General features: G+C 40.8%; 1 long non-coding RNA gene across 1 annotated transcript; it reads left to right on the top strand.

Annotated features, from left to right (window-relative positions):
* Positions 1–22,035: 22,035 nt before the first annotated feature.
* LOC148148780 (uncharacterized) lies at positions 22,036–82,642 on the top strand. The gene is made up of 3 exons (XR_015758574.1): positions 22,036–22,147; positions 80,319–80,392; positions 82,528–82,642. It is a non-coding gene; the product is annotated as an uncharacterized LOC148148780 (long non-coding RNA).
* Positions 82,643–144,179: the final 61,537 nt, after the last annotated feature.

The following is a 144,179-nucleotide window of genomic DNA, read 5'->3' on the forward strand; positions in this document are numbered from 1 at the left end:
TGTGTGGGAGAGGTATACCAGGACCACAATGTGTGGTAGAGATACACTAGGGCCACAATGTGTTGGAGTGGTACACCAGGGCCACAATGTATAGGAGAGTTACGCCAGGGCCACAATGTACAGGAGAGGATACACGAGGGCTACAATGTGTGGGAAAGGAATACCAGGACCACAATGTGTGGGCAAGGTACACCAGGACCACAATGAACAGGAGAGGAACACCAGTACCACAATGTGCGGGAATGGTACACTAGGGCCACACTGTGTGGGAGAGGTACACCAGGGCCACAATGTACAGGAGAGGAACACCAGGGCCACAATGAACAGGAGAGGTACACCAGGGCCACAATATACAGGAGAGGTACACCAGGGCCACAATAGAAAACATTGAAAACATAGAAAAATATACAGCGCAGTACAGGCCCTTTGGCCCTCGATCTTGCGCCGATCCAAGCCACCTAACCTACACTAGCCCACTATCCTCCATATGCCTCTCCAATGCCCGTTTAAATGCCCATAAAGAGGGAGAGTCCACCACTGCTACTGGCAGGGCATTCCATGAAATCACGACTCACTGAGTAAAGAACCTACCTCTAACATCTGTCCTATACCTACCACCCCTTAATTTAAAGCTATGCCCCCTTGTAATAGCTGACTCCACACGTGGAAAAAGGTTCTCATGGTCAACCCTATCTAAACCCCTAATCATCTTGTACACCTCTATGAAGTCACCCCTAAACCTTCTTTTCTCCAATGAAAACAGCCCCAAGTACCTCAGCCTTTCCTCATACGATCTACCTACCATACCAGGTAACATCCTGGTAAACCTCCTCTGCACCCGTTCCAGTGCCTCCACATCCTTCCTATAGTATGGCGACCAAAACTGCACACAATACTCCAGATGCGGCCGCACCAGAGTCTTATACAACTGCAACATGACCTCAGGGCTCCGGAACTCAATTCCTCTACCAATAAAAGCCAGTACACCATATGCCTTCTTTACTGCACTATTTACCTGGGTGGCAACTTTCAGAGATCTGTGTACATGGACACCAAGATCCCTTTGCTCATCCACACTACCAAGTATCCGACCATTAGCCCAGTACCCCTTCTTCTTGTTACTCTAACCAAAGTGAATCACCTCACACTTCCCTACATTGAACTCCATTTGCCACCTTTCTGCCCAGCTCTGCAACTTATCTATATCCCGCTGTAACCTGACACATCCTTCCTCACTGTCAACAACTCCACCGACTTTCGTATCATCCGCAAACTTGCTCACCCAACCTTCTAGCCCCTCCTCCAGGTCATTTATAAAAATGACAATTAGCAATGGTCCCAAAACACATCCTTGCGGAACACCGCTAGTAACTGCACTCCAAGATGAACCTTTACCATCAACTACTCCCCTCTGTCTTCTTCCAGCCAGCCAATTCCTAATCCAAACCTCCAACTCACCCTCAATGCCATACCTCCGTATTTTTTGCAGTAGCCTACCATGGGGAACCTTATCAAACGCCTTACTAAAATCCATATACACCACATCTACCGCTTTACCCTCGTCTACCTCCTTAGTCACCTTCTCAAAGAATTCAATAAGGTTTGTGAGGCACGACCTGCCCTTCACAAAACCATGCTGACTATCCTTGATCACATTATTCCTATCCAGATGTTCATAAATCCTATCCCTTACAATTCTCTCTAAGACTTTGCCCACAACAGAAGTGAGACTCACCGGCCTATAGTTACTAGGGTTATCCCTACTCCCCTTCTTGAACAAGGGAACCACATTTGCTAGCCTCCAGTCTTCTGGCACTATTCCTGTAGACAACGAGGACATAAAAATCAAGGCCAATGGCTCTGCAATCTCCTCCCTTGCTTCCCAGAGAATCCTAGGATAAATGCTATCAGGCCCAGGGGAATTATCTATTTTCACCCTTTCCAGAATTTCCAACACCTCTTCCCTACATACCTCAAAGCCGTCCATTCTAATTAATTGTGACTCAGTATTCACATCGGCAACAATGTCCTGTTCCTGAGTGAATACTGACGAAAAGTATTCATTCAGTGTCTCCCCAATCTCTTCAGCCTCCACACGCAACTTCCCACTGCTATCCTTGACTGGACCTATTCCTACCCTAGTCATTCTTTTATACCTGACATACCTATAGAAAGCCTTTGGGTTTTCCCTAATCCTACCAACTAAGGACTTTTCATGTCCCCCCCTTGCTGCTCTTAACTCTCTCTTCAGATCCTTCCTGGCTACCTTATAACTCTCAATCGCTCCAATTGAACCTTCACGCCTCATCTTTACATAGGCCGCCCTCTTCCCTTTAACAAAGGGATTCCAATTCCTTATTAAACCACGGCTCCCTCACACGACCCTTTTCTCTCTGCCTGACAGGTACATACTTATCAATGACACTCAATAGTTGCTCCTTGAACAAGCTCCACATATCAATTGCGCCCTTCCCTTGAAGCCTACTTTTCCAAGCCACGCATCCTAAGTCGTGCCTCACCGCATCATAATTTCCCTGCCCTCAGCTATAACTCTTGCCCTGCAGTGCACACTTATCCCTCTCCCTCATAGAGTAAAAGTCACCGAATTGTGGTCACTGTCCCCAAAGTGCTGACCTACCTCCAATTCTAACACCTGGCCTGCTTCGTTACCCAGAACCAAATCCAGTATGGCCTCACCTCTTGTTGGCCTGTCTACATATTGTGTCAGGAAACCCTCCTGCACACATTGGACAAACACCGACCCATCTAACGAACTCGAGCTATAGCTTTCCCAGTCAATATCTGGAAAGTTAAAGTCCCCCATAACAACCACCCTATTACTTTCACTCTTCTCCTGAATCATCCTCGCAATCCTTTCTTCTTCGTCTCTAGGACTATTAGGAGGCCTGTAGATAACTCCTACCAGGGTGACCTCACCTTTCCTATTCCTAACCTCAGCCCAAACTACCTCAGATGGCGAGTCTTCATCCATCGTCCTTTCCACCACTGTAATACTATCTTTGACAAGCAATGCCACACCTCCCCCTCTTTTACCCCCACTTCTGACCCTACTAAAACATTTAAACCCTGGAACCTGCAACAGCCAATCCTGTCCCTGTCCTACCCATGTCTCCGTAATAGCCACAACATCGAAATCCCAGGTACCAACCCACGCTGCAAGTTCACCTACCTTATTTCGTATACTTCTTGCATTGAAGTATACACACTTCAAGCCACTTTCCTGTTTACAGGCACCCTCCTTTGGGATTGATGCCATGTTCCTAACCTCCCTACACTCCAGGTCCTGCACCCTAAAGCTACAGTCTAGGTTCCCATGCCCCTGCAGAGTTAGTTTAACCCCCCCCCAAGAGCACTAGCAAACCTCCCCCCAAGGATACTGGTGCCCCTCAGGTTCAGGTGTAGACCATCCTGTTTATAGAGGTCCCATCTTCCCCAGAAAGAACCCCAGTTATCCAGATACCGGAATCCCTCCCTCCTGCACCATCCCTGTAGCCACGCATTTAACTGTTCTCTCTCCCTATTCCTCGACTCTCTATCACGTGGCACAGGTAACAAACCATAGACAACAACTCTGTTTGTTCTAACTCTGAGCTTCCAACCTAGCTCCCTGAAAGCCTGCCTAACATCCTCAGCCCTCTTCCTACCTATGTCATTGGTGCCAATGTGGACCATGACTTCGGGCTGCTCCCCCTCCCCCTTAAGGACCCGAAAAACACGATCAGAGACGTCACGTACCCTTGCACCTGGGAGGCAACATACCAAACGTGAGTCTCTCTCGCCCCCACGAAACCGCCTATCTGTGCCCCAAACTATCGAGTCCCCAATTACTATTGCTCTGCTCTTCTCCACCCTTCCCTTCTGAGCAACGGGGACAGGCTCCGTGCCAGAGGCCTGAACCCCATTGCTTACCCCTGGTAAGTCATCTCCCCCACAAGTATCCAAAACGGTATACTTGTTCTTGAGGGGAACAGCCGCAGGGGGTCCCTGCACTGGCTGCTTCCTCCCAGTCCCCCTCACTGTCACCCATCTGTCTGCAATCTTTGGAGTTACTACTTCCCTAAAGCTCCGATCTATGACCCCCTCTGCCTCCCGAATGATCCTAAGTTCATCCAACTCCAGCTCCAATTCCCTAACACGGTCTTGGAGGAGCTGGAGATGGGTGCACTTCCTGCAAGTGTAATCAGCAGGGTCGACCATGGCATCTCTCACCTCAAACATGTTGCAAGAGGAACATTGCACTGCCTTCACTGCCATCCCTCTAAAAGTAACCTTTTAAAAATAAAACTATGTCTCAAGAATAGAACAAGCAAAATGCAGCACTTACCTACTTACCACAACGGGTATTATTATTAGGTTAGAGGAGGAGGGCAGGTGGGAGGCACTACCTCTGTAGTGCCTTGGGTTCCTCTCCTGCGCGCTTTTATAGGGAAAAAAACCCCACCCAGGTAAGCTTGCGCTACACCAGCTTCCGGGTCCGCTCCGCGCTTTTTTAAAAAAAACTTTCAACTTTAAACCGTTAAACAAACGTCACCGAGCCTTCAAGCAGCCACTGCCAAACAGCCCTTACCTGCTCCGCTGAGAGAGTGTACACAATGTACAGGAGAGGTACACGAGGGCCACAATGTGTGGGAGAGGTACACCAGGGCCACAATGTACAGGAGAGGTATACCCGGCCAAAATGTACAGGAGAGGTACACTAGCGTCACAATGCACAGGAGAGGTACATCAGGGCCACAATGTGTAGGAGAGGTACACAAGGGCCACAATGTACAGGAGAGGTACACCAGGACCACAATGTACAGGAGAGGTACACCAGGGCCAAAATGTACAGGAGAGTTACTCCAGGACCACAATGTACTGGAGAGGTACACCAGGGCCACAATGTATAGGAGAGGTACACCAGGACTAAAATGTACAGGAGAGGTACACCATGGCCAAAATGTACAGGAGAGTTACTCCAGGACCACAATGTACTCGAGAGGTACACCAGCACCACAATGTACAGGAGAGGCACACCTGGGCCACAATGTATAGGAGAGGTACACCAGGGCCACAACGTGTGGGAGAGGTACACTATCACCACAATATACAGAGAGATACACCAGGACCACAATATACAGGAGAGGTACACCAGGTCCACAATGTGTGGGAGTGATACACCAGGGCCACAATGTGATGGACTGGTACACCCGTACTGGAGGATTGCTCAAAATGAATTTCCGTTAAACTGAATTTCAAGCAAGGAATTCAGTCTTAACAATCAGACATTGTCACCATTCTTTTTTTATTGTCACACAGCAGAGATCAACACAGTGTTTCAGTGGTGATTTACCAACAGATCGTACATAATCACTCATTCCGTGATTTCCGTCTCTCCACCTTTCATTAGAAGTTCACCTTTTCTTATACCAATGTTCTTTACCTTTTGACATAATCATTCCAATTATTCTTTCTTCTGCACTGCTGTGTCTCTCTGCAAATGCACTTTGCACTCTTCTCTAATCCCCAGGTACTATCTTGATTGGGCATTCTGTTTTTATGTTCCCTTGCACCATATGATGTTCGCTGTCAAGTCTACCTTATAGTGATGATTTTTAGCTCAACTTTTCAGTTCACAAGAAGTAATGGCAATTCTTCATGTAGTTCTGAAGTTCAAATCAATATGAATCATCAACACTTCTTTAAAAAAATTTGCCAACATATTGGGGTATGGATTTTCATAGTTTTGTTCAGACATGTATTTCTATTGTAAACCGTCGCTTAAGTACATTATGGAGGTCATCATATCAATCCTGGCAATAAAGCAAATGCTAGTTAAAGAAATAAAAGGATTATTTGTAACTAAATTAATCCAAGATAATTGCAAATTCTGCTGCCCTGAGTGACCGAGATATGCTGTTCATTATGCTCCAGTAAAGGCCTCCCTAAACCAGGAATTTGTTCTGCTCTTAATGGTTCTGCAGGACGAATGGAGTTGCCAGAAATCGGAGGATAATGTCCAGTGTCCTCAGCGAAAGAGTAACAAACTGCAGACCTCTCTGGACAAGTAGCCCTAGAGCCTCATATTGAGGGATGGCTCACTTGTGAATGTGGATAAAGTTTTTAGATTAGATTACTTACAGTGTGGAAACAGGCCCTTCGGCCCAACAAGTCCACACCGCCCTGCCGAAGCGCAACCCACCCATACCCCTATGTTTACCTCTTACCTAACACTACGGGCAATTTAGCATGGCCAATTCACCTGACCTGCACATCTTTGGACTGTGGGAGGAAACCGGAGCATCCGGAGAAAACCCACGCAGGCACGGGGAGAACATGCAAACTCCACACAGTTAGTCACCTGAGGCGGGAATTGAACCCGGGTCTCTGGCGCTGTGAGGCAGCAGTGCTAACCACTGTGCCACCGTGCCACTCACAGGGAAAGGCTGCTCATCCCCTGCTCTGTCCTTTGGGTTTTAGAGCCCATGAGTGCTCCATCAAAGAAAACTTTACTTGTTTCTGGGCAGGAGCAACATGCTGTGAATGCAGTTCTGTTGGGCAACAATTGTGAAGTGGAGGACTGAGACAAGAGACATATACCCTACTGCCATGTGCCTTTTCTTTACCTTTTAGCTCAGGGTCATAGTCAAGTGTGGAAGCATTTAGCTGAAAGTGAATGTGGCATTCAGCCATGATGGCAATTATTTGGCTGATGCTATACAAATAACATCAACAAGCCACTAGTGTGGGTCAGTATGCACTCAGATATCTCACGTGTCAGAGAATTGGCCAGATAATAACATGGTTAAGGAGTGGGTCAGGCTGGGAATTCTATGGTGAGTAATTCATCTCCTGATCTGTCCACTATCCACTCCCCACTTGTCTGGATGCATGTAGCTCCAATGATAGGTTTGACACTATCTAGAACAAAACAGTCCACCTCACTGGCATCCCATCCAGCACTTTGGGATTAATTTCCTTTACCATCAGTGTGTACCATCCACAAGACGTACTAAGGCAACTCGTCAAGGCTTCTTTTACAGCACCTTCCAAAACTGCAACCTCATTACCTAAGAAGACAGGCAGTTTATACATTGGGAACATTATAACCTGCAAATCTCCAAGCCACACACTATCCTGACATGGAATAATATCCTCATTCTTTCCCTGTTGTTGGATTAAAAACCTCAAGCTCCCACAGTAACAATACTGTGGGTGTGTCGAGACCAGATGGACAGCAACAGTTCAAGAAGGCAGCACACCACCACCTTCTCATGGGTATTTAGGGATATGGAACAAATGCTGGCCTTAACAATGATGTTCACACCCCATAAATGAATTAAAACATCCACATAAACTAAAGTGCTAAGTATTTTCTTTTTGTTGCTAACTCAAGTAGGGCCAGGATTAATTTAGTGTGCAGTGGAGATTATGACCCACATCAGGGTCACGCAAGAGGATACTGGTTACATGGTTTGCTAACAGACTTGCTATCCCAATATTCCAAAGGGAAAGAAATTATCCCCAGGAAAAGAACAGAGAAAACCATATATTTTTTGTAAATAATATTCATTATTTTGTATCTCTAACTACTAGAAACCTTCTAATATAGAGGAAGTTGATTGTGTGTCTGGATTAGAAATGAATCAGTGAGAAATTAAGAAGACAATATCAACATACATTTGAAATGGGATTTATTTGGTACAGTCATGGAATCTTGCAATGAACCTAAACTGAACTCCTTCTGTTACAACAGTGACAGCATTACTTTACACATAATAATAGGTCTGAAATTTATTTGCATACATGAATCTTACATGATAATATGCTCGTTTAAAGAAGTTACAGTTTTTACAGAAAGGACATCTGTTGGGATAATAGTGTGGCTTAGTGTATGAGCAGACAACCTTGAAGTTTAATATAAATTTAAATTGTTCCACCTAAATCTGGATGGGATGCTTGAGTGAACATTTATTTGGTTGTATTAGTGGATTATCCTGTTTTACTCACAAATAGTCTAGGTCTGAAGAGTGGCTCAACACAATCAGAATTTAATTGTCACTGTAATTCACTGAAGTTACTGAAACAGTATTATCATGTGACTGAAACAAGATTAGAAAATATTACTCAGCTTATTGATATTAAATAAGAGGGTCTAACATATGCATTTATAAGTTTGTTTGTTACTCCTGTCTTCTGAGGTCATTTTACCTTATCTACTTCATTAAATATATGTATATTTGCTTCACTCTTCATGGTGGATTAGAATGATATAATTCTAAGTTACCTTTCATATTTGTATTTTCACCCATCATCTTAATTCTTTTTACCACAATTCATTTGCAGATCTTGCTGAAGCTGCCATTGATATAGTTTTCCAATGGAAATGTCTTCACCATTATAATGGCCACAGCTTGAACGATGGATATATGGCACATCCAATCATGGAGTTTCAGTTCTATTGATTCTATTAACCTGAGTGGCCACATAATCACCAGACCACATACTTTGCATTTCCTTGGATGAAACCCAGGAGAAAGTGAGAACTTCAGATGCTCGAAATCAGAGTAGAGAGTGTGGTGCTGGAAAAGCACAGCAGGTCAGGCAGCATCTGAGGAGCAGGAGAATCAACGTTTCAGCATAAGCCCTTCATCAAGGAGATTCTCCTGCTCCTCAGATGCTGCCTGACCTCCTGTACTTTTCCAGCACCACACTCACGACTTGGATAAAACCCATATGACGATCCTCTCTGAGTCTCCAGTACTCAGTGGTCACCCACATCTTGTCATCTGGGAGAGAAAGAGGACTGCAGATGCTGGTGATCAGAGTCAAAAAGTGTGGTGCTGGAAAAGCACAGCCAGTCAGGCAGCATCTGAGCAGCAGGAGAGCTTATGAAGAACTTATGCTCAAAACATTGCCTCTTTTTGACTCACATCTTATCAAAATATGAGCTTTTATTGACAGCCACCAAAAAGGAACACGAAGGAAACAAAGTAATTCATACCCACATCATAAACCAAATGCTAGCATTTTGACCTTAACAATCCATGATGGCCTTCTGCACCCAGCTCTCATCTACAGGTGTCAACCAGGTCCTGTTTTCCTTCAGCTCTGTCATTCACAAGGAGAGCTTCCTCCAGCTCACAGTCCTCATACTTCTCCTTGGAAGATGGCTCCCGTTCTGCTGGCTTTGTAGCATCCATCAGATTACCTTGTTGTTAATTCCAGTTGGAGAGAGCACAGCACAACAGGATTATGTGGCTCACTCTTTTAGGACTATACTGGAGAGTCCTTTCAGATCACTCTAAGCTACAGAACCCTACCTTCAACAACCCTATCGGCTGCACCACTACTGGCCTGCTTACAGCATGTGCACCAAGTTGGTAATGCTGGTATGTTGGCTGAATGTCCAACACAGTACCTTCAAAAGAGTGTGCTGCTGCAATCCAACCCCTTTCATATCCCACACCACATCAGCCTTGATACTTGTCATTGCATTCAGTCAAGGCCATTGTCATATTTACATAAAATCTGATGCAGTGATGTTCCCCTTATCATATAGCACCTTTGGAAGTTTCACAACTGATGAGATGCCTTCAGCCACTAATCATCTCCTTCCAAGTTATTTCTGCAAATTTCTGCCTCACCGAGATGATAATGTTAGTTTAGTAAATACTAACAGCATGGCGCAGTCTGTCTTTGAACAACATCTGATACGTAAGCACATTCATTCTGCACGCTTTGCATATGTACAAAGAACTGATTCTTGAATGCAAAGTAGCCGAGTTTGTGTCCTAACCTCAGTGGATGTGTACAGTAGGTGGGGGCGGGTGAAGCTGTACCACTATTCCTCCCACTCTGGGCAGATTCCTACTGACAAAAATGACAAACAGCCTGCGATAGGGTTAGTGAGGCTGTGCAAAATAGCACATCAATATGGCAATAATGATAACCTTTGGCACCAGTTGTAGTGCCAATTCACCAAAAGGCATGGCATAGCAAGGCATGGATACTGCGTGCAGGGACTCATTAAGTGAACGTGTGCTAACAAAAAGTGAGCAGCCCTGAGCTGCAGCCTTTGAATGCGTTTTGATGCACCTTAGACTACAAGTCTTCCTGAGTGTCTTGCAAGTGGATCAGAGAGTTGTCATGATGGTCATGAGGGATTGGCAAGTGCTGGATGCCTGTATCTGTGAACAAGAGGTGCATATAACTGGTGCCTGTGGGTTGTGTCTTGAGATGCTGTTTGGAGCTTCCTCACTGCCAGAAGTGAGCTGAAGTTGTCAGGTATCCGTGACAAAATTTCTCGATGTCTCGCTTGTTTTGATGCATTTGATTGGATTGAAAGCTGAATATTAATAAGCTGAGTCATGTCATTAAATAGCTGTCTAAGAAGCTACAATTCCCCAGAAATAGCAACTCCTGCTTGCCATTTAGTCTCACCCCACCCCACTGCTCAGCAAAAGAATAACTCATGTAGCAAGATGCTGCTGATGTTGAGGTAAGCCTTGGAGGAGACATTGCCAGGGGAGGTGGTGCAAGCAGATACAATAGCAATGTTTAAAAGGTATTTAGACAGACGTTTATGCTGCCCCTGACTTCCCTAATCAGCCTTGGTTGCCTCATCCTCCCTTTAGTATATTTCTTCTTCCTTGGGATGAATTTTTACTGTACCTCCCAAATTGACCATTATTGCTCCACTAACTTCCCCGCTAGGCTCCCCTTCCAATCAACTTTTCAGTTCCTGCACTCACCAAGACCAGTTTATTCTCCAAAATAGGAAGCTTCATGCTCTGTGCCATTTAGCCAGTAATCCACTGGAGAAGAATTTAGCAAGGAGTGTTCTTTGGTGTTCAGAGAAATTGTTGGCTTATTGGATCTCTCATAGCTGTGCTTTTTTAAAATTTGCATTTATTTATTAATCTACTTTTATTTCATGACTATGGCACTCTGCAAACATCCACACACTCCAATGGAAATACTATGGATATTAAATCACTGATGGAATTCCCCAGTGCACGTTATTACGCTCCTAAGACCCCCTGCAAATATTAACAATTTCCTGGGAACCTGTTCCTAGCAACAAGTCTCCCAGGGGCCGCTTGTTCTAACTTTTGAGAAACTCTGTTAATTACTCAAAGGAATATATTAATGAAATCATTTTTATAAGAATGCTCAATGTGTCAAAATAATGTGCAAGTAGTCAGCAAATACAAAGTAATCCTAGGATACATACTTCTCATACTTCTCATGACACTTTGGTCATGTTTCTCAACAGCTTTGATCTCAAACAAGCATAAATCTGTGAACTTGCAGAATCTTTTATGATCCCTGGATGGAACCTCTAGCACCAGTGACTTCTAGTTTAAAAACTTCAGCCTCTTGGACTTTGAGAGATTAAACATTTTCAATCTTCTAGTTCTTTTTGTTGGAAAAATTAAGAACATGTGCTGAAAATAATCAATTTGCATTATAATATACTAATCAAAATATTTTGCTACTAATTAGCTGTCAAATTCCTTTCAAAGCTGTATTATCCAGCTTCCCAATTTATTGCAAATCTTTATTGTGCTTTGAAAGTAATTTTCTTGTAACATCTACTGTTCTTTAAAAGGTCAAAGGTCAGGTTGAAGGCATACTTTAATTTGAAATATGATAATCGTAACTCCGACCCACACAGTGAAATTGGGTCCTGGCCTTAGTGAATATGCGATTGGCTGAGGATGAGGCAGAGATTGTGGAAAGGTGGAGCAGACATTTGATTATTTAAATACAAATATGTGGTTCTCGATGGTGCTCAGTGCTTCCTCAGTAACCATATTCTCCATGGATTACTACTTAATGTCTGTGTCTCTGATGGCAGATAGGAGAAGAACATTCCAAAATAAGTATTATATAACCAGCAGATTTTGAAAATCTGGCAAAGACCCTTGGTGTCGTTGAATGGATGGTCAGAGCAGATTAATTTCAGAAAACCCAAATGTGTACCTCACCTCGGAATCATGTAATGTGTTGGGACAAGTGAACTGTACTTGCATTAAATATACAACACTGATGTGTAAAACTCTGGAAGGAATCAATTTAGAATTGAATAATTTAACTTACTGTTAGCTATAACAGTTTCTTTGCTAGTTTTTAATTATAAAGTTCTGTTCCACAGCTTCAGTTCCGCCCATAGCAATGCTATCATGTGGGAGAAATTCAATGGAGAAATTCTAACTGAACATTTTCAGACTCCTTTTCTATGGAATGCAGAAAGTTTTACCTGATATTTTAGTAGTATGACCTTGGTTATCGTTCTGTATTGTCAGCACGTGATGTAGCTTCACAAATCTGTTCTGTCGTTCACATGCTTTATTTGTGATCAAATAGCATCTTGCTTCCTAACACCTTAAGGGCGGCACAGTGGCTCAGTGGTTAGCACTGCTGCCTCAAAGTGCCAGGGATCTGGGTTTGATTCCAGCCTTGGGTGACTGTCTGTGTGGAGTTTGCACATTCTCCCCGTGTCTGCGTGGGTTTCCTCCGGGTGCTCCTGTTTCCTCCCACAATCCAAATTTATGCAAGTCAGGTGAATTGACCATGCCAAATTTCCCACAGTGCTCAAGGATGTGTAGGCTCGGTGCATTAGTCAGGGGTAAATATAGGGTAGGGGAATGGGTCTGGCTGGGTTACTCTTCAGAGGGTTGGTGTGGACCTGTTGGGCTGAAGGGCCTGTTTCCACACTGTAGGAATTCTAATTCTACCTCTAGTTAGATATAGCTAGGTTAAGTGAGTGGGTCAGTATCTGACAGATGTGTATGATGTGGGAAAGCACGAGACTGTCTACTTTGGCAGAAATAAAAGAAAAAAGCACATTGTCTAAGCAATGAGATGTTGCAGTGCTCTGAAATTCAGAGATCTGGGTGTCCTTCTGCATGAATCGAAGAAGGTTAGTATGCAAATACAGAAATAATCTGGAAAGTATTTTTTATGTTTTATGGCAAGGGGAATTGAATGCAAGTGTAAGGAGATTATACTTTTGTTATACAGGCATTGGTAAGACCAACGTATCGTGCAGTACTGGTCACTGCACATGGAAGGATGTCAATGCACTGGAAGCAGTTCAGTAAAGGTTTACTAGACCATTACCTGGAATGAGCAGATTGCCAATGAGGAGAGGCTAGATGATTTGGCTTGTACTCTCTGGAGTTTAGAACAGTCAGAGTTGACTAAATTGAAACATATAAAATCTTGAAAGGATTGACTAGGTGGATATGGAAAGGATGCTTGTTCTCGTGGGAAAATCTAGAACCGGGGTGAGAGTTTTAAAATAAGAGGTCGCCCATTCGATGAGGAAAAAATGTTTCTCTCAGAGGGTTATGAGTCTTTGGAAAGCACTTTCTCAAGAGGCAATGAATACAGAAACTTCAAATATTTTTGAGGCAGAGATAGATGGATTCTTGATTACCAACAGGATCAAAGATTGTCAGGGGTATACAGGAATATAGAGTTGTGGTTAAAATAAGATCAGCCATGATCCTATTGAACAGTGGAGGAGGCTCAAAAAGCAAATGCTTGTTCCTTGTTTGTATGTTGTATGTTTTTGTATGAACATGAACATGTTGAAGAATCAGTGCCGTGAGAGACTGCGCATATCAAGGCAAATGGCAACTGAGATTTGCACCCTCACTGAAGAAGATCAGAATTCTCCCACTGTTGCTTATCATATCCTGTAATTAAAGTCCATATGGCCTTGAACTTCTTCACTTTTAACTTATTCCTGTAGTGTAATGAGGTTTGTTAGACAAAGACTCATCAAGGTTTAACTGTAACAGTCTGTAATTCATGGAATGAAGTGGCATTCATTTGGAACTAAATTTGTAGGAGGGTAAATCTGCAAAGAGGCTGGCATGCAAGAGTGTTCACATAACTGTAAATAGGTTATAAAAAGTTTGCATCCAGCAGATTTTGAGAAATATTCAGCTGAAATACAACTTTCTTGGTTAAGTATGAGTGGCCAGAGTTTGACAGTGGAGGAGGCCCAGGACTTGCATGTTCTTGGTGGAGTGGGAGGGGGAGTTAAAGTGTTTGGCCACAGGGCAGTGGGCTTGTTTAGTGCATGTGGCCCAAAGATGTTCTCTGAAACATTCCACAACTTAGTATTCTGTCTCCCCAATCTAGAGGAGACCACCTCGAGAGCAAAGGACACAGTAGATGATGTCTTTGGAAGTTCAGGTAAATCTCCATAGGATGTGGAAGGCAGAGGATGATGTGATATATCTGGAGATTGGTGGGGTGGAAAGTAAGGACAAGGGGGGTTCTGTCCTTGTTGTAGTTGATGGAGTAGGGTTCAAGGGCAGACGTGCGCTGGAGGGCATCGTTGATCATCTAGGAAGGAAAATTGGGTTCTTTGAAGAAGAAGAAAACTGTCTGGGATGTTCTATTGTGGAATTGGTCCTCCTGGGAACAGATGCAGTGTAGGTGGAGGAATTGGGAATAAAGGATAATGTTATTAAAGAAGGCAGGTGGGTGGAAATGTAGTCCAGGTAGCTGTGAGAATCGGGGTGTTTGAGGTAGATGTTCGTGTTGAGTTGGTCACCGGAAAGGGGGATGAAGAGGTCCAGGTAGGGGAGGGAGGTGTCCAAGATGGTCCAGGTGAACTTGAGATTGGGGTGGAAGGTGTTCATGAAGTTAATGAACTGTTCAACCTCCTCTGGGAGCACGAGGTGGCACCGATACAGTCATCAATGTGTGGAAGATAAGATGGGGAATGGTGCCAGTGTACCTGTGGATGATGGAGCATTCCACATACCTAGCGAAGAGGCAGGCAGAGCTAGGGTCCATGCGGATGCCTATGGCTATCACTTTGGTCTGGAGGAATTGGGAGGATTTCCATTTCCAGCAACTGACTCAACATGGACATTTACTTCAAACCCACTGACTCCCAAAGCTACCTGGTCTACACCACCTCCCACCCTGCCTCCTGTAAAAACGCTATCCCTTATTCCCAATTCCTCTGTCTCCACCGCATCTGCTCCCAGAATGACCAATTCCACAATAGAACATCCCAAATGGCCTTCTTCTTCAACGACAGCAATTTCCTCTCCCACGTGGTCGATGATGCCCTGCAGCGCATCTCCTCCACAGCCCGTACCTCCACCTTTGAACCCCATCCCTCCGATCGCAACAAGACAAACCCCCCCCCCCCAGTCCTTACTTTTCACCCCACTAACCTCCGTATACATAGCATCATCCTTGCCATTTCTGCCACCTTCAAACAGACCCCATCACCAGACATATATTTCCCTCCCCACTCTTATCTGCATTCTGGAGAGACCAATCCCTCCGTGACTCACTTGTTAGGTCCATGCCCCCCACCAACCCACTCACCACTCCCAACACTGTCCCCTGCCACTGCAAGAAGTGGAAAACCTGTGCCCACACCTCCCCCCTCACCTCTGTCCAATGCCCCAAAGGATCCTTCCACGTCCGATAGAGATTTACCTATACTTCCACACACATCATCTACTGTGTCCATTGCTCTCAAGGTAGTCTCCTCTACATTAGGGAGACAGGACGCCAACTTGCAGAACGTTTCAAAGAACATCTCTGGGCTACACCATAAGACAATAAAACCATAAGACATAGGAGTGTAAGTAAGGCTATTCGGCCCATCGAGTCCACTCCGCCATTCAATCATGGCTGATGGACATTTCAATTCCACTTACCCGCATTCTCCCCGTAGCCCTTAATTCCTTGTGACATCAAGAATTTATCAATTTCTGCCTCGAAGACATTTAGCATCCCAGCCTCCACTGCACTCTGTGGCAATGAATTCCACAGGCCCACCACTCTCTGGCTGAAGAAATGTCTCCGCATTTCTGTTCTGAATTTACCCCCTCTAATTCTAAGGCTGTGTCCACGGGTCCTAGTCTCTTCGCCTAACGGAAACAATTTCCTAGTGTCCACCCTCTCCAAGCCATGTATTATCTTGTAAGTTTCTATTAGATCTCCCCTTAATCTTCTAAACTCCAATGAATACAATCCCAGGATCCTCAGCCGTTCCTCATATGTTAGACCCACCATTCCAGAGATCATCCGTGTGAATCTCCGCTGGACACGCTCCAGTGCCAGTATGTCCTTCCTGCGGTGTGGGGACCAAAACTGGACACAGTACTCCAAATGGGGCCTAACCAGAGCTTTATAAAGTCTCAGTAGCACAACAGTGCTTTTATATTCCAACTCCCTTGAGATAATTGACAACATTGCATTTGCTTTCTTAATCACGGACTCAACCTGCATGTTTACCTTTAGAGAATCCTCGACTAGCACTCCCAGATCCCTTTGTACTTTGGCTTTACGAATTTTCTCACCGTTTAGAAAGTAGTCCATGCTTGTATTCTTTTTTCCAAAGTGCAAGACCTCGCATTTGCTCACATTGAATTCCATCAGCCATTTCCTGGACCACTCTTCCAAACTGTCTAGATCCTTCTGCAGCCTCCCCACTTCCTCAGTACTACCTGCCTGTCCACCTAACTTTGTATCATCGGCAAACTTCGCTAGAATGCCCCCAGTCCCTTCATCCAGATCATTAATATATAATGTGAACAGCTGCGGCCCCAACACTGAACCCTGTGGGACACCGCTTGTCACCGGTTGCCATTCTGAAAAAAGAACCTTTTATCCCAGCTCTCTGCCTCCTGTCAGACAGCCAATCCTCAAACTATACCAGTAGCTCACCTCGAACACCATGGGCCCTCACCTTGCTCAGCAGCCTCCCGTGTGGCACCTTATCAAAGGCTTTTTGGAAGTCTAGGTAGATAACATCCACTGGGTTTCCCTGGTCTAACCTACTTGTCACCTCTTCAAAGAACTCCAACAGGTTTGTCAGGCATGACCTCCCCTTACTAAATCCATGTTGACTTGTTCTAATCCGACCCTGCTCTTCCAAGAATTTAGAAACCTCATCCTTAATGATGGATTCTAGAATTTTACCAAAAACTGAGGTTAGGCTAATTGGCCTATAATTTTCCATCTTTTGCCCTGATCCTTTCTTGAACAAGGGGGTTACAACAGCAATCTTCCAATCATCCGGGACTTTCCCTGACTCCAGTGACTATTGAAAGATCTCAACCAACGCCTCCGCTATTTCCTCAGCCACCTCCCTCAGAACTCTAGGATGTAGCCCATCGGGGCCAGGAGATTTATCAATTTTAAGACCTTTTAGCTTTTCTAGCACTTTCTCTTTTGTAATGGCAACCATACTCAACTCAGTGCCCTGACTCCCTTTAATTGTTGGGATATTACTCATGTCTTCCACTGTGAAGACTGATGCAAAGTACTTATTAAGTTCTCCTGCTATTTCCTTATCTCCCATCACTAGCCTTCCAGCATCAGTTTGAAGTGGCCCAAGTCTACTTTTGCCTGTCGTTTGTTTCTTATGTATTGAAATAAACTTTTACTATCATTTCTAATATTACTGGGTAGCCTACCTTCATATTTGATCCTCTCCTTCCTTATTCCTCTGTTTGTTATCCTCTGTTTGTTTTTGTAGCCTTCCCAATCTTCTGATTTCCCAGTGCTCTTGGCCACTTCATAGGATCTCTCTTTTTCTTTGATAGATTTCCTGACTTCCTTTGTCAGCCATTGCTGTCGAATCCCTCCCCGGATAATCTTTCTCTTCTTGGGGATGTACCTCTGTACAGTGTCCTCAATTTTACCCACAAACTCCTGCCATTTTTGCTCTACTGTCTTCCCTGCTAGGCTCTGCTTCCAGTCTATTTTCGTCAGTTCCTCTCTCATGCCCTCATAATTACCTTTATTTAACTGTAACACCATTACATCTGATTTTGCCTTCTCTCTTTCAAACTGCAGACTGAACTCTACCATATTATGATCGCTGCTTCCTAAGTGTTCCCTTACTTTAAGATTTTTTATAAAGTCTGGTTCATTACATAGCACTAGATCCAGAATAGCCTGCTCCCTTGTGGGCTCCATTGCACTAAATAACCCTAAATAACCCTACCGGCTTGTGGCCGAACACTTTAACTCCCCCTCCCACTTTGCCAAAGACATATAAGTCTTGTGCCTCCTCCATCGCCAAACTCTGGCCACTCAATGCCTGGACGAAGAATGCCTCGTCTTCTGCCTTGGGACCTTCAACCCACAGGGGATCAATGTGGATTTCACTAGTTTCTCCATTTCCCCTCCCACTACCTTATCGCAGATCCAACCTTCCAACTCGTCACTGCCCTCTTGAACATTCCTACCTGTCCATCTTCCTTCCCACCTATCTACTCCATCCTCCTCTCTGACCTATCACCTTCACCCCCACCTTCATCAACCTATCACATTCCCAGCTACCACCCCTCCAGCCGCAGTCCCCTCCCATTTATCTCTCAGCTCCCTTAGGCCACTCTCCAATTCCTGATGAAGAGCTTATGCTCGAAACGTCGACTCTCCTGTTCCTAGGATGCTGCATGACTGGCTGCGCTTTTCCAGCACCACACTGTTCGACATCTGGTCCTATCCCCGCCTTACCATCTTCCATTCTCGGAACATCTTCCCATTCACTGGATATCCACCAAAGGACCAGTGTCACTGGGGCCCATGTGGCTGTGCATTTACTCAAGCATTGTGATGCTGCCCTGCTCAGTCACAATCTGTGAGTCTGAACATGTCAGAGAAGGTCTTTGCTAGACCTTTTATCCAATTTTACAATAAATCTCACCATTTCCCACATCACCAAGACACCCTAAGATTCTGACTATTGAAATATATAAACCTAACAACATAATAATGTAATTCCAATGAAGGGCAGTGGACTTTGGTGGCATCACCAAGCAACTACATACCATTGCATCTCACAAGTTTGCAAGTGCTAAGTAGTACATATAATTTCAAACAAGTGGAGCTTGCCAGTACAGAGGGCTGTGAGATTAGTCACCATCACTGGATTCTTCAGATGCGACAGATCATTGTTTGCAACCTAACAGTCGTAAAGAAGTCAGTGAGTGTGACCTGTGAGGCTTTTCAACTGGAAAGGGTAGCATTCACTGCTATTCAGATAGTATTTAACTCTATCAGTGCTTTATGCATCTGTGAGCTTGCAATCCTTGACAATATCATGATACCTTCATCACCTTCGAGAAGTATCAGGAATTACATTGAGCAGACATTTCTCCCATATTTAGAAGCATCACATACCCTCAAGCTGCTCAGATGTATCTGCTTGTGGCCACAGGCCTGTCATCTGGATGGTTAGTTGCAATTGCCTTGCCAGACTAGAGAAATTTGTGAAAGTATTTGTGCAATGTCTTCCTCTAGAAGACACAGATACTGACATTTTCTGTGACTTCTGCCCAGGCCTATATTGTCTATCTGAAAGGCTTTTCTGTCACATCTCATGACCAAGTCCCCTCACTTTTCTTATCTCGCCTCCAACACAACCTCCAAGATCTGCATCGATAAACCATGGAATAACCTTGGCTTGAGCATCATTCCTCTGCCCCTCTTCCTGCTGATCCCCGGCTTCCACAGTAGTGCAAAACAGTCAGCAAAGTAATAGCTGAAGTCTTATCTTTCAATCGGTCTCATACATTATATGGACTGCCTCTATTCTGTGCCTGCTGCTGCTGAATGGTCACCAAACGTCCAGCTAATTATCGGGCAAACTCAGGGAAAACTGAAAATGTGACTAATAAACCCCTCCACAGACACCTTTCCTCCTTCCAACCAGTGCAGAGTTGGAACTGGATCAAACTCAGTACCCCACCCAAATCACAATGTGATCTCTTCTCATAATGTAATTTTTAGAATACAGGTATCATTTCCCTAAATCTGCAGCACACTTTCTCCAGGTCCAATATGTTCCCTCCAAGGTATGCTGCTCATTGCTTACAGCACTCCAGTTGTCAAATCAGGGTTTTCTGAATCTTTAACTCTAATGGGAAGGGGCATGCTTACTGATTGCACACAATTGTGAGACATGATGTCATTGATCTAATTTTAACAATTAGTTTGCATCTTACAGTTTAATGGTCTTCCAAATCCAGTGCCAATGCTACTGACATTATCAGAAGGGTGCTCACATGATCGTATTGCCATTCACAATAAGCATATCCTTTGGACAGTTCTCTCAGATACCCACACATGATTTATGCAAAGACATATTTGAAGTGATTCAGCCTGCAGTCAGATCTTCTTCAGAGTATAGGGGCCAGTTGACAACAGGAAAAAATCTCAAGAGGTTTATAAAGACAATCACTTCAGGGTATTCCAGCCTCTCAAATTGTGTTATAGATTACATTGGTCATAGATATAAGATTACACAGTGATGCCATGGGAAAACTGAATGGCAGTAAGGAGCATAAAATGATGCTGTTAGTGAGAGAAGAAAATAAGTAATTATAAATTGATGAATCTCATATTTTGGGAAGTATTGTTTCTGAATTTTATTTTCATTATTTGGAATGATATCTGCTTTTGGAATTTTTTTCAGTACATCAATGAATCCTGGATATATAAAGCTTTTGTCCCTGGCTTCCTGTGACTAACCCAAATGGCAAATGCGTGAAAATAGTGAAATGCTGCATAAAGTGTTCTTTTCCTATCTGTTGGATTCTTTGTTTACAGTCTACTGTTCTTAAAATGTCATCAGCAAATTTTTATGCCACGATGTCAAGACAGCAGGTTCTGGGAAATTGGCCTCATACAAATCCTCGTGCAAAGTAGGTGACAAGCCTGTAATGTGTGTCAGAAAGTGCAAGCCAAGGTTAGCTGGTAAAGCAGCCTCTCTCATCCGAAAAGTTGAATATACAATGAAGTTCACAGTCCTGAAAAATTACAGTGTTTGTCAGTATTGTTACTTAAAACAGATGTTACATCCCTCCTCAGAATGTCAGCAGGTCTAATGTCTGCTTTAGGCCTTTTAGTTTGATAGTCCAGTCTCAAGTCATGGCAGTATGTTGAAGTGATTCTGGGATTTCAGAATGCTGCAAAGTATTCTTTGGGCTCAGGTGACTATGGCACCTGAATTATTTAAATATGTCCTGCAATCACCGGATGAAAGGTATTGGATCAGTAAGGATTGTGGATGGAGCATATTGGGCTCAAGTTCCTTAGTTGCAATCTCATGGTCTCATTTTGGGGTCTATGAGCACACAGAGTGACGTTACAGAAGGTGTAGTGGGATTGGAAAGGGCACATAGGCATCAGACTTTTGATGTACAATATTAATTTTATTTTGAAGGTCCAATCATAACCAGGCTAAAAGTTTTTTTAAAACCTGGAGTTTGCTGTAAACCAGTGCTCTCTTGACCTTCTAATTTCAGTCACTTCTTTATCTTCTCTCAAATTCTCATTCTATGTTCATTACTTTTCCTGTCAAGGATGAGCCCAGCTTCCAGTCTAGAACATAGATCATTAAAAAAAAGCACAGAACAGGCCCTTTGGCCCATGATGTTGTGCCGAGATTTAATCCTAATGAAAAATATAGTGACTTAACCTACGCACCCCTCAACTCACTGTTATCCATGTGCTTATCCAGCAGTTGCTTAAATGTCCCCAATGACTCTGCTTCCACCACCACAGCTGGCAACGCATTCCATGCATTCACAACTCTCTTGAGTCTGGTCCAGCAGACAGAAGGACTTATTTAACTTATCTGATCAAAGAACATTGGAACTGTGACAAAGTGTTGGCACAAATTTACCACTTTTTGGTAAAGTATTTATTTGAGTTAGACTCATGGCACCCAGTCTGCTGTGGGTCATGTCAACTTTTGTTATGTAATCTTCGGCTTTTGCCTCAATAATTGTATAACAGGCCTTCAGCGTCCATCTTGTGGAACCATGTGACAGGAGAGGTGGAAGCGTTTGCTGCTATCAGGATACCGTGATGTCCATGTCACTGGTACCATATTTAAATCCCAGTTGTGTAGCATTTCAAATGCTACAAGCCGGGAACTGACATTCACACTGTGGTGCTCCACTGTTATCTGCGAGAAGAGAGTCCAGAAAATACAGCTGACACCCCTTTTTTTTCCCACAGGAACCAGGAGGTGCTGGTGGATTGGTGGTGGAAATGACGTCTGTAGTGTTTTCCTGTCAACTGGCAAAGGAGGCCATGCCACTGGACTCAGCCAGTATGGTCTGAGAAAGAGGCTCAGGTCAGTGCAGCGTCCCAGGTAAAACACAATGTACATGGACAATGTTCATGATCTTCTGCACTCCAGAAGGTTAAGTGCTGCCATCTATTCTCTGCTACCTCCTACCTCACACTTACAGGGTCACCACTCACTCAATCTCTTCCACTGCACATTCATCTTACCAAAGTTCATAGACTGCAATTCATAACTTCATGTATCATGTCCACTCAACAGCTCTCAAACATTTCATCCTCCCAAACTACTAACTATTCCTGTCCTCTGCACCTCCCACTCACCCACTCAAGACACCTCATCACCTCTCCTGCTCATGCATCATCACTGACTGTTCTTGCAGTACTCAGTCCTCCTCCCTTTGTATCACTGCAGGAAAAGTTGTTCAGATCCCAAACTCTCAAGATTGATATCTCTATATCACCTCAACTGATGTGGCTGTAATCCCCAGACTGGTTGCACATGACCTAGAGGAATGATTGTGGCTGTAATCCCTGAGCTGGAATTGGTCAAGCCTCTCAACTGACAGTGCATTTTACTCCTCACTCCAACAGGCTGTGACTTTCACACACCTCCATTTGGTTGAATATGTGCAATGTTTTTGCCATGTAAACTGCTGGCATATTTTGTAGGTGCGACCTTGATGTAGTGTGGTGTCATATAGCCATGTTCAATGCTTTGAGCCATGACAAGCAACTGCCACTTCATATGTGTTGAAAAGCAATGCAAGCCACAGATTCTGGCAACTATTAAGTAAGTGCAAAGAAAGTCAGTGAAAAGAAATGATGCTAAGAGTCTTAAAATGTATCTTGTGTAGACGCATGAGTATGCAAAGCAACTGACAGACCAGACAAGTCATAGATGCTTGTCCAAATTGCAGACCTGAAGGGTAGAAGTGAGCTGGGCCGAGAGATTGCATGATGGCACTGAGAGGCTGATAGTTTTACCAAAGCTGACTTGCTTAGATGTAGAGAGAAGGAAGGTGCTAACCAAGGGGCATGCACAGATGTTGTGATGAAGACAAAGTAAGTGAAGGTCAGTGATGAAAGTGGTGATTTGGCGATGCCAGGTAGCCACTCTGACTTCACATTGGGAATTGGTGCCATCTAGTTTCTCAGGGAAGGAGAGGAACCTTAAGAGCTGAAGAGAAATGAGCAAGGGTAGCTAATAATAAGATACAATTGCATAGAAATAATGTGCATTAATGAGATTCAGAACTCACTGTTTAAAATCTATGAGGGAAATCAAAACTTTCCTTCTCAATTCTTTCATTTTGACATGTTTTTGCATATTTCTTGCCATTACCCACGCCACTTAAGGCAACCAAAAATATTGACCAGTGTCACAATAAGTGCAAACCAAAGGTCACCTCTGCATACAAATAACAGAACTCACAGCAAAGTTTTAGAAAAGCAAAAGTATAATTAAATGAAAAGCAGAATAGAGGTAGCTTATTAAAACAAATGTAAACATGTAAAAGAACTCAAACAGATATTTTGTACTGGGTATGGACCAGAATTGCTTGCAGTACATGCTCAAATGCAACAAGATCTGGACAAGATTTGGGCAGCATGGTGGCTCAATGGTTAGCACTGTTGCCTCACAGCGCTAGGGTCCCAAGTTCGATTCGAGCCTCGGGCAACTGTCTGTGTGGAGTTTGCACATTCTCCCCGTGTCTGCATGGGTTTCCTCCAGGTACTCATGTTTCCTCCCACAATCCAAGGATGTATTGGTTAGGTGAATTGGCCATGCTAAATTGCCCATAGTGTTTAGGGATGTGTAGATTAGGTGCATTAGTCAGGTAAATGTAGAGCAATAGGGTAGGGGAATGGGTCTGGTTGGGTTACTCTTTGGAGGGTCAGTGAGGCCTTGTTGGGCAGAAGGACCTGTTTCCACACTGTAGTGAATCTATTCCATGAATATCTAAGCTTTGGCTGACAAGTTGCAAGTAACAGTCATGTCACACATATGCCAGCAAATGACCATCTTAAATAAGAGAGACAATCTAAGCACACACCTTGATGTTCAATGGTGTTACCATCACTGAATCCTCCACTATCAACATCTTCGAGTCACCATTGACCAGAAACTGAACTGGACTCACCATATAAACACAGTGGCTGCAAGAGCAGATTAGAGATTATGGATACTGCAGTGAGTCACTCACCTCCTGACTCCCCAAAGCCTGTCCACTATTCTCAAGGCACAAGGCAGGAATGTAATGGAATATATTGCCTTAATAGTAATTGCTTCAACAACATTCAAGAAGCTTAATACCATCCAGGACAAAGCAGTCTCTTGATTGGCACCGCCTTAACAAACATCCACTCCCTCCACCACTAATGCTCAATAACAGTAGTGTGCACTATCCTCAAAATGCACTGCAGAAATTTACTGAAGATCCTCAGATAGGAGATTCCAAAACCACGGCCACTTCCATCTAGAAGAATAAGGGCACCACATACATGGGAACACCACCACTTTCAAGTTCACTTTCAAGTCACTCACCACCTGACTTGGAAATATACCACTGTTCCTTTACTGTCACTGGGTCAAAATCCAGCAATTCCCTTCCTAAGGGCAGTGTGGGTCAACTTACAGCATTTGGATTGCAGCAGTTCAAGAAGGTAGCTCATCACCTCTTTCTCAAGGGCAACTAAGGATAATTACAGCTAGTGCAGTAATTGCTGGCCAGCCAGTGACGCCCAGATCCCTCAAGTGATTAAAAAGAGGGAAATGATAGAAAAGCAGATACAAAATATAATTCAAATACATAACTACTAAGCATGATGTGGATCAAGAAAATGCAGCATTTAAATTTTTAAAAATGGTCAGTGTGGCACTGACAGTGAATTCTGCACTAGAGAGAACAAGAAAGAAGAGCATTTAAATAATTGTTATACTGGATAAATATTAAAATAATGCAAATGTTGAAGTGATAATTAAAAATATTTTTCCGACATCACACCTTAGCTCGTTTCTCTTGATGGTTGGAATCTCTATGCACATTCTTAAGACTTTGAGTGGAACAATCTTAAGTGTCTTAATGAAAAGATTAGGACAGCTAACAAGCTATCATCTAAAGCAGAAGCTTGAAAAACAACAATTATTAATCATTCACATCAAGATAGTTTGTACTGGTGTTACTATTTTATGAATTCCATTATTTTAATGAATTGAGATTCAGCCAAAGTCCTGAAGGCATATTGAATCACTGCATGCACCACTAATTTGATAAACTGTCTATCTTTTAAATGTAAATTAACATAGACTTCAAACAAATCTAGTACATTATGAGAACACCTGTATATATTTATAAACACCTAATGCTAGTATATTAACATAAGACAATTATATGATATCCGTTATTGGAAATGTGGTATGAGCATGCCAACTTACTATGGTGTAAGAGCTGCTAATCATGATGTAGCTAACCACCATTATCCTCTTTAATGCAGGAAACTAAAAGGACTGTTTTGTCTACCATGGTAGAGGAAAACTACTTTTTGTATAATTAGAAGAGTAGTTCACAAAAGTATAGTTTGTTAAATGTTAGCAAATGGTTTCAGGTCACATTGATAAGATAGACATTGTTACAGAGATTTTGAGAAGGATCAGATGTTGTGTCTCACTCCTTTAAGATCATAAACCGTTCTGTTCACAGGTCCAAATATCATCATCATAGTGTGTGGTACCCATGGCACTCCTCAGCATTAACCCTTTCAGATCCATATACAACAGACACAAAGTCAAAAATTCCAACTTTATTTTATTGTGACTAATTATAGTAGGAGGTAATACATAAAAATAGCAGCAATTATAAATTTAAGTGGAATTCTTGGGGGGAATAGTTCACTGTTAAATATGCCTTATTTTGAAAGGTTTCACTCATAGGGTTTATGTCGGATTAGGAAAATATAGGCATCTAAATGTACAAAACAATTTATTTTCTGAGGATGTTGGTACTACTGAATGAAACATTATCTAATTTCAAGTTCCATTATCAGAATCATGTATTCCCAGATGAGGTAAAGTACATTTGGACATAAAAGAAAGCTGCGTCTACTCCCCTTAAATAAAATACTTCAGCCCATCTCCAAGAGAATGCCTCACAATATGCGAACCTATCACTTTTTCATTTTCCTCATCAGGCATTTTGTAGCCAGAAAAATAATTAATTTATATTTGATTAAAATTTTAGCTCTTTCTGCATACTTGAAATTTCTATGCATGCTTTTATTTAAAAATAAAAAATCTGAAGGTCAGAGATCTGTCTTCCTCCCTTCTTTAAGAAGAACGAACCACAGCCCTTTGGTCAGATCTAAACATTAAAAAAGGCAGCTGAATGGTCTTTTGGCATAGTTATAAAGTTCACCTGAAAGCAAATGCAGCAATAAACTCTTAAAACAGTTTTCTACATAGGGAAGGCTTCCTTGTATCCAATCACAAGTTCATTTCACCATTTTGTTTCTCTAAATTCTTTAAAGTAAAGGGAAGCCTTTAGTGTGTTTATTCTTACTTGGAGCAAATGCCATCTAAAAGCTGAGGTTTTTCAAAACAACAGACTTATAGGGACTAAAGCCAGTAAAGGGCATAAAGAAGAAAAATAAAAGGCAGGTGGAATCAAGGAAAACCCCAAAGAAGTATATTAAGAGTAAGACAATACCCAAGAAAAGAGTGGGATCTATTAGAGCCCAAAGGTGCATCCCATGGGTGGAGCCAATGGACGTGGCAAAGTCTTAAATGAATACTTCCCAACTATATTCACAGAGGAGAGAGACATTGTAACTGGGGTTTAAGTTGAGATGGTGAGTTTCTAAAAGATGTTAAGATTGACAAGGAGGAAGGATTAAATGTTTTAGCAGGCATATAGGTACATAAATCACCAGAGCCTGATGATGTGTTTCCCAGGGTGCTGCGTGAGGAAATGGAAGAGTTTGGGCCGGTTGAGATAATTAATACTTTGCTGGCCATAAGCGAAGTGCCAGATGACTCATGGATAGCTATGTGGTTCCTTTGTTCAAGAAGGGTAGCAGGAAGAGGCCAGGAAAAAATAGACCAGTTAGTCTGAGGTCAGTGGTAGGGAAATTATTGGAAAAAATTCTGAAGTCAGATTAATCAATACTTGGAAAGGCAAGGATTGCTCAGTGATAGCATGGATATGTTGTAGAGTAATATTCTGTCTAATTTAGTTGACTTTTTTTTAAAAGATGACTGAATATATTGATAAGGATAGTGCAGTTGATGTGGTTTACATGGACTTCAGTAAGGTCTTTGACAAGGTCCCACATGGAAGGCTGATCCAAAAGGGAAGAGCCTATGGGATCCAAGGCAAGTTGGCAAACTGGATGCAAAATTGGCTTATAAATAGGATACAAAGGGTGGAGGTTGAGAGATTGTAGTTGCATTGTTGTTGAACTAGCAGTTCATAGACTCAGGCTCTTTGCAAGACTCTGACTCTGGGTATGTCAGATAATGGAATTTGAATTCAAACAAGAAATCTGAAATTAAAAGTCTAATGATGACCATGAAGCCATTATTGATTATTCGGAAAGCCTCCCTGGTTCATTAATGTCCTTCTGAGAAGGAAATCTACCAACCTTAACTGGTCTTGTCTACATGTGACTCTAGACCCACAGCAACATGTTTGATTTTTAAACCCATTCTGAAATAGCCTAACAAGCTACTCAGTTGTATCTAACTTTGAAAAATTCTGAAAAAAAGGAATGAAACCACACAGACTGCCTGGCAACAACTTAGGCACCAGAAACAACAACAACAAACTCAGGACTATCGGCTCTGCATGTCCTTCTTACTAATATGTGGAGGCTGCAGCCAAAACTGGGAGCACTGTCTCACAGGCTAATCAGGCACTAGCCCGCCATAGTCATCCATACTCATGGGATTATACCATATACACAATGTTCCAGACACCACCATCAGCAACGCTACTTGTCCCACCAGCAGGACAGGCCCAGCAGAAGTGGTGACACATGGTATATGGTTGGCAGAAAGGTGCCCTAGGAGTCTTCAACATTGAGTCTGGACTCTACGAAGAGTCACAGTATCATGTCAAACAAGGAGAAAGAAATTTACTGCTGAGAAATATATACTGCCCACACCTTGACTGATGAATCAGCACTCCTCCTGTTAAGCACCACTTGGAGGAAGCACTGAGAGTGGCAAGGATATACTGGACGGGGACTTCAGTGTCCGTCATCAAGAGTGGCAGAGCACAACCACTACTGACTGAGTTTGACTCCGTTCCTTAGGGTTGTGTCCTGGGCCCATTTTCAACTGTTTATCAATGAGCTGGTCTCCATCTTAAGGTCTGAAGTGGGGTCGTTCACTGATGAGTACACAACGTTCAGCACCATTCATGAACCCTCAGGGACTGAAGCAGTCCATATTCAAATGCAGCAAGACTTTGAATAACATTAGGCTTGGGCTGAGAAGTAGAAAGAAGCATTCATGCCACACATTTACCAAGTAATCAGCATTTCTAACCAGAAAGAATCTAACAAAAACAGAAATTGCTGAAAACCTCAGCAGGTCTGGCAGTATCTGTGAAGACAAACTGGAGTTAACATTTCATGTCTGGTGACCTTCCTCGGAACAGTTCTGTGGAAGGGTCACCAGACCCAAAACGTTAACTCTGATTTCTCTTACAGATGGTGCCAGGTCTGCTAGACATTTCCAACAATTTCTGTTTTTGTTTCTGCTTTAGAATATCTGCAGATCTTTTGGTTTTTATTGAGAATCTAACCATCCCTCTTGACATTCAATGACATTATAATTGCTGAATTTCCCACCAACATCCTGGGAGTTATGAGTGACCAGAAACCGAACTGGACCTGCCATATCAAAACTGTAGCTATGAGAGCAGGTCAAAGGTTAGGAACTCATCTCTGACTTCCCTTTGCAGCTTCCCTATTCAATTTTGCAGATGGAGTTCATTCTCAGTCAAGATATTGACAGAATCAAAAACTATGCTGTTGAAATGGATCTTGTTGACTCAATACTCCAGAAGCCAATACCTATATACCAGGGAACAAAGAAGATTGAAGTACTGGGGCACTTGTGAAGATAAGGTTTGAGTTGCTTTCCAGATATTGCAGAACTGTCATTCATTACCTTTGGAGTAACTCTATTGCAGTTAATATCCAGCATCTGTGAATGCCGTTTTACTGTAATAAACTGAATTGTCTTTGTAAATTTTCCTTTCAATTTTGTTAAACAGTTCTTTCCAATGATGATTTGCTGCTTCCCAGCCGGATAACTCTGATTACACTATTAAGTAATCATGAACTCAATTTTAGGCTTTGCTTTATAACCAAAAAATAGTGTTGAGCACACTAAAAATAGAAAATGTAGGAATTAGTCAGCAGGTCTAACAGCATCTGTGGAGAGAGATACAAAGTTACACATTGATGACCTTTTGCCAGAACTGAGAATTTTCTCTTCAAGCGGGCTGCCAAGCAGGCTGTGTTTCCTGCATTTCAGTGTAAGACATTTTTAAACCAGAGCAAAGCCAGGTAGACCTGAAAAGAAATAAATCTCTTATTCATGAGGTTATTGGTGCACTTGTGCAGGTGGGAGTTAATTTAAATTTTAGATCAGACTGATAGACCATTTGTGAATTTTAGCTGCCAAGAAGTTATGGAAAACTAGTCAGTTCTGAGCTTATCAGCTGAATTCATTATCTTTTTTTTTCTTTATTTCTGTCTCATTTTATCTGCATTACTAAAGTAAGGAATGGATGCAAATATTTCTGTTTTGTAGAGTGTTTATTGTGCCCCTCAGGTTATAATCAAAGATCAGAATGCTTGGCATCCCATCCTATACTGTGCCGTAGCGTACCTCTCATAACTGATCAGATTTAGCAAAGGAAGATGACTATTCTTAGAAAATAAAATTTCAACTCAGATCTTCCCTGTAAATAAAAATAGTGTCATAGAATCATACAGCATAGAAACAGCATAGAAACAGACATTTCGGTACAACTCGTCCATGCTGACCAGACATCCCAATCCGACCTAGTTCCATTTCTCAGCATTTGGCCCATATCCCTTTAAACCCTTCCTATTCATATACCCATCTAGATGCCTTTTAAATATTGTAATTGCACCTGCCTCCACCACTTCCTCTGGCAGCTTGTTCCATACACACACCACACTCTGCGTGGAAAAGTTACCCAGGTCTGCTAATTTTGGACTCTTCCCACCCTATCCATGCCTTTCACGATTTTATAAACTTCTGTAAGGTCACCTCTCAAACCTCTTCGAAGTTCTAGATAGTAAAGCCCCAGCCTATTCAGCCATGCCCTGTGGCTCTAACCTTCCAGTCCCAGCAACATCCTTTAAATCTTTTCTGCACTCTCTCAAGTTTAACAACATCCCTCCTATAGAAGGGAGACCAGAACTGTATGCAGTATTCCAAACGTGGCCTTGCAAATGTCCTGTATAGACACAATATGATGTCCCAATTCCTATATTCAGTGTTATGACCAATGAAGGCAAGCATGCCAAATGTCTTCTTCACCACCTTGCCTACCTGTGACTCCACATTCAAGGAACAATGTACTTGCACCTCTAGGTCTCTTTGTTTGGTAACAGTCTCCAGGGGTCCACCATTAACTGTGTAAGTCCTGCCCTGGTTTGCCTTACCAAATTGCAACATGTCACAGTTATCTAAATTAAACTCCATCTGCCACTCTTCAGCCCATTGACCCATCTGATCAAGGTCCTGTTGTACTCTGAGATAATCTTCATTGTCCACTAGACCACCTATTTTGGTATCATCTGCAAACTTACTAACCATCTCTCCTATATTCACATCCAAATCATTTATATAAATGACAAAGAACTTATGAAATCCTTTTCACTCTCGAACTGTACAGTGATTCTACACTTCAGATTAAACACACAAACCAGCAATTGAATGTTTGACAATGAAAATTGACTTGTCACTTTGAAAATTGCTGTAAAACAACAGAAATATCTCATGTTAAGAAGCCTAGATAGACCCCTATTGGAAAATTAAACTCAAGTTATGGACTAGGCCAGACTATTCAAAACATTCTTAAGCAGGCAGCCCAGACCATAACTTTGCAATTTGTTTCGGTAAGTGTACAATGAAAATTACCCAGAGTAAGTTAGCTAGGTTGACTACCGGGTTTTACAAACAGATAAAGGTTTATTCACAAAATTACGGAATGAAACACAAAGAACAGAATAGAACCCCTACAGAACTCAGTCTACCCAAACTAGACTTAATTATGCTGTTCCAAAAAATACGTGCAACAGTCCCAATAAATAAACCCCTTAAACACAGAGCAAAAATGAAACAGGGGCTTACAATTAGAAGGGCAGAAGGAGAGAGAGAGAGGTTTTCAGCATTCTTTTATACAGTGTCTGCTGAACTGACTCAAACAAGAGTTCAGCTTTTAGGACTGACCACTTCCCTTTCATTATCCTTGAGAAGAAGGACCAGCTTTTAGGAAAAGGGATCAGCTTTGTGACACTCTCACTAAACCACTTTCTTTGGCTGTTGCTCTCCTATGTGGGATACCTTTCTATTTGTGCTATTCATTCTCAAACCTTTCATCCCAATGGTGATTCTCTATGTCTTCATCTGTATCTCAGCAGGAAATTCAATTAAAGGTGAATCAGTGCTGAATCTTTCCCCATTTTCAAACCCTGTCCATACAAATGTGTACATTCTACCAGGGGTCACTAGATTAGTATCAAGTACAAGCATCCATACTGATTTTCTCTTTGTAGGCTCAAGCTTCTGAAAGATGAATATGTAAGTGCCCTGACTGCCATTCTGATTGAAATCAACTAACTCAGCACAATGCAAATTGAACTTGGGAATTTTTTTTATGACGCAGTTATGTGCTAGCTTTACAAATTAACCATTTGGGGCACAGAGTGAGTTTAATGTACGATTAGAAGTCATATTGCAGTAGTTACTTCAGTATAAAGTAGGCATTTCAGGAAAATAAACCTCATCAAATGAATCGGTTGTAAGAAGGTGTATTTCTTTATATTCACATTCCTATTTGTGGGATATTGGTTGCTCTGTTTCCTGCATTGCAACAGTGCTTTAGATATATTTGCCTGAACTGGTTCCATTAGCTGTAAAGCACTTTAGAATTCCTGAAGTTGTAAAGGATGCTGTATAAATGCAGGCTCTTCTTTATTGCAAAGTTTCAGATTTGAGCTTCTATACTGGGGCAGGAACTATCCTACTTGGTGACCTATTTCAAAAGCCAGATAAAATAGTGTTTTTATCGACAGTACATGCTATTAAAGGTTGCTTTGTATTGAGTTTTCTGTGTCTAAGGGTGTAAGTACAGTCAAAGTTACAACAAAGATTTTCACAAGACTGCTTATGTTTCTATCCTTGGAGTATCATATGCAGTCATCAGGTTGAGAATTATACTCCCCAGATTGTCTCACTGAGGTCAGCAACAGAGCTGTATGTGTTCATTCTTCAATACATGAGAGAACTCTGCTTCCTTGGCTATTCATTTTTCATATTAAGAGAGCCCAGGCAGAAACATTCAACTTCTAAGAGCAAATATATTCCATAAAATTTTAAAGGCTCCCAGAAAGTTCAATGAGAAGATGCACTCTTTCACAGTTTGGAGATATACTACAAATTAGGGAAGGTGGTGAAATCAACATGGACTGAGAAGATCTCCTAAATGGGGATTGCAATTAGATTAGATTACTTACAGTGTGGAAACAGGCTCTTCGGCCCAACAAGTCCACACCGACCCTCCAAAGAGCAATCCATCCAGACCCATTCCCCTACATTTACCCCTTCACCTAACGCTACAGGCAATTTAGCATGGCCGATTCACCTAACGTGCACATTTTTGGACTGTGGGAGGAAATCGGAGCACCTGAAGGAAACCCACACAGACACAGGGAGAATGTGCAAACTCCACATAGACAGTTGCCTGAGGCGGGAATTGAACCTGGGTTTCTGGCGCTGTGAGGCAGCAGTGCTAACCACTGTGACACCGTACCGCCATTGTGTCAGATTGGGATAGAATTTACATTAAAGTTGTAATTTCATTTATATCTATACACAAATTATTTCTCATCGAATTGAAATTGCAGTCATATCTTCTCGATCAATGTTTTAGCTTTGGTTTTATTTACTTAGAATTTATCATAAGGCCATAAGAACCAAAAGCAGGAGTATGCCATTCAACCCTTCGAGTCTGCTGTCCCATTCAATAGGATCATGACTGATCTGATATATTTACCTTTCTGCTTTTTCCTCATAACCCTTAATTCCTCTACTGACCAAGAACCTTTCCATCACGGCCTTAAATATACATAAGGACTCTGCCCCCACAGTTTTTTGTATCAAGGAGTTCCAAAGACTCACAATCCTCAGAGAAGAAATTTCTCCTCATCTCCAGCTTAAATTGGTGCCTCTTTATTCTGAGAATATGGTGCCTCTTTATTTTGAGAATATGCCCTCTGTCCGAGACTCTCCATGAGGGGACACATCATTTACCCTGTCAAACCCAATATGTGAAGAACCTTATTTGTTTCAATAAGATTGCCTCTCATTCTCCTAAACTGCGATGTTTAACCTTTGCTCACAAAACAATCTCTCCATACCAGGCATCATCTAGTGAACCTTCTCTAAACTACCTCCAATGAAGTCATATCTTTCCTAAATAAGGAGACCAAAACTGCTCATAGTATTTCAGATGTGATCTCACCAGCACCTTGTACAGTTGCAATAGGACTTCCCTATTCTTATACTTCAAACCCCTTAAAATATGAGCCAATTTTCCATTACCCTTCCGGATTACCTGCTGCACCTGTGTGCTAGCTTTCTATGTTTCATGTACCAGAACCCCAAAGTCACTTTGCGTAGCAGCTTTCTGCAGGTTTCGTCCATTTAAATAATATCATTCTTTGGTTCACCCTTCCACAATGAACAACTTCACATTTTCTCACATTATACTCCATTTGTCAAATTTTTGCCCACTTACTTAATCTATCAATAGCTCTCTGTAAACTGTTTGTATCCCTCTCGCAACCTGCCATTCCATTTTTGTGTCTCCTGCAAATTTGACTACAGTGCATTCACTTCCTAAATACAAGTCATTAATACATATAATAAACATTTGCCGTCCCAGCAGTTATCCCTGTGGAATCCCACTAGTTATAGGTCACCAACCTGAAAAAGAAACTCTTATCTCCACTTGCTGTTTTCTACCAATTAGTCAATCCTCAATACATGTCAATATACTACATCCAACAACTTATCTTTGACACTGGACTCTTATCTTATGACCTACCCTTTTGTGAGGAATCATGTTGAATGCCTCTGGAAGTTCAAATTCAATACATCTATTTGTTCCTCTCTATTCACTCTGGTTGAGACTTCCTTGAAAATATCTAATAAATTGGTCAGGCACAAATTGTGTGACTCTTACAACATAAGGCAAGAGACAGAGATAATAAGAGTTGATGACTGTAATAACTACAGACCTATTCAGAATCAAAACAACATTATAATCACAAATAAAATCCCATTGATAATACTTGCTGATATTGTTATTTAGTGACTGTAACATGTAACGTTTTAGTGGTTATATGCCAATTTAGAAAAGCATATAAAAGCTCTATATATCTCTTCTAAAACAGGTAGAAACAGTCAGGTTGTATAAACATTGCGCAATTTTAATATGCATATTACAAATAGAAGGATACAGTTTAAGCATGCTCATTTTCATTGCCTCGAATGATAAAGTAAGTCTGACACAAAGTTCACATTTTGCAATTAATATGAACATTGCACTGGCAAAAATCAAAAGAGCCAGATGGGATTTCATATTTAATAGGGAAGACTTCTACAAAGTAAAGCCAATTACCATATAAATTAGCAGCACTTTCAATGGTCCATGTATTCTTCAGTAATCTAATGCTGTATCTTAAATGGAAGACTATAATCTTGCAAAGTAATGAAAATCTTCTCTGCGTTAATCTAATTGCAGTTATGCAAACAGTTCACATAGTTGCTTTAAATATTAATGTTATAGTTATGACCGAGGCATTCGGGCCTTATTGTAAATACATTCTCTATTAAAATTTTCATTATTATTTATTTTCTAATCATCAATACAACTGAAATTTCAAAATATATAATTTTTTATTAATCTTTCAAACAGTACAAAATCAAGCCATATTGCAATGCAAAACTGTTTCTTTCTTTCTCTCTCTCTCTCACACACACACATTGTCACTCCTTTTCCTGAGATCTTTTTCTTTAGATTTGTACTAAAACCTTGCTGGATTGGCCCGTGCCATTTTGCTTTCTCAAAAGCCTGCTGTGTAATTGATCTCAGCAGGATTGCCATATTTGGTACTGGTGCCCTGAATTAGCAAGTGAAACAATATTGAGCCTCATTGCTGATTATCAATGCTGTTGAATAACATAGTATGTACATGATGATTGATAGCATCTTACAATGAAGATGAGACCAATGCTGGTACTGAAGAATCTATTGATGTAATCCCATCGCCGTGATGTTTTACCACACCGTTTCAAATTTTATTTTTTAGAAGTGTATCTATTTTACTGACTCATTGTGGAGTAGGAATAGGATATATGTTTACTTGTGAATTCCACTCACCCCTCTCCAGTTGCAATTCATTATCAAGATGTAGGTTTAGAAATTGTGACATAGACCACCTACCAGTGTGTGGCAAGCACCTAAGGGACAATATTCCAACTTCAGTCGGGGAGTAACAAAGAAGATTTGTGAGGCATTTATGTACATTTTCAAGCTCTGAATGTTTTGTTTTGTTAATATCCCTTGATGATAATTTAATGGAAATTCATTTGTTTGGCATCATCAAGTGCTTCCATACTATTGAATTCTTGGTCTTATGTATTATTCTGAAGGCAGCAATAATTTAAAAAAATTAGCAACTGGCTAAGTGCCCAACTGTTTGTCATCAGCATTCAAACCTAACTTTCTAAATTGCTGGTACTTCCATATCCGAGATAAATAAGAACTAAGCTACTGCCATGGAACCCTGTACAATGAACATTCTGTTGGCCTAAGGTGATGCTATTCTCTACTGCTTCGAATGCCATTCTGCAGACTGCAATGAGATATTTGATGATAGTTTTAGGTTATTCCTAATCCAAAAGAGTTCACATTATTCACTTTCTATGTGCAATACCACTGTTCACATCCTGCCAATTTGAGTACCCACCCATTATCCCTACTTCCTAATGCCTGTCACTCAATCAAGTTTCCACCCATCACACTAATTTGCCCACAATTCTAAGGACTTCTACCTTAGTTAACAGTCTTTTATGTGACACTTTATCAGATGCGTTCAGAAAGTCCATGTAAATAACATCCATAAACATTCCCCTGTCCTCTACCTTAGTCACTTCTTCAAAACATTCAAGGTGGTTTTTCAGGCATGACCCATCTGTTACAAATCCATGCTGGCCCTCCCTGAATAACTTTTCCTATGTTCCTAATAGACTGTTCCGGAAAGAGTTAACCAGGGTGTTCAAGAGTTTCAAGAGTATTTGAAGTTGCAGTTCAGTGTTAAGACATATGCAGCATGTACTTATTCTTAAACCTAGCCTAAAATTTGACTGGACTTTAAAGGGTAAGAGGTGGACTAGGTAGAGCATAAAAGACCTGAAGGATGTTGACAGGGTGGAGGTGGAGAGAATATTCCTTTTGATGGGAGAATCTAGAACTTGGAATCACTGTTTAAAATCAGGGGTCACTCATTTACAACAAAGGTGAGGCAAAAGGTTTCCCTCAGAGGGTCATGAATCCTTGGAATTCTCTTAAGAACAGGAAGAGACCATTCAGTCCCTCAAGCTTGTTCCACTTGCAATAGGGTGAGGTTTAGAGTTAGGATCATGGCTGATTTGTGGCCTAACTCAACAGACCTACAGATATCCCTTCATACATTTGCTTAACAAAAATTTATCGATCTCAGATTTAAGTCTGACACTGATCAAGCATCAACTGCTGATTGTTGAAGAAAGTTCCAAACCTCTAGAGAATCATAGAATCCCTAGAGTGTGGAAACAGGCCCTTTGGCCCAGCAAGTCCACAACAACCCTCCGAAGAGTAACCCACCCAGACACATTCCGCTACTAATCTACATTTACCCAAGCCTAATACACATCCCTGAACACTATGGACAATTTAGCATGGCCAGTTCATCTAACCTGCACATCTTTGAACTGTGAAAGAAAACTGAAGCATCTGGAAGAAATCCACACAGACACAGGGAGAATGTGCAAACTCCACACAGTCACCCAAGGCTGGAATCAAACCCGGATCCCAGGCATTGTGAGGCAACAGTGGTAACCGCTGAACCACCGTGCCGCCCAATGTTGTTGAGGAGAATACTTAAATATAGGCAATCAGACTAGACTTGGATTGAAGGGAAAGTGAGGTCTGCAGATGCTGGAGATCAAAGTTGAAACTTTATTGCTGGAACAGCACAGCAGGTCAGGCAGCATCCAGGGAACAGGAGATTCGACGTTTCGGGCACATTCCTGAAGAAGGGCCTGTGCCCGAAACGTCGAATCTCCTGTTCCCTGGATGCTGCCTGACCTGCTGTGCTGTTCCAGCAATAAAGTTTCAACCTAGACTTGGATTGAAGTTCATAAGGAGGAGGTGTTAGCAATTCTGGCAAGTATGAAAATAGATACACCCCTGGGCCAGATGGGATTTATCCTAGGATTTTCTGGGAAGCTAGGGAGGAGATTGCAGAGCCTTCGGCTTTGATCTTTATGTCGTCTTTGTCTACAAGAATAGTACCAGAAGACTGAAGGATAGCAAATGTTATCCCCTGGTTCAAGAAGGGGAGTGGAGACAACCCTGGTAATTATGGACCAGTGAGCCTTACTTTGGCCGTGGGTAAAGTATTGGAAAGGATGAAAAGAGATAGGAGTTATATTCATCTGGAGAGGGATAATTTGATTAGGGATAGCTAACATGGTTTTGTAAAGGGTAGGTTGTGCTTCACAAACAGTATTGAATCCTTTGAGATGGTGACCAAACAGGTGCATGAGGGTAAAGCGGTTGATGTGATGTATATGGATTTCAGTAAAGTGTATGATAAGGTTCCACATGGTAGGCTATTACACAAAATACAGAGGCATGGGATTGAGGGTGATTTAGCAGTTTGATCAGAAATGGACTAGCTCAAAAAAGACAGAGAATGGTGGTTGATGGGAAATGTTCATCCTGGAGTTCAGTTACTAGTGGTGTAACGCAAGGATCTGTTTTGAGGCCACTTCTGTTTGTTATTTTTATAAATTATCTGGATGAGGGCGTAGAAGGATGGGTTAGTAAATTTGTGGATGACACTAAGGTTGGTAGAGTAGTGGATAGTGCGGAAGGCTGTTGTAGGCTACAGAGGGACATAGATATGCTGCAGAGCTGGGCTGAGAGGTGGCAAATGGAGCTTAATGTGCAAAAGTGTGAGGTGATTCACTTTGGAAGGAGTAACAGGAATGCAGAGTATTGGGCTAATGCTAATGGTAGTGTGGATGAGCAGAGAGATTTCTGTGTCCAGATCCCTGAAAGTTACCACCCAGGTTGATAGGGTTATTAAGAAGGAATACAATGTGTTAGCTTATATTGGTAGAGGGATTGAGTTTCGGAGCCATAAGTCATGTTGCAGCTGTACAAAACTCTGGTGTGGCCACATTTGAAGTACAGTTTTGGTCGCCACATTATAGGAAGGATGTGGAAGCACTGGAAAGGGTGCAGAGGTTTACTAGGATGTTCCCTGGTATGGAGGGAATGTCTTTTGAGGAAAGGCTGAGGAACTTGAGGTTCTTTTCATGAGCGAGAAGAAGGTTAAGAGGTGACTTAATAGAGACATACAAGATGATAGAAGGATTAGATAGGGTGGGCAATGGGAGCCTTTTTCCTCGGATGGTGATGGCTAGCATGAGGGAACATAGCTTTAAATTGAGGGGTGATAGATATAGGACAGATGTCAGAGGTAGATTCTTTACTCAGAGATTGGCAAGAGCATGGAATGTAGTAGACTCGCCAACTTTAAAGGCATTTAAATGGTCATTGGATAAACATATGGATAAAAATGGAGTAGTGTAGGTTAGATGGGCTTCAGATTGGTTTTCACAGGTCAGTGCAACATCGAGGGCCAAAGGGCCTGTACTGTGCTGCAATGTTCTATGTTCTGTGTTGTATTGCCTCTTGTGTGTAAATGTGTTTCCTAACATCTCTCCTGAACAGTCTGGCCCTAATTCTGAGACTATTCGCCCTTATTCAAGTACCCGCACCCAGTGGAAATAGATTATGTTTATTTACCCTGTCTTTTCCTGTTAATATCTTGAAGACTTCAATCAGATTACCCCTTAATCTTCTAATTTTTAAAGAATACAGGCCTAATTTGTCTAATCTATCCTTATAATTTAAGCCCTGAATTCCAAGTGTCATTCATGTAAATCTACAATATACTCAAGACTTAAGGGGCAGTGCCTAGATCTGCTCATTGTAGCCCAAGTGGGGCCTAAGAGGGTCTTGTTTCATTGCTGTATTTTTATACTCTAGACCTCTAGATATAAAGGCCTGCATTCTATTAGCAATCATGATTATTTTCTGCATCTGTTCACAGCAATTTTAAAGTTCTGTGCACCCAAACCCCAAAATCTTTTTGAGCATTCACCGTGTTTATCTTCACACTCTCCAGAAAGTACCTATCCTTTCTCAGTCCAAATGGATAACCTCACAGTTGCTTATATTAAACTCCATATTCTACAATTTTTCCATTCACCAAGTCTACCAATAACTCTTTGTAATTTTATTATATTAACTACACTGTCTACAATGCTGCCTAAATTTGTGATATTAGCAAATTTGTATATATGACTTTCTATGTGGGACACCAGTGGTCACAACCTTCCAATTTGATTACCTACCAATCATCCCTATTTCTATTGCCTACTACTCAATCAAGTTTCCATTCATCTCAATAATTTCCCCAAGTTTCCAAGGGCTCCTACCTTAGTAAACAGTGTTTTAATGTGAGACTTTATCTGGTGTCTTCTGGAAGCCCATAAAAATAACATCCATAAACATTCCCTTGTCCATTACCTTAGTCACCTCTTCAAAAAATTCAATGTGGTTTGTCAGGCATGACCCTCCTGTTATGAATCCATGCTGGCTCTCCCTGATTAACTGAACATTTTTGAGGTGTTCAGTTATCCCATCCTTAATTATAAATTCCAACAATTTCCCCCTCACAGATGATAAGCTAACTGGTATTCAATTTCCTGGTTTTCTTCATTCACCCTTGTTAAAAAGTGGAGTGACATGTATCATGTTTCAATGCAGAGATAATTCCTGTATGTAGGGAACATTGAAAGATTATAGTTAGGGTGTCGACAACATGCTCCCCTACTTCCTTTAACACCCTTGGATGGAAGCCATCAGGTCCCGGGATTTGTCACTCTTGAGTTCTGTTAATTTCTTTATTGTCGATGTTTTATTTGCATTAATTTTATTTAGCCCCTATCCTCGAATTACTATTAATTTCCTCACGGCTGCTTGGAAGCTATCCTCCTTTTCTACTGTAAATACTAAGACAATGTAATTATTAAACATCAACAATACCCCCTTTCAATCATTAGTGGGCCAACATCACATTCCCTTTATCTAACTATATATGTTTTCTTATTGAATGTGATGTTCCTTGCAAGTTTTCTTTCATAATCTCTTTTGGTAGCTCTCATAAGCTGCTTTGTGATCCTTTGTCTGTCTTTCCCATTCAGCAGGATCTGTGCTTTCTTTTTGTATTTTTGTAAAATGGTTCTTTTAGTTTTTTTGCTGTGTCTTATCTCTTTGGTTGTCCATGGCTGTTGTTTCCTATGAAATGGAAATTTTCCCTCTCAGGGGTAAAAGCTATACTATATAAACTGCTTCTGTATTAGGCTAAATGCTTCTTTAAAAAATCTTCCACTTTCCTTCTTGAAACGGTAAATAGTTTCTTGTTAAGCAAGGAGTTGAAAGATTATCTGTGGTAGGGTGGGAATATAGATTTGAGGTTGCAACCAGTTCAAACATGATCTTATTAAATGCTGAAACAGGCTCAAGGGGAATGAATGGTCTCTGCCTGTTCTTAATTTATATGTTCATATGCATGTTCAGAAAAGATTGCCATCTATCGCAACTGGAATGTAACTAGCTATTAATTATTATTAATAAACTTCTGTTCATCAAGACTGAGCCTCACTTATGTCAAAGACTTCATGTGGACATCATTCTCTACGTAGAACTAGTAATTTAGACGAGTCCCAATAAAACAGATCAATGGCAGTGAATCTACCCAAGACATTTCAGGTGGTTCTAGTGGACACAAATACATCATTTACCACCTATGACCCACAGATAATCCCATGCTTCATGTCCCCTGTTATGCCCCAATTCGCATTAGTTATGAGGATGGATTGAAGTGGGTCAGACTGTTCTTCTTGGACAGATGAAGGTTAAGAGAAGATCTGATAGAAGTTTTCCAAAGCATGAGGGGGCTGGAAGGAGTGGATATGGAGAAACTGTTCTCACTTGTAAAAGTTTCTCACTTGAGAAACGTGTACTCACTTCACAGAGAGTCAGATTTAAAGTGATTTGCCAAAGATGAAAGTGTACTGCGAGAAAAATATGTTTTTCATACAACGGGTAATTCAGTCTGGAATGCACTGCCTGGAAGTGGGATGGAGGCAGATTTTAGTGAAACCTTCAAAAGGACAATGGATGATCGTTTAAAAAGAAACAATGTGCAAGGATATGGGGAAAAGGTAGGAGAATGGTGTTAACTCATGAAGCTCATTTGGAGAGGTGGTGCAGACCTGATGGGCAAATTGCCTCTTTCTGAGCCATAACACATTTGGGAATCTGTGGTGATCCTTCAGCTTATCCTTGATTCAGTTGAGGACTAAGAGAAAGTGAGGTCTGCAGATGCCGGAGATCAGTGCCGAGAGTGTGTTGCTGGAAAAGCACAGCAGGTCAGGCAGCATCCGAGGAGCAGGAGAATCAATGTTTTGGGCCGGAACCCTTCATCAGGAATCATTAAGAATCTCCTGCTTCTCGGATGCTGCCTGACCTGCTGAGTTTTTCCAGCAACACTCTCTCAACCTTGATTCAGTTGAACCCATTACTGACCATTAATATGCCTGATTAACCTCCCAGAGCCTATCACACTCAAGGTCACTTTGCATTCACTGGCCCTGCACATTCCCCATATTAGGGCCAGAGTAACCATGGTTTGCTTCCACCCATCTTACAAAATCATTCAGTACCCTCCTATAAGCTACTGGGTGCTACCATATTAATATCAAATGCCTCCTAGAATTGTGACCATTCCCTCAGCGATTGAATACAATGAGACCAACCCTCAGGGCTGCCTATAGTCTGATTCCTAAATTCCTCCCCCCCCCCCCAACCCCCTCCAGATTACATATGACCAATGGCTCTCTGGAGAGACTTTGGCAGAGAGTCTGAACAAGTAAACCAGTTGATTTTCCAATAGCAACTTGACTGAGTGACCAGAAAGCGTAGACTGGTTTTGCTTAACTTTCAGAATTGGTCATGGCCCAATCTGCAACAACATGCTTCCTCTGACTTGCATTAGACCAATTGCCTGAATCTATCATGGCCAATAACAACCATTCAGCCCCAAACCCAAAACCACCACCCACCAACGAGAAAGTGCCCAGATTCCACACATTAAAGACACTTGCCCTTTACCTTTTCCACGTCACCATGCTCTTCAAACACATACTTTCCATATATGCTGCTGTCACATGCACTGCCTGTGACATTGACATAGCACTGTGCCTGACACCATCATGTCACCACTTCCCCTATTTTATCATTTATACTTTATTGTTTGCTATTGCCTTTCCTTGTTCACGAGACTTGCCTATTTGACACAAGCTTCCCTGCTTATCCCAGTTCTGAAGAAGGGTCACTGGACCCAAACTTTTGACTCTGCTATCTTTCCTCTGACACTGACAGACTTGTTGAGTTTCTCTGGCAATTTCTGGTTTTGTTTCAGATTTCCAGCATCCACTGTTTTTGGTTTTATTTATTCCCTGCTTATCCTCATGTGTGAAAGTTTCCCATCTCATCTACAAGTTGATTGGTGTCCCTGCCCAAGAATGTGTAAACTCTGAGAGAAAAACTGCTGCCTAAGAATGCCGACAAAAATAGAAACTGATATTCTGACACTGGTGCATTACCATAATACCTCTGTTTTCTGGTTTGTAGGGTATAGGGAAACAATGTACCCTAGGGAAACATTGTAGGGTATAGGGAAACAATGATAATGGGGACACCTGCTGCATTTGTAGCTGTTCCATCTAAAATGAACAGAAAAAGCCAGTAAACTTGCCTACTCTGGAGGCTAAGGACCCAACTCAACGGTTTGGTTTTTGCTGTTGAGTTTTTGAAGCATCAATTTTTGTAGAAGGTAGGAGGACAGTGTGCACCTCCGAAGAAGTGTCATATTGGACTCAAATTGCTACCTCTGTTTCTCTCTACACAGTTGCTGGAGATCAGCTGTGTTTCTCCAGCACTTTCTGATTTTCTTTCGGATCTCCAGTACTGGCAATATTTTGCTTCCAGTTAACATGAATGATTAATGAGATGAATATACATGCTTATTTGTCTCTCGCCACCTGATGGTGAGATTTTAATTTTGCCATCTCAGGGGGGAAACCCAGTTGTGAGAGAATTTTGAACAGCAGGAAATTGATTGTTGGACTCTTGCCTGATTATATTATCAAGTTCACTCTTACCACTTCAGGGAGGGGACGGTCACCTTCTTCAACTTTGTTGCATAGACTAAATTGATTTTATCTTCCCAACCTCTTTTGTTTTAAAGCTTTGATATGAAAAGACAATGCCAATTATCAAACATTTGCATTTCCAGGAGGCAATAGCATGACAATTCAATTGACACTACTTAGATCTCAAACTCCGCAATGTGACAGTTGCAAGCAGCATTTATTTTATCAACTGTATCATTTATCATAACACCCTTATTTTAGCACTAACCTAAACTTAGCTGACATTTCAGTTTGGTATTGTTTAATTTTGTTAATCAGGAGTTCATTCTCAGGCATTGTGGAGAAAAGAGCCATGTGACGCTAAGCTATATACAGGGATTTCTGGGCAAAGTGATGAACTGACTCATCCAGTTGCAATCAATTTACAGATTGCTTTACTTGAGCTTTCAGTGTATTTTCTTGCTTCACTGACTTGAAATTCCGTTGAATTTTCTTATAAATTAATAACTAGAACCTGACATGATCTTCATGCCAATATGTCAGGGATAGATGATTTTTCTGTTCATTCTTTCATTGCTATGGTTATATTTGCGAAATGCAATCAATGTATGCAACAAATTCATTATCCATTTTCAGGTGTCTGCTGTTGTGTTGCATTGAAATTGGCATCTCTTGTGATCATAGTTGCTATTGTTATAACTCTGAAGGGGAAAAGTGCTTTGATAATAAAGCCCCAATACTCCATGAATTGCAACATGAGTGTAACATTCAATACCAAAATGACCAATTCTTCTCTTTAATACTATTACCCAAATAAGACAATATTCACCAGGTTTCTTTAATGAACTCAGAAGAATCTGTTTGTTATCAATCAAGCTTACTCCTAAGGCAAGTGACCATCAACAATTAACCATCTATGCCATGATATGGAAAAAGACTGTATTGGCTTCATCACACACACAGACATGTGTACACAATGCTGTAGGAAGTGCTGGTTAGTTTATTGTATACCAGCTCTCTGGTTCTGACACTGATGTAGTGAGATGTAGTGTGGTGAAAATCTTAGGAGGCATATGCTTCAGAGGAGAAGGAAACTCTGATTTTATTAAAACAAGAAACATTGAAAATATGTACAATAACTAAAAAAGAAAATGACTATTTCAAAAATCCCAATGTTACAGATTAAGCGAAGTTAAGACTGAATCTGACAGCTAACTAGCACCCCAGTTAAACTTTGCTGTCTCGACTTAGTCCTGTGGGTTTAAAATTAGAGAGCTGCTAATGAGTGAGTTTAGGGGAGAGAGAGAGAGAAAATGCTACTCCTGGGATGCTAACCTGCTTCCCTTCCCTGGGGGCATCCTGCACTGCCGGCTTCCAAGCTCACCCTGCCTACCCTATCTAACTGAGCTGGGACAGAGGATCTCGATGACCTTATGGCAAAAGTGAGGACTGCAGATGCTGGAAACCAGAGTTCAGATCAGAGTGATGACCATATGCTTACCCCTGAAGTGGCTTCTGTTGGCTCAGATGGTGATGGATGTTTGTGGCGCTGATCCATCTCGGCTCTCCAGCCACTTGTTATTGGTACATGGATGAGAAGATCATTTGTCCTCTTTCTTTTCCTGAGTCTGTGATGGTGACAGTCTGTGACTTACCGTCACTGGCTGTGGCTAATTCTCTCAACTCGGGCCCACCCTCTCGTAGAATCCAACTCTCTTAGAGATCAGAGTTTCCCAGTTATACTTACTGCCGGTTACCCTTATCTCCTGCAAAACCTGGATTTAATTACTGAGCTGTTGTTCCTTCTCTCAGGGCTGACTGAGCCTCCTGATTATTAAATGAGGTGTAAATGGTTCTCTGATTAAAGTGAATGTCCAGTATTTCTCTCCGATGGATGTAGGTTAAAGTTTTACTGATAGTGTAACGTCTTCACATACAGAGGCAAACAGTTTGCATGTAGTTCAATGGCATGGAATGGTCTGTAACCGAGCAAACTGATTAAAAGTTAAATGGTTTTATATTTTTGACATTTTGTGCAAAAGCCCTTGATCAGGAAGGGCTTTTGTCCAAAATGTCGATTCACCTGCTCCTTGGATGCTGCCTGACCTGCTGCGCTTTTCCAACAACAAATTTTTCAGCTCTGATCTTCAGCATCTGCAGTCCTCACTTTCTCCTCAGTTATTCTGAAGGCTGGTGTTCATTGTCTTTAGCTGAGCTGTTTGTGGGGGGTCTTCCTTTAGCTTTACAAGCTAAACCCCTGTTCAGAAAACTGCCCCTAAACTTGCATATTGCCTAGTCTGTCTCAACCAGAGAACACCATGAATTTTAGTTCAAATGTGAATTCCGAAAACTCATGTCCCAAGTTCAGAGGGTTTTAATCCAGACTGTCTAATGGGGATTTTTGCCCCACTTTACAATACAAAAAGTCAAGTTTCTGCAGAGTTTTTTTGGAGAAAAGGGCAAAAGGGAAGAAATGGAAATGCCCCGTGAGCCAACAATTGGGAAATTAAGCTGAATTGCAGACATCTGTACATTGATGGTAAATGTCCAGTTCTATTTCCATTCAATATGGATTAGAATAATTGTGGATTGGTCACAGTCCACCCCTTCAGGTCTTGCCAACCAGACAGAAAAACTGACATTTAGAACCTCTATCTCAGATGCTTTAACTAAGAATAACGTTTCAGATTAGCATCTTACAACTTCAGGGGTGTCTTTCTTATTTTCATTTCCAAATCTGGAGTTCTAAGTTTAGACCTCTCAAAGCCAGGTTTTCCAGGAATTACGGCAATAAACCTCTTTTTTTCCCTGAAAAGATTTGCCTAGCTTTTTCTCTGGAGTCTCTTGATTTCCTGTAAAAAGGCAGATGACTTACACAACTTTTGATTAAATTATGGAGTTCTGTTTCCAAACCTTTTTCAATAATGACAATGACCAACCAGTCCCAAACCTTCCAGTCTTTTCTAAATAGACTTAAATATGTGTTTGTCATCCCAATTTTAATCTTAACACAAGTAAAAGCAACTAATGTCTATGCAGTTATCTTGAGAAGCCACTGGAAAGAGAAGTTTATCCAATTAATTTGGAAGGAAATAGGGGAGTCTTTTTTATCAATTTCAATTCACTTTGACTTAACAATTCACTTCATATAGACCTTTTACATAAACTAATAAATTAATGAGCCAAGTTTCCCAAAGACATAGCACTCCACTCTCAAAGCTCTGGAAACACAATTAAATAAGGTACTGTGTCTCCACTATCTCTGACCATATTACTCTGCAACATAGAGAAGATAGAGATCAGAGATCATAGGATCATTCACCAGAGAAATAGGCTCTTCAGCCCACCATGTCTGTGCCAGCCCACAAACATCAAACCACACAAATCCTTTTTACCAGCATTTAGTCCATAGCCTACTCACATTTTAAGTACTCAGACAGCATAATAACAGTCGACCTTCCTGCTGCTAATAGAGACCCATTTCCACTTGTCATTTTTGAAGGCAATGTTTGGTGACTGTGAGCAACTGCTCATGTGTGCTCATGCAGGAACATGCATCCGTACAGTTCCAAACACTGACATCATCACATTGGCTTGATGTGTAAAATCAGGCACAAATGCATTACCATGCATATGCAGGGAAATGTGCACGATAGGGTTCAGTTGTAAGAGAGGGGATACTGGGATGTGGGACTGTCCCCCGGGCTATGAAAGGATGATGTCCCAGAAGCTGGGTTTTAGGGATCAGGAGGTCAACAAGGAGAGTCCAGATCCCAGCAGGGTGGCACAAATAGCCCAGGAGCTGGACGATCCTCTCACCTTCTGTCTCCCTTCCACTCTCCCCCTCCCAGCTTTCTTTCCCTCCCAACCACAACCTCGCCTCCTGTTCTCTCTCAAAATCCCCCCTCTGAACCCCAATCTCAGGCCCCACCACTAGCTCCCAGTATCAACAATATCCACCTCCATTCATCTCTCAATCCTAATCTCCACCCCACCCATCTCCCAGTCAGAATCTCAACCTTGACCCACCTCTCAGTCCCAATCCAAATCTCCTCCCCCACTCCCCCTCCTGGTCCCAATCTCCACCCCCACTCCCTTCTTGTTCCCAATCTCCACCCCTACCCACCCTGCCAGTCCCAATGTCCACTCCCACACCCCTCTTGGTCCCAATTTCTGCTGCACCCCCCTCTTGGTCCCAATCTCTGCACCCACCCACCTTCCAGTCCCAATGTCCGCTCCCACCCTCCTCTTGGTCCCAATCTCTGCCCCCACCCACCTCTCAGTCCCAATTCTGCCCCCAATCACCTCTCAATCTCAATTTCTGTCCCCATTGATGTCCTAGTCCTGATCTCTCTCACCCCACCCCAGCATGCACTCCCTCCCCCTGAAAACTCCACACATATGATTTAAAATTATGGAAGTGGGGGGATGCATCAGTCTTAGCAAATGCAGCCTTTCAAAATCACATGTGCTTCCCTGCATATGCAGTAATGCATTTGTGCATGACATCACATGTAAAGTGGTAGACAATATGTCAATCAAGCAGGTTGCTATGTCTTGGATGGTGTTGAGCTTCCTGAGTGTTGTTGGAACTGCATATTTCCAGGTATAATGAAAGCGTTTCTTCACATCCCTGTTACGTGTTTTGTGCATGGCCTTCAGAAGATCAAGACTCTCCACAGAGTTCCCAGCCTCTCATCTGCTGTTGTAGCAGGTCAGAGGCTGGTAATTTATCTATGTTTTTGTATTATTTATATATTTTAAAAATCAAAGTGATAGCCTTGTTGACAGTTTTGGACATAATTTTATTCAAAAATTCAAATAAAAGCAAAACTGAGTAACTGGAGGGATTACACCTTTCATTCATGAGTCTATTGGTTTAACTGTGCAGAGATGAGTTAATTTAAATTTTAAATCAGACTGACAGACCACTGGAGGATGCTTGCTGCCAATATAATAAGGAAATCCAGTCAGTTCTGAGATTATTTGCCAAATCCTTTATCTTTGTTCTTTATGTCCATGGGATGTTATCAGCATTATCAAGTAGGCAATGACTGCAAATGATTCTGTCTTGTGATGTTTTATTGTGCTATATTGATTATAATCACAAACCTGAATCCCCAAAATTTCATACTGATTCTCATCACTGAGTCAGATTTAAGAGATTTATTTATGAATGTCACGCTAATCTCCTGAAATTCAGTACAAGATCATGATGTACAATTACCCCACATATATTCAGAGTGAATTCTAGAGGTTGTCAGCCTCAGATACTATTCCAACTTGATGTGATGGTGTCACTTAAATTTGGCCTACATCATTTAAAGCCAGCTTAAAGGTGAGATCCAGCAGGGTCTGAAATGGTGGAGAAGATTTGAAAACATGGAGAAAAGGACAGAAAACTTGCAACAGGCCAGAGAGTGTAGCTAGATTCCTGGAGTTTTACACTATTTCACTGGTGCATTTGAAGGTGTGTAAGCTCATAAAATGCAGTACTCTACCTTTTCTACTTCACTCGAACAGTCTCCCATTTTACAGGACAATGGAGTGTGGTTCCTGCTCAAAACTGGGCCTACCAATGTCTTTAAGGATCTCACCCTAAGCTTGCCACTATTTTATTCATTGTGGAAGAATGTCTAGATTTAGTAGGCCGCCTACTTGCGGAGCGTTTCAGAGAACACCTCTGGGACACCCGGACCAACCAACCCAACCATCCTGTGGCTCAACACTTCAACTCCCCCTCCCACTCCACCAAGGATATGCAGGTCTTTGGACTCCTCCATCGCCAGACCACAACAGCACGACGGTTGGAGGAAGAGCGCCTCATCTTCCGCCTAGGAACCCTCCAACCACAAGGGATGAACTCGGATTTCACCAGTTTCCTCATTTCCCCTCCCCCCACCTTGTCTCAGTCAAATCCATCGAATTCAGCACCGCCTTCCTAACCTGCAATCTTCTTCCTGACCTCTCCGCCCCCACCCCAGTCTGACCTATCACCCTCACCTTGACCTCTTTCCACCTATCACATTTCCGACGCCCCTCCCCCAAGTTCCTCCTCCCTACCTTTTATCTTAGCCTGCTGGACAAACTTTCCTCATTCCTGAAGAAGGGCTTATGCCCGAAATGTCGATTCTCCTGTTCCCTGGATGCTGCCTGACCTGCTGCGCTTCTCCAGCAACACATTTTCAGCTAGATTTAGTAGTAGCGCATTAGCTTTTTTGGCCAAACAGGTGTTGGTCTCATTGTGCTGGTAAACAATTCTTACAGAGCCTGCTGAGCTAAAGAAAATATTAACCATGTTTAATAAACAAATTCAAAGGTAACTGTATCTTACTGTGGCTTCATTGTGCCATGGGGTGCAAGAGAAAGCAAGACATTGCATGACTTCTTGTGATGATGTACCCTATGTCACATTAGCACATCATGCAGTCAGACTGAATGCCTTATATAATATCGGACATAAGGAAGACCTTCTTAGATGACATCTTCTGTGTTGACTGGCGATAGAGCCTCTTGTAGTCACTGTTCCAACCTAACGCTTGGCCGACAGATCTTTAAGTAGGGGCTTCCTTGAGCCAATTCATGCCACATAAAATGCAAAATGGTTCCAGAATGGCTGGATTTATTGTGGGCAGACTCCCAACTGGCTTTTCAGTCAGTTAAGGGCGAATGGGGATGTGGGGAAGACAGTGCTTCATAAAATCCGTTGTAGTAGTTTTGGATATCATAACAAACTCGTAGGTTGCAATGTAAGGTTTGTGGTATAGATGTCATTTATTTGGGTTTTGAACTACAGTCACTTGGGCTTTGCTCTGTGGATATTGAGGAGAAAGTGGGAAGAAGAATTAGATGATCAGCCATTATTATATTTAATGGCAGAGCAGATGTGAAGGGCCGAATGGCCTACTCCTCCTCTTTCTCCTACGTTCCATGTTTCTACATTGGGGAGATTTAATGATTAACTCAATAGTATTCCTGGAGCCATTTATTTTAAACAATATGAGAGAGAATCTATGGAAAGATAATGGGAATTTGTTTGTATTGAGAGAGTTTTATGCATGGACCAAATGAACAGTGAAGAAAATTAGCTCGCTTTCCATTATTTGGATCAGGAATTGTTTTTTTCTTTTCATGAGGGAAAAGCCAATGGCTTGGAAACCTCTTGTTTTCAGTTTTCAGAAGTCCTAGTCGGAAGTAGGTACAAAAACACAGTGCCTCCTGAAGAGTGAAGATAATTCAGATATGTTAGGAAATAAGTTATCTCAGAGTAAAGATTTTAGTTTGAAAGTTGCACACCAGAAGTCTTTGTTCAGGACCCTGAAGGTGTTACTTGAAGCTGCAAAACTATAAACTCAGTTCTGTGAATGGTCAAGGCTATCAAACTCTCAAGACTGGGAATTACAAGAAACAAATAATTATAGATGAGATAGAACAGGGAAATCTACTGGTATTTCAGAATTATAAAGTGATGGGGTTGGGATAGATGGCATTGTGATTTTTTAAATCGGTTTTTCAAAATGTTTCAAATTGTATTACATATAAATTGCTTGATTGGCTGCGACCACCTCTTCAAATAAAATAATGGAACAAAATACGATATTTCAAGTTAGATTTTAGCCTTTGATTTGACATGTCCAGTAATAACATTGGTTTGGATCATAACAGTTGGAGATTCTTGCAGGATTTGACTTCACTGGGATTTAAGGGGGATCAGTGTCACAGTTTTTAAGAACAGATTACACAGAATTGGAGGTGTAGTGGACAGCAAATAAGGTTACCTCGGAGTACAAGGAGATCTTGGTCAGATGGGCCAATGGGCTGAAGAGTCGCAGATGGAATTTAATTTATATAAATGTGAAGTGCTGCATTTTGGAAAGGCAAATCAGGGCAGGAATTATACATTTAATGTTAAGGTCCTGGGGAGTGTTGCTGAATAAAGAGACCTTGGAGTGCAGGTTCATAGTTCCTTGAAAGTGGAGTTGCAGGTAGATAGGATAGTGAAGAAGGCATTGGGTATGCTTTCCTTTATTGGACAGAGTATTGAGTACAGGAGTTGGGAGATCATGTTGCGGCTATACAGGACATTGATTAGATTAGATTACGTTACAGTGTGGAAACAGGCCCTTTGGCCCAACAAGTCCACACCGACCCGCCGAAGCGAAACCCATCCATACCCCTACATTTACCCCTTACCTAGCACTACAGGCAATTTAGTATGGCCAATTCACCTGACCCTGCACATCTTTGGACTGTGGGAGGAAACCGGAGCACCCGGAGGAAACCCACGCAGACACGGGGAGAACGTGCAAACTCCACACAGTCAGTCGCCTGAGTCGGGAATTGAACCCGGGTCTCAGGCGCTGTGAGGCAGCAGTGCTAACCACTGTGCCACCGTGCCGCCCACTTTTGGAATATTGTGTGCAATTCTGCTGTCCCGCCGATCGAAAGGATGTTGTGAAATTTGAAAAGGTGGAAAAGATTTATAAGGATGTTGCCAGAGTTGGAGGTTTTGAGCTATGGAGAGAAGCTGAATAGGCTGGGGCTGTTTTTACCGGGGCTTCGGAGGCTGAAGGGTGACCTTACTGAGGTTTATAAAATTACGAGCAAAGAAGGTTATCACAGAGTTAATCGGGATCTTGATCAGATGGGCTGAGAAATGGGAGATGGAGTTTAATTTTGATAAATGTGAAGTGCTGCTTTTTGTTAAGGCAAATCAGGGCAGGACTTGCACGCTTAATGGTAAGGTCCTAGGGAGTAACACCTTGTTGAATAAAGATTCAGGTTCATAGTTTCTTGAAAGTGGAGTTGCAGATAGACAGGGTAAATAGACAAGGTCTTTTCCCTGGGTTGGGGCAGTCGAGAACTAGAGGACATAGGTTTAGGGTGAGAGGAGAAAGATTTAAAAGGGATCTAAGAGGCAACGTTTTCATGCAGAGGGTGATGTGTGTATGATCTACTAGAGGAAGTGGTGAAGGCTGATACACTTACAACATTTAAAAGGCATCTGGATAGGTAAATGAATAGGAAGGGTTTAAAGGGATATGGGCCAAGTGCTGGCAAGTGGGACTAGATTTATTTAGGATATCTGGTCGGGATGGACGAGTTGGATCAAAGGGTATTTTTCTGTGCTGTACATCTCTATGGCTCCATGACTCTATATCAGCTAAATGGTGGTCATGGACATAGATTGACTGCATTATCGTGAAAGTTACTACACAGAATTTGAAGTTGGTGTTTAATGTCATTTGAAGTTTTCCAGAAGTGAAGGATATCACAGTAGATTATGACAAACACTAAACTGAGAGAGATAGCAGAAACATTGAAGTTAAAAGCAAAATCAAGATCTCAGAATAATAAGATAAGTCTTAAGTTAAAAATCACACAACACCAGGTTAAAGTCCAACAGGTTTATTTGGCAGCACTAGCGTTCGGAGCACTGCTCCTTCATCATCAAGCACCTGATGAAGTAGCAGCACTCAGAAATCTAGTGTTTCCAAATAAACCTATTCGACTATACCCTGGTGTTGTGTGATTTTTAACTTTATACACCCCAGTCCAACACCGGCATCTCCAAATCAAGATGAGTCTTGTAATTGTCCAACATTTGGAATTAGAAGACCTGAAATTGGGATGTTATAGCTGAAATGAGTTAAGGTACAGTTGGAAATTTAAAAAATGTGAGGTAGGAAAAGTACAGAGACTGAGGGAAGGGAAAGAAAATTGGAGAGTAACAGAAAGGGACATTGATTGAAGAAAACTTGAGATGGAAAGTGAGTAAAAAGAAAATCATTGGGAGATGGAATACACAAACATGAACTCCAGCAAGACAAGGAACTTAGAAAATATGAGTTGGCCAAAGAAACGATTAGACTAAAGAAGGAAGAAGGAATTTGAATCCAAAAGATGATTCTGATTCCAGTGAAATATATGATTAACTAATAATCAGCATTTCATGCCTACATTACTAAGGATGGTATTGAAAGATATTTTACCTCATTTGAGAAGGTAGCTGGAAGATGAAGTGGACAAAATGTGGTTGAACTTAATGTTACAGAGTATTTTGACAGGTACAGCTATGAATGTATGCATCAGTTTGACAGAAATTTCCAAAAAGATAATCTTCATCGCTAACTTACTTGTCCATTAGTCCATAAAATCCATTTTATCAATCAAAATTTAAGAGTATTTTGGTGTCATCTCCAAACTTACTAACCATGACTCTTAATGCTCACATCCAAATCATTTATATAAATGACGAAAAGTCGTGGACCCTGTACTGATCCTTGTGGCACTCCACTGGTCACAGGCCTCCAGTCTGAAAAACAACCCTCCACCACCTCCCTCTGTCTTCAACCTTTGAGCTAGTTCTCCCTTGCTAACCAGTCTCCCATGGGGAACCTTGTTGAACACCTTACAGAAGCCCATATAGATCACATCTACCTCTGCCGCATCAATCCTCTTTGTTACTTATTCAAAAACCTCAATTGGCAACTTTTTCACACAGAGGATGTGCGTGTGTGGAATGGGCTGCCAGAGGAAGTGGTGGAGACTAATACAATTGCAACATTTAAAAGGCATCTGGATAGGTATATGAATAGGAAGGGTTTGGAGGGATATGGGTTGGGTGCTGGCAAGTGGGACTACATTGGATTGGGATATCTAGTCGGCATGGATGAGTCTGTTTCCGTGCTGTAAACTCTATGACGATGTGAGTACATAGAAGGATCCTAAACAAGCCTTTGTAGAATTTGCAAAGATGTAGGCACTAAAACTGAAGCCACTGTACAAAGAGAACATGGTTTCTTAGCATGTACTAAGAAGGGAGAGATGATTCAGGACAATCATGAAAATTATTTTTAAATGTTGACAAAGAGAATCAGAATGAAAATTTTTTGCTTTTTATCTCAAAGAGGAGATTTCCTTATGCTTTGAATCAAAGAGATAAACCAATAAAGATATTAAGAGGCACTGGAGCAAGTCAATCCCTTGTCAGATCCATCCCCCCACCAGCCCTCACCCCACCCTCGGCATCTTCCCCTGCCACCACAGAAAATGCAAGACCTGTACCTACACCTCCCCCGCCCCCCCATCTCTTTCCAAGGCCCCAAAGGATCTTTCCACCTCTGACAGAAATTTACCTGTACCTCCACAAATGTCATCTACTGTATCCGTTGCACCTGATGTGGTCTCCTGTACATCGGGGAGACAGGACGCCAACTTGCAGATCATTTCAGAGAACATCTCTGGGACACCCACACCAACCAACCCCACTGCCCCGTGGCTGAACACGTCAACTCCCCCTCCCACTCTACTAAGGACATGCAGGTTCTGGGCCTCCTTCATCACCAAACACTAATCACCTGATCTCTGGAGGAAGAACACCTCACCTTCCACCTTGGAACCCTGCAACCACACGGGGTTAATGTGGATTTCAGCCGTGTCCTCATTTCCCCTCCTCCCACCTTATCCCATCCTAAGCCTCCAACTGGGCACTGCAGTCTTGACCTGTCCATCATCCTTCGCATCTATCAGCTCCACCCTCCTCTCCAATCTATCACCTTCTCCCCCACCTTCCCCTACCTATTGCATTCCCAGCTACCTTCCCTCCAGACCTACCCCCGTTCCATTTATCCCTCAGCCCACCGGCCCACAAGCCTCTTTCCTGATGAAGGGCTTATGCCCGAAATGTCGATTCTCCTCGGATGTTGCCTGGCCTGCTGTGTTTTTCTAGTGCCACACTCTCGAGTCTGATCTCCAGCATCTGCAGTCCTCACTTTCTCCCAATCACAGATGTTACCTGATACTACTTATTTTTCAGAGAGGTTAGAGAAAGAGAAACATTATTAGAGATCTTTTTGGAAGGTTACAAATTGGCCTCATTGCGCAAAGTTTGATAAAATTGTAACTTGATAAACAAAGAAGTTCTAGTGTATGTAATGAAACAAATTCCAATAGAAGGAACTGATTTTATTTTGCAAAATGACTGGCAGGTTTAAGACTATTGACCTCATCAGGGTAGTGAAACAAATAGTCGAGGGAAAAGAAACTGAGAAGCTACAGGAGGAACATTTCTTGACTGTGTTGTTACTAGATCTCAGGCCCATAAAATTAGACAAGAAGAAAAAAAAATTCTCTGAAACTGGAAGGTGATTTAGATATTCAGTTGTTGCATACAATTTTCAAAAATGTAGTTGAAAGGTTTGAAGGTAAAAAAAATGAGGTTGGAATGCTTAAACGTATTCTTTAGTAGATGTACAACAAACATATTACCAACAGCACTACCTGAAAGTTCCCCTTCAAGACAGGGAATATATCACCATTCAGTCAGTGAGTCAAAATCCTAGGATTCCTTCCCTAATAGCATTATGCGTATACAGTACATTGGACTGCAATGCTTGAAGAAGGCACTTCACAACCCAGCCAGCAACACCAAAATCCCATGAATGAATTTTAAAAAGGATTAAAAGAATTCAACAAACCTACTCAGAAATTGGATCCGAAGCAACATCTGAATTTTATTCTTAGAATGACAAAGTAATAATGAGGACACGAATAACACTTTAAATACCAACCAATAAGGAATGTTAGGCAATGGTCCGAGAGATGACAATTTTCTGAGTGGCTCTTAAAATTCCAATGGCAGGTCATCTAGTCATGAAGAAAGTAGAGACTAAAATATTAAAATACTTTTATTGGCCAGACTTCCATAAAGATGTCGTCAAATTTTACCAGACATGCAAGACATGTCAGATCCTGGGGAATGCCTAACTATCTAGTAAACCTGCATCTTAAATTCTGACTCCAGCATTTGCAGAATTATTTAACAGGGTCTTCATGGATTGTGTAGGACCCCTTCCCAAAACCAGGAAAGCAAATCATTATCTTTTGAACTATATGAATTGCTTGAATCAGTGCCTTTAGGAAAGATTATTGCAAAATAGTAGTTGCACTGCTTGTTCAATTTCTTTTCCATAGAACATGGGTTACCTAAACAAATACAATCAGATCAATGTTAAGATTTTATGTTCCAAATATTCAAAGAAATGATGACTAGCTTGAGAATATAAAAATCCAACTTCTGCTTATCACCAATAATCTCAAGGAAAATTGGAAAGATGGCATAAAATTTTGAAGACCATGTTTAGAATCTATTGTCAAGAATGCCCAAGTGATTGGGATAAAGGAATTAGTTTGCTACCCTTTGCTATTAAGGATGTCCCTCGTGAGTCCACAGGATTTAGTCTTTTTGCAGTAACATATGAATGAAGTGAGGGGACCACTTAAATTAGTTCAACGAAAATTGATAAATCAAAGCTGAGAAGCTACACTTCCAGTCTATGTTACAGATTTCACAGAGAAATGGATCAGAGCATGTGATTGGCTAAAAAAACATTTGAAAGGTACTTAACAAACAATGGAATCTAGAGCAGATAAAAAAAGGCCTATGCTCAAAATGTTGTTCCTGGAGATAAATGTTTAGAATTGTTCCCCATCTCTGGATAACCATTAGAAGCAAGGTTCAATGGACCTTAACAAATCAAAAAGAAATTCAATGATATGAATTATGTAGTGAGTACTCTAGGCTGGAGAAAGAATCAGTGAGTGTGTCATGTTAATATGGTAAAAGGATGTTTTGACAGGAATGATAGTCAGGGGAAAGTGTGCTTTCAGTAGGAAAGGAATGTAATGGGTGAGACAGGTAGTCAGCATCAACAAGAGAAGTGGCAGAGGTGAGAACCTTGAGACTGGCCGTCAGCATTACTGTGACGATTGGGTGACAAGAGAAGCATTGTAAAAATTAGATAAGTGATGGATCTGAGTGGGACCTGAGTCATAAACAAGAATAAGATTTTTATAGTCTATACTTGCATAGTTGTGCAGGTAAAATTAAATCAAGGCTCCATATTTTGATTAGTTCGGGAGTTCTCAGGATGTTTTTTGCATTTCCTGGGTGATCCACCTATGTAGGAAATGACTCTGACTGGAACAACTTGAGCTCCAGGATTTTGGAGTTTGAACGATAGGAGTATAGCAGTGTAGTGCATCCATGAGGCTGAGAGTACACAGATAACACATTACAGGATGCGCTCACCCAACGTCTGTAAAATGTGCAGGCAGAGAGGGAATGCGTGACCAGCAGACAGAATATAGGGACCAAGCAGGTAGTGAGGGAATCTCCTGAGTTCCTCTCACTTATAAGCCAGTTTTCGGCCTTGGAGAACTATAAGAGTGATGGTTTTTCCTTAGAGCCAATCAGAGCCAAGGCCATGACACTGGGGTGGTCCAGCTGTTCATAGAGGATACGAAGATTTGGAGAAATGCAAAAGTGGCAGGATGTACATTAGTGAGGGGGTAAACAGGCATTCTTACAACCAGAGATGTGATTCTAGGATGATATGTTGCCTCCTGGGTGCCAGGGTTAAGGTTGTCATGGAATGGTCGCAGCACATACTGAAGGGGAGAGTGAACTGCCAGAAATCATGGTCCTTCTTTGGACAAAAAACAAAAGAGAATTTAAGTCCTGCTAGCAGACCTTAGTGAGCTGGGTATGTATTTGAAAAATAGGACTTCAAAGGTAGTAATGTCCGGATTACTCCCAGTGCCACATAGTAGTGATTATTCAAATTGAAGGATACAACAAATGAATGTATGGCTGGAAAGATGGTGCAAGAAGAAGATCTTCAGATTTCTGAAGCATTGGGACCATTTCAAGGGGCAGTGGGATCTGTACAATCTGGACAGCTTACATCTGAACAGGACCACCCTCTTCATGGGGAGATTTGCTAATGCTACTGGGGTGTACTTAAAATAGATTGGCTGGGGAACAGGATCTTGACAAGTAATTCAAAGGGGAAAGAAGCTGAGATGGAATTAAATATTAAAATATGAGTAAGTGAGTCTGGAAGGCAGAGGAAACATAGACTCTATAAGAAAGAAATGTATTTATTATGGATAAAAAAAATTTTTAATACAAAAACTCAAGGAATAAGATGGATGAACTGTGTGCAGCATAGATGGGAGTATGAAATCATAGGTATGTCCAAGACTTGGTTGAAAGATGGGCATCTCACCATTCCTACTTCCAGGGCATTCAGATGAGACAGACAGGTCGAGAAGAAGAGGAACGGTTTTCATATTGATCAAGAAGTATAAAGGGGTGATATTTTGGAAGAATAATCAAATGGGGCCATATGGCCATAAAAAACAGAAGATTGGTGAACACTCTATTAGCTGTACAGGCTCTCAAACAGTTAAGGCAAGATCGAAGGTTAAATACCTAATCAAATTTCAGAAAAGCAGAAGATTGATAACACAGTAGTATTAGGGGATTTAAATTACCCAAATATTAACTGAGATAGTTTTCTTGTGCAAGGTAGGGAGGGAGCAACATTCTTCAATTGCAACTCGGACAACGTTTCTAACCAATACATCGAAAGCCCAACAAGGGAGAGGCCAAGTCTGAAATTAATGTTTGGAAATGAACCCAGGCAGATGGAAAATGTATCAGTCGAAGAACATAATGGAGATAGTGACCATAACCCAGTCTGGTCTAGGATAGTTATAGAAAAGAGTAAGAATGAGGTAGGAATAAAAAAAGATCTAAAAGGTGAAGGCTAATTTTACTGAGATAAAGTAAGAAATGGCCCAAGTGGACTGGGACCAGCTCCTTGAAAATAAAACTGTGTCTGGACAGTGGGGCCTTTCAAGGAAAACAATAATGAGAATACAAGATGAATAGGTTCTTGTAAGGACAAAAGGTGGGACCAAGACCCAAAAACCCTGAATATCAAGGGCCATAAGTGTTAAAATTAACAAAAAAAAAAATGATTATGCCAGATACAGTGGGCTGAATATAGCTGAGTCCCTTGAGGAGTATGAAAAGTGCAGGGGCATTTCTAATAAAGAACGTTAGGAAAGGACAGAGCATGCAGGAGAATGCAATGGCAGGTAGAATAAAGAAAAATTCAAAGGATTCTAAAATAACATATAAGGAGCAAGAGGCTAACTAGGGAAAGACGACAGTTCATTAAGATGCATAGAGGAAACTTGTGCAGTTTTTTTTATTCACTTGTGGGACATAAACATTGCTGGCTGGGCCAGCCTTTATTCCCCAACATTAGATATCCTTGAGAAGGTTGTGGTGACTTGCCGAAAGGTATGGGCAGAATGCTCAGCGAATACTTTTTATTGGTCTTCACAATGAAAAAGGACAACATCAGGATGGATGGCTATGAAATATCAGAAGAAATTAAAGAGGTTTGGATGACATACATCCCAGGTTTTTGAGGGAGTAAGGAGGTAGATATCAGACACTCTGGCATTGATTTTCAAATCCACTCTGTCCACAGGTGAGGTATCAGGGGACTGGAGGATTGCTAATATTGTCCAAATATTTAAAAAAAAGCAAGGGAGAGATCAGAAAATTGCAGGCTAATCAGTCTAAGCTCATCAATGGAGCAATTATTAGAAATAACTCAGAGGAACAGAATCTTTCTTCACTTGGACAGACATGGATTAATTGGGGATAGTTGGCTTGAATTTGTTTTAGGATGGTCATATTTGTTAAATGTAATTAAATTTTTTGATGAAGTAACCAGGAGTGTTGATGAGTGTAATACAATTGGTGTGGTCTACATGGATTTTAGGGAGAAGTTTGATAAGATCCTTCAGGGCAAACTGGCCTCAAAGGTAAGAGCCCATTGGATCCAAGGTAAAGTGGTGTGTTGGATCCAAAATTGACTAAGAGACAGCAAGCAGAGGGTTATGGTCGAGGAATGTTTCTGTGACCAGACATCAGAATCTCTGTGGAGTTCCATAGGAGTCATTACTGGCGTCTTTGCTGTCTGTGGTTATATAAATGGCTTGGACTTAAATGTAGGTGGTATGAACAAGAATTTGGCAATAACGTGAGAATTATTAAGCAAACAATGACATGGATAGCCTTACGCTACAAGAGGATATCGACAGACCGCTCGGGGGGAACAGCAGTGGCAAATGGAATTTATTCTGGAAATGTGTGTGGTAATGTGCTTGAGGAGGACTAGCAAACCAAAGGGGATATACTATGAATCATAGGACCCTGGACAGAATTGAAAATCAGAGGGACCATTGTGTACTTTTCTCCAGGTCCCTGAAAGTAAATGGGCAGGTAGATAAAGTGGTTAAGAATGTATACGGGACACTTACTTTTATCAGGTGAGGTATTCATGTACAAGAGCAAAGAGTTTATGCTAGAACTGTATAATGTGTTGGTTTGGCCACAACTGGAACAATGCGTAAAGTTCCAGTCACCATTTTACAGGAAGGATGCAATTGCATTAGAGAGGAGATTTACGAGGATGTTGATTGGGCTGGGGAGTCTGATCCATGAGGCAAGTTTGAATAGGCTGGGTTTTTTTTACTTTGTAGCAACAAAAGTTAAAATAGCACCTCATAGTGGCATATACAGTAGCGCCTCGACATATGAACGACCCCGTTCACGAACAAATTGGTTTACGAACAGGATTGTAAGTAAAATTTTGCTTCAAAGTACGTACGAAATTCAAGGTACGAATGAAGGTACGAACGCAAAAAGCCCGTGGTTTCATTGTCATTGTTCTGCTTTTCTACATGCGCTTTGAACGCAAAAGCTCTCGGGCCCCGTGTGATCTCATTCAGTTCGTCTTTGGCGCACGCACTGTGAACATCCAACGTCCAAGCATTCTTACACTTTTTTTTTGTTTTTTGCATTAAATTAGCCCTCATTATGGCTCCCAAGAAAGTGAAAAGTGGTAGTGTTAGTGGTGTTAAGAAGCCTAAACGTATTACTGTAGAAACGAAGAAGGAAATAATAGCTAGACACGAGAATGGTGCTCGCGTATCTGATCTCGCTATGCAGTACGACATGGCGAAATCGACTATCTGTACTATCCTAAAGAACAAAGAGGCACTAAAGGCAGCTGACGTGGCTAAAGGAGTGACTATTTTATCGAAGCAAAGGCCTAAATTATTAGACGAGATTGAAAAATTATTATTAGTTTCGATAAATCAAAAAGAGCTTGCTGGAGATAGTGTTAACGAGACTATAATCTGCGAGAAGGCTTTACACATACACCGTGATTTGTTGGCGAAACCGCCGAGTACAAGTACTGCTAGCGTTGAAGAATTTAAAGCCAGCAGAGGCTGGTTTGATAAATTTCGTTGACGAACTGGAATCCATCGTGTAATAAGGCATGAAGAAGCGGCTCGTTCGGACAAAAAGGCAGCGGAGGACTTTGTGAAGGAATTCAATAAGTTTGTCGAAGATGAAGGTTATGTCTCACATCAAGTTTTTAACTGTGATGAAACTGGACTTTTCTGGAAAAAAATGCCCAAAAGGACCTACATAACTCAAGAGGAGAAGGCACTACCGGGCCACAAACCAATGAAGGACAGGTTAACGCTTTTATTGTGCGTGAATGCAAGTGGGGATTGCAAGATTAAGCCTCTATTAATCTACCACTCTGAAAACCCTCACATTTTTAAACGCAATAATGTGTTGAAGGCTAAACTCCCGGTAATGTGGAGGGTGAATAGCAAGGCTTGGATCACGCGAATGATTTTTATGGAATGGTTGACGGAAGTTTTTGCAACAGCTGTCAAGGAATCTCTTGAAACAAATAATTTGCCGCTTAAGTGAATTCTAGTAATGGACAATGCTCCTGTCCATCCTCCAAATTTGGAAGAAGACTTGGACATTGAATACAACTTCATAAAAGTAAAGTTCCTTCCTCCCAACACCACTCCTCTCATCCAACCCATGAACCAGAATGTCATTGCAAATTTCAAAAAGCTATATACGAAGGCTCTGTTCGCCAGGTCTTTCCAGGTCACCAACGACACAAATTTGACCCTTGGTCAGTACTGGAATGACCACTTCAATATCCTCCACTGCATAAGCCTTATTGATAAGGCATGGAACGAGGTCTCTTTCCGTATGTTGCAGTCGGCCTGGAGGAAACTTTGGCCAGATTGTGTACCTGAGAGAGACTTCGAGGGTTTTGAGGAGGAGACATCAGTAAATGTAGTGAACGAGATTGTGACCCTGGGCCAAAATATGGGCTTGGGGGTCGATGAAGATGATGTGGCGGAGCTGATGGAGGACCACAGACATGAACTCAGCACAGAAGATCTTGTTGAATTGCAACAGGAGCAGGTGAAGGTTATGCAGCAGGAGCATTCTGGAGAGGAGGAAGAAGAGAGGGAAGATGTATCAAGTGTTCAAATTAAAGACATTTGTAGCAAATGGAGTGAAGTGCAGGCTGTTGTTGAGAGGCATCACCCTAACAAAACTGTGACCAACAGAGCAGTGAACATTTTAAATGACAATGTGATGTCTTATTTTCGGAAAATTCTGCAACAAAGAAAATACAAGCTTCTCTGGATCGTTTTCTTGTGGCATCACCAACCTCCAAGAGACAAAAAAGAGAAAAGACTCCGGAAATATCCGAACAATGGGAAAATTGATTCAGTTCGCGAACTTTTCGGTTCGCGGAACCGGGTCCCGGAACGGATTAAGTTTGTAAGTCGAGGCGCTACTGTACAACTATGGTTAAACCACTGGCATCGACCCACCAATGTGGAAACTTGCCTAAGTATGTCCTATACACAAAAAAAACAGGATAAACCCAACCTGATTACCATCCCATCAGCCTACTCTCGATTATCAGCAAAGTGATGGAAGATGTCAACAACAGTGCTATCAAGCAGCATCTGTTCAGCAATAAACTGCTCAGTGATGCCCAGTTTGGGTTCTGCCCTAGCCACTCAGTTCCTGACCTCATTACAGCTTTGGTTCTAACAAGGACAAAAGAGCTGAATTCCAGAGGTGAAGTGAGAGTGACAGCCCTTGACATCAAGGCTGCATTCGACTGAGTATGGCATCTGGGAGCTCTAGCAAAACTGGAAATCAAGGGGCAAAATCTCCACAGGTTGGAATCATACCTGCCACATAAGAAGATGGTTGTGGTATTTGGAGGTCAGTCATCTTCTGTCCAACATATCTCTGGATGAAATCCTCAGCATGGTGTCCTAGGCTCAGCCACCTTCAGCTGCTTCATCATAAGGTCAGAAGTGGGGATGTTCGCTGATGATTACACAGTGTTCAGCACCATTCACTACTTCTCAGATTCTGAAACCATCCACGGTCAAATACAAGATCTGGACACTATCCAGGCTTGGACTGACAAATGGAAAGTAACATTCAGCCCATACAAATGGAAGGAAATGACCATCTTCAATAAAAGACAACCTAACCACTGTCCCTTAACCTTGATTGGTGTTACCATCACTACATCCCCCACTATCAACAGCTTGGGGTTACATTGACCAGAAACTCAACTGGACTAGTCCAGATGAATACAGTGGCTACAAGAGCAGGTCAGATGCTAGGAATAATGTAATATGCAACTCACCTCCTGACTCCCCAAAGTCTGTTCACCAGGGCAGCATAGTGGCTCAGTGGTTAGCACTGCTGCCTCACAGTGCCAGGGATTCAGGTTCAATTCCACCCTCAGGTGACTGTCTATGTAGAGTTTGCACTTTTTCCTTGTATCTGGGTGAGTTTCCTCCAGGTGTTACGGTTTCCTCCCACAGTCCAAAGATGTGTAGGTTGGATTGATTGGCCATGCTAAATTGTCCATACTGTCCAGGGATGTGCAAGCTAACTGGATTAGTCATGGAAAAAGCAGGGTTACAGGGATGGAGGAGAGCGGTGGGTGTGGGTAGAATGCTGTTCTGAGAAACTGTATAAACATGATGGACTGAATGGTCTGCTTCCACACTGTAGGGATTCTATGATTCTAACTGCAAGGTATAAGTCAGAAGTGTGATGGAATACTCCCCACTCTCCTGGATGGGTGCAGTTCTAATAACAATCAAGAAGCTTGACACCATCCAGGAAAAAGCAGTCTGCTTGATTAGCACCACATCCACAATTATCCAATCCTTCTACCATCAATGCACAGTAACAACAGTGTGTACTATCTACAAGATTCACTGCAGAAATTCACCAAACATCCTAAGATAGCACCTTCCAAACCCATGACCACTTCCTTCTAAAAGAACAAGGGCAGTGGTCATATGGGAACACCATCACCTGCAAGATCCCCCTCGAGCCACTCAGCATCCTGACTTGGAAATATATCACTGTTCCTTTACTATGTTAAAAATCACACAACACCAGGTTATAGTCCAACAGGTTTAATTGGAAGCACACTAGCTTTTGGAGCATCGCTCCTTCATCAGGGCACAACCACCGGATGAAGGAGTGGCACTCCGAAAGCTAGTGTGCTTCCAATTAAACCTGTTGGACTACAACGTGGTGTTGTGTGATTTTTAACTTTGTATACCCCAGTCCAACACCGGCATCTCCAAATCATTCCTTTACTGTGGCTGGGTAAAAATCCCATAGTTCTCTCCCAAAGGGCATTGTGAGTCAACTTACAGCACATGGACTGAAGTGGTTCAAGAATGTAGCTCATCACTGCTTTCTCAAGGGCAACTAGACAACAAATGCTGAACAGCCAACAAAACAGTCCATGAATGAGTAAAAAAAGGCCATACGTAAGGTGGATAGTATATTTTTTCCATCAGCACAGGGGTCAATAACTGTGCAGTGTAGACTTAATGTCAAAGCTTGCAGTTTGACAGCAGAGTTGAGGAGACCTTTTTCAGTCAGAGTGTTGTGAGAGTCTGGAACATGCTGCCTGAAAGGGTGGTTCAGTCAGAAATTCTCACACTTAAACAATACTCAGACATTAATTTTCATTGCCATTGCCTCAATAACGTTTGGCCAGAAGTTGGAAAATAGGATTACTTAGTCAGCTAGGAGAAAGTGAGGACTGCAGATGTTGGAGATCAGAGTTGAGAGTGTCGTGCTGGAAAAACACAGAGGTCAGGCAGCATACAAGGAGCAGGAGAATTGACGTTTCAGACAAGAGCCCTTCATTAGGAATGGTGAAAGGCTCTTGCCCGAAACATCGATTTTCCTGCTCCTTGGATGCTGCCTGACCTGCTGTGCTTTTCCAGCACCACACTCTTGACTCTTACTTAGTCAACTGTTCACTGGTGCAGACATGAGGGACAAATGCCCCCCTTATATTGCTGTTAACATCTATGAGTCTATGAGTGAAAGAAATAGGAAGTGAAATAAAAATAAGAACAGTTGAAGAATGAATCAGAAATTGAAAATTCAAGTGTTGGCAGTCCAGCATTCAGATCAGTTAATTTAGAGGTACTTAAAAGGTTAGATGGTATCATGTTTTATCTTACAGAAAACTATTGAAGAGATTTATGAAGGCTATTACAAAATCATACATCAATTTGTGAGAAGAAATCATTTAACAGGTTTGCCTTCATTGCTTAGACCTTTGATTATAGGAGTTGGGGCATCATGTTGAGGTTGTACAGGGCTATGGTGAACATCTTTTGGAGTACTGTGTGCAGTTCTGGTCACTCTGTTAGGAAGGATATCATTAAACTGGAGATCATTCTGTAATGATTTACCAGGATGTGGCCAGGAATAGAGTGTTTTAAAAAAGACTGGAAAGCCTGGGACTTCTTTCACGTAGTGTAGGAGGTTGAGGGATAAAGTCATGAGAAGTGTAGCTAAGGTGAATTATAAGGATCTTTTCCCTTGGGTGTGGAGTTCAAAACAAGCGAGCATATTTTTAAGGTGAGCGGAGAATAATTTAAAAAGGACATGAGGGGCAACATTTTTACAAAGAGAGTGGTTCCTGCATGGAATGAACTACCAGAGAAAATGGTGGAAGCAGGGAAAGTTACAATGTTTAAAAGACATTTGGGTAAGTCCATGAATAGTTAAGATTTGGAGAGACATCGGCCAAATGCAGGCAAGTGGGATGAGTTTAGTTTGGGAAAATAGTTGGTGTGGACTGGTTGGACCAAGGGGTCTGTTTCCATGCTGTATGTCTCTATGACTCTGTAAAAACAGCTCGGGCTGCTTATGATAATAATATGGGGGATATATTAGCTATAAATAAACATCCTTACAGACTCAATCCAGAAAGATTAGTTCAACCAGGAGGTTAAGTAGGAGGTAAAGCTCATGATGAATAATGAAATTATCGAACCAAGCTATAGGAGCTGGAGCTCCCTAATTGTGATAGTGCCAAAATTGGAAGTTATATATGGAGTCTGCATTGATTATCACAAAGTCAATATGGTTACAAAAACAAGCTCAGATCCTATTCCAAGTTTGGAACACTGTATGGAATGAATTGGACACACACATTCTGTCACAAAAATCAAATTGCTAAAAGGCTATTAGCAAGTTCCACTGATAGATATAGCCAGAGAAATATCAGCTCTTGTAACAATTTTATCAATGCAAAGTTTTGAATGAAAATTTCACAAGCTATGTTCCAATGATTAAACAATAAAGTCATTGAAGGAATACTTAATTATGCGGTTACATCAATGATTTCTTTGTTTTTGGCCAAACTGGAAAGAACATTTATACCACATGACTAAACTGTTTGCCTGGTTACAAAAAGCCAATTTGGTTGTAAATCTGGCTGAGTGAATTTGATAAAGCAAAAGTGACTTACTAAGACCATTCTGTGGGATAAGGTCAAGAAGCACCTGGAGAAGTGAAAGTAAAGTATATTTTGGATTTTTCTTTACTTTGAATATAATGTGACATTTTGTGTTATGTTGTTGTGAGTGGATTTTAATTGCAAGCATGTCCTGAACTTCTGCACCTTTGCCAAATTAGCTGAAGAAAGGCTGAATTTTTGAATGGATGGAAAAGTATTAAAGTGTCTTTGAAAGCCTGAAAGTCATGCTAGCAACCATTCTGGTTTTAACTGCACCAAATTGTGAGAAGTCACTTAAACTGATTTTTGATGTCAGCGAGATCAGTTTGAGGACTGTTTTAATAGAGGATGATGAGATGGGATTGAACAGGCAGTCAGTTATTTTCTTCCAAATCAGGAAAAACACTCAACAATTGGGAAGGTGTCATTGACGCTTGTGTGGGTCTATCTCATTTTTAAATATACATCAATAGTAAGAAAGAAACTGTGATTTATGTGAATCACAATCCCTCGATTATTTGAAAACATTTGGAAATATAAATTATGATCATTTTGGTGGAATTTATCTTTCCAAATGTATAATTTGAGAATTGTACCTGTGTCTAGAAACAAAAATGTTATAATGGACTTTATCAAGCGCACACATGAAAAATATCAAGTGTTATGGTACCTATGGGCTTAAGTCAAATATGATTGCTGCGTAATTTGTTTAATGTCAATATGCTAGCTCTGTTAATGTGATATAGAAACAGTGTTAAGACAACTTACAATAGATAATATCTTAAAGTGTAATTGCATTCTCCTTCTGGGTGAGGTGTAATCTTTATAAATATTTCATTGCTACAGAAGGCAGTAGAATCCAAGTCATTGAGAGTATCTAAGACAGTGATAGATAAGTTCTTGATTAGTATGGGGATCAAATATGGGGAGAAGGCAGAAGAATAGGATTGAAAAACATATCAGCCATGATAGAATGGTGGAGCAGACTCGATTGGCCAAATGGCCTAACTTTGCGTCTATACCTTATGATCATATGGTTGCATATATTAAGATAATATATGCCAGAGTTTGGATCTGAACTAGTGACTTTGGGGGGTTTAATGATTAACTTGTCAGAATTTCGGGAGCATCAGGGAGAGAGTTCCTTGAGTAACAGTGGGAATTTGCTTAATTATGAAGCAGACAGAGTAAACATTGAAAAATGTTCTGTTAGATAAATTAGAGATTGATTTGTCTTTCCTTCAGGGAAAAACCATAGCTTGGAAAACAGTATGCAGATGTTCTGGTTGGAATAAGGAGAAAATTCAGGACAGTTAGAAATTGAATATCTTAGTGTAACAATTTTCCTGTGAAAGTTGTAGACTAAACTGGTTGTTTAGAACAGTACAGAAGTGATTTGAAGCTGAGAAAGTGTAATCTTAGTTGTGCGAATACTCAAGGAGAGACCTTCAAACTCATGAGACTGGGGTTTGAAAGATAAAGTTAAGTAAAACCTATAGATGTGATGGAGAAGGACTTTTTTTCTCAGTAGTTCAGTACAGTAAAGTGATGATGTTGGGATTGAAGTGATTTTTCTTCTGTATTTCAAAAACTTTTAAATTTATCATACATAAGTAGTTTGATTTAATCTTGTCTTTTCTTTTGCAGAATAAATGCATATTTTATTACTAAATCTGCCCACCTGTGTTTCAATGAAATACCACCTCATCAAATAAAGAAAAAGATCTACCACCCACATTTCAATCTGGGAACTGACATCCAATAATAGCATCAGTTGAGGTCATGACAAGGTGCAATAGATCAATAAGAGGAAACAGGTTCTCTTCCATGAGGAGATCAGAGAGCCATCCAAACAAGTGCTGAGAAAGCAGTTAAAGGAGGTGACTATGATGGTCCATGCTATTATTCTACCATAAACACCTGAATGCATTGCTGGAAGAACTTTAATGAGTGATCAAGAACAGTAAATATATCCTAATAGGTCATATTGTGCCGCCTGTCTAGCATCAAACACATTTAAGGGTTATTGTGGTGCAGTAGTAGTGTCCCTACCTCTGAGCCACGAGGCCTGGGTTCAATTTCCACCTGCTCCAGAGGTGTTGTAATTACATCTCTGAACAGATTGATTTGAATATATCGAAAATACTGTATTCATTCCTTCTTTCCCAACAGTTTAAATCATACACAACTCAAATATTGCATTCATGTTGGAAATGCCATGACTTTCTTTTTGAATTTTGATTGATATGACTGAAGTTGGATTAGGACTATTTTAGAAACCAAATTTATTGTAGCACTGCTGCGTTTTCTAAAAGCAAGGAGCCTGACATTCATTGAAAGTATGGTTTGCACTGCTGTGCATTCAAGTAGTGGGGTGATGTTAGTATAGACAGGCTGGAACCAAGGATGGTGTGTATGAATGGAGTTTTAACCAACAATTAATTTAACCAACAAATGAGTGGCACGGCGGCTCAGTGCTTAGCGCTGCTGCCTCACAGCACCAGGGTCCCAAGTTTGATTCCAGCCTCGGGCTGTGTGGAGTTTGCATATTCTCCCCGTGTCTGTGTGGGTTTCCTCCGGGTGCTCCGGTTTCCTCCCACAAGTCCAAAAATGTGCAGATTAGGTGTATTAGGCATGCTAAATTGCCCATAGTATTCGGTGCATTAGCCAGAGGGAAATGGGACTGGGTGGGTTAATCTTCGGAGGGTCGGTGTGGACTTGTTGGGCCGAAGGGCTTGTTTCCACACTGTAGGGAATCTAATCTAATTAGCTGATTGGTTATTAACTAGAGACTGGTTATTGATAACAAATGTCTTCTGCCTGTTAACAACTCTCTGATTGACTGCTAGGTAGCTGAACAGCCTGGGACTATGAATGTTTGATAGAAGTAATTGGAACTCCCAAAAAAAAAGCTGTGTTTCTGCTCTGCAGTAAAAAAATAACGTAAACTTGAACAAGCCAGTTTATTTCTCCCTCAGCAGTTGCTATAAACTGTGGCTTCCTACTACTAAGTCAGACAACTTGTAAGTGTGATCCGGCATCCTCAGAGCAGAAACCCACCAACCACTAATAAAATGCCTTTAATAATGGGGAAAGGCTATTAGTATTAAATACTTCACTTACTCTCTGAGGCAGTGGGCTATCATCCACCTTCCTTGGCACTAGTAAAATAACATGGTGGTCGGAAGATTACCACAACTCATTCTCTGCATTCTCTCAATATTTTATGATTCCTCCTTCCTCCTACATTGTCCCTTGAGGACTAGAATTATTGAGCTGAGTTTTGCAACCTTATTATCTTCATGTCTTTCTTGCAATGAATAATGTGACATTCCTTTCACTCTTTAAATGCATTGTGACTCAGCACTTGATGTTAAGCACAAAGACTAGCAATTGAATGTTTGAAAATAAAAATAGACTTTTCAGTCTATGACAATCTCTCTAAAAGCCATAAGCTGTCTGATGTCATGTATCTGTTTATAAAAGCGAAATAGAAACTCCTCTATGAAAACATTGGTAAAATGTACTCCCACTTCTCTTTTAGCAGTTTGCTCCCCTCTTGCTGTTCTGAAGAAAATGCCTCTATGTGGGATACTTTTCCATTTATGTTAGTCATTCTTGGAAATTTCATTTCAGTGGTCATTGTCTGTGTCTTTATCTGTTCTCAGCAGGAAATTCAATTCAAGGCACATCACTGCTGAATCAATCTCTATTTTCATCCAATGTCCATACAAATGTGTATGCTTTAGCAGGAGTCGCTGGATAATTATTGAGAGCAAAATCCATACTGAGTTTTCAATTCACTAGATCTGGGGTGCTGAAAGCCTAATATAAGTGTTCCTCCTACTATTCTGACCAAAGCCATCTGATTTACAACAGAGTGCAAATTGAACCTGGGATTATTTTTTTGCCATGAGGGCATTTCATACAGACTTTCATGGAGGAATTTCAATCTCTGATTCTGTGTCAAAATACAGTATTTAATGTAAATTATGAAGGGTATTTCTGGGAAATAAATCTCTGACAAACTAATGGACCCCATAAGAACTTAGAAATGTTTAAATCCATTCTGTTTTAAAGTTCTTAAGTATGTTATTTTTGCATGTAAACTTTTTTTCTTTCCTTACTTTTCATTAGGTTTTATCATTTATTTGGGCATTTCACCAGAAATATGATTTTGTTCATGGTGTCAACCACAGCTAATTAAAAGTCACAGAGCAGTCACCTGCTATATTTCTCAGTTTCATTCTTCTTGTCCTTGGTACGTTTAAAATTGAATTTGAGTTTCTATTGTCTATTTCTTTCTGTTTGTGTTTACCTATGTTTTTCTTCCCTTGTCTGGCCATGATTTACTCTTTTGTACATTCCCAATAAAAATGTGGAATGTCTAATTAATACTTCAGTTTTACTCTATCTGGTTCTTGGGTTAAATGATCTCTGGCCATTATTCGTAACTTACTTATTTGCATGGCTAATTTCTCTTTGTACTATTTTACAATAGACAGTAATGACAGGTTATGTGACTGCTAATGGTTGAGGTAATTTAAAGTAATACATATGGTTTTATTTTCTGCTTTCAAGAAAGTCGGAGAGAATAAAAACGTTTGCCAGTTTTTGGCTATTTCATTACCACTATTAGGAAATAGAAAAAAGTCTGTCTTCCTGCCATTTCTTACACACATTCTATACTTTGTACTATTCTGAATGTTTACTGTCACAGATAGGCAAAGGCAAAGTCACCATAGTCTGACCGGATTATAGGGCAATTATCTCATTAGAGAGAGTTGACAGTTGGTGGTATAGCCTGAGGGTCAGCATGTACTTCAGGTGATAGGAGAGTTTGAGAAAGAAAGTCCTTCACGGGAACCTCAGCCAGTGGAGGCAGCAGGCAGCCTATGCAGTTGGCATTATTTTGCAATGCAAACCAGCTGCCTAGCCAACTGAACTAACCAACCCCCACTCTCACTTATACATCTATATTCTCTCTGCATTTACTCTTTTGGCAACTCAGTCTATCTCTCTGTTTCTTATCTGGTCAAGGAATTAAGCCAGGGCTACAATTCTAGTGTGATATACATTCTACCTGTTTCATGAAGCCTAGAAATATCTGCTGGCTTCACTAATAAGCTATTGGGGGCTAAGTCAAACGTTATCACTATATACTTAGAAGCATTCAAAGTAGAGATATAATCAGAAGGGGAGAGAGCTATAGCTAGCAGCTATCAATAATTTTAATGTAACTGTTTTAGAATCCTACATAAAGTGACTAAAAAATTTGAAACTTGGACCATTAGTTTGCCTCTTAAACACGACTTATGTTGTCGTTGGTTACTAGCTAATATCCAAAAGATCCTTAAATAACAAAAGCCTACAAGCCAATTAATTGTTTTTGAAATAGTCACTGTTGTACAAGTGACATTAAGATAAATGAGCAGATATCATTAGAGTCATAGAGATGTACAGCACGGAAACAGACCCTTCGGTCCTACTCGTCCATGCCGACCAGATATCCCAACCCAATCTAGTCCCACCTGCCTGCACCCGGCCCATATCCCTCCAAACCCTTCCTATTCATATCAGTTTATTTGGTTGTGCTGGTTGAGGTTACAGATTTGTTAAAGGTAAATTGTGCTAGTTAATTGAATCAGTCTCTTCCACTGAGATGACAGAGAGGGTTGATGCAAATATTGCAGTTACTATGATACATGCAGGCTTATTTTTTTGATAAAATGGACTGTTGGCATTTGACACTTTAATAGGAAGAATGATGTGAACAGCATGATTCTAGACAAAATGTACAAACTGATTCAGCAGGTTAAAAAAGGGAACACAAAGGGATACAGGATCTCTGGCTGAATAAGTGGTGCAAGGAGTAATAAAGCAAGTATGTTATTAGAACAAAAAAAAACTGTGGATACTGGAAATCAGAAAAAAAACCCAGAAATTATTGGAAAAACTCAGTAGATCTGGCAGCATCTGTGGAAAGAAAGCAGAATTAAAGTTTGGATCCAGTGATCCTTCATCATAACTCAAGTTATTATGAACTTTTGTAAAATGCCTCAATTTAAGTACAGTATTATGTCAAATTCCAAGCATTGCATTTTCAGAAGGATGAGGAGGCTTTCAAAAAAATGCAAAAAAGACTTATGGGAAGCATTCCAGGGATGCAGGATGTAGATAGATTGGAGAACTAGGAGTTGTTCTCAATGGAGAAGGAAATAGTAAGGAGAGATTTCATAGAAATATTCAAAATCATGAAAGATGTAGACAGAATAGAAAAGGAGAAACTATAGCCATTGGCAGAGGGTTAGGAACCAGAGGATATTGATTGAATTGATTGCCAAAAGAATCAATGGGTGAGTAGAAGAAAAGTTACTTGATGCAACAACGATTATGATTTGAAATGTACTGCATGGACATGTAAGAGATTTAAATTCAGCCACAATTTACAAAAGCAAACTGGTTAAGCATGAGGGGGTGGGACAAGCTGAGTTACTATAGTAGAGAGTCAGCAAAAAGCTGAATGACTTCCTTCGCTGTGGTAATCATTCTATGTTTCCAATGTTTTGTCTAAAAATCAACATCACCAGCTGTATAATGTGTATCATTCAGTATTCCACTCAAGTGACAGCTGGATTATGTGCTCTAGTCTATGAGTCAGGGCTATAACTCTGACTAAACTGAGAGAGTAACTGTTGAGTCAAAGCTGGTAACAAGTTTCAATTCAAAATCTAATTTCAAATGAAGTTGGAAACAGGTTAAACAGCTGTTGAAAAGGGACACATGATGAATTCCTTTGTTCTTTCTCAAATAAAACCATGGAATCTTTTATAACCTTTTGACAGGGCATTAGATTGAGTTAATATCTTATTCAAATGCCAGTACCTCTGACACTGCTGCACACCTTCAGTGCTGATACAGAAATGTCACCTGCATTATGTGCTCCATTCTCTACAGCTAAATTAGTTATAGTTACACTTGAAATAACTAAAAGTTTATCCATTGGCAGAGTACATATAATCCTCTCCAAAATAGATTCCAATAAAATCCATTTTTTCATCCACAGAAATTCTCTGGAAAAGTTCTCCTTCCATTCTGAAGTCAAATAAAAATGCCAAAATATTCGCCTAGGAGATATCCTATTTGTATATAGACATCCAAACAGATAGTTGTTTGAACTATTTTCACATTTTCTGGGAAGGTATTATGGAAAGTTTAATAAAATAATTGTGTAACGTAAGTTGTTACTGTTATTGTCTGTAAAGTATTATTCTTATGTTCACAGTGTAAATAAAGAGATCAAGACCACAAATCACTCACATATCTTCTCCCATCGACTATAGAAACATAAGGCAGAAATGGAGGTGTAGTATGGTTCAGTGCTAATTATGTGTCAGCTGATTCTTCCCTATTCTGTGAGCTGTTAGTCAAGTCTGAGTATGGTTACAAAGAAAAACAAAAGCTAAAATGAAAGAAACAGCTGGATGGAGGACAGTTTGAACTTATCAGCTGTAATACCTTTGTTTTCTTCTCTTGGGTTACTCAGTCGAGGTTCTGGCCCTCTCAATGTTATTTCTCAATGCTGGTGCAACAGTATTTCTATTCAGCAACAAACTTTGTCATCATGGCTTTTCATAATTTTACAACTAGCACAGTTCAGGCTTATAATGTTTTTTTTTCTGATTTTGGGAATGATCACAGTTCCAGTGTGTGTGACAAAAATGTCACCTTAGACAGGTCCACGTTCTGTACGGCCAGTGAAACATAAAATGTTTTTCGATGAGTTTGGCTTCGACTTTTAAGATACATCAAAGCACACTTGTGATTGCACAGGCTATAGCCAAATGTATCATCTTTATTTACTGGCTTACAGGATATTAAGTGGAACTGTGATGGTCTTTGCCTTGATGCATTAATTCTCATAGTTTTTCAAAATTTGATATCATTCTCATGCTGAAGCATCACAGGAATTGAAACAACATGAAATCAAGAGTATATTGAGTGAATCAAACAAATGATATGGATATTGTTCAGAAGTACACTCCATGCTTTTAGGGATTAACATTTTTTATGACCATGAAGACGACGTTTGTCAATTTGGTTCCAAGTGGGATACCGCAAGCTGTTGAGGTCTTGAGTGAGGACAGATGAACTGGCACCCTTTCTTTATTCAGCTATCTTTTTAGGTGGTTGCAACAAGATTAATTTGAAAATGATCTCTTCCCTAGTGAATATCTTTCCCCCAGAACAAATAAATTTATACTTTAAAAGGAACCAATTCAACCAGGCTTTCTTGAGTTAACAAGGAGTGAATTTATTAATTACCAAACATGAGAAGCGTTAATAACACAACACCCATTCACACAACTTAGCAATAAGTAAATCCAAAGAATAATTGTTTGTGAAGAGCAACAAGTTGGATGTTACAGCCATTGCACTGGTATCACTACTAATAGAATTGTGATTGGTAGCTAAACGTTCAGTTTCATAATCTTTAATTTTGTTAAATAAAAACCAAAAGAATTGTGTATGCTAGAAATCAGAAACAATAACAGAAATTGCTGGGACCTAAGGAAGCTTCACTGGACCAGAAACATTAACTCTGATTTCTCTCGACAGATGTTGCTGGACCTGCTGAGGAATTTTCCAGCAATTTCTAGTTTTGATCCTTAATTTTGTTGATTGATTGAAAATCTGCAGTTCTTGCTCCTTTTGGCCATGACTGAAGTCCAGCATTCTGGGTGAGACAGAGTCCTTTTGTTGTCCTGTTCTTTTTTGGCTGGTTACTTTTCAGGACTCAAGTGATAGAGGTCTTTATCTAAAAAGCAGCATAACTAGGATGTAGTTCTTCCACAGTGATCTTTACAGCATGCTTATGATTGAACTTGAAGTGGCACACGCATGAATATTCGGTCCTACCAGCCCACTCCAGTGGATTTGAAACTACTTCATTAACTTCATTCCTTGTGTATTCTTTGAAAGGAAAGTCACAAAATATTCTTGACAGTGAAAAAGTCAGTCATGTCAAGCCTGTTCAAAGGATTCAAGTCAGGTGACAACTGGTCAAGGAGCAGCCAGGTGTGAAACCACAGGTCAAGGGATATGAGGAGTTAGTTATTGAACAAAAGTTTGATGAATAACTGATCAATGGAAAAGTTCATTAGTCTTCCTAGATTCATGATGGAACCCAAAATGAAAAAGGCATTTACTATGAATATCTATGTTAACGTAAGAGAATTGTTCCATTCAATCAAAGGCTGGGAATCTTCAACCATACAGGATTGGAACAAATATTTTCATTCTTATCAACGCTTGAAAAGATTTAGGTGACAGAAATCAGCAAACTTTGTGAGAAAATGTAAATGATGAGAAAGGTAATGAGCAAATAGCCTATTACAGCTTATTAATGAATCATTAGCTGAAGTTGTTCAGATGTCAACATAGCCTGCTGAACAAACCTGTATGACAGATCTGAATTTGAAACCAGATAAGATAACACAAATTCATAAAGAACGTTAAATTTTTCATTTTCCTGTAAAGAATCATTAATACAATGACAGAGGTCATACTAAGTAAGTAACAATCTTAAAACAGCATGACTGAGGCAATGAACATGTTGGGATCATCACTAAAGCAGCCACAGGGGGTGAAGGCAGGTGTCAACATAGTCAACAAGCTGAAGAATAGATACTCTATAGTTCAGCACAGATGGCAAACAGATTGGGAATAAAGATTTTCTTGCACAGGTTGCAGATGAGCTCTGAACTACTCCCATGGAAGCCACCATTGAGGTGGAATGACCAACATTCACAGATTCAGACACTGTCTTGACAAAACTACTTGTTGTAGCAGGGATGATAGCCTCCATAGAAGAAATCAAAGAGGTTAAATGTCTTCCATGGGAAAGACACTTTATAAACCCCATGAGACCAGAACAATAACAAGATCACCAGTTCTCAATTTAAATCTCAATATCAATCTATCATTTCATGTGGACAGATTTGTATCCCTAAGTCTCTTAATAATCATTGTAAATACAATATAAATTTCTGGAGAAACTCAAGAGGTCTGGGAGCAGCCATGCAGAGAAAGCAGAGTTAATGTTTTGGATGCAGATTTCCCATAACGTCCATTCTTTGGGTTTTTTTAATCTCAGTAACAATACTTATCTTGAGTATTGCTGAAAAAAGACACATCATATCAAAGCTTCTTGTCTTGCCCTCATCAAGGCAATTTGCTAGAATACCTATGTAAAGGGGAAAAGCATTTTTATTTTATTAAACAAATTACAAAAACAGTTTACAACAAACAGTTACATTTACAGCTGCATACAAGAGACAGCAATTTTACAAGGGAGAAGAGCAGCAAAGCCAGGCCCCAAACCCTATCATTCAAACAGTTTACAGGGACATGAGGACAAACCTCAAATCCCAGTTTCACAAAGATATAAGGAGACAACAGCAGTGACAGTTGTACATTAGACAGTACTGTTACATACAAAAGTGCAGACAATACAGACCCAGCAAGCCCCCATCCCTCCCACCTTCCGACCACTCTAAGGCAGCCCGCCCCTACCCACCTTCCGGTTGAAAAGCATTTTTATATTGCATGAAAGTGAATGCTGATTGGTAGAGATGTCATGGAAAATACACCAATTAGATAACGACTGACAGCTAACTATCAACCTTTGTTTAAATTTAAACTAAATTGTTTGACAGTGCTTGAACAAGGCAGTGTCCTGAGGAATGAACCAGAGAGTGGTTCTCACTTAATTTTTCAAGTGAAACAAGCACAGTGTTTGTACATGGTCATTCTCTTTGCGAAGAACAAGGACCTGTGCATTAAAATATATAGCTTCCGGTGCTCACAGTGCACCACACTACAAGCCTGACTGACATTTTAAGATTAGTTGTCAGTATAATTCTTAGCACAGTGAGGATTACTTCACAAATGTTGGAATGTTGGTAAAAGTTGACGAAACATGTATGCCAGTCCTGTATTTTTGGATGCACATGTGGAGATGTATGTCATAATAAGTGTTTCAGGAAATATAATAGGAGCATAGTGCATTGAAGAAAATGAACAACCAATTCCTTATACATTTCAAATAGGGAGAGGGGGTACACAGGTCCATATTACCACTTGTAAACATTGACAGTCTCTATGTTGAAAGGTCATAATCTGCAACAAGTCAGCAATTTCTGACAGCATTATTAGCCACATCAGAAAACGGTAATCAAACTCTACATCTATAGGTGATCAGTTTGACAATATCTATACAACCTTAAAGTTGAGAATATTGAAGGTTCAAATAACCAAGTAGCTGAGATGCTTCATGATGTTACTATACGGACAGTGTTACCAATAGCAAATCAACTTTCAAAAATGAAAGCTACAAGATCACAGTAAGTTCACACACGACTGCAGATTTTGTTATGCAGGTGAGTTGAAGGCAGAATCAGTGAGAGAGACAGCATATTACAGAAAGTAAGTTAGTACCTAAAAGTCGAGTGACCTTGTGAAATAAAGGATGATGTGGTCCTGTACAAAATAGTACACAACGAAGTCACATTGTTTGATGACAATTGTAATACATGTGGAAGTTACCCATTCATCTCAAAAATATTACAGAAATGTCTATTGCATTTTGTTTGTGAAGGATATTCAAATGTTTTTAAGATGACACAAATTCCCATGAAGTAATGGCACATTGAGGAGTTCATTTAAACCTTTACACTCAGTGAAATATCCATTAAACTGTAACCTGAACCTCTTAAACCAACTGCTTGGCCAACATTACCATGGCAATAATGCTAATTGGATAATTTTGGAGAAGCGAAATAAACCTTTACCAATGATTTTGCTTGTTGTTTACGGTCTATCAGCAAATGGCCAGAAATCACTCCAAAAAACATAGAGATTTCATGGAATCTATCACTACAGACAATAGACTGGAGTTGATTTTCAGGCAGTTCACAGAATTCATAGAATCATTGCACCCCATGAAAGCAGGCCATTCAGCCCATTTACTGCACCCTAACTCTCCAAAGAGCATCCCACCCATACCCAACTTCCACCTCTCCCCCCATCCCTGTGATGCTGCAGTTCCCATGACTAATCAACCATGCCTGCACATCCCTGGACAATATGGGAAATTTAGCATGACCAATCCACCCAATCTGCACATTTTGAACTATGGGAAGAAACTAGAGCGCCAGGAGGGAATCCACGCAGACATGGGTAGAATATGCAAACTCCACACAGTTGGCCAAGGCTGGAATCAAACCTGGGTCCCAGACTCTGTGAGGCTAACCACTGAACCACTGTGCCAGCTCCCCCCACACCCCTAGCAAGATAAAAAAATTAATTGCATCTTGAATGGTGTGAGATTGAAAAGTCTTATGTCCAAAGTGACCCAGGTGTCCTTGCTTATTCATCACTCAAAACCAACATGCATGTAAAGCAAGTCATTTGGAAAGCAAAAGGCATTTTAATGTTTATTACAACAGCATTACAGTATAGGAGAGAAAAAACATCTTGCTTCAATTGCATGAGGCGTGTTTCCAAGGTTCACCAGGCAGATTCTTGGGATGGTGGGACTGGTGTAAGAGAAGAGATTGAGGAGATGTCTTGGCTTCTCTGGAGTCTAGAAGAATGAAAGGCAGTCTCATAGAAACTTACAAAATTCTTAAAGGGATATGCATTCTAAGTGCAGAAAGGATATTTCTTCTGACTATTCTTCTTCTTCTATCTAGAACCAGGAGACACAGTTTCAGAAAAAGAAGACAGGACCTCTCGGACCAAGATGAGGAGCAATTTTCATTCAGAGGTGAGATCTTTGGTATTCTTTACAGCAAAGGGCTGTGGAAATTCATTTACTAAGTAACTTCAAGACAGAGTTTAGGGGATATTTTTATTTATTAATGACATCAAAGGATATGGGGATAGTGTGCAAATATGGCTATGAGGTAGATGATCAGTCATGATAGGAGCAAACTCAAGACAATGAATGGTTTATTCTTACTCCTATGTGTTTATCATATCTGACAGTATGACACTATTTAGAATTGAATGGCAACATCAAAATATTCATCAGGGTAATGAAACACATTCTGAGAACAGAGCTGAGAATGGTGCATTCAATACCTACTTCACACACATCAATCCAGCCTGCACTCTCTGACGGGAAATAAGGCCACCACTGAACAATGGCCAGTCATAACTTTTACATGCTGTTTACCATGAAAACATCACAGTGAAAGGAGAAGAAATCGCAAAGTGACAAGATAAAGCAAAAGCATATAACAACAAGCAAACATGTGCAATAAACCATGATTTTAAACTGGGAATTGAGTTCATGTTAAACAGACAAATCTTAAACTTGCACCATCTCTAATAGATCCAAAGAAAATTGACCAATTTCTTAGTATAGACACTTACCTGTTGGAAGACATCACAAAAAGAACATAAGACATTTGATAGAAGTCACATCACTGTGATTATCAGAATGCCATTCCTTTTCCAATGAGTGGGAAGTCATGTTTCACAAACTTGATTGAGTTTTTTGAAGAAGTAACAAAGAGAATTGATGAGGGCAGAGCAGTAGATGTGATCTATATGGACTCCAGTAAGGCATTCAACAAGGTTCCCCATAGGAGACTGGTTAGCAAGGTTAGATCTCATGGAATGCAAGGAGAACTAGCCATTTGGATACAGAACCGGCTCAAAGGTAGAAGACAGAGGGTGATAGTGGAGGGTTTTTTTTCAGACTGGAAGCCTGTGACCAGTGGAGTGCCACAAGGATCAGTGCTGGGTCCACTACTTTTCATCATTTACATAAATGATTTGGATGTGAGCATAAGAGGTGTGCCGATGACACCAAAGTTGGACAGCAAAGAAGGTTATTTCAATTACAACAGGATCTTAATCAAATGGACAAGTGAGCCGAGAAGTGGCAGATGGAGTTTAATTTAGATAAATGTGAAGTGCTGCATTTTGGGAAAGCAAACCTTAGCAGGATATATACACTTAATGGTAAGGTCCTAGGGAGTGTTGCTGAGCAAAGAGACCTGAGAATGCAGGTCCATAGCTCCTTGAAAGTAGAGTCGCAGGTAGATAGGATAGTGAAGAAGGCGTTTGGTATGCTTTCCTTTATTGATCAGAGTATTGAGTACAGAAGTTGGTAGGTCATGTTACGGCTGTACAGGACATTGGTTAGGCCACTTTTGAAATATTGCGTGCAATTCTGGTCTCCTTCCTATCAGAAAGATGTTGTGAAACTTGAAAGGGTTCAGAAAAGATTTACAAGGATGTTGCCAGGGTTGGAGGATTTGAGCTATAGGGAGACGTTAAATAGGCTGGGGCTGTTTTCCCTGGAGTGTCGGAGGCTGAGGGGTGACTTTACAGATATTTATATAATCATGAGGGGCATGGATAGGATAAATAGACAAAGTCTATTCCCTGGGCTGGGGCAGTCCAGAACTAGAGGGCATAAGTTTAGGGTGAGAGGGAAAAGATATAAAATAGACGTAAGGGGGAACTTTTTCACACAGAGGGTGGTACGTGTATGGAATGAGCTACCAGAGGAAGTGGTAGAGGCTGGTACAATTTCAGCATTTAAAAGGCATCTGGATGGGTTTTTGAATAGGAAGGGTTTGGAGGGATTTGGGCCAAGTGCTGCAGGTGGGACTAGATTGGGTTGGGATATCTGGTGGCATGGACGAGTTGGACCGAAGGGTCTTTTTCCATGCTATATATCTCTATGACTGTATGAGTGACCACAATGTTCTTCTGTCTCACTGATTGATATGGCAGAATCATTACTCTACATTTCTAGATCTCAGCTCTTCATTAACCAGCTTCATAGCTCAAATACTTTTTCATGACTTAGAGAAACTGAACACCTTGAATGCTCTGAGGAAGGGTCACTCGGCCTGAAACATTAACTCTGATTTCTCTCCACAGATGTTGCCAGACCTGCTGTGCATTTCCAACAATCTCTGCTTTTGTTTCTGATTTACAGCATCGTCAGATTTTTTTGGGTTTTTTTTTACCTTGAATGTACATATGTTTATTGTTTAGGATGGTTTTGTTTAAAATAAGGGCTTATGATTTTACGTAGATGTTAATATATACTATTGAATTGTTCGGTGTCTGGTTCTCTTTTTTGATTGCATTTTGTTAGTTCAGCCTGGGTTTGGTTGCAGAGAGAAAGAGAAAATAAACAGAAAGAAGCAGCTAAAAGCATGAGACAGTCAACATTTTCTAAAACAGTTGTAAATAAAATTCATGCTCAGACATAGAAATTAGCAGTGTCAAGTTTCCACATCTCTGAGGAAAAAAGCACATCAGAAAGTATTGTCACACATTGTCCTCCAGGAATTAAATGCAATATGATCCTGTCCCTCATTGTTGGATCATTGGTTGCTCCTTGTATGATGGCTAAGGAGTTAGACGATGAAGAAAAGAAGTGAGGTTTTAAAATCAGGTTTCCAATGTGCAAGAAGATAAAAGTTAGTCAACATTGTTGTTGTGACATTTATGTGTCTGTAAAATGTATGCCTCTTGCAAGAAGAATGCAAGAAAAAAAATGATTGGCATGAAATTCATTACCTAGAATTATTCTTGGGTAAAGGTGAGATAAAGCATAGAAAGTGATGAGCCAAGTGCATAGTTGTTAACTGTAATGCAATGAAGAGTTGGAACTGGCAAGGGAATAGAGACAGGTGTGGTGGGATTCTGGAAACTAGTGCTCAAGCCGGATTAAAGATACCAGGTTATCAATGTTCATTTAATGAGAAGAATTGGCCTTCAACCAGTGATATGCTATGTTATGGCAGGGAGGTCTCAATGCATAAAACATCTTGAAGGGTGGTATCTTTGGAAGGGGGTGGATTATATATCAGTTCGAGTGAACTCCCATTTGTTGGCCTGCTACCACTTCCCACCAGCTTTTGATGAGAAACTGAATGTGTATGTGGGTGATTTCCTTCGAATTAAAATGCTACACTGCTAAGATCTAGATGATTTTGCCATCTAACTCAGCCCACTAACATCTGGTTCCCACTCGGAGTTAAAGTTCAGACTTCTCTATGTGGGGATTTCTCAGCCACTTGATTTGGAGACATTTAAATACAGTAATGGATTTCCTTGGAGACTGGACAAACAGCTGGTGAAAATTTCAATAACATTGTGCCACAGGTTTGTCTGTCAAAAGGCATGCTGAGCTGCACCAGTAAAATATTACTCAGTACAAAATCGTAAATGAAAAGGAGTAGTTTGATTATTATAAAGCAAATCTGATCTAATTCCTGATAATCTGTCATCTCAAAAGTGAGAAGAAATCAAGTTATTCAAATATTAGATTTTTTAAATTTTAATTTTGGTTAAGCATAAATTAACTTTTGTATCATTAATTTAAAAAAAAACCGTACTCATGGAGGATGAAACAGCACTAAGTATTATCCTACTGTGTAGGGTAATTACAGGTGCTTCTCCTATACCATGTGTTTTTACAACACGAATTGGCAATAACATGATTGCCGAATTTAAACCGATATTTTTAAAACACAAACTTTCCTTACCTGTATTGGCTATAACAGTTATTAGTTGAAATGGTGCTGGTATTGGACAATTTTCTTATAAAGTGAGATCACACAGGAACCAAACTATGGCGTTATAAGAGAGCTACCTGTATTTGAAGGTTTTGACAGCAGTACTCCTTTCAACAACAATAATGCACTTAGCTCAATACTGCTGTGTCTAAATGAAAGGGATCCTTAAGGACAGAAATGTCAGTGGTTCACTCCTGACCTCCCCATTTTTTCAACATTTTTAACTGATGTAGGAGGGTATTTCAGTTGTTTACCAAACAATTAAAGGATTTAAAAAACGAAGAGTCAGTAGCCATTTCTTATTGCCATGGAACTATAAATGGTCAAATTGATACAGATTATAATAAGGCATGATGTCACATTCTGTGATTAAGGTGATATCACAACAGTCAGTAGGTTTTGGGCTGCATATTCCTCAGGCTTTCTGCGATGAGACTTGACAGCTGTAATGAGCTACAGAGCTGGCTGGCCAAATCTGAACATTAGATGCTTTTTCCTTTGTTCTCTCAGTGACAAATACAATTAGGAAAACAGCAGAGCTATAAGAATTGGAGGGATCATTATTTCCCTTTGGATGTCAAAGATCTTACTGTACCTTCCAGCACAGAAATATTCTACCACGCTTGTTAAAGAAATGTACAATTTTATAAACTAAGAATTCTGCAGATATTACACATGCTGACTCGCAGTTTTGGTGAATAGAATTACTTCAGGGTATTTTAGTTAAGAAACATGAATTATTCACATCTGGTGTTCTAGAGTGAGCCTCAGCTGCAATGCATTTAATGGATGAAGCTGCCAGACACTTGCCTTCACTCAAGATATTTCTTATGGGAAAAGAGTGGGGTGGGAGCAAGGGGTGTGGTGGAACATTGGGGAACTCTGAAGGTTCCTAAATGAAGATGGTATTATTAAACACTTCCATGAGTAATTTAATTGAAAACATTGACAAGATATTCACAGTTTCGCACACACTGGGCATTTGTAGTTGCTATTGGAAACAGCTTAAATCTCATTAAGCTGTGACCAGAACCATTTCCCTCCCCAACCATGCCACTTTCAGTAAAATAAATCCCTTGCCTACAGTAGAAAATCTGAAATGGATTTACTTAGCAATGCTAAGAGTTTTATTTTAAAATAATAAAGTAGACATGATATAGCCTGCAGTATTGTAGCGTCTGGTTATTTTGATAGTAATCATGGTTTTGGTACAATTACCAAAGTTTACATTTGCCATCTTTTCACAGAATTATTGCTCCTAGTCACTGCTCTAAAATAGTGGTTTATTACCAATATTTAAGATTAGTATACATTCATATTCTGTATGCAGTCCAGCATGTACAGCAGGCTGCCTGAGAGTGGGCTTGCATGAAAAGTACAGTTCACAATAACTTGAAATTTCCAACAGGCAATTAAACAGTTTCTTGCCTGAAAGACATGGTTAAGGTTTTCAGCTGTCAAATTCATACACCAGTGAATGGTTCTAGTCCACTGATGTTGCATTAAAATCCAAGCAAAGGATATGTATGCTCTTCGGTCCTGAAACATTTTCTCCACAGAATAGACTAGTGCAACAACCCTTGTGGCAGATATCTGACACAATGAATTGGACTTGAACAGAAATGATATAAGAAAATGGTAAGCCTGAGGAAAACTGCCAGGGGAGGGCTGCACATTAGCATTCCAATATATAAGCCACAAAATGTTTACTTTTAAGATGTTTTTTACTGCATCCAATATTCTCAAGCAACTTTCGTAGCCTTTTGAATGTCTAACATGTTCAATTGTACTGCAGCAGGGCACAACTAAAAATGTATCTTATGTAAATTTCACATTGAAAAAATGCAGAGGTCAAACAAAGAACATCCTTCAAATATAACCTAATTGCTCAATATGCACTTGCAAAATAATGCAATCACACATATTGGACTTGATGATAGACATTGGCATATCACTGAAATACTTAGCAGGACTGCCAATCTCTATGCAGAGAGAAATAGGGTTAATGGCCTGAATCTCCCTATCAGTGACATTGCAATGTTTGTTGCCATTGACGGCAAACGTTTCCCTGATCTGACGTTTTTGTACATTTATTCCAGGATTTTCCTATCTTGACTGTTAGAGAAATATACACCATAGCATTATCCGGAGAACTGCTTTGGTGTGGAGCAGCACTGAGAGAACATGCTCCTTTTGTTCAGCATCAGTTACTATATCCTAGTAATAAAGATCCAGTCTTTTAATGGAGTGAATGAATGGATGAGTAATTGAATGGATAGGAGGGTGAAGCAGTTGACATGGATGAGATGGATGATGAGGTAGCTGGGTTGAAGGTCAGGAACCATTGATTTGTGTCAGATAAAGTAGCCAGTTTGGATCGGAAATCAGCAGATTGGCTTGATGGTTAGTTGGACGTTTGGGATATGGTTGAGTTTGGCACTAGCTGGGTCAGGTTGAAGACAATCAGATCGACCTACAGGATGGTCAGATTGGGATGAGGAAGTGACCAGGGAATAGTTGAGTGGTCAGGGGTAGTGAGGTCAAGGGGAATGGGCAGATGGGGTTGAGGAGCATAGTCCAGTGGTTGAAATGGTCAGACCATGTCAGGGAGTTATCAGGTTGTTGGGGGTTATTCAAAGGCATTTGGGTCCAAGTAGGCCTGTAGTTGGTTGTTTGGGTGGGGATGTAGTCAGGTGTTCAAGGTGTAGTTTGGGAAATGTTGGGTAAGTAAGAGAGTTAGTCATATGGCTGGTGGTGGGGTAATGGGGTTGCTTGGAGGTTAGTCACGTTAGATGAGATTGGATGGTGGTGGTTAGTTGGGTCAAGATGGGTATTTTCGGGTTTAACATTGGGGAGGAGTGGGTGTTCAGTGATGAACGATTGGTCAAATCTCTCTCTACCGACATCCTGGGATCCCCTTTGGTCAGAAATGTACCTGAACCAACATAAAGACTGTAGTTACAAGAGTAAGTTCGAGATTGATTGATTTGGTTGAGTGATTCATTTTGTGACTGCACAAAGCTTTTTCACAGTATGTAAGGCCCGAGTCAAGAATGCAATGGAATATTTTTCACTTCCCTGGATAAGTACAGCTCCAATAACCTCAAGAAGCTTAACCCCTTTCAGGATAAAGCTAACTGACAAACTTTCCTCCACCTTAAATATTTACCCCAACCACCAGCAGAGCACTGTAGTTGCAATGTGTACCATCTACGAGATGTACTGCAACAACTCAACCAGGCTTCTCAGCATCACCTCCCAAACATGTGAACTGCTTCACGTGGAAGGGTATGGGAAAAAGATACATGGGAACACCATCACCTCTGTTATATGTTGCTGTACCAACCACTAGCAGCTTATGGTTAGGGTAGAGTGCTACCACCAATTTTCTTTTCTATGCTAAGATTCTTTATAGTGTGGAAACAGGCCCTTCAGCCCACAAGTCCACACTGACCTTCCGAAGAGTATCCCACCCAGACCCATTCCCCTATTACTCTACATTTAGTCCTGACTAAGGCACCTAAACTACACACCCCTGAATATTATGGGTAATTCACCTAACCGGCTCATCTTTGGATTGTGGGAGTAAACCAGAGCAAACCCGTGCAGACACAGGAAGAATGTGCGAACTCCACACAGACAGTCGCCCGAGGCTGGAATCAAACCCTAGTGATGTGAGGTAGCAGTGCTAACCACTGAGCCACCATGCCTATCTAATTGCAAGTGGTAGCAGATAAACAACAATTGAGTTTCAACAAGAACCTTACCACTACCTTCTCAAAGGAGGAGAAAGTGAGGACTGCAGATGCTGGAGATCAGAGCTGAAAATGTGTTGCTGGAAAAGCGCAGCAGGTCAGGCAGCATCCAAGGAACAGGAGAATCGACGTTTCAGGCATAAGCCTGATTCCTGAAGAAGGGCTTATGCCCGAAACGTCTATTCTCCTGTTCCTTGGATGCTGCCTGACCTGCTGCGCATTTCCACTACCTTCTCAAAGCCAACATGGATGAGTAATATATACTTGCCCAGCCAACAATGCCCATGAGTGTGTACATGTTACCCTGACAGGTTACTCTACAGTTCAGACATGAAATATACAATAAATAACAAGACAGCATTCAAACTTAAACACAAACATTTGAACAGATTTGAACTATACAATGCCTCGCTTACAATATACCTTTCAAATTAGGTCTTAAATATGTTGCCAAAATTCTATGCATGTGAACACTCAGAAAGCAGCTCTGTTCACCTATCTCAGCATCAAAAATAGAGATCAACATACTTTGGCTTTCATGACTACAGAAGTTCCCCTAAGTACTGATTTGACGTCACAGAAAAGCAAACCTTTTAAAACCATGTTCATTTATCAGCTTTGATTCATTTATGACTTTGCATGGTTCCATAAAAACATTCCTGAAAGTGTTTTGCCAGTTACTCTGTTTATCTATCGTGGAAAAACCTCAGCCTTCATCTGCATATAGCCAACATATAGCATTCTGTATTTAAGTTAAACGATCACTGTTCCCAGGTTTAATAGTTTTCACAAATCTCAACCACAGATTTCAATCAAACGTACAATAAAGTGCAGTCAGAAATGTTATGGCTCTTTATAACAGAAATAAAATACAAACCCTATTCATTTAAGTATCGGTGTGTCTTAGTCGGCTTTATGGATACCAGCAAAGACACTCTGATTGACAAAATCCTGCAGCGCTGTGAAATTGGAAACCTTGGTCAATAGTTTTCAGTCATTGCTCCAATTTCTGTTACCTAGATTCAGAATCAATCACTTTCCCAGGCAGCAGTTTGGGATTAATCTTGCTTGTTCACAACTTTTAACTACATTTGACTCCAAAATGAGATTCTGACTTCATAATAGTCCCATCAGTAACATTAGGGAGAAAGTAAGGTCTGCAGATGCTGGAGATCCGAGATGGAAATGTGTTGCTGGAAAAGCGCAGCAGGTCAGGCAGCATCTAGGGAACAGGAGAATCGACGTTTCGGGCATTCCTGAATAAGGGCTAATGCCCGAAACGTCGATTCTCCTGTTCCCTAGATGCTGCCTGACCATCAGTAACATTACCTCTTTCTATCTTCATAGCATCATTTGACTTTCACCCTTCTCTCAGCTCATTCTGTTGAAAACCTTATTCTTGCTTTCATTACTTCTGGAGTTTATGCTCTTGTATTTGTCTATCTCTACTCTTGATGCCATCCAAAACTTTGATACCCATGACTTTGTATTGAAATCCCTCCTTGGTCTCACCCCTTTCAACCCCAATATCTCCTCTAGCCCCAACTCCTCCTTGATGTCTGTGCACCACTAATCTGTCTTCCTTTAGATTAGATTGCTTACGGTGTGGAAACAGGCCCTTCGGGCCAACAAGTCCACACCGACTCGCCGAAGCGTAACCCACCCATTCCCCTACATTTACCCCTTTACCTAACACTACGGGCAATTTAGCGTGGCCAATTCACCTAATCTGCACATTTTTGGAGTGTGGGAGGAAACCGGAGCACCCGGAGGAAACCCACGCAGACACGGGGAGAATGTGCAAACTCCACACAGTCAGTCGCCTGAGTCGGGAATTGAACCCGGGTCTCTGGCGCTGTGAGGCAGCAGTGCTAACCACTGTGCCACCGTGCCACCCCTTAATTTTGCATCCCTTTGCATCCCTTAATTTAATCATTCCACCTTTGGTGTTTGTACTTTAAGTTGCTTAGGCCCTAAACTTTGGAAAAGACCTCCCTGCACTGCTCCACCTCTCTACTTTGCTATCTTTAAGACACTCCTTCAATTTTATCTCTTAGTCCAAGCTTTTAGCAACTTGACCTTTCCTCTTCCTTTGTGACATGTTGTCATATTGTGTTTTATAATGATCCTTTGAAGGGCCTTGGAATTTTTTTTTCATTTGAAGAAGTTGGATAAATATAAGTCATTGCAGTTGATACATGTAGAGTAACAGTATCTGAAAGCACAGGCATTCTCCAAAGCATAAAACTGAAGGTCTTGATTAACTTGGCTGTTACTGGCAGTGACAACCACATGGTGAAGACTATCAACAGGTTAGTCTGAAATGGATAACATAACTCTGCCCTTATCTCCCTGCTGAATCGCAAATTACTGTGACAGTGGCCCCTACTATTACTAGATAGGTAGATCTGTGCCTGTAAGTAGAGTGGCGTGGGTGTGGCATGGCCAGATCTGCAGCTATCTAATATTCACAGCTTTCTCTTTGTTCTTTCGTCTCTTCCAATAAATATAAAGATAAAGGATACCTGAAAGCAACTTATATAGCTTGCAATTTAAAAAAAATGAACAGTGCTGCTTTCAAGATCCCTACCTGATGTATTTTCACCAGATTAGCCTGAATATACATTTGGAATGGTAAGACTATGGTGCAGAAAAATCACAAGCTCCCCTTTAACAAGAATTGTGCATTAGATTTAAATGCATAGTGAAGCATTCCTGCACATTGTATTAGAGATTTCAATTTACATAAAATTGTGTCAAAAATAAAATTTGAAGCAGACTGAAAACAAATTATCAAACTATTAATTTTATGACCCAATCGCATAACCACTGTGATCACATGATTTGGAGGAGCTGATGTTGGACTGGCGTGGACAGTGTTAAAAATCACACAACACAGGGTGAGAGTCCAATAGGTTTATTTGGAGGCCCTAGCTTTCGAAACACTGTTTCTTCATCAGGTGGTTGTGAGGCAGGGCCATAAGCCACAGAATTTGTAAAGGTTTGTTAAAGTTAAGATCATTGCACTTGCATCACTACCCCTCTTGGCCCCACAATCAATTTTGCGTTGTCAGATTGCCAAGCTGAATTTAAATCCAGAACTAACCAGAATTTCCTTCAACATCGATTATTTAATGTGAGGAATAACAAATAGCACCAAAATATTCTCTTGCTTGCCTTCCCACTTTCTGGCTGTTCACTCCAGCCAGTTCAGACTGTACTAAATCACTGTCTTATTTGACCCAGCTTGATTGTATACAACCTCCACAATTTATCTATTTGTTGCCTTACTTTCACTAAACAATCCATTTCAAGATTAACCTCACCATCAACTTTAACAGAACCCATCCACCTTTTCAGTCTGGGTTCAATTGTTCTTCAGTCTTCTTTACCAGCTTTCAATCATCTTTCAAATATGAACTCCAATTTTTCCAAAACTATGCACTCACATCCTTTACTGTGGCATGTCCTATATATCCATTATCCCTGTCCTTGCTGACCAATCCTGGGTCCCTGTCAACAAATGGAAAATCACTATTTTTACTTCTAGTTTCCTTCAATTTCATAATCAAAGTACCAAGTATTGCTCTTTCCTTCCAATCTGCTATCACAGGTGAGGCCTTTTGCATTTTCAAGCCTACTCTCATTCTCCCTCCCAAATTCCACATTTTTCTACATCTCAGAAAACTGGCATTATTGGATCTTCTCAAGAAGATGGTAATCCATATCTGTTATTAAAGCTGCAGAGGAATTACCATGGGTTTTTTTCAGTGCTTGGAATCCATCTTTTCCAGCTTGAAAGTGATGGTCAACTGAGTGGCAGCATTTCATAGAATCATTGAATCCCTACAGTGCAGAAAAAGGCCATTCAACCCAACAAGTCTGCACCAACCCTCTGAAGAGCATCCATCCAAACCCTCATCTCCCCACCCTATCCCCATAGCCCCTTATTTCCCATGACTAACCCACCTAGCTTGCACATCCCTGGAGACTACAGGATAATTTAGCATGGTCAATCCACCAAACCTGCACATTTTTGGACGGTGAGAGGAAACTGAAGCACCCTGCGGAAACCCATGCAGATGTGGGGAAAACGTGTTAATTCCACACAGAGAGTCACCCAAAGCTGGAATCAAACCTGGCACTGTAATGCAGCAGTGAGGCCAATGCTAAGTCTGCATTTGTAGACCTAAGCATGACTTTGCAAATAATGTCTCAGCTTTCATTACTGCACAAACAAAATCTATTCAATATCTAATTTCCTGTGAATGATATTGCAACCACTGTGCATCAGTGGTGAAGGAGGTGAATGCTGATGGGGTGTATATGGTGTCAATCAAGTTGATTGCTTTGAACAGGATGGTGTTAAGCTCCTTGAGTGTTGTTGGAGCTACATTCTTTATATCACACTTCTGACTTATGCCTTGTAGATGGTGGACAGGCATTAGACAGTGTAGGGTGTTTCCAATCAGGTGAAGGATGTTCAGTTTTAATGGTCACCATTGAACTCACTTATTTTCAGTCAAAGATTTTGTCTTACCTTTATGAGCCATACTGTAGGCTGACAAATTCTGCAAGCAATACAGGTTTCAGATTTTTGAATAATAAGAGTTTGCTTAATATGAGGCTGAAGGGTGACTTATATAGGTTTATAAAATCATGAGGAGAATGGAAAGGCCAAGATCTTTTCCCTGGGGTGAGGAGTCCAGAACTCGAGGGCATAGGTTTAAGGTGAGAGGGGAAAGATTTAGAAGGAATCTAAGGGGCAATGTTTTCATGCAGAGGATGATGCGGGTATGAAAAGAGCTGCCAGAGGAAATGGTGGAGGTTGGTATAATTACAACATTTAAAAGGAATCTGGATGGGTATATGAACTGGAAGAGTTTTAAGGGATATGGGCCAAATGCAGGCAAATGGGACGAGATAAATTTAGGTTATTTGGTCGGCATGAATGACTTGGACCAAAGTGTCTTTTCCATGCTATACATCTCAATGACTTTATGATATACAGTGAATTTCAATATTGCACAACCGATGCTAAATGTTCTTGTGACTAATTCCAAAACAATTGTTAAACTCCCAAAAAAGTATCGAAGGACTTGTCATCAGGTATGGGACAGCACATGGTGTTGGGTTGAGGATTCTGCAGGTTACAGATGAAACATTCACTCTGTTGTGTCTTCTCTGATCAGCGTGCTCGAGCAATACCCATTCCTTGGGGTAAGTAACTTCCCTCAGTCCCAAAGAGAGAGAGAAAGAGAGAGATAGAGCTGCACTGATCTCTCGATTTTATAGCTGTCTGCTTCTGTGTTTCTTCTTTTCTTCCATTGATTGACTCCCTTGCATTCTGAGGCCATCCCAGTTATACCATTTTCTGAATAGAGTCATAGAGTCATAGATATGTACAGCATGGAAACAGACCCTTCGATCCAACCCGTCCATGCCGACCAGATATCCCAACCCAATCTAGTCCCACCTGCCAGCACCCGGCCCATATCCCTCCAAACCCTTCCTATTCATATACCCATCCAAATGCCTCTTAAATGCTGCAATTGTACCAGCCTCCACCACTTCCTCTGGCAGCTCATTCCATACACGTACCACCCTCTACGTGAAAAAGTTGCCCCTTAGGTCTCTTTTAGATCTTTCCCCTCTCACTCTAAACCTATACCGTCCAATTCTGGACTCCCCAACCCCAGGGAAAAGACTTTGTCTATTTATCCTATCCATGCTCCTCATAATTTTGAAAACCTCGAGAAGGTCACCCCTCAGCCTCCGACGCTCCAGGGAAAACAGCCCCAGCCTATACAGCCTCTCCCTATAGCTCAAATCCTCCAACCCTGGCAACATCCTTGTAAATCTTTTCTGAACCCTTTCAAGTTTCACAAAATTTTTCCGATAGGAAGGAGACCAGAATTGCACACAATATTCCAACAGTGGCCTAACCAATGCCCTGTACAGCCGCAACATGACCTCCCAACTCTTGTACTCAATACTCTGACCAATAAAGGAAAGCATGCTAAACACCTTCTTCACTATCCTATCTACCTGCGACTCCACTTTCAAGGAGCTATGAACCTGCACTCCAAAGTCTCTTTGTTCAGCAACACTCCCTAGGACCTTACCATTAAGTGTATTTGCTTTCCCAAAATGCAGCACCTCACATTTATCTGAATTAAACTCCATCTGCCACTTCTCAGCCCATTGGCCCATCTGGTCATGATCCTGTTGTAATCTGAGGTAACCCTATTCACTGTCCACTACACCTCCAATATTGGTGTCATTTGCAAACTTACTAACTATACCTCTTATACTCACATCCGAATCATTTATGTAAATGACAAAAAGTAGAGGGCCCAACACCGATCCTTGTGGCACTCCACTGGTCATAGGCCTCCAGTCTGAAAAACAACCCTCCATCACCACCCTCTGTCTTCTACCTTTCAGCCAGTTCTGTATCCAAATGGCTAGTTCTCCCTGTATTCCATGAGATCTAACCTTGCTAATCAGTCTCCCATGGGGAACCTTGTCGAACGCCTTACTGAAGTCCATATAGATCACATCTACTGCTCTGCCCTCATCAATCTTCTTTGTTACTTCTTCAAAAAACACAATCAAGTTTGTGAGACATGATTTCCCACGCACAAAGCCATGTTGACTATCCCGAATCAGTCTTTGCCTTTCCAAATACATGTACATCCTATCCCTCAGGATTCCCTCTAAAAACTTCCCCATCACTGAAGTCAGGCTCACCAGTCTATAGTTCCCTGACTTGTCTTTACCACCCTTCTTAAATAGTGGCACCACGTTTGCCAACCTCCAGTCTTCCGGCACCTCACCTGTGACTATCGATGATACAAATATCTCAGCAAGAGGCCCAGCAATCACTTCTCTAGCTTCCCTGGGGATTTATCCACCTTTAACTGTTTCAAGACATCCAGCACTTCCTCCTCTGTAATCTGGACATTTTGCAAGATGTCACCATCTATTTCCCTACTGTCTATATCTTCCATATCCTTTTCCACAGTAAATACTGATGCAAAATATTCATTTGGTATCTCCCCCATTTTCTGTGGCTCCACACAAAGGCCACACAAATGTTTTAGTCAGAAGGCAAAAACAAGCAAAAGTTTTCATGATTGGTCGGTCCCCTGGACAGACAGCATCGTTTCAACACATGTTGTCTTTTCACCCCTCATCTATCTAGCATCGTGGAAACAATGTGGACTTCTGACTTTGAATATCATACCAAATGTGAACATCCCTCCGATGGACTCTATTGCCTCATTGGTTATATCAAACTGGTGGACGTAATTTTTTCCCAAGCCAGTTGGTGCCTGTGATGGGGTGATCAGCGTCTCTGTTGGGTGTGGGTCTACTTTTAGTTCAGGATTTGAAAAACTTTGTTCTTTCTTGTCCTGGGACCACCAGCCTTTACTTTAAACAGGACCCCTTTTTCCAAAACTGGGATATTCCCCAGTGAAAAATCGTGGATTAAAATGATCACCCTTCGAGAGACAAGAGATGAGTTACTCCCTGTGGGATTCTATGATTTATTCTGAATTCATGTGACTGGTCTAGTTCAGTTTCCAATCTATAGTAAGCCCTAGCATTTTCATAGTGGAGGATTCAGTGTGGTAGTACCATTGAATATCAAGTTGTAATGGTTAGATTATCTTTTACTGGAGATGATTATTAGTTGGCTGTGTGATACAAATGTTACTTGCCACCTTCAGTCCAGACACAGACTGCTTCAGTATTTGAGGAGTCGCAAATGGTACTGAACATTGTGCTATCGTCAGCGCACATCGCCACTTGTGACCACAAGATGAAGGGAAGCTCTGAGTTTGATGCTAAATCTTATCCCTTCAAGGGCAAAAGCTGTTCTTTCCCCCACCCAAGTTTAATATAACATCATTGTCCTTTGTGGCATTGAGAATTAACCATTTCTGGCTCTTATACTCTTACATAAAACAGAGACTCTCAGGTCAATTTTGCTCAATTAACTATTTCCACAGCTGCATTTGGCTGATTCAGCATTGGGTCAAGAATTCCAGCTGGTATCTTCTGGAATGTACACTTCCATTTAAAAAGAAATAGAACACTTGCTTTTGCATGACACATTTCATGATCTTAGGACATCCCAAATTCCTTAAAGGTAATGAAGTAGAGTCCAATAAATAATTTAGTGACTTTAAATGTGTGGTGTTCCAGTGCAATCTTTGCAAAACAAATGAAATTCAATGAGAAATAAGTGTTTTCACGTTTACTGTGTTAATATTCTGCACAAAGAGGTTAATGGTATGGTCCTCAGGTGGTTATACATCACACAACAAAGAGTAATTGAGGTAAAAGAGAACATTTATCCCATTAGCAATCTTGCTGAGCAAAGTTAAATATATAATCATCTTTGATACATGAAGACCCCTGCTTAGATTAACAAAAATGTTAATTACTTGAAAATGCTGAAAGGTGCAACAACAGTAAGGTTGCAGTAGATAATTAAAGAGGCAATTTGAATCACTTGCTGTATTCATGAAACATGCCCTGCAAAGGCTTGATTATAAAGACCTTTTGTTTTTGCTGAACTAAATTCTTATCATGAGAGATACAAATAGATAAGCAGGTAATTAGTCATAATTCACAAGAGACCACAAGCATCTCTCACCATGACAGAGGAATGATTGGTTAAAGTTTGAGGAGCACTACTCTACAGCAAGCACTGTGTAGGAAAGGAGGCAGATCACAAATCAATTCATCCAGAGGAGTAATTGAACATCCAGCCTCAGGGCCAATATTGATTTTCTGCAGCTAGTTGGATGGCTTTTGGTGGAATTCTGTCTGCAATACAGCTATGGCTGATGTAAGGATCAGGTAGAAAACACAGCTGGCTCATTATGTGACCATTCCAGATTTCAAGGTCCTTGCCAAATCAGGTAGACCTTCCCAAAAAATGACATTGTGAGTGGCAGGTGGAATTTCATGCCCTCCCATGAAGTGGTTTTAGTAGTAGGGTCACTTAATTGCATGGGATGGTGCCAAGTGGAACTGTGTCCTTTTCCCACCTCTGCTCCGGGAAAGTCTGGGTTGGAAAGACTCATTAACAGTTTTCTTAATCACTGCCAATTGAGCCTCTAAAGTGGCCAGAAAGGAACAGGCAGCAGAATCACCATCCAGGAAGCTTGAAAGACAAATCCTGTCCATGGGCGACCAGGGGCATTCTTACCAAATACACTCAGTCCCACAATGTGATGGGGGCATTTGCAATCCTCTTCCTGCCACAAAGTACCTGTTGCCTGATATAATCAGTACACCTGTCTCTCAGGTGTAGGCAGTGAGTCTGTCTCTCAGGTCTAATCAGTGAACCCATCTCTTAGGTATTGGCAGTGAACCTGTCTATTAGGTGTAGTCAGTGAACCTGTCTCTCAGGTGTATGCAGTAAACCTGTCTCTCTTAATGCTGCCATGACATTACCGAACCTGCTGCCCGTCATGTCTACCAAGGACCTCATCCTGATGCCCCTGAGATTAATCAGTCTTCCTATGGTTTACCTGACTGGTCAACCTCTATCCTGCGATTGGGGGAAGGTGTAGGAGAGTTCCCTCAATTGAAGACAACCAATGCCTGATTGAAGGATTGGATATTGGGCAGAAATTGTCTATTAAGTAGCCTTATGAGTGGAACTTTATCAAATGTCTTTGGAAATCTAAATATATTACCTCTACTTTAAGAAGTCATACTGACAGTTCATGATTATATCTTGTATTTCTAAATGTTCTGCTATTACATCCATTTCAATAATTCTAGCATTTTCCCTATGACAAATGTTGAACTAGCTGGGCTAGGGTTACCCGCTTTTATCTCCCATTTTTGAATAGGGTGATATATTAGCAGTTTTCCAATGCTCTGGGATTATTCCAGAACCTAAGAATTCTTAAGATTACTGCATACATTCATTAACTCTGTAGTTCCTCCCTTTAAAATCCCAGGATACAACACATTGGGGTCAGGGGCCTTATCAACCTTTAGACAGATTAGTTTCCCTCGTACTTTTTCTCTGGTCGCATTATTTTAAAAATTTCCTATTCCCCTCAGCTCTTTGATTACTTAATAGTTTTGAAATGCTATCAAATCCTTTACAATGAAGACTGATGTAAAGTATTAATTCAAATCCTCTACCATTTCCTGGCTCTCCACTATTATTTCCCGGCTTCATTCTCTAAACTGTCTATGTTCATTTTAGTCTCTCTTTTCCTCTTTATTTAAAGATGCTTTTGCTGTCTATTTTGTATTAACAAAACAACAAAGAAAATTACAGCCTGTGCCAATCCAAACCCTCTATCTAAATCTGTCGCCCATTTTCTGAGGATCTGTATCCCTCTGCTCCCTGCCATTCATGTGTCCGTCTAGATACATCTTAAATGACACTATTGTGCCCGCCTCTACCACTTTACTGGCAATGCGTTCCAAGCACCCACCACCCTCTGCGTAAAGAACTTTCCAAGCATATGCACGGTGGCACAGTGGTTAGCACTGCCGCCTCACAGCGCCTGAGACCCGGGTTCAATTCCCGCCTCAGACTGTGTGGAGTTTGCACATTCTCCCCGTGTCTGCGTGGGTTTCCTCCGGGTGCTCCGGTTTCCTTCCACAGTCCAAAGATGTGCAGGTCAGGTGAATTGGCCATGCTAAATTTCCCATAGTGTTAGGTAAGGGGTAAATGTACAGGTATGGTGGGTTGCGCTTCGGCGGGTCGGTGTGGACTTGTTGGGCCGAAGGGCCTGTTTCCACGCTGTAATGTAATCTAATCTAATCTAATCATATCTCCTTTAAACTTTTCCCCTGTCACTTTGAACTCATGACCCCTAGTAATTAAATCCCTCACTCTGGAAAAAACCTTATTGCTATCCACCCTGTCATGATTTTGTAGACCTCAATCAGGTCCCCCCTCAACCTTTGTCTTTCTACTGAAAATATTCCTAATCTACTCAACCTCCATACCAGGCAACATCCTGGTGAACCTCCTCTGCACCCTCTCCAAAGCATCCACATCTTTTTGGTAATGCGGTGACCAGAACTGTACGCAGTATTCCAAATGTGGCCGAACCAAAATCTTATACAACTGTAACATGACCCGCCAACCATTGTACTCAATACCCCCTCTGATGAATAAAGCATGCCTTATGCCTTCTTGACCACTCTACTGACCTGCATGGCCATCTTCAGGGAACAATGGACCTGAACACCTAGATCTCTCTGTTCATCTATTTTCCCAGGACATTTCCATTTACTGTATAGTTTGCTCCTGAATTGCATCTTCCAAAATGCATCACCTCACCTTTGCCCGGATTGACCTCCATTTGCCATTTCTCTACCTAACTCTCCAATCTATATAAATTCTGCTGTATTCTTTGACAGTTCCCTTCACTATCTGCTACTCCAGCGATCTTAGTGTCATCTGCAAACTTGCTAATCGGACCACCTATACCTTCCTCTAAATCATTTATGTATATTACAAACTACAGTGGTCACAGCACGGCTCCCTGTGGAACATCATTGGTCACAGGTCTCCATTTTGAGAAACTCCCTTCCACTACTACTCTCTGTCTCCTGTTGCCCAGCCAGTTCTTTATCTATCTAGCTAGTACACCCTGGACCCCATGTGACTTCACTTTCTCCATCAGCCTACCATGGGGAACCTTATCAAACACCTTACTGAAGTCAATGTATATGACGTCTACAGCCCTTCCCTCATCAATCAACTTTGTCACTTCCTCAAAGAATTCTAAGTTATTAAGACATGACCTTCCCTGCACAAAACCATAATGCCTATCTTCCAAATGGGAATGGATCCTATCCCTTAGTATTTTCTCTAGCAGCTTCCCTACCACTGACATCAGGCTCACCGGTCTAAAATTACCTGGATTATTCCTGCTATCCTTCTTAAACAAGGGGACAACATTAGCAATTCTCCAGCCCTTTGGGGGCTCGTCCATATTCAAGGATGCTGTAAAGATATCTGTTAAGGCCCCAGCTATTTCCTCTCTCTCTTCCCTCAGTAACCTGGGATAGGTCCCATCCGGACCTGGGGACTTGTCCAACTTAATGCCTTTTAGAATACCCAACACTTGCTCCATCCTTATTGCGACTTGACCTAAAGTAATCAAACATTTACCTGAACCTCAACATCCGTATTGTCCCTCTCCTCGGTGACTACCGATGCAAAGTAGTCATTAAGAATCTCACCCATTTTCTCTGATTCCAAGCATAACTTTCCTTCTTTGTCCTTGAGTGGGCCAACCCTTTCTCTAGTTACCCTCTTGCTCCTTTTATATGAATAAAAAGCTTTGGATTTTCCTTAACCCTGTTTGCTAAAAATATTTCATGAGTCCTTTTAGCCCTCCTAATTCCTCATTTCAGATTGGTCCTACATTCCTGATATTCTTCCAAAGCTTCATTGTCTTCAGTCGCTTAGATCTTACGAATGCTTCCTTTCTCCTCTTCGCCAGTCTCACAATTCCACCTGTCATCCGTGGTTCTCTAATCTTGCCATTTCTATCCCTCATTTTCACAGGAACATGTCTCTCCTGCACTCTAATCAACCTCTCTTTAAAAATCTCCCATATATCAAATGCAGATTTACCTTCAAACAGCTGTTCCCAATCTACCTTGCCCAGCTCCAGCCAAAATTTGATATAGCATATTCCTCCAATTTAGCACTCTTCCTTTAGGACCACTCTTGTCTTTGTCCATGAGTATTCCAAAACGTACGGAATTGTGATCACTATTCCCAAAATAATCCCCTGAAACTGAAACTTTAACCATCTGGCCTGGCTCACTCTCCAACATCAGGTCCAGTATGGCCCCTTCCCGAGTTGGACTATTCACAAGCTGTTCTAGAAAATCCTCCTGGATGCTCCTTACAAGTTCTGCTCCATCCAGACTTCTAACACTAAGTGAATCCCAGTCAATATTGGGAAAAGTAAAATCTCCTATCATTACCACCCTGTTGCTCCTACATCTTTCCAGAATCTGTTTACATATTTGTGCCTCTATCCCATGCTCATGTTTGGGAGGCCTGTAGTATAATTCCAACAGTGTTATCGACCCTTCCTATTTCTGAGCTCTGCCCATATTGCCTTACTGCATGAGTCCTCCTACGTCCTCCTTCAGCGCAGCTGTAATATCATCTCTGACCAGAACTACAACTCCTCCACCCCTTTTACCTCCCTCTCTATCCTGCCTGAAGTATCAATATCCTAGGATATTTAGTTGCCAATCATGCCCTTCCCTCAATCAAGTCTTAATAATAGCAATAACATCATACTCCCAGGTACTAATCCAAGCCCTAAGTTCATCTGCCTTACCTACTACACTTCTTGCATTATAACAAATGCACCTCAGACCACCAGTTCTTTTGCATTCATCATCTGCTCCCTGCCACCTCTTCCCCTTAGTCACACTGACCTCATTATCTAATTCCTTACAAGCTTTAGTTCCTACGTCCTTATTGTCCACTAACCTCCTCATTTGGTTCAAATCCCTCTGCCACGTTAGGTTAAACCCTCACAAACAATGTTAGCAAAAGTATATTCTAATAAACAAATGTAGGTCACTTGTAGTCAGAAATGTGGGAAACTAAAATGGGGGACAAAGAAATGGCTGGAGAACTGAACACATATTTTGGTTCAATCTTCACAAAAGAGGACACAAATAATCTCCCAAAAATGCTAGGGAACCAAGGGCATAGTGAGAGAGTGAAATTGAAGAAAATTAGTATTAGTAAAGATAATGATACGAGAGAAATTAATGTGTTTAAAGACTGACAAATCACCAGCACCTGATAATTTATATCCCAGAGTATTGGAAGAAGTGGCTATCTTTCAAATTTCTATCGATCCTGGAATAGTTACTGCAGATTGAACGCTGGCAAATGTAACCCCACTATTTAAAAAAAAGGAGAGACATAATAAAAATCATAGCATTACAGAGCAGTTACCCCAATATCAGTAGTGGGGAAAATTCTGAAGTCTATTAAAAAAGATGCAATAAGAGAACACTTGGAAATCATTAACAGGATTAGATAAAGTCACCATGGATATATGAAAGGGAAATCATGCTTACCTAATCTACTGGAGATCTTTAAGGATGTAACCAATAGAATAGGTAAGGGATAACCAGCAGGTATGGCATATTTAGATTTAAGGAAGGTTCTTTATAGGGTCCCATATAAGAAATTAGTCAGCAAAATTAACGACGCAGGTTATGGAATAATGTACTGGCATGGATTGAAAACTGATTGACAGATTTGGAGCAGAAAGTGTGATTTAATGTTTTCTTTTCTGGGTGGGAGGTGGTGACTAGTGGTGTACCATTGGAGCCAATGCTTGGACCCCTGCCATTTACAATGTACATAAATTGGATGAGAGAACCAAATGCAATATTTCCAAGTTTGTTGAAGTAACAAATCTTGGTGGGTTGAGAGTTGTGAGGGGGATGAGAATGAACTAGTAAAATTGAAGGTGTAGTAAACACATGGCAGACGTGGTGGCTAAATGTGAAGGTATACCCTTTGGCATGTAACACAGAATGGCAGAATATCATTAAAATTGTGATATACTTCTGTATTACTGTGTTTAACAAATATTACATACATATTGAATATGTTTTGATTTGATTATAATCCGTAAATGTGTCTATTACAAAACCTGGTTGATAGATTGCTTGTTTACAATCTGATATAGAAATTGTATTAAATTGGTTATCCTGGTAACTGACAAAAGTATTTTTAATTTAAGTTGTTACCCATGAAGTGGTGGGACTAGAGAAATTGGTCATAACAAGATCATAAGACTTTACTGCAGAAAACATTTCTCCTCAAAGTTGCTAGTTTAGTGCCCTTTGTTATAAATCTAGGTTCTTTCGTTCTGATCCTCTAGCCTGTATAAATAATTTCTCCCTATACTCTCCATCAAAATTTCTCATTATTTTGAAAAATTATAGCAGTTTAAGGGATAGTTTTGTAACACTGTATCACAGAGAATAGGAACAGGCATAGTCCATTCTGCCTCTCTAATAGTCTCATACTGTTTTCATTTTCAATTTTTCTCCCTTTCTGATTAATATGTGTGTTGGTAAACTATTAAACTGTGAAGGGCATTAGAGGCAATTTCAATCCCATCCGTCTACAATGTCTATTCATTCAAATTTTCTAACAGGGTGCTCTGAATAGTGAACATGCTTATGAACCTGAGCTGAATTTTCCCACAGTAGTGACACTGAGGCTAATAGTATCACTTTTATTCATCCCTAGCATTTTAATGAGTTGGACAACAAAAGCACTGAAATAGTCTATTGAGCATTAATGCCCTCTAAGAGACAAAATAAATAGAATAAATGATTTTAAAGTCAATCTTTACTAGCAGAGTTAAAGGGCTTCAGGGTATACTTTGCAGAACAATTGCTAAGTTGTTGCTGCACCAGTTCATTTCAGCACATATCTGGTTAAGAAACTGCCAGCACACTATTATCTTTTTTGCATCCTTTCCTCAGTTTAATTGATTGATGAAAATAAATATCAAGGTAGAGGCATTCCAGGAATCCCTTTATCACCCAGTACACTTCAAGGGTGCTCAACTGGAAGAGAATTTATGTGAGGCTCTATTGCTTTCATAGATGGCATACTTAACAATGTTGAAGTTATCATCATAATTCATTTCCAGTCAAGTTGAGGCTGCTGCCAACAATACTAATGAAATTGCTATCTGCATCTCAAGACCACTGGATTATAAGGCATTGCCTATTAAAAGTGATCCTGCACAGGAGAATGGCCTCCATGTTTTGCTCTCTTTTTTTAAATGTTGTTGTTATGTAAGGTTCTTTGATTATTTACATTCTAGCATGTTGCTGATAAAGGGTAAAAGTGATGTCTGCTGATAGCTATATCTCTACAACATAAAATAACTATGATGTGAATGACCCATTTTAGTATGATTTTGCTCATTGCTAAAAATGGAATATTGTAGAATTCTAAATGTACAATATCTTCAAAATAATAATGCAACTGGAATGGGTTGGATAAGAGCAACAGGAGTGATATTGGGAAATGAAATCTTATGTAATGACAACTGCCGACAGCATTTTCAAGTAATTAATATTTAAAATTTTGATAGGTGTAAATGATGCAGACATTTGAGTTTATTTAAGTCTGATCATGAAAATATCAGACTTAGTGTCAGGCTGTCAACTAAGACGAGGGTTAGATTAATTTTCTCTCCACAGTGATACTATAGAACATTCATGGATATGAAATTTCATCATTTTCTCTTCAAATTTTTAATTAAAGCTATTAATCTGCCACGGAGATGGTATTTTGCTGGCAGCTCCAGTAGTGGCACAACACATGTGCATGTTACAGACATAGTGAAAACTCATTCCAGATTTCCAAAACCATAGATTTTCACAAATCTGAGGTGTGCCAGGCATAGGATGGCCAAAACATTGGGAGCATGGAGGTCACAGCAATAGTTGAAAATCTAGAACATGAGCTTAAAATGTATTTGTGTTTCTTTAAAGCAGCATGACCACTACTTTATGAGAAACATTAGTTTCATCTTGCTTTTACATGTTGGATGCAATGGTAAGTTAAACCAAGAACAAATTTCTTTGGGAAGATAGTTTTCTTTTTAAACCAAGCAATGGAAAATACATCTAAATTGAATATGTTAATAATTGGAGTAAGAGGTTGTGGAGTTTCTGTACAGCAGACGAACAAATTCTTGCAGTATTATATGCATTTTCTTTCAATTTGATACAATCCTAAACTTTGTTATTTAATCACAGATGATAGATTTTTCTCATACACCTTTTTTTTCAATGAAGTATGTGCGTTTGTTATGAGTCATAGAATATTTAATTAAATACCACCAATGCTTATTGATGTGACCAGTCTCCAAGCGAGGGTCCCGACTACGTATGATGCCCTAGATTGTTATATTCCCAAGTGAGAAAGGAGGATTTGGATCCCTTGCTTTATTCAATGCTCCCCTCACTGCCTTGCCTTCTTTGGTTGCAACGAGATTAATTTTACACAAAGGAACCCTTCCACTGTTGATATCTTTCCCAGTTCCAACATACTTAACGTTTTACTTCTAAAAGTGGGCGGCACGGTGGCACAGTGGTTAGCACTGCTGCCTCACAGCGCCAGAGACCCGGGTTCAATTCCCACCTCAGGCGACTGACTATGTGGAGTTTGCACATTCTCCCCGTGTCTGCTTGGGTTTCCTCCGGGTGCTCCGGTTTCCTCCCATAGTCCAAAGATGTGCAGGTTAGGTGAATTGGCCATGCTAAGTTCCCCATAGTGTTAGGTGTAGGGGTATGGGTGGGTTGCGCTTTGGCGGGTCGGTGTAGATTTGTTGGGCCGAAGGGGCCTGTTTCCACACTGTAAGTAATCTAATCTAAATAAGCTTTCTTGCGTTAAAGAAGAAGTGAATGTATTAGGTGCTGAAATGCAAGGAAGAATAATAAAACACATACATATTAAAAATGAAAAGTGAGGAAACACAGAGCAATTAGTAAAAAAAATACAATGTGGCCTTTGGCTTGTCCATGAGGTGAAATGATGCAAATAATTTAAGTGGTTCGATAGCTCTGGTCTTTGATTCTGTGAGTTAGATGTCTTGTCCTGTTTCCATTTCAGCAGTGGCTTTTCTGACAACCACCTGATGAAGGAGTGGTGCTCTGAAAGCTCATGCTTCCAAATAAACCTCTTGGACTATAACCTGATGTGTGATTTTTAACTTTTTCTGATTTACCACTTGTTTCCAGCAATCAGCAAGAGAAAGATATGGTGAGATTTCTTTTAACCTGCAAGCTCATGGGTGCACAGTGGATGTTATTCAATGAGATCGTTACAGCAGATACCAAGCCAGAAGAGCTAGACCATCAGACTAGTAAACAGAGATGGAGTTTGCCAGTTTTTCTTAATCCCTTCTCTTGGGTATTCCTGGAAGGGGAAATATAAATGCACATTTTGTACAGAACTTCTTTCTTTTACCACATATTACATTTGTAATTTGGGATATAACTCACAGGGATTTTTTTTTTGCTGAAGTGGTATTCATTGCCTGTTACCTCTGCAAACATAGGAGATTACAATTCAGTTTTTAGTGTCTGTCAGAATTTCACTGACATCTTCCAGGTGTGCCATTTCAAGGTCTCTCTCAGGATTAAAGACATTCCACACAGGAATTTTACAGACAGACACTGAATTGCATTCTCAGGATTTACATTCCTAACCATCTTTGGCACATGTGCCATTTTTCTTTCACAAAAAAAATCTTACTTTAAAAGTTCAGTATGTCCATAAGTAATTTAGGCCATGACCTGTTGCCACAACACCTTTCAGCCTACTCTCCTCGAAGACTTTACCCACTAATTTCAGACTCAATTTTCTCATACTTAAACTGAATATGATTTTTTTTGCATATTGTGATCACTCAACCCAATCTTTCGCCTCTTTATTTCTCACTCTCCTAACAATTTACAATACAAAAAATATTTGAGTTAAAACGTACAGGAGAGATTAATGGTGCATGTCTCATGATACAATGTTCTAACAAGATCTGGCCTATTTATGCATCAGCAATATTCATGATGAATGTCAAGTTAGAAATATCAGATTCTCCAGTGAAGAACTTGCACTCAAATTTGCACGAGAATTGATAAGAGCATGTCTCATTGAAAATAGCAACAAATCAAAAAAATGGTGCAGCCAATGTGCAAAGCACATCTAAGTTGATAGGTTGGAATAGACTGGTTCCACAGTGGTTCCATACAAGCCATGGTCAATTGTCTTTAATGAGTCTGAGCTCCATATATTTACTTAATGTTATTGTCTTTTTAGTTGGATATTCAGCAAAATATGTATTTTGACAGACAGATGTTCTCCACAACCACAAACCATGTATTAATATTTATTGAACATGTGGGCTATGTAATGGAATATGGATAGAAATCAAATAGAATGCTGGAAACAACAATACTGATACAAGTATTGATTATATATAAATAAAATGCAGTTGTTTTGAATTTATTTGTTAATAAATAAGCAGTTCAATCAGTGTTATTTGGGCAGCCTAACACTTGTCTTCCACTGGTCTTAAAGAATATAAGAAACAGGAGCATGCACAAGCTAGCCACTCTTTATAATCATGGCTAATTTTGTCTTTCATCTCCATATTTTTAATTTCACAAGGGATCAAAATCGATATCTCAGTCTCTAATACTGATTCTATGATAGTACTTTCCCAACTCTCTGGGATAGATCGTTCTAAGGTACATAACCATTTGAGTGAATACATTTCTCTTTATTTAAGTCTGAAATGATCATTCCTTGATCCAGAGATGTGCCCTCTTGTTTAAGATATGCCATCCAGGGAAATAACACCTCAGTGTCTGCCCTATCCAGGCCCTTTATATTCTTGAATGTTTCAATGGTATCACCTCTTCTTCTAAACTCCAGAAACTATAAAGCCAATTTATACAACCTCACATCACAGGACAAACTTCCCATTCTCTGGATCAATCTTGTCAACCTTCACTGTATCACCTCCAATTCAAGTAAACCCTTATTAAATACGGACACCTAAATTGCACATGGAATTCCAGATATGATAATTACCAAAGCACATTCAATTTTAACAAGACTTCATTATTTTTATAGTCAGATCCAATTGCAGTAAAGACTAACATGCTATCTGCTTTCCTAATTGCAGATATACCTGTGCACTAACATTTCATCCCCCTTTTAAGTCTCTGTGAGTATCCTAACATTATAGATCACCTGGTACCTTGTTACTCATTCACTTCAATTATAATAGCTTGGCTATTGCTGAAAAGAAAGTCATGTTGCCAAAGTTTTGTTTCATGCTCCTCAGGACAAACACAAGAATGCCAACTTTCAAATTACCACAATAATTTATACTTCAGGAGAAAGGTTGCTAATAAGTGGCAGTCTCGACTGACTAATATATATCGTTTATCGTCCAAAACAAAAAATTGTCAGTTGGACAAAGCAAGTCATAGGTGATTATTAACAGTAACATTTCACTTGTGAAATGAAAAAAATTACAAGATAAAATACAACGTTTATTAATTATAACAGTTATATGAGGTCATCATAGCAAATACTGTACTATGCACTTTGAAGCTTCAGACTCATTGACATTAAAGCTAATGTATAGATAAACGCAAATATCATTTTTATGTCTCTCTACTGTCTCCTTTTTTTAAAATTGAGAATGGAGTGCTAACAAAATCAAAATTAAAATAAAATATTTCTCACACAACCCAGAAGGAAAAACTAGTTAAAAAAAACTTAGAAATGAATGTACTGGCTATTCTAGAGCTCCACTTTGAAGCACACAAGATGGGTCAGACCAAAGATTCATCCAAATAGGTAGGTGACTACCAGGAGGGACAGGCGGCAATACACAAATGCCTAGTGGCCATTCCCCTCTCAAAGATGCATACCGTTTTGGATATTGTTGGGGGGATGGCCTCGCTGGCAAAAGCAATGGCATCAACCAGATCAGTGGCACCATGACTGGTTCTGTTGTACAGCAGGGAGCGTCAAAGCATAGACAAGTGTTAATAAAAGGGGACTCTACAGTCAGGGCTATACTGGGTGTTTCTCAGACTTCAAGCAAGACTGCAGAATAGAGTGGTGCCTCACTAATGCCAGGGTCAATGATACCTCTGAAAGGGGAGAAGATATTCTGAAAGGGGAGGGTGAGCAGCCAGAAGTCATGCTCCATATTGGTGCTAAAAACACAGACAGAAAGAGAGTCCTGCAAAGGGAATTTAGGGAATTAGGTAGAAAGTTGAAAAACAGGATCTCTAGAATTGCAATCTTGTGATTACTTGCTGTGCCACATGCCAGCCGCACCAGAAATAGGAATATAATAGCAGTTGATATCTGAATAATTGGGATCGTTTCCAAGGCAGGAGGGACTGGTACATTGCGCCTAAACGGGAGGGCATCAATATCCTTGCAGATTTGCAAGTGCCACTCAAGAGGGTTTAAACGAGCCTGGCAGTGGGGTGGGCACCAGAGCAGTAAATCAGCATGTGCAGTGATTGAGGAGAAGAGAGGTTAAGAGCTGAAAATGTGTTGCTGGAAAAGTGCAGCAGGTCAGGCAGCATCCAAGGAACAGGAGAATCGACGTTTCGGGCATAAGCCCTGAAGAAGGGCTTATGCCCGAAACGTCGATTCTCCTGTTCCTTGGATGCTGCCTGACCTGCTGCGCTTTTCCAGCAACACATTTTCAGCTCTGATCTCCAGCATCTGCAGCCCTCACTTTCTCTGAGAAGAGAGGTTAAATTAGGTAAGTCCAATAGAAAGAACAGGCAGGGCCAGGTTAATGTACACAGTGAGTCTGCCAGTCTGAAGTAAATTGATGTTAATGCCAGGAGTAAGGCAGCTGAACTGAGAGCCTGAATTAGCACATGAGACTACGATAATGTAGCCTTTACAGAAACCTCGTTGACAGAAAGACAGGACTGACAGCTAAATGTTTCAGCGTTTAGAAGTTACAGGTGTGATACAGAGGATGTAAAAGGAGTGAAGGAGTTGCATTACCGATTAAGGAGAATACCACAGCTGCACTGAGAGGGGATATTTTGGATAGCTCATCTAGCAAGGCCTCAGGCATAAGAACTCAGGTATAACTTAGGAGTTATAGAGCTCAGACATGGTTAATACTGTTAAAAAAAAATTCTAAATCTATTTAATGTAGCCAAAGACACTTGGGTGTTCTAATCCAGGATTCTCTCAAGGTAAACTTACAGGTTGAGTCAGTAGTTAGGAAGGCAAATGCAATGATGGCATTTATTTTGACAGGGTTGAATATAAAAGCAGGAATATACTTCTGAGACTCCATAAGGTTCTGATCAGACCACATTTGGAATATTGTGTGCAATTTTGGGGTCCATATTTCGGGATGGATGTACTGGCCCTGGAGTGTGTTTAGAGGAGGTTCATGACAATGAACCAGGAATGAAAAACTTAACAAATGAGGAACGTTTGAGGACTCTGGGTTTAGACTCGATGGAGTTTGGAAGGATGAGGGAGGACCTAATTGAAACATACAAAATACTGAATGGCCTGGACAGAGTAGGTGTTAGGAATTTGTTTCCATTGGTAGGAGAAACTAGGACCTGAAGGCATAGCCTTAGTGTAAAGGCTTTTAGAATGGAGACAAAGAGAAACGTCTTCAGCCAGAGAGTAGGGAATCTTTGGAATTCATTGCCACAGAAGCTTTGGAGGCCAGATCATTGTATATATTTGAGACTGAGATGGATAGGTTCTTGAGTATCAAGGGGATCAAAGGTTATAGAGGAAGTGGGAGAATGGGGATGAGAAACTTATTAGCCATGATTGAATGGAAGTGCAGACTCGATGGGCTGAATGGCCTAATTTCTGCTTCTATACGGTCTTATGTTCTGTTGGACCTGATACCAGCAAAGCTTTTGAAAGACTTATCTTGATCTTTATGCTGCTGCTGATTGCCCTGGGTGTTTTTCATAGTTTTAGCAGCTAAAATGCGTAAAAGCTGAAGTATTTTAAATGCTTTTCAACCACTCGCTATTTTAAGGTATTGCCTTCTGATGAAAATGCTCAGAGGGATGAAAGACAAAGATTCCTCCAAAGATCAAAACTTAAATGATACTCTTAAGATGTTCTTTTGCATATTCAATTCATGTGTCAATCCAGTAGAAATCTCAATAGATAAAGGCTGATGAAAATGAAGCCCAAGACAAAACGTGTCCACAAGCATTAATGATATTGACCAGCTGCCACACTGCATTTTAAGAGGTCACATCGAGGATTCTGTATTTCAAATGCACTGGACCTTAGCAAAAATTAATTTTCTCCACAGTGTTGTATGTGTCTCGGAGGAGTGTAATTATCCATTCAGTTGCTAGTGATGAAGCAGTGCTCGCTAGGTAGCAGGTGGTTATACCCATCCATATATTAATAGTAACTGACAGGCAGTTTAAGCAGCAGCTCATTTCAAAGATTTGGTGGTCAGTAACTGACTCGTTGGTCTGATGAGTGAACTTTTGTGATTAAGTACATTAAATCTAAAATATTGCAGCAGACTTTGGAAAATCTACTGCTGTCTGGGATTATAGTGTTGATATGTACCTCACATCTCAAGGTATTCTATTCTTAGCTACAATTTAGTTCAGTGTCATGCCAGAAAAGGTCAATTTTCAATATTTCTTCTTTGGTATATGTAATTGTTTATTACGAAGCTAAATCTAAATTAAAGCTGCATATCCCAAGAATACTTTTGTTCAAATTGATAATTATTCACCACATTCTGAAATAAATTAGACTTAATGGGCTTAATTTAAGGTCCATTTTCAGGGGCAAGGGATCACTTCATGATTTGCCTGAGATTATTTCTATTGAGATAAGCCACACTCAACCCTAATGCTGCTAGCTGCCTGAGTACTCAGTAGGGGAGTGGAGCAGCATCCACAGGTAACACATATTACAGCCAGTTTGCAACTCTTAAACACAGTCAGCACCTCTTAAAGGGGAACTGCACACAGTGAAAGGAAGTTGCTATTGGCTGACAGTACTGAGACTGACTGCATGTAGCATTCAGTCTCAGTACTGTCAGCCAATGAAGCACCAGGGAAATAAAAAGCTGCTTGGTACATGAATTGGTGTTGAAAGACCTAGTGTAGAGAATGAAATAGGAGGTTAGTGGGTATGCTCCATAAGTGACCAGAAGATCCTCAATGTAAATCCTCAAAGGAATGAGAACAGGTGACCAAGGAGGACAATGGATAGAGTTTACCTATAGGGTAGCAATGCACAACAAGTTAAATGATTGGCACTGGTGGTCAGTGGTGTATGCATTTTCAAAGGGCATTTTCAACCTACCACTACATCGACTGCTCAATACATAACAGCAGCAATCTCTGAACTGACCTAATATCCTGATACTCTACTCCACCCTCAAATATTCTAAAGCAGCCAATCTTATATCTAGCTTTCGCTGCATGCACGCACATACAAACATTAATCTGTGGCAGGCAACTCCCCAAACAGCATTACAGATGAATGGAAGTTTTTCATCTCTCTTACAGGAAAAGTGGTTCATAACTGCTAGAAATAGAACATTATCAATGCGGTTAGAGACATTTATACCTGCTGATCCATACAGAGCGCTTATCAGCACCTTGCAATAGAGTCGATGTTATCTAGTATCACTGTGGACATGATAGCATATTCCACTTTATTCTCCTTCTCAATTGTCAGTGTTATGATCCCAGCTGATAGTAATACTGGACAAGCCATTATTAACAACTGGTCACCATTCCACAGGGCAACCAGTTACATGTTGCCGATTAAATCTTGCTTTGCACACATTCCCTCATTTGAAATCATCTGTAACAAACCTCCCCTACTGCTTGAACAAACAGCAGTGTAAACAGCACTTAGGATAAATGTTGGTAACTTGCTTTTTAAAAATGCAGTAATCCTTTCAATTGTCCTGGGTTTTTGAAACAGTCATCTTCTCATTTCAGTTCACAGTCAAAATACAGAAATATAAAGAAAGATATAGTCCTCCCACAATATATTTTATATGTATTATATTAATTCTTTAATTTCTTCCTTCACCAACTCTTCCTAGGTTTGATGGTCTAAAGATTTCTTTATAATTCTGATTTACCTAAAACACTTTTCATTTCTGACAGCTTCAAAAGTTCTATTTAAATTCTCACAGCTTTGAGATTTCACAAACTAAAACCCTTCTTCTTGGTGTGAAATTATTTTCTTGAAGCAATGGCACATTTTGAACTGGACACACATCATGAATGGCCTCTGGTCTGTTTTCTCTTCCTTTATAAATGTTAAAATTTGTAAATGTTTCAATTAATATCACAGTTATCCTGGTAGGCCTAAACATAAATCATGTGCTTTTTCAAAAATCCGGTATTTAGTTCACTGTTCCAAATGGCATTCTGACTTATCAAGTTATTTTTACAGAACTGAAACCAAAAATCTAGTTTATCTTTATTTTAAAATCCAAGTTTCAAATGCTAACACTATGTTAGCTGTCCTTATCTCACCTCCCTCCAAAGAAAACAAAACTAAAATGATAGCCTTAAGAGGCATTTTTGCTTTTTATCAAAATGTCTTCTTATTATTGTTCCTATTTAAAGTGACATTAATAACATACATTTACATTAAGCACACAAAGAATTTGATAACAATCATATTTTGCATAAATTCATTTTGATTATAGCATTTGTTTTTATTGACAAAGGATCATTATAATATTGTCTTTGCCTTTGATGTCAATGATTTTTAAATTGTATGGTTGCAGCATCGAACCCTAATGAAATAATTTTAGATTTTTATCACATTAACTCTCGAAAAGAACGCAAAGGGTCGTGGCCTCTATAAATAAAGTCTGTACAAAATTGTTTCCCAAGAAGATCACAAAGGTTTATAAAGCCAAAGCAAAACAGGCTCAGTGTCTCTTCTTCCAATGTTAAGTATTTCTCTTGACAAACATTTACTTTCTTGGAAAAAATAACTGATTGGCCATTCAAGCCCAGTCTCATTTTCCTGTAACTACAATGCACCAATATTGATGCAACTGTGCTATGGACCAAACCAACCCCCCCCCCCCCCCCCCCCCCCCCCCCCACCAAAACATATTAAAAAGATAGCCTAGACCATAACGTTTTCTTAATTTAAAGATAAGTGTAAGATGTTGCATTCCAGATACAATTCAATTGGTCCAACTACCTGACTTTAAGCAAAAGGTATTTTATTTTTCCACTACAATTAACATATAGACAAAGTGAAAAAAAAGCTTAACAGTAACTCTGTTAAAAACATTTGACAAAATAATAGATATATTAACTAATACTAATTAAAAGTTTTAATATAGTAACACCCCATAAGCGTACCCTTGACAAAGGCAAGTTCAGTAAAACAGATCGTTTCACATGCAATTCGGGCAGCAGGAAAAGAAGCCCAGCTTTTACCTGTAGTAGAGAAAGGAACAAAAGCTTCCACATCCAGCTTCAAGACCCCAACAACTGCAATAAGCAAAAACTACAATTCTGGTTCGGTCAGAGCTTGACTCCATCCATTCAGACTGCTTCTATTGTTCCAACTTAAAAAAAAACGAAGGCCTTGTAAGCAGTTTACTGCGTGGGCTTTAAGTAGATTGCTCATCACCTGTGTCTTAACCTTTCTTCATAAGAATACCCAGGACAAAATATAACTCTTAAAGCCATAGCATTGTCACCTCTGGCGTCAAAAGCGAGCTTAAATAATTTCTCATAATTTAGTGCTATCAAAACTGGTACAGTTGACAGTACAGCTTTTAGTCTGATATTTTATTGATGTACTTTATACATTCAACTATCTAGTGTTTCTTTAATAAGTTAATGTAAGGACTCACTGCAGTGCTGAAATTTAGAATACATTGCAGAATTTCACATTTCATCTCAAGCATGAGAAAATCCAAGATTGTCCTTATTTTTGCTTCTGTATGCGCCAATATTATGGCACAAATAAGTTAAAGAGGTAAAATAATTTCAATAATCACATTGCTTAAATCATTTAGGAGAAAGTGAGGACTGCAGATGCTGGAGATCAGAGCTGAAAAATGTGTTGCCGGAAAAGCGCAACAGGTCAGGCAGCATCCAAGGAGCAGGAGAATCTACGTTTTGGGCATAAGCCCTTCTTCAGGAATGAGGAGGGTGTGCCAAGCAGGCTAAGATAAAAGGTAAGTAGGAGGGACTTGGGGGAGGGGCGTTGGGAATGCGATAGGTGGAGGGAGGTTAAGGTGAGGGTGATAGGCCGGAGAGGGGGTGGGGGCGGAGAGGTCGGGAAGAAGATTGCAGGTCAAGAAAGCGGTGCTGAGTCCAAGGGTTGGGACTGAGATAAGGTGGGGGGAGGGGAAATGAGGAAGCTGGGTCCTTGGCCTCCTCCATCGCTAGACCATGGCAACACGACGCCTGGAGGAAGAGCGCCTCATCTTCCGCCTAGGAACCCTCCAACCACAAGGGATGAATGCAGATTTCTCCAGCTTCCTCATTTCCCCTCCCCCCACCTTATCTCAGTCCCAACCCTCGAACTCAGCACCGCCTTCTTGACCTGCAATCTTCTTCCCTACCTCTCCGCCCCCACCCCCTGTCTGGCCTATCACCCTCACCTTAACCTCCTTCCACCTATCGCATTCCCAACGCCCCTCCCCCAAGTCCCTCCTCCCTACCTTTTATCTTAGCCTGCTTGGCACACCCTCCTCATTCCTGAAGAAGGGCTTATACCCAAAATGTCGATTCTCCTGCTCCTTGGATGCTGCCTGATCTGCTGCGCTTTTCCAGCAACACATTTTTCAGCTTTGCTTAAATCATTGAAAAGTTACAACTGTATTTTTTTTTATTCCATTTACATTATTAAAATCCGATGTTAAAAACCTGATATTTCTTTGGCTCTATCATTCAATGGAGCTGGTCAATATCCTTTAACAATTCAATTTTGGTGACAAATCGGGGGTGTCCAGTCCTCTAAATACAATCAACCAATCATAGAATTGAATATGACCATGTTGATCTTGCGGTAATCAAAAATCTGTGACCAACCTGATTTTGTCAATGTCAGAGTAGGTGAGTTTAAGCCGCTATGACTCTGTTCAACAATGTAATTGTTGATTACAAACTTAATCCATTCCGTTACTTGAACTAAATTCTGTGACTCTATAAGATGTTTTTACATTGTGAATAATGTATCATCTCCTTTAACATCATGCAGAGTCGAAGATGTTATTTTATGGCATATTTACATTGATTCATGAGAATCTAATTTGATTTGATTTATTATTGTCACTTGTAATGAGCTACAGTGAATAGTTTGTATTGCATGCTAACCAGACAAATCATAACTTGCATAAGTACATCATGTAATAGAACAGAAGGCAGAATATAGTGTGACAGCTACAGAGAAGGTGCAAAGAAATATAAACTCTGATATTAAGAGGTCCCTTCAGATGTCTGATAACAATGGAGAAGAAGCTGATCTTAAATCTGTTGATATTTGTTTTCAAACTTTTGGGTATCTTCTGGCCAATGGAAAAAAGTGGAAGAGAGTATAACCAGCGAGGGGAGAGGTCTTTGATTTTGTTTTTTGATTTGATTTGATTTGATTTATTATTGTCACATGTACCTAGGTACGATGGAATGTTTTATTTTATATGCAGTACAGGAGATCATGCTTTATAAGCACATTAGGGTATAAATCAGAGCAAGGAATACAATGTTACAACTGTGGAGAAGATGCACAAACAGCTAGATCAACATTAAGTTTGAAATTTCAGAGGTCCATTCAGAAGTCTAATATCAGGGGGAAGAAGCTGTTCTTGAATCTGTTGGTATGTGTGTTCAGCTTTTGTATCTTCTGCCCAATGGAAGAGGTTGGAAGAAATTATAATGAGGCTGGGAGGGGGTCTTTGATTATGCTGGTTGCTTTCCCAAAGCAGCAGGAAGTATAGGTGGATTCAATGGAAGGAGGACTGTTTTTTGTGATGGATGAGGCTGCATTCTCAACTCTCTGTAATTTCTTGTGATCTTGGCCAGAACAATGGACATGCCAAGCTGTGATGCTACTGGATACGATGCTTTCCATGCTGTAGGAGGTGCAAGACTTGCGCCCACACCTCCCCCCTCACCTCCCTCCAAGGCCCCAAAGGAAACTTCCATATCCGCCACAGATTCACCTGCACCTCCACACACATCATCTATTGCATCCTCTGCACCCGATGTGGCCTCCTCTATATTGGGGAGACAGGCCGCCTACTTGCGGAGCACTTCAGAGAACACCTCTGGGACACCCAGACCAACCAACCCAACCACCCTGTGGCTCAACATTTCAATTCCCCCTCCCACTCCACCAAGGATATGCAGGTCTTTGGACTCCTCCATCGCCAGACCACAACAAAACGACGGTTGGAGGAAGAACGCCTCATCTTCCGGCTAGGAACCCTCCAACCACAAGGGATGAACTCGGATTTCACCAGTTTCCTCATTTCCCCTCCCCCCACCTTGTCTCAGTCTAATCCATCGAATTCAGCACCGCCTTCCTAACCTGCAATCTTCTTCCCGACCTCTCCGCCCCCACCCCAGTCCGACCTATCACCCTCACCTTGACCTCTTTCCATCTATCACATTTCCGACGCCCCTCCCCCAAGTCCCTCCTCCCTACCTTTTATCTTAGCCTGCTGGACAAACTTTCCTCATTCCTGAAGAAGGGCTTATGCCCGAAACGTCGATTCTCCTGTTCCCTGGATGCTGCCTGACCTGCTGCGCTTTTCCAGCAACACATTTTCAGCTCTGATCTCCAGCATCTGCAGACCTCACTTTCTCCTTCTTGAAGCAGGTGGCAACCTCACATCATTGTAAGGAGAGTTAAAGATATCTGCAAATCCTCCCAACAGCTGGTCCATGCAGAACCTGCATGCACAGCTGGGGGGTCCATCCGGGCCTGTCACTTTCGATGGATTCACCCTCAAGAAGACCAATCTAACATTCACAGTGGTGACTGTGGATACAGGTGACTCCAAAGCTGTTGGGGATGGTGACATCATTTCATTGACCTTCTGTTCAAAACAAACATTGAATTCATTGAACTTACTGGGGAGAGATGCATCGCTGTAAGTGATTCTACTCAATTTTCAAAAAAAATTATTTATTCTCAAATCACTCCAATATTTTTATTTCACCTTCTATGTCTTTCAACATCACTTGGACACTTCTGTTCTCAGCATTCTCATTGTCATAGTACCTCTTTAATATATTAATACGACACACTAACTGATTTTTCCTCTTTTCTAGAATACTCACCGCATTGGTAACGTCATTGAGTTTTTTTTTAATCCGAGCAGGATAAGTGAATCTCACTTTTGATGGTTCCCCAGAGATAAGTAATAATACTTTGTGTCCAGAAACAAAATTGTGAGGTTTGGCCTTTTCTTCTGCTGTAACTTTCATTATTTGTTGTGCCCGTTTCAACTCACAAGGTTTGGTTAGTTTTTCGCAAAAAAAGTTGGAAGAGTAATCTCTGAAATTTGGTTTATAAATTTTTTTAATCAACTTAAGTGGTCTGCTCACCGGATGTCTGATTATAGTTCAAAAGGAATGAATCCTTCAGACCAATTTGGGACTGTAACAAAGGAATTCCTTTATACCAATAAATAAGATATTCCTAAGAATAATCTCTGATCATGATCTTTAAAGTTTGATGTCATCTTTCCAATATTTCTTGAAATATTGAATGCTAAGTTGAAGATATAAATTGTTTCAGTCTTAAACTATTCATTATTTCTTTGTTTATTTGTATTGTAAAATCTGAATCTTGATTTTGTTGTATGTCTTTGGATAAGCCACATCTTATAAAAATTGGACTAACCTGTACATTACCATTTTTGTCACATTTATCCCCGAGGCATTGTCTCAGGAAGTCTTGTTGACACATACATAATTGTGAACCCAATACTGATTCCCATTCTGGTGTTAAGTAAGGGTGCTACAAAATCTATTATGACTTTAATTCTGATCCTAGGTTTTGAAGAACTATTTAGTAAAGCACAGATTTAACTGAGGATTTGGATTTCTCTAATACCTGACATCTTTAAATAATCCTAACCAATTAAAGTGTTCTAACGTTTTAGCTTATGATTTCCTAATACCTCGGTGACTTGGAAATTTGTCAGCCACTCATAAGACTTAGTTACAAGATTCAAATTGAACTGTCACTAGCTGGACTACTGCCTACTCCTCATTATAATAAGAGAAAAAGACTATATAGGGTGAAAACCTGAAACAAACATAGTGATTGCTGGAGATACTCAGCAGGTCTGACAACTCGAAAGAAGAGTCATGCCAGACTGTCAGACCTGACCTGCTGAGATTCTCCAATGTTCTCTGTGTTTGTTGCCTATTTCTCATTGGCTTGTATTTGTGGTGGATTCCATTCCTCATCAGCACTTTATCTTTTAAACAATAACATTCAGATATTAGTTCTCTTTCAATTTTTAAGTAGGCTGTATAGTATGACTCTTTCAATTCAGCACATGTTTGTTCCATTCCTGTTAAAGAAAATGGATTAACATTGTCAGCCTCATTCTCTTTTCCTTCATTTACTTACGTTTTCAACAAGTGTCAAATGACCAAATTTCCAAGTCAATTCCCTTTTATTATGACTCTTCCCATTCCTGGCTAAATCTATGGATTTGAGATGTAATCACAATAGTCAGGAAACAATCCAGGATGTTCCTGCTGTAGCATTTCAATTTCTTTTACCTCTTGCTGTTCTATCACTATTGGTGAGGCCACTTATTTTAACCAGCTAAATTGTTTGCTGTGATAAAATATTTTCCTTCCAGAGGGATTTATTTCCTATTCCAAATGCAACACTCCATTTACCAAGTTTGTCTTTAATCCAGCTCTATATAATGGAATTAATTTGTAGCCTCCATGCTGTCTTATGGGCATCATGGTTGCTCTATGTATAGCACTACTGCCTCACAGTGTCAGGGATCCAGGTTTGATTCCAGCCGCAGGCAACTGTCTGTGTGGAGTTTGCACATTCTCCCCGTGTCTGTGTGGGTTTCCTCCGGGTGCATCAGTTTCCTCCCACAACCCAACGATGTGCAGGTGAGGTGAATTGGTCATGCTAAATTCCCCACAGTGTTCAGAGGTGTGTAGGCTAGGTGCATTTGTCAGAGAAAATGTAGAGTAATGGGTAGGGGAATGGATCTGGGTGGGATACCCTTCAGATAATCAGTGTGGACTTATTGGCCTAAAGGCCTACTTCCACACTGTAGATATTCTCTGATTAATATTTTCTCCTTCATTAAAACCCCTGGAAGCCAAATTGTATTAACAGTTGGTATCAGCGACTGACTTATTCCAGTGTCTCTCAATAGATTTAATAGTTTACATCCTTAATTCGGAAAATAAAGGGATATCTCCCCCTTTTGAAATTAAATATTCACAATATCCATTGCTTTAATTCCATTTACCATTAACTGAGGAAGAAATTTATGTTCTGTCGTTAGTCATCACCCTCTTCCTAGTAGGTTCAAGGGAACATGCTCCACATATACGGCAGTTCTATGACCCATTTCCTTTTCTGATTCTCTCTTTTCTGAGGATCCCTTAGTCATTTCCATCCTGGTGAAACAATACCTTCCTTGGAGAACAGAACCTGACTGGGGACTCAGAGGCAGATTTTTCAACCTCCTCTTACTCTATCTGCCCAGCTAGAGCTTCCCCTCTTCACTGTCTCAGTCGAGTTGCAGAACCAGAGTACAGTAACTGTAGCCTCTACACCTACTGTAGGCTTTGCATAGACAGGTCATCAAATTGATTGCTCTTCCCTAAGAGGATGCAGAAATACTTTTAGCCAAGTCTAGCGAATTAACATAGTATTTTCAAGTACAAATTAAATACTTAGAACAGACAAGCTTGATACAAATTTAGATCAAATCAAATGTTCATTTCATAATCTGGGAAGCTTCCAGGGCACACAAGGCCTAGCCACAATAGTGTCCTATACAACCATTAATTTTGGACTTTTTAAAATTGTCACTGTTGTCACCTGCCTTCTATCTGAAACAGTGAAGAAGCAAATCTACCTTTACCAATAGATCAATCTTGCATGAAGAGGAAGAAAGGCCAGACAAGGCCCAAAGAGCTAAATTATTTCAATTTTTCTTTGATTTCTTTATGACACCCAGAGGAGCTGGAATGCACTTTCTCTTTTCCAAGCTCCTTCTTGGCCATGAGACTTCTTGATATCTCTTCTCACACATCTCCAAAGAGATGGTTCCTCCAGTTCTCAGTAGCTATTTCCTGCTGCACAACGCTGAGCTCTCACCTATTGTCTAGTTGATAATTTCTGCTCTGCCACCATGTTGTGGCCCTTGTTTTCTGCAGGGTATTTGTACCTGATGAGGCTAGGTTAACTCCCATAACATAAGATCTAGCTGTGGCTAACGAAGTACTGAAATGGACCTTTATTACATCCCCTGGTATAGTCATAAGTTATAGACACAAGCACTTCTAAGCTTTTGAGTTGCAAATAATAGCATGTTTTCATCAATGTTAAGATGGAATTCAAGACCTGTATATTATGAGGTCACACTCTGTGATATAGTGATAATATCACAAGCATATGTCTTAATGTTCTACTTCACATAAGCTTTGAGACAAAGGTACACTTCCTGCCTGTATTCAGCAACAACATGGCTGGAGACACTTCATGAAGGTCGAGGAGTTAAAATTCACCAACCTTAGCCTTTGTCCAGTTGATTTCCAAATTTAATATTAAGCCTAACAACATTGAAACAAAGCAAAAAATAAAGACACAAATAAAATTAACATAAAATCACTGAAAACTGTCTAACTTAGCTTGCTGGTAAACAATTACCTTTTCATTGCAATCACCTTAAGAATTCAGTTATTCCACACTCATTTCATATTTTCCAGATGCCAATTAAAATATAAATAAGAGGTAGTCAAAGGAAAAATCATATAAAAATGCATATTTCACAAGGTTGCAATTATTTGTAAATCGGTTGTGGGTGGAATCTTTCCTCATGACTGCAACATTTTCAACATTTGTCACATTAAATAAAGAAGAATTAATTGATTCTTCACAAAGATGAAACATATTGTCCTGATCAAATGAGAAGAGATGACAAAAAAAATTATTTACTAGCATAAGAAGTGTTTAAAAATGTTTCATGTACAATGAGTTGCAATTGAAGTGCAGTGATTATTGTTCAGGAAAGCAGCACAGCCATTTTGCACGCAGCAATTCCACAAGTAGTAATAAATAATTATTAGTTGCTGGAGTAACTTTGATCAGGAAATGTGCTATGTGATCTTTATTAACTACCTGAACAATGGGTTAGATCTTGGGTCTATTATTTAATCAGAATTACAACATACTCACGGAAGAACACTCTTTTGGTCTGACTCAGAAATTAATTCTACTAATAAGTCAAGCTGATACAAAATCAGAATTTGCATTCGTCAGGATCCAATTGGGATAAAACATATTGAGAATCCAGATGCATAGCTCAGAGACAAATGGGGCAGCAAATAAAAACTGATATGTGCAGCATGACTTTCACAAGCCGTTGCTACTATGCACAACACATGTCCACGGATGACAGTGAGAATAAGTCTTTCCCAAAGTAGGCCCCATCACTCACTGCACACCCATCACTCCAAAGTTTGGCCATCTTCACTGAAACCGTGTACCCCAAAGTCCTCAGAATAGGAGCATGTGAGATAAGGACCCCTTTACTTATTGACGTCACTTCAGGTGCCCCTTTCCTCACAAAGAGACAGGACAAGCTCCATTTTCTCCCTACCTTATATGTCGAGTTTACCGCTTCACAATTGTTATCCCCTCTGCATCTCAAAATGATGCCTCCAATCCTGACAATGGAGTTCCCAGTTTCTTTACCACAGCTATGGCTCTTAACTTCCTTTGATTTTCAGTGAACAGACCCCCAGGACATACCATCACCCAGCTCCCTAGCCAACATGGATAGACAACCCTGACTGATGACTGATGACTGATGACTTGCAACTCCAAGAGCTGTTTGCACTGAATTTACAATGCTGAAGTTGGCCAATCCCTGGACTGTAAAAATATGGACCTCTGACACTGACCATCCCAAGTGGCTAACTGACCTTTCGAAACCGTGAACTGATATCCAAGATTGCCCTTGTTTTATTGTGCTGGAATCTCCTGACTGAAAGCTGTCTCCCTTGTCCATTTATAAATACATTAAGGACAAAGGGTAGCTAGGGAGAGAATAGGACCCTTAGAGATCAGCAAGGCTGCCTATGTGTGAAGCTGCAGGAAATGGGAGAGATACTAAATGAGTATTTTGCATCAGTGTTTACTGTGAAGAAGGATGTGGAAGATAGAGAACTGGGGAAATAAATAGCGGTAGCTTGAAAAATGTCCACATTACAGAGGAGGAGGTGCTGGGCATCTTAGAATGCATAAAGTGGATAAATCCTCAGGGCCTGATCACGTATAGTCTAGAACTCTGTGGGAAGCTAGGGAAGTGATTGTTGGGCCCCTTGTGGAGGTATTTGTATCATTGATAGTCACAGGTGAGGTGCCAGAAAACTGGAGGCTAGCAAATGTGGTGCCACTATTGAAGAAAGGTGGTGAGGAAAAGCCAGGGAACTATAGACCGGTGAGTCTGACATCAGTTATGAGCAAGGTTTTGGAGGAAATCCTGAGGGACAGGATTTATATATATTTATATATATATGACTCTATAAGGCCTGATTAGAGATAGTCAACATGGCTTTGTGTTTGGGAAATCAGGTGTCACTAACATGATTGGGAGACCCAGTAAAAAGGACATAACCACATATCATCCTCCGCCATTTACACCATCTTCAAACAAACCCCACTACCAGAGATATATTTCCGTCCCAAATCCTATCTACATTCCACAGAGACCATTCCCTCCATGATTCCCTTCTTAAGTCCACGCCCCCCACTACTCACCCTCCACTCCCGGCACCTTCCCTTGCCACTGCAAAAGGTGTAAAACTTATGTCCACACCTTGTCTCTCACGTCCATCCAAGGCCCCAAAGGATCCTTCCACATTCGACAGAGATTTACCTGCATCTCCACATACGTCATCTACTGTGTCTGTTGCTCTCGATGTGGTCTCCTCCAAATTGGGGAAACAGGATGCCAACTTGCGGAACATTTCAGAGAACATCTCTGGGACACATGCACCAACCAACCCCACCACCCTGTGGCCCAACACTCAAGTTAACCTCCAACTCCGCCAAGGACATGCAAGTTCTGGGCCTCCTCCACTGCCAGGAGGAAAAATGTCTGATGTTCCACCTTGGGAACTTCCAAACACATGGGATCAATGTTGATTTCACCAGTTTCCTCATCACCCCTTCCCCACCTTATCCCAGATCAAACTTGCCAACCTGGCACCGCCCTCTTGAATTGTCCTACACTGTCCATCTTCCTTCCCATCTATCCGCTCCATTCTCTGTTCCGACCTATCATCCTCACCACACACTTGCATCTACTTATCACAATCCCAGCTAACTTACCCCCAGCCCTACCCCCCTCCTTATCTTCAGCCTCCTTGGGCATCCCCCAACATTCCTGATGAAAAGCTTTTGCTCAAAATGTTGACTGTCCTGCTCCTCGGATGCTGTCTGACTGGCTTTACTTTTCCAGCAACACATTTCCATCTCTGTACTTTTCTAGCACCATACATTTTGACTCATGCTTGCCTTTGTTGGTCAGTGCATTGAGTATTGGAGTTGGTAGGAGAAAGTGAGGTCTGCAGATGCTGGAGATCAGTGCTGAAAATGTGTTGTTGGAAAAGCGCAGCAGGTCAGGCAGCATCCAGGGAACAGGAGAATCGACGTTTCGGGCATAAGCCCTTCTTCAGGAATGAGGAAAGTGTGTCCAGCAGGCTAAGATAAAAGGTAGGGAGGAGGGACTTGGGGGAGGGGCGTTGGAAATGCAATAGGTGGAAAGAGGTCAAGGTGAGGGTGATAGGTCAGACTGGGGTGGGGGCGGAGAGGTCAGGAAGAAGATTGCAGGTTAGGAAGGCGGTGCTGAGTTCGATGGATTTGACTGAGACAAGGTGGGGGGAGGGGAAATGAGGAAACTGGTGAAATCCGAGTTCATCCCTTGTGGTTGGAGGGTTCCTAGGCGGAAGATGAGGCACTCTTCCTCCAACTGTCGTGTTGTGGTCTGGCGATGGAGGAGTCCAAAGACCTGCATATCCTTGGTGGAGTGGGAGGGGGAGTTGAAGTGTTGAGCCACAGGGTGGTTGGGTTGGTTGGTTGGTCCGGGTGTCCCAGAGGTGTTCTCTGAAATGCTCCGCAAGTAGGCGGCCTGTCGCCCACACCTCCCCCCTCACCTCCCTCCAAGGCCCCAAAGGAAACTTTCATATCTGCCACAAATTCACCTGCACCTCCACACACATCATCTATTGCATCCTCTGCACCCGATGTGGCCTCCTCTATATTGGGGAGACAGGCCGCCTACTTGCGGAGCGTTTCAGAGAACACCTCTGGGAGACCCGGACCAACCAACCCAAGTCCCTCTCCCAAGTCCCTCCTCCCTACCTTTTATCTTAGCCTGCTGGACACACTTTCCTCATTCCTGAAGAAGGGCTTATGCCCGAAACGTCGATTCTCCTGTTCCCTGGATGCTGCCTGACCAGCTGCGCTTTTCCAGCAACACATTTTCAGCTATTGGAGTTAGTAGGTCATGTTGTGGCTGTACAGGAGATTGGTTAAGCCACTTTTGGAATACTGTGTGCAATTCTGGCCTCCCTGCTATGGGAAGGATGTTGTGAAACTTGAAATGGTTCAGAAAATATTTACTAGGATGTTGCCCAGGTTGGAGGGTTTTAGCTATAGTGAGATGCTGAATGGGCTGGGTTATTTTCCCTGGAACATCGGAGGCTGTGGAGAGACATCTTCGAGTTTTATAAAGTCATGAGAGGCATTGATAGGGTGAATAGACAAGGTATTTTCCCTGGGGTGGGGGAGTCTAAAACTAGAGGCCACAGGTTTAGGGTGAGAGGCGAATAATTTAAAAGGGACCTAAGGGGCAACTTCTTCACACATAGGGTTGTGGTGTATGGAATGAGCTGCCAGAGGAACTGGTAGAGGCTGGTACAATTACAACATTTAAATAAATAAAAAGGGATAAGAGGGGCATGGGACAATGGTGGCAAATGGGACAAGATTAATCTACGAAATCTAGTCTGCATGGGTAAGTCGTACTGAAGGGTCTGTTTCAGTGCTATACACCTCTAGGACTCCATGACTGTATTATTACTACCTTTAGACTTTGAAACAGAGTCATTTGATTTTTGAAGCACATGTAGTGTGTTTACTACATACATGTAGCGTGAGAGTGATGTAGTATGTTGCCATACAACAACATGTCTATCCTCTTCACTGATCACTGGTGGCAAACATGATAAGCTGCCCGACTTTGTGCATGCAATAAAAAGCAAGTCGCCTGAAGTACTGTGAAAGTTTAAGGTCTGGCTGAGGCAGCAATGCACAACGAGTCAAGGCAAGCCGGAGAGCTGTGAGCATTTGAGTAGATGCAAAGTGAGTGAGTACTCAGAGAGCAAACAGCGAGCCCTGAGCTGCAGCCTGGTCTGATCCATGACATGGATGCCTGTCCCTGCTTGCAAAGTGTCTTGGTAGCAGCATTACAATGAAAGTGCAGCATTGAAGTGCAGAACCACATTGCAAATAAGTTAGTGATGTGGGGCCATGAGTGTGCAAGGGTATTGGTATGTATACAATAGCTACCTCCTTGAACGCGTTAAAGGGTGGGCGGGAGAGCTGGTGGACTGGTCAGTCACTACCTGCAAAATGTGCTACCTGCGAAGATGTTAGCTACTGCTATTTAATATAAAGTTAAAAATCACACAACACCAGGTTATAGTCCAACAGGTTTAATTGAAAGCACACTAGCTTTCGGAGCGATGCTCCTTCATCAGGTGACATATCTTATGGTCTTGTAGTCTTATCAGCTTATGAAATAGCATGAGTGGACCATAAGCCTTTCCTCCTTTAATAAAATAATGATCTAATCTTGGTCTCCACTTTTTTCATTCCCCGTCTGTCCCTTGTACACCAAGAATCTGCTTGTCTCAGCCTTGAATATATTCATTGACAATCAGCCTTCACAGTTTTCTGGAGTCCAGAGTTCCAACATGACCTGCTGAAAGAAGGAATTCCTCCTTTTCTCCATCTTAAATTAATATTGTTGAATTTTCTTTCAAAAATCCAGATCATTGCAGAAAACAGAAGTTTCTGCTTTGTTTTTCTAAATTCTATAAGTGCCTCCTTCCCCCCCCCCCACTCTGCCTTTTGAGAGAGGCACTGTACGGATTGAAACAATCCAAACAACTGTGGAGTTTGGAAATCAACATGGGAAAACCCAGCAGGTCTGGCAGCATTTGTGGAGAGAGAGAAAGTAGAGTTAACATTTTGGAACCAGTGACCATTCTTCAGAGTATCTACATAGAATGGATGAGTTTGTGCATTGCCAAGAGCTGGTTTCCAACGACTCATGGAATCATAGAATCATAGGATCCCTATAGTGTGGAAACAAGCCCTTCGGCCCACACTGACTCTCTAAAGAATAACCCATCCAGACCCATTCCACTAAACTATTACACTACATTTACCCTTGACTAATGCACCTTTCCTACACATCCCTGAACACAATGGGAAATTTAGCATGGCCAATTTACCTAACCTGCACATCTTTGCATTGTGTATTCAAATATCCTCCAAACATGCTCATATCTGATGATAATAATAAATATTCAGTTTAATGTAGAGGTTGCTACCAACATCAGACTTACAAGATAGATATATTTTAATATGTCTCCTTTAACTTAACTAGCAATCAATTTCGTTCTTAGATATATTCAATGATTTGACTCTAGTGCCTTATATGGTAGAGACTCCATATGATTAATACTCCCTGAGTGAAGATATGTCTCCTCATTTCAATCCTAAATGGCCTAATCTGGATCCTGAGCTCTGCAGCAGCAGAAACATTATCTCCGCATCTAATTTGTCCAGACGTGGCTGAATTTAAATGTTTCAATAAGATCCCCTCTCATTCTTCTAAACTCTAGTGAATAAAGGACAAGTCTCCTTATATGCCAATCTTGCTATCCTAAGGAAATATCTGGTAAATTTTCACTGCATTCCCTCTATGGCACATATACCCCTAGGTAAGGACACCAAAACTGCACACTAAGACCCTGCAAATCTGTATTAAAACATCCTCACTATGATACTCAAATGAAGAACAACATACCATTTGTCTTCCTAAGTGCTTGCTGCAACTGCATGCTTCCTTTCAGAGACTGCTATACAAGGGCACCGAAGACTTATTTTTCATCAATCTTTCCCAATCTATCATCATTTAAATGTCCTATCAAAGTGTATTAACTTCACACTTACTGAATCTGCCATGTATTTGCTGACTCATTAAATTTGTTTAAATTGCCTTGAAAACCTTTCACACTTTGCAGACATCTTCACTGATGGAAAACCAAAGAGGAGTTCACACTGGATTCGAAAAGTTAACTGTTTGTCTCTCTATGGGTGCTGCCAGACGTGCTGAGTTTCTTTATCACTTTCTGTTTTTATTGTTATTGATGTGAAAGTATGTGAAAATACTTTGGCATTTTCTTTTAAGTAATGCTTGATCTACATTGATTTTAGCTTGCTGTTATCTTAAATGTCTTAAAATGTCATTTCTGTTGGTCACTATGGAATGCATCTCTTTCTAAAAGTTGATCTGTACCAGGTTCACATGAAAGATCATAGCAAGGGATGGAAGCTAATTCTGATTCCCCACTTTTTGCTATTATCTTTCTGAGGCCGTGACTCAGAAATTGCACCACACGTGTGGCTGTGTTGATTATTGTGGAAATGTTGCTTGAGTCCACCTTTAATGACTAATGGTGGTAGCATCTTCACTGAATGTGGTCACCTGTTACAGCTTCATGGAATTGAACCAAACTTGTTGTGAATGGTCTCACACCTTAGCTTCAGTTTGCAGGTGACCCCTCAAATTGCTGTGTGGATATGCCAAGTTACTCAGTTTGCTGAATGCAACAGGACTTGCAGTCTTTTCTAGCATAGACTTCAGAGTCTTCTATTTTCTCCCACTAGACCTACTGCAGGAGTTATTTCCACCCATGTTATCATCTTTGTGGCTGTAGGATTGCTCCTCCCAGTAAGGTTGGGAGTTCATCTTCTCTTTTGTATTTCTTTCACTAAAATCTAAATATTTGGTTATTGAACTTTGGCACAACAACTCTTTCACTGGTTTCACTTCTGTATGACATTCTAGCAATACAAATGTAAAACATAGTATCATAAGAGAGTCATGCACCTTGCTCTCAATTATATATGTAAGCTTACGTGCACTAGCATTTTAACCATATCATTAGTGAGTACCATTGAGGTGTGGGAGAAGAAATGACTCTGTGTGAATGCATGGTGCCATGATTGTTAGAACTTTCAGCCCCAGTTGGCATGCTCAGTTCATGACCACTAACTGCCCTTTTGATTTACATCCTCTTAGTCACATTGTTATTCCACCACACTTTGAGGAGCCCGGTCAAGGGTCGACTGTATGAATGCACCCTGTTAGATGGACTAAGTAGGTAGGCTTTTGAGCTAAAGACCTCTTCCTTCCCATCTATCCACTCCTACCTCCCATCTGACCTATCACCATCACTGCCCATCTTCATCTAACTATCGCCTTCCCAGCTACCTCACTCCCCACCTCCACCCTCCTATTTATCTCTCAGGCCCCTCCCCCCCACCCCACATTCCTGATGAAAAGTTTATGTGCAAAATGTTGATTCTCCTGCTCCTTGGATTCTGCCTGACCTGCTGTACCTTTTCAGCACCATACTTTTCCATTCTGATCTCCAGCATCTGCAGTCCTCACTTTCTCCTAAGGACCATGGAACTGTCCACATCCTGTGAAGCCACTCCATGCTTTAAATGCTTTAGTACACTGCACTGTGAATAGGAAGCTTTTTTTTCATTATCCCGAATTGGCCATCTGTTCCGAGGTCAATAGCCAAATGGACAATCAACTGCGCAGACATAGAGATGTTGTCTGCCTTCCTTATATAAGAGCCTGCTTTTTGTTCTTGATTGAGTCACCTATGCTAGACCACCTCCAAACCCACACTGCTTTCAGTTGCACAACACTGCTCCCATTATATTCTGCCTTCCTTGTGTGGAGATCAGAAATTCTGCAGCATTTTTATGAAAGTCGGGTGCATGGAGCCAAGACTTCTCCTGACTCGACACACCTGACACAAGATTGAAAGTTCAGGCCTTGAAATCTGCTCCAGAATCATTCCGGACAAAGTTTCAAAAATCAGGAGAGCTTTAAAAATTGTCTGAGCTTGAATGTCCTCCACCATTACAATTAGACGCACTGCTGTGTAAAATACCGTGCTACTAAAGGGTTTATCTCAATTGATTAGGCCAACTATCTCAGTCAAAAATAACATAACCTGTGGTGATAATAAGCCTGGAAGTAGTCCCTTAGGCAATATAACTATGCCTGAGTAGGATGATGATGGACGTAGTTGAAATTATCTGGAAGATTTCTTCATAACAATGAACATTCTGGCGTCTCTGAAATTTTGAAAGTTCAACATATTCTTCTGGCAGTCACAATTACAGAGCAGACAATTTACTCCCGAAGGGAATTGGGTTGCTACTAATCATCAGCCAGAATATATGTTCAAGGCTATCACTTGGAGTTACAAGGATTGCCTTTGAAGGTTTGTTTCATATCTGTGGATTATATGGATATTTCAGGCAGATCATCTGGAAGAGATTTGATTGTGTTGAATCTCAGTTGCATTATCTGTGGCCTAGATTTTAATTGCCAGTGGATTTGAAGCCTTATTTAAATCCTACAGTCAACTTCCTACTCATTCAAGCTGAGGAGACAGCAGAAAATCATTATCCCTGAGACTGTTGACCAAGGCATGATGTTGCTCAGGCTATGTTACAATTGGCTGATGATGGTAAGTCTGCAGCAAGGTTTCTTTGTTTAACTCCATAAAAACAAAAGATTGCTGGTATATTAAGATGCAAGGGTCTGAAAGGGTTAATACAGAGAAGTGCAGAACCCATGAAGGTGGTATCATACAGACAAGGTGGAAAACAGATTAGGATCTCAAAGGAATAAGACCTACCATCCAGTCTTCCTCTTCGTCTCAGTAACAATGCCATCACATTAGCATAACTTGTACTTAACAAGAATGTTAAGACCACTTTTACTTTTCTGGACTGTAGACTGAAATGTGGGCAAAGTTATAGCTTTGAACCAAGGAAACAGTGCAAGAAAATCATTGCAGTTTTAAAAAGTTACCAGAATTGAAAACAACAAATGCTGGAGATCACAACGAGAGAGAGCAAGGTAATGTTTCGAGTCTTTTTGACTCTTTATCAGAGCTGCTGTGATCTCCAATGTTAGGTTGCTCACTCTCGAAGGACGCTGTCTGAGGTGCTGTGATCTCCAATGTTAGGTTGCTCACTCTCGAAGGATGCTGTCTGAGCTGCTGTGATCTCCAATGTTAGGTTGCTCACTCTCGAAGGATACTGTCTGAGCTGCTGTGATCTCCAATGTTAGGTTGCTCACTCTCGAAGAATACTGTCTGAGGTGCTGTGATCTCCAATGTTAGGTTGCTCACTCTCGAAGGATACTGTCTGAGGTGCTGTGATCTCCAATGTTAGGTTGCTCACTCTCGAAGGACACTGTCTGAGGTGCTGTGATCTCCAATGTTAGGTTGCTCACTCTCGAAGGATACTGTCTGAGGTGCTGTGATCTCCAATGTTAGGTTGCTCACTCTTGAAGGATGCTGTCTGAGCTGCTGTGATCTCCAATGTTAGGTTGCTCACTCTCGAAGGATGCTGCCTGAGTTGCTGTGATCTCCAGTGTTTGTTGTTTTCAGTACTGATTCCAGCATCTGCAGTAGTTTACTCCGATATTGAGTTACCAGAACTTATTATGCTTTGTATCTACAATGTTGAAGCAGTGAAGAAGGCTGCTAGAGACTTGGGCTCCATCGGTATGTGTTCAAGGCAGTTTTGTACCGTGACAGACTTTTAATTGGAGCAATTATATGTATTCAAGAGTATTCAACATCATAACAATTTCTTGAATAGTTCCCAAGCTAGTGGCTAGTTTCATGTTTAAACAGTACAGCAGAAATATGAGAAGGACATATCTCCCTCATGATTTGGAGATGCCGGTGTTGGACTGGGGTGTACAAATTTAAAAATCACACAATACCAGGTTATAGTTCAACAGGTTGAATTGAAAGCACTAGCTTTCGGGGCACTGCTCCTTCACCACCTGATGAAGGAGCAACGCTCCAAAAGCTAGTGCTTCCAAATAAACCTGTTGAACTTTGTTTATCTCCCTTAGTTTCTCATCTGTGAGTGGAGAACTAAAAGAACATTCTGAGCAGCTGGCTTTCCTTTCTCTCTCTTTCTACAGATTCCCTTCTTAGAAGAATGAAGATAAAACCCATCTACAGAGACAGTGAAGGAACAAATCTTCAATCACTAAATAGAGGTTGAGAATCAGTGTATCCACAGCATTGTCTCTTCATCAAAATGTTGGGAGGAATTGGGAAGGGAACTGAAGGAAATTATCTCATTGGTACCAGAAGACCTTCAAAAATAGGAAGAGGAGTAGGCCATTCAGCCCCTCGAGCCTGCTCCACCTTTGATGATGCTGTGATTTGAAAAAAAGTAATTTTGTCCTGTTTTGTTTTTTTAAGAGAGATTGTAAGGCAGAGCTACTGAGCAGTCTGCCAGAAGTACTCGTGTAAACAGCTTGGGAAGACTTTTAACAGCCTGAATGGGCGTGGCCAACTCCCACAGATCAGGAATTCTGGATTTTTACATTTAGCTTTAAGCAGAAGTTATTAGGATCTCAGAAGCATTAGGATCTCAGAATGGCTGCTACTCTGTCTGAATTTTCTCTTGATGTTTGTTCCTCTGAATGGGAGAACTGCATGTGAAAATCTATGTCTGAATTTTCCTTTTTGCCAAAGGGTGTGTTTATGGGATGTTCCTACATAGGAACAGTTAATCAGCAATAGTTATTGTATCTATTATTCTGGCAACCTACTTTCCTGCATTTTCCATGTTGACCTTCATTCCCCAGCTGATCAAGAATTTATCTCAGCTTAAATATATGCAAGGATTTTGAACCGACAGCTCTCTATTGCAAGGAGTTTCAAAGACTCGCAACTCTCTGAGAGCAGAAATACCTTCTCATCTCAGTCTTTAATGCGGGCCCCTTAATTTTGGGACTCTTTCATGAGATGAAATATCCTTTTGGAATGCCTTTTGGAAGTCCAAACACATCCAATGGTTTCCCTTTATCCACACTGGTTAACAAAGTTAGAAGTCACGTTACACCAGGTTGTAGTCCAAAAGGTTTATTTGAAATCACAAGCTTTCAGAGCACTACTTCACCTGATGAAGGAGCAGCACTCTGAAAATCTGTTTTCTCAAATAAACCAATTTGTGTAACCTGGCGTTGTGTGACCTCTGACTGTCCACCTCAGTCCGACACCAGCACTTCCACAATATGGCTACCATTGACACTACTCTGGTTGAGACATCCTCAGAAATGTCTAACAAATTAGTCAGACTCAATTTCCCTTTCATGAAGCCATGCTGACCCTCCTGGATTAGATTATGATTTTCCAAATGTCCTGCTATTACTTCCTTAGTAATTGATTCCAGTACTTCTCCAATAGAGGTTAGACTAATCAGCCTGAAGTTATCCAAGTTTTGCCTCTCTCCCTTTTTAAATAGGGGGGTCACATTAGCAGTTTTCCAATCCTTTGGCACTTCCAGAATCCAAGGACTCCATTTAGCTGTCTCCCACATGCTGGCAGTGGTGGAGGTTTGAAGATTTCATTAAGCACAGCTTTAAGAATTCTACTCAGGGACAGCAACAGAGAGAATCAACAAGGTAGAATCTACAGTCAAAGCATGTTCAACCTGCAGGTGATGCATGGCAGAGGAAACTGTTAGGAAGTCCATGGAGCTGGAGCACTAATTACTCCAAGGTATTTACAAATTAGTTTGGTATCAGTAATCTGTAGGAGTCGTTCTAAGTCAGGGTTCAGTTGGAAAGTGAATGGACGTCAGAGGCTCTATGTGTAAAGTTAAAATCCTTGGTGAGAAAGGGAAACTATTAAAAACAATGTTGCAGAATGATAGGTTGGGAAAGCTAGAATAGCTGAGCATTAACACTAACTATTGATCACCATGAGGCATGCTAAGAGAAATTAAGGACCACAGAATGAATTTAACTCATGTATGCAGACGTGGGGATGTTGCAAAGCCAGAATTATAGTGATAAAGGGGCAGTTTCAAAGTCTAAGCAGACAAGGTCTAACAAAAGAAGAATGTTGACAGACTGCATCAATTCCACAGAAAAAGCTGGGAGATCTATTTGTGAAGCCACAGTAAAGGTAGGTAGCACTTGTTGGAACTGCAGACAGTGGGATACATTCAGAAGACAAACATGGGAGAAAAGAGGATTATTATTAGAGCCATGGAAAGCAATCATCTGCCAGAAAAAGTATCAGATTAAGATGGGTGTTGATATGAGTGATGCAGGCAGCAGGTTTAATTCAGAAATAGTATTAAGAAAATGGGAATTATTTATTAAAGGGAGTGATTCAGTGAAGCCATGTAAAAAGTGGTAATCATCTATTTGAACAGTTAAAAATGTTAACTGTAACTCTGTCTACAGATGCTGCCAACAATATTCCCTTTAAAGGTACCATGTGGCAACACAGCTACTGCCCAAATCCACATATGCCAATCACTGTGCTGATGCATGGCTCTGCTTTGGATCTTGGAGGTCCACCAGCAGGAAAGAAAATTAAGAGGGAACATTGGCTGGCAGAACTACTGAGTTCGCCCAGCAGTTTTGTTTTTATATCAGATCCCCATCATCCAAAGTATTTTGGTTTTATTTACTAAGTCTGCACACTTTAACAAGACTTACTGGCAACTTCAGAATACAAATCTGCTGACAGTGATTAATGAAGCGAAGCATAAATCTTATAGAGCACCTACCGAGTAGCGATGACCAATGTTCAGAGATCTCGTACACTCTAAAGAAGAAATTCTGTGATCCAGGTTGGTGTACAAAGGAAATTGCCTGTTTCGATAAGGGAGTCATCCTCTGTGAAGGAAATCCATGAGATTAAAAATCCTTAGATTCTATGAAGCTTTCAAGCCTCACAAAAGCACGGAAAGAATCAAAGAAAACATTTTTCAACCCAGATATCTATCTATCTTCCAGTCAGAAGAGAATAGACTGAATAGATTGAATCGACTTGCTGGGTTTCTGCAGCACTTTGTTTTTATTTCAGATTTCGAGAATCTGCAGTATTTTTAGCACAAGGGAGTGTGTTCTAGGAGAATAGTGAATCTACTAATTTGTCTGAACTTGTGATATTAAAGATTTGGCAGGAGATAGGGATGATGATAAATGTAAATTATATAGCAAATGTATAGCATTAATAACGTGAATAAATATTAACAGGGAATTATTATAGATTATGTTATAAAGTCATACAACATGGAAGCAGACCCTTCATTCCAACTTGTCCATGCTGACCAAGTTTCCCAAACAAAACTAATCCCATTTGGCCCATAACCCTCTAAACCTTTCCTTTTCAGGTACCTGTTTAAAGGTCTGCAAATGACAGAAAGGTTGGTAAAGATATGAGGGACCGAATTGTTTTATAAAGATGTCAGTGTCTGAAAGCATTAATATTGAGGAATGTCTTGAGCACTCAGCACAATGGTAATGTCATACGGACTTGCTGGGAGAACTGATCAGGAACTCAAAGGAATGGAATTACCATCCAGTCTCTGTAACAATGTCTATTTCTACACATTGCTAACATGTGATAAACTACATCTTGTTTAAGACATGATTCTCTTCTCATTAAATTGGCAAGTGTGGTTTTCCTCCACCAGCACAGACCAAGTGGGCTTTGTAGATCCATGCCCTGAGAAAGGTTGGTGGCAACAAACCTACTGCACGGTGAATTTCCAGTCAGCGATTCTCTTTGGTTTGGTCTGCTGTGAAACTTATTGCGGTTTCCTGCTGATCTGAAATTGCAGTTGGACCTCCATGATCTCAAAAGCTGCAAATTGGTTATAATTACATTTAGAATACTTTGGTCCAACAAGCTTAGCAAACTTTTTTAAAATAGTTATACAATTCAAAAAAACAGATGTAATACCTTAGCATATTCCTTTTTCCGACAAAAAACAATTATCCAGTTAGAACCGCACTCTGCTCTTGTGCAGCAGTACAATGTTGACTTTTCAAGAGTTTGTCTATATCTCCTTTGAATGTAACCAAAGAAATTGTTTTTAACCACTTTTTCAGGCAGTGTATACAAGGTCATAATGAAACACTACAAAAAACAATTTATTCATCTCCCCACTGGTTCTTTGCCAATTATCTTGATTTTGATTGCCGGCACTTTTATTGGTGGAAACAGTTTTCTGTCAATCACCTGTGTTTATTCACACTGTCCATTCTCTCAATAGTCTCTTTGCAAGACTATTGTTACTGGGTTGGCTCCTGGTTTGTTCTGTTGTGGCACAGACATAGCTTCTGAAAGTCAACCTCCTCGCCATTGAACTGCATGTTTTTCATTGCAGCGCATATGAGCCAAACACTCAGTCCTCTATAACAGTGTGCATGCAAACATGGTTGCTGTGACCACACAAAATATTTTTTTCATGCCCTACACAACCAACTTAAAGACTAAAGCTTGTTTTTAACCTCATACTTATCTCAATACTGCCTCTGGTTGATCTTATGCATCCAAGATGCCATATCGGTAGAAAAGATAAGCTAAGGTTAACAAAACAATACCATTTTAAATGGATGGAAAAATAGAGAGAGAGACATCGGAGTGATTTTGCATACATTTTTGGAAGTGATACAGTAGATTCACAAAATAATTAGTAAAGCATATTGGAAGCTGGAATTTATATAAATGGAGACTGAAATACAAAAGTCAGGAGGTTATGCTAAACCTATACAAAACATTGGGTATTATACCCATCTTTGGGGGCTGTGTTTACCAAGGAGTAGCAAAAACTTTGAAGAGAATACTGAAGAGACTTAAGAGAGTGGTTTCAGAGATGAGATTAGGATTATGTGAATAGGCTACAGGAGCCGGAGATACAGAGTCATACAATCATAAAGTCAAAGAGTTACACAGGATAGAAATAGACCCTTCAGTCCAATGTTGATCAGATATCCTAAATTAATCTAGTCCTATTTACAGTATTTGGCCCATATCCCTTTAAATCTTTCCTATTCGTGTATCCATTTAGATGCCTTATAAATGTTATAATTGTACCAGATTACACCACTTCCTCTGGCAGCTCATTCCTTACACACACCAGCGTGAAAATGTTGCCTCTCAGGTCGCTGTAAATCATTCCCTTCTCATCTTAAACCTATGCCCTAAAGTTTTGGACTCTCCTACCCTGGGAAAAAAGACCTTGGCTATTCACCCTATCCACACCCATCATGAATTTATAAACCACTATAACGTCACCCCTCAGCCTCCACGCTCCAGGGAAAAAAGCTCCAGCCTATTCAACCTTGCCCTATAGCTCAACACTCCAATCCTTGTAACATCCTTGTAAATTTTTTCTGAACTCTGTCAAGTTTCACAACATCTTTCCTGTCGCAGGGAAACCAGAACTGAATGCAGTATTCTAAAAGTGGCCTAACCAATATTCTGCACAGCCATAACATGACACCCCAACTTCTACAGCTGAAAATGTGTTGCTGGAAAAGCGCAGCAGGTCAGGCAGCATCCAAGGAACAGGAGAATCGACATTTCGGGCATAAGCCCTTCTTCCTGAAGAAGGGCTTATGCCCAAAACGTCGATTTTCCTGTTCCTTGGATGCTGCCTGACCTGCTGCGCTTTTCCAGCAACACATTTTCAGCTCTGATCTCCAGCATCTGTAGCCCTCACTTTCTCTCAAAGATTTTACCCCAACTTCTATACTCAATACACGAACCAAAGAAGGCAAGCATGCCCAACACCTTCTTCACCACCCTGTCTACCTGCGACTATAATTTCAAGGAACTATGCACTTGCACCTCCAGGTCTATTTGTTCAGCAATACTCCCCAGGCCCTACCATTAATTCTATAAGCCTTGATTTGCCTTACCAAATGCAACGCCTCACATTTAACTCCATCTGCCACTCCTCAGCCCATTGGCCCATCTGGTCAAGGTGCCATTGTATTCTGAAATAACCTTTTTCAATCTTCACTGCACCACTAATTTTGGTGTTATCTGTAAACCTACTAACCATACCGCCTATATTCAAATTGAAATCATTTATATCAGTAATTAAAACCAATGGACCTAGTACCAATCCTTGTGGCACATCACTGGTCACAGGCCTCCAGTTCAAAAAGAAACCCTCAACCACCACCCATTATCTCCTACCTTCAAGCCAATTTAGTATTACCTAACTGATCTACGATGCGGAACCTTGTCAAACACTTTGCTGAAGTCCATATAGGCAATGGGCGGCCCGGTGGCATTGATGGGCGGCCCGGTGGCATTGATGGGCGGCCCGATGGCACAGTGGTTAGCACTGCTGCCTCACAGCGCCAGAGACCCAGGTTCAATTCCCGCCTCAGGCAACTGTCTGTGTGGAGTTTGCACATTCTCCCCGTGTCTGCGTGGGTTTCCTCCGGGTGCTCCGGTTTCCTCCCACAGTCCAAAAATGTGCAGATTAGGTGAATTGACCATGCTAAATTGCCCGTAGTGTTCGGTGAAGGGGTAAATGTAGGGGAATGGGTCTAGGTGGGTTGCTCTTCGGAGGGTTGGTGTGGACTTCGGAGGGTTGGTGTTGGGCTGAAGGGCCTGTTTCCACACTGTAAGTAATCTAATCAATGTCAACCACTCTGCCTTCATCAATCTTCTTTGGCACTTCTTCAAAAAATTCAATCAAGTTAGTGAGACATGATTTCCTACACACAAAGACAAGTTGACTATCCCTAATCAGACCTTGCCTTTCCACATGCAAATGAATCCCATCCCTCAGAAAAAGGAAGTGAATGTACTTTCATCAAATTTGCAGACAACAAAAATATATGAGAACAACAGTTGTGAGAAGGCTATAGGACATATTGATTAGTTAAGTGGCAAAATATTGACAAATGGAATATAATGTGGGAATATGTGAAATTGGTCATTTTGGAAGGGAAATGAAAAGAGCAGTATTATTTAAATAGAGAAAAGCTGCAGAAAGCTGAACACAAAGAGACTTGGGGTACTTATGCATGAAACACAAAGCTAGAACACAGGTACAGCAGGTATTCAAGATGGCTAATGGAATGTTGGCAGTTAATTTGAGAAAAGGAAAGGAGATTGAGTGTAAGAGTAGGTAAGTCTTATTTCAATTGTACAAGGTGCTGGTGAGACAACATACGGAGTACTGTGAATAGTTTTGATTCTTTGTCTAAGGAAAGATGGTTTCATTGGAGGCAATTCAGAGAAGGTGCACTGGGAGGATCCCTGGTATGAAGTGATTGTTTTATGAGCAAACCTTAAATAGGTAGGGACTCTACTCACTGGAATTTAGAAGAATGAGAGGTGATCTCATTGAAACTTATAGGATTCTTAAGGTGCTTCACAGGGTAAATGCTGAGAGGATGTTTCCCCTTATGGGGGAGTCTAGGACCAGAGACCATCGCCTCAGAATAAAGGGGTGCCAATTTAAAACTGAGATGATGAGGAATTTCTTCTCTCAGAAGCTTAAGAATCTTTGAAACTCCTTGCCACAGTGAGTTGTAGGAACAGAGACTTTATCTATATTTAATGCTGAGATAGATTTTTGATCAGGAGGGACTCAAGGGTTATGGGGTAAGGGCAGGAAAGTGGATGTGAGGAATGTTGGGATTAGCAATGACCCTATTGAATGCTGGAGCAGGTTCAAGGGGTGAAATGGCCTAACTCCTGTTTCTGTTTCTTATTGTCTAATGGTTCCATCTGGCTGCCTTTCCAAAATGTAAAGATTTTATAGAATAACCAATGTGTTTCCCAGCCAAATAAACACGTGTTTCCCAGCCAAATAAACATGTGTTTTCCAGCCAAATAAACACGTGTTTCCCAGCCAAATAAACACATGAGCATATCTACTGGAAGAAGGAATCACACCGTACCAAGTGAAATGCGAGGATGTTATGGTTAGTCGGTAACTCCTTCTGAAAAGAACAATGAAAAGTGACAAGAAATTTAACACAGGTGTTTAAAATCATGACAAATTTACTTGAAGTAAATAAAAAGAATCTGTTTGCTTTGGTTGAAGGGTGAAAAAGCAAGGGGCAGAGTTAAAGTGATTTGACAGACGGGTTAGTTATGTGTTAAAGAGAAATTTTCTTTCCCAAACAGTTGTTAAGTTTTTAATGTGCTGCTATCATACAACTTTAACAACAGGCTTCATAATGATACTGGATAAATACATCAAAGAGAAACAACAGCAAGAATTGGAAGGAAGAATGAGGGAGGGGCAACATTATGTATGCCCTTTGAAAAAGCTATTGTGGATTCAATGGGCTGAATGGCCTCCTTCTGTGCTGGATAATTCTATTATTCTACAATTTTATACTGTCCACAGCTGTAGACACACTAAACTTGCACAACTGAACTGATTTTATGGTGCAGTTCGATTTATTTTTAATGATGAATTTCACTTAATTTGGCTTCCTTATGCAATTAAGGTCTTGTGCACTGGTAGTGCCTCCAACTCTGGGCCAGAAGCTCCAGTTTCAAGCCCCGCCCCCACCAAACTCCCAGCTCCGCCACTACTGAGGACTTTGTAGCCACAGCATTGAGAAATAATTTGTTCAAACAGGTCGATTCTCAATTTGAACATACTCCAGAAACACCAGTGGCAGGCAGTTTCCTGGTCAGCCAGAACCATGTGGCAACTACAGCACACCAGTTTCCCCACATTAAAAAAAAGTCATGTGCCATTTCCTACCGTTAGCATCATCCCTTTTCTGATGTACTATTGCACCCTTATATCTTTATCTATTCACTCATGAAATGTTGGCACCAATACGGCAAGCATTTATTGCCTTATTTCCAGTTGCTGCTGAGAGGGTAATGGTGAGCTGCCTTATTGAATTGCTGCAGTCCATGTGCTGTTGGATTTAAAATGGTTAAATTCTGACTATACTTTTGCTACCTAAATATTCACCCCACATTCAATGAAAATAACTGTCTAGTTGAGTTAATGCTGAAGTATGATCATGTCAATGTTTTTTTTCTATCTGCTTATATGGCATTCTGCTCATAGGATGATTTATATTAATGGGAATGGAGCAACATTGATGCTATTTTCAAATAAGTGACCCATAGTCTGGAGACTTGTTTGCCCTGCATCTTATGTCATCAGGTCTCCATTTAGAATGCTTTATAACCAAGCATGTTTTATAATTGAAGTTTTTGCAGCTCTTGTGATAGAAGTGTGACATCTGTACTGTGGCTTCCTGTATTTATGTTGTAAAATCTACTGCTGTATCCCAGCAATGAAATCATGGCTTTCAAAATTCTGAAACTAGAAATCAGCTGACATAATGAGCCAGACAACTTGTACAGAGTTAACTCTCCGATGACCAAAACCAGCCAAATAATAAACATTGAAGCATGGAATTGATTTCTTTCCTTATGGGAATGTTAATTGCCCTTCAGTTGGAATGAAAACAGGACAAAAAAATTAATTGTGGAGAGCAATACATGGAGATCAAGAATCTTTACATATCACATTACACATTAAAATGAAGTAGCAAGGCAATGGAATACTTAATGAATGGCAGGAAGCTCAGAGGAACAGAGGGATCTTGGGGTGTTTATCCACAGATCCCTGAAGGATGCAGGAGATGTTAATAGGGTAGTTAAGAAGGCATAAGTGACACTTGCCTTTATTAGTCATGGCATAGATTATAAGAGCAGGGAAGTTATGTTGGAGCTGAACAAAACTTTGATTAGACCACAGCTAGAGAACTGTGTTCAGTTTTGTTCACCACACTACAGGAAGGATGTGATTACATGGAGGAGGTACAGAGGCATCAGGATGTTGCCCGGGATGGAGTGATTTAGCAATGAAGAGAAGCTGGATAAGCTCGGGTTGTTCTCAGTGGAGCAGAGAGTCTGGGATGTGACCCGGTTGAGGTTTATAAGAATATGAGGGGCATGGACAAAGTGGACAGAGAGCAGCTGTTCCTTTAAGTGACTGGTCAAGAACAAGAGGGTATAATCTTAAGGTGAAGATAGGAGGTTTAGATGGGATTTGAGAAAACTTTCTTTTACCCAGAAGGTGGTGGGAATCTGGAATGCACTGTCTGGGAGGATAGTTGAAGCAGAGAATCTCATAATCTTTAAGACATATTTGGATGAGCACTTGAAATATTATAACATTTCTCCTGGAAAGTGTGACTAGTGCAGATCGGGGCTGGCTTGATAGGCCAAAGGGCCTCTTCTGCACTGTAAGATTCTTTGATTAATTCCAGTTCTGTTGTCATTACATTGGCAAGCTGAAGGTTTGAGTGCTGTGATGAAATTCTCTTTTTGGGCAAGCAAGCAATCTGTGAATATTGTAACATTCAGGGAATGCAGAGATCCAAATGGTTACTACATATGACTGTTTCAAATGCAATCTTGCTGAGGAACAAAGACAGGACTAAGGTTTCAATAGATCACTCAGAATAGTTCAAATGTTACTGAATAGTTAGCTTAGTCAGTGGGATGGAAATAGTCAGAGGAGAAGGTTGTTGACTTTGAACTACTGGTTAGTTAAGTACTTAAGAGCAGGGATAAAAAGCTCCCAAACTGAAAGCATTCTTCTAGATTCTGAACCATCCAGACTCAGAAGAAATCCAAAGAGCCATAAGGTTCAGCTAAGTCTTGGGGTTAGGCCTGAGGATAAGCCCTTGAAGCTATGCATGCTTGGAAGAAACCATGTGCCATTAATAGGTCAGTACAGCTGAGAGTGATGTAATGACTGTATTTTTTAATTTTTCTGAATGCTTGATTTGTGAACTATTGCAAATGAAAGTACCTAGAGAGGAGAGATGAAGGAGCAGCAAATTCTGGAAATCTAAAATGATCACCTTAGCAAAAACCATAGACATATAGAATGTAGAACATAGAGCAGTACAACACACTAACAGCCCGTCGTCCCTCCCATGTCTATACCGACTATGATGCTATTCTAATCCCATTTGCCTGCACATAGTTCATTTTCCTATATTCCCTGCCTGTTCCTGTGTCTGTTTAAATGCCTCTTAAAAATTGCTATCACACCTGTTTCTACCACTTCCCTTGGCAGCGTGTTCCAGGCACCTATCACCCTCTAGGTAAGAAACAAGTCTCAAACATCCTTAAACTTACCCACTTTCACCTTAAACATATGCCCCCTTGTATTCGACATTTTCACCTCAGAAAAAAGACTCAGACTTTCCACCTTATCCATGTCTCTCACAATTTTATATCTTCCTATCTAGTCACCTCTCAGTCTCTGACACTTTAGCAAAAACAATCCAAGTTTATCCAACCTTTCCTTAGCCAACACAATTCAGGCAGCACTCTGGTGAACCTCTTTTGCACCATCTCCTTCCTTTTGTGTGGCAACCAGAACTGCGTAAATATGGCTGACCTAAAGTTTTATACACTTGCAACATGACTTGCCAACTTTTACACTCAATGCCCTGATCTATGAAGGCAAGCATGCCATACACCTTCTTTACTCTCTTATCCACTAGTGTTGACATTTCCATGGAGCTCGGGACGTGCACCCAAAACTCCTATGTATATCAATGCTCCTGAGGGTCCTGTAATTTACTGTATACTTTCTTCTTGCATTTGACCTCCCAAATTGCATTGCCTCACACTTGTCCGGATTAAACTCCATCTGCCATTTCTTCACCCAGTTTTCCAATTGATCTATAAAATGCTGTATGCTTTGACAACCTTCTTCACTATCCATAACTTCAGGAACCATTGAACAACCTTCCCTGTTTTTCCCTCAAGGCATAACAATTCTTTTTGGTCTGTATCTATACATGTATTTATGGGGCAGTTTTATAAGGGTATTAGAGTGTTAACTCGTAGAGTTCTATGTGGTGGTTCATAGACCACTACTTGCAGCTGGAATCTATTTATTTGTAATAGACAGTAATTCTTGTCAAGTACAGAAATTGCTCCATGCTTTCCAACAATATGGGTCGAAAAATTCTAGCAAATTAGAGAGGAATTCTTTAACTTCTGTAGCAGTAGCAGGGCTTGATTTCTATCACACTGCCCCAGTGAAGGCAAGGCTAAAGAAAGGAAGCCCACGAGCAATATTTCTTTTCTGCAATTGAGCAGTTGTGGAACCCAGAGAATCCACAGTAATACCAGCTTGGTGAAGCTAAGTGTTTGTAAAAAGCTG

This window comes from Chiloscyllium plagiosum, unplaced genomic scaffold, assembly GCF_037043375.1.
Source record: "Chiloscyllium plagiosum isolate Xiang-an unplaced genomic scaffold, Cpla_swu_hap1 HiC_scaffold_11, whole genome shotgun sequence".
NCBI lineage: Eukaryota > Metazoa > Chordata > Chondrichthyes > Orectolobiformes > Hemiscylliidae > Chiloscyllium > Chiloscyllium plagiosum.